Source organism: Chiloscyllium plagiosum, unplaced genomic scaffold, assembly GCF_037043375.1.
Source record: "Chiloscyllium plagiosum isolate Xiang-an unplaced genomic scaffold, Cpla_swu_hap1 HiC_scaffold_45, whole genome shotgun sequence".
Taxonomy (NCBI): domain Eukaryota; kingdom Metazoa; phylum Chordata; class Chondrichthyes; order Orectolobiformes; family Hemiscylliidae; genus Chiloscyllium; species Chiloscyllium plagiosum.
In genome coordinates, this window is record NW_028270183.1 from 34,849,133 (window position 1) to 34,993,311 (window position 144,179).

A 144,179-nucleotide genomic window follows, 5' to 3' on the forward strand; every position below is an offset into this window, starting at 1 on the left:
GTGTCTGTGTGGGTTTCCTCCCACAGTCCAAAAACATGCAGGTTAGGTGAATTGACCATGCTAAATTGCCCGTAGTGTTAGATGTCGGGGAATGGGTCTGGGTGGGTTGCTCTTCGGAGGGTCAGTGTGGGCTGGTTGGGCCGAAGGGCCAGTTTCCACACTGTAAGTAATCTAATCATGTGCGTAGGGTGGAAGTGCAACCAAAAACAGAGAAGGAGGTTTTTTAGGAAATCAACAGGGGAGTGCAAACATGCACACCCAATATAAACATGGTCCACGGACTCCACAGCACCACAGAACAAGCAGCTGGCCTGGGAGTCCGTGAACCACCGAAATCTACGGTTGCAGGGGATCGTTGCGTGTAGCATCTTCCAGCCCAGATCCCCGAGAGAAAGGCGGAAGGACTCCCGTGTGGAGAGCACTCCACTGGGGATCCCCACCGCTAGGTGGCAAATGAGCACACCAAGCCGTGCCCGGATGGTGGATGAGGGAGAAGAGGTGGACGGTGTGCAGCAGCAGTCGATACAGGGCCCACCTTTGTACGTCCTTAAAGGGACAAAACTAAAATTCTGGAGGCGTCTCAGGTTGTGGGGCACAGGGTCCTGCGGGAAGTACGGGACCTTGGGGCCAATGTGAAATTCCGTCCGGGCTGGGGTGAGCGCGGACGGGATCTCACTGCACACCTGAGCATCCTCCAACTGGTGCACTACATCGGGTCCGAGCACCGCCGTTTTAAGGCGTCGAATGGCGCTGGCCACGTACCGGACGTCTACCTCTGCCCTGCTCACGATGTCCTGCGGCAGCGTCCAGCCCAGGCCCCCGCCACCAGCATGTCCCCGACCCTTGTCACATTCCTGCTTATTTGTTTTCGGTTTTTTTTGAGAACCCCTGACACTTCTGTTCATTGTTTTTCCCCAGCGCCCATGTTGTGTGTGTGCAAGTGTGAGACACAGTGAAAGACACAAGGTGCACAAATCTTTATTCAAATCTCCACCACCAGGAAGAACAAAACACTCGAGTGGCCAGTGACAAGCAGTGCCCTTCACATCAAAGGGCAGTGCTGTGTGATCCAACAGTGAAGGAGAGGGTAGGGACTAAATCAAAATAGAGTTGGAGGGGGAAATAATGCACTCCACTCACTGCGGCGCCCACCTCTCCCTGAACAACTCCAGGGTGTTAGTGGACTTTGTGTGTTCCTTTTCCAGAGACACCCGGGCGCTAACGGAACCGCAGAAGAGGGGCAGGCAGTCGGCCCTAACGGCCCCCTCCACGGCCCGCTGCCTGGACCTGTTTATGGACAGTTTTGCCAGGGCCAGGAGCAGACCCACGAGGAGGTGTTCAGAACTGCCCTCCCCCCTCCATCTGACTAAAGTGCAACCAAAAGCAGAGAAGAAGGTTTTTAAGAAAATCAAAAGGAGACTGCAAACACCCACAGTTGGGCTGGGAGACCCCAACCCTGGTCACCCTCACCGCCAAAGCCCTCCACTCTGACAGCCATTCGAACACACGAGGAAAGAGGTGCGGATTCCTGACCAATGGCTAGCTGATGACAGCTGCTACTCCTGCCGGAGGGTAGGTGCGACACAATTCAACCATGTTCCAGACAGTGATCAGGTCCTGCAGCATCCTGAGGGTGACATCTAAACCATCACAGTTGACGAACACGAGCTGCGTGTCGTAGTTTAGGTTATGCACCTGGCAGAAAAAATACATCACCAGGGTGCACCAGCTCGGAGGAGGATCGACATAAAGGTATTGCTGCAAGGTCTGACGGCAGAACAACATGACCTTGGTGTGGACACACACCAGCGACTGATCGCCCTCCTCAATCAGGAGACTCAGAATCTGCATAGTGACCCAGTGCATCTTTTTGTTCTGGATGTCAGCGACAAAACCAGGAGGAGGGACCAAAGTGACCAGCCGGTACCACAACATGGCAGCCACCAGCTGGTTTATGACCAGCACTCGACTCCTGTAAGATAGCACTCAGAACAGTCCTGTCCAGCGTCCTCGTCGAGCCGAGACTTTGCCTCCAGCTCCTGCTAGTTCGCCAGCCAGGATTCCTCAGCCAGGCTGAGGTAGACCCCCAGTTAGAGGAGATGGGTGGTAATCCAGCTGAACCCCCCCATAACTCCTTTGGCAGAGAATACATCAGCCATGGACCGACCAGTAACCCAGAACATTTGGCCGAGTTGATCCTGGCGGGAGACGCAGCCGAGTACACGGCCTGGCACTCGCGCATCCTCCCCAGCTCAGCTGGATCAGTGAAAATGAGGAGCATGTCGTCGGCGTAGGCCGAGAGGACCAACCCCGTGCCCGTGCCACGCAGAACCTGCCCTGACAACCTCCTCTGCAAGAGGCACAGGAAAGGCTCCACGCAAAGGGAATACAGCTGACTGGACAGGGGGCGGCCTTGATGTACCGCTCCTGAAGCGAAGGGGCGCCATCAGGGACCCATTAACTTTATCCAGACTTTGCAGCGGTGTACAAAAGTCGTATCCGGGAAACGAACTGCGTCTAGAATCCGAATGCCCGCAGAGTCCCGAGCAGATACTCCTGATCCACCCTGTCGAACGCCTTCTCTTGGTCGAGAGACAGGAAAGCACTCGGCCGACCAGCCGGTCGACAGAAATGGATCAGGTCCCGGTCCAGGAGGACGGTGTCATGTATCTTCCAGCCTGGGACCGTGTAGGACTGGTCCCCGTGAAGCATGTGGGCTAGCACGGACGGCAGGCAAGAAGACAACACCCTGGAAAAAAATTTTGTTGTCCTCGAGAGCTGGTCGAAGGCCCTGGTCAGCTCCTCTAAAGTGACGGGAGCATCGAGCCTTCCGGCGTCCTCAGGGCTGAGCTGAATCAGATCCTCCCACAGGACTCTGCGAGCATCCTTGCTGGAAGGATCGCGGGAGAACAGAGTCGTATAATAAGTTCAGACGTGGGCCCTGATACCCTCCAGATCCGAGACAAGGGACCCGTTGTCGGCCAGCAGCACAAGCAGCTGCTGACAGGTGCTACGCCTTTTTTTGCTGCGAGCAGAAGGGGGAGCCGCGGTCTAGGTCCTGGAGGAACTGGATCTGTGAACTCACATCCGCGCCTGGGACCCAACGAGCTGCATGTCCCGGAGCATGGCCGTCTTCTCTTTGTAAACCCCGCACTGGGCCGGGTTAGCGTCTGGCTGACCGAGGTCGAGCATCTCCTTCTCCAATTCCTCGATTGCCCCCTCTTTGTTGACCCCCTCGCGTACTCCTGACAGATAACGCGGATGTGAGCCTTGCCCACGCCCCACCATAGCCTCAGGGAGGGGAAGCTTCCCTACTTCCTTCTCCAGCCGGTCCAGAAATGATGAAATGAATTCCAGAACCACTCATCCTGCAGCAGCAGGTTGATAAAGTGCCAGTACGCGGAGCCAAGCCTGGCGCCGAACGGAAGGGGTTCTGCCCACACCAGGTGATGGTCCGTGCACAACACCTGCCACATGGAGGCTTCAGAAAACAGGAGGCGTACGCCCGTGAAACGTACAGGCGGTCGATTCTGGATGCTCCGACCCGAGGCCTCACGAAGGTGGAGGCGATGGAGTTGCGATGGAGATTCAACCAGACGTCCACCAGGTCGAAGGACTTGACCATTTCCCTCAACCTCCTCCACGACACCCAACCAGTGTGGGCACAGCCATGGTCCCTGATCTCGAGAATGCAGTTAAAATCTCCCCTGAGGAAGACACACCGGCTCTCGTCGATGGAGGTGAGATGAGCAGACACTTCTCCAAAGAAGCTCACTTGCCTCGACCCAGCCAGGGGAGCGTAGAAGTTCACCAAGTGAAGTATTGCACCCCCCAGCCGAACCTTCAGTTGAAGCAAATGGCCTGGCACAGGCCCCCTGACCCTCTAGACCTCCGGCTGAAAATGCGGGGCCAACAAGATAGCCACCCCGCCAGATCTGCAGTGAGGTGACTCATGTAGAACCGTCCTTGCCACTCGAGGAGCCAGGTGGCTTCGTCTCCCGCGGTGGTGTGGGTTTCTTGCAGGAAGCGCATCGCATACGTCACATCCCGAAGGACCGAGAGAGTCTGGAATCTGCGCTGTGACTCCCTTCTGCCGTTGACATTGAGGCTGGCTATAGTTGTCTTCATGTCGGAAACATTGTACAACTGCAATCAGTATATTCAAAAACTATATACATTTACTGGGAGGACGAGGGAGGGGCACAGACGTCCCTCACTCTCACCAGGAATGTTCCCAGGAAGTTCCTGACTTGCTTTCGCTCATTTGTGTCGAGACCAGGCAAGCAGCGTGGCCGACAGTATACTCTTTCAAAGGAGCTCCAGCGGTCGAGCGCCAGTTGGGCTCTATCCTGGTGATGTCGAGGGAAAAGGTCCTCCCCCAGGTCCAAGGACCCGGAAAAACAGTCTGGGAGGAAGGCGTGAGGATAACACTTTGCTCCCCTCCACCGCTCGACGACCCAGCGGATATTTCGCGATTGTCGCCCTCACCATGGCCCATGTTGTTTTTAAAGTCATCTCCAGGGGCTGGTGGAATTATGGCAGCAGAAGGACCCTGGCGGTTCGGGCAGGATAGGCAGTGGTATGGGACAGGCAGCAGATGCCGTGGGCTCATATCCTGGAGAGGGACAGCGCCGCTGGCGAGCTGCCGGGAATTCTCTACACTCCAAGGGCCAGCGCCTCTGCCCAAGAGGGATGGGGGGGGGGGGGGGGGGTGTTATGGGCCTTCTCCTCCCTGCCCGCCTTGGTGATCATTAGGCCCGAGGTTCCTCCCCGCAGCTTCTCCCGCAATACAATTGGCTGGGGAATGTCAGGGTGCGTGGCCAGGGTGGGGAGGGCCAGCTGTGTCACTTCCTGCCCGCCCCTGGTTTATCAGTTGATGGTGGGCGAACTAAGGACCCAGTTTTAGGGGTGTTGCCGGGTGGGGAGGGGCTGAGCTCATGGACCCCTGGGCCAGGTGTTGCAGGGCCAGGACCAGGCAGCGATGCCCCAGGGGTTTCTGTAATGGGGCGGGGAATCGGCATGTGGTCAGCAGTGCAGGGATCAGGCAGGGACACGGGGGGGGGGGGTTGGGGGTCAGGGGTCCCACGCAAGGGCGACGCTGGCAAGGGGCATTGTCGTGCCAGGGTGGGGCAGATCGTAGGCCCATTTTGAGAGGAGGTAGTGGGGTGTTGTCCATGGCAGCGGGCTTGGCGCTTTATGTCTTTTTCCTGCACCTTGTGTCCGGCTGGATGCTCATCCCCATCCCTGCCAGAGGCCGAGGCACTAGGAGTCTTAGGTTCAGCCCCTGCTGCTGGTGTTTGTGGTGTTGAATTTAGGGGAGGGGGAGTCGGAGCGGCTGCGCCACTCTCAGCCATTGGCGTGGGCTGGGCAGCCTTCTGGGTGGGGCAGTTCTTTCTTGTATGTCCCACCTCGTGGCAAAGGTGACACCGCATGCCGTCGCTGACCAGAAGACGCGGTATGTCGCGCCCTTGTGGAGGAGAGTAAACGAGCCCTCGGTGACCTCCTCCTGGTCCAGGCAAATAAACACTTGGTGTCGGAAGGAGTATGTATGCCAGAGGGCAGTGTCATTCAGACCGAGCAGGAGCGGTTGGACACCTGACCGGACTTCCCCCAGAGTTTGAAGGTGTGTGAGAAGGAGCTCACTGACAATAAAGAGCGGGACATTGGAAATCACGACTCTCTGGGCCGTAACCTCCCAAGGGTCGACAAACAGATGTGTCCCGCTCACAGTGACACCCCCTCTCCACGGTAAGGTGGACCACCTGCTCAGTCCTGAGGAAAAATACGGCCTTCACATACGTCATGGCCGCAGCGATAATGGCCAGTGCGGCGACCAGAATAGCCATGACCTTACTGCAAGCCTCGATGGACATGTTGGCGTGGGGATAGGCCTTAACCTCCAATCGTTTAGTATGGTGCCTAAAGGGTGTCGGGGTTGTAGCTGGGGCTGGAGCAGCAGAGCCTAAGGCAGCGGTTACCCTGGCGTAGGTGCGGCTGGGTAAAAACAATGACTGCAGATGTTGGAAACCAGTTTCTGGATTGGTTGTGCTGGAAGAGCACAGCAGTTCAGGCAGCATCCAAGGTACTTCGTAGGTGCGGCTGGCCTTGCGGTGTTCGGGCTCGCCATGGCTGTGCTGTTGGGTGCTGCTGGAGCTATCCCCAGGAAACAGCTGTAGTTTTGAGTCCAATTGGGGTCCCAGGCCCAAGGCAGCAGCAGTGGTGGAGGCATACCTCGGATGGCAGCAGTGGGGGACTTGGGAGGGGGCTAAGGCGAGACCCAGGCAGCATCAAGTCAAGTCCGAGGCCGCAGCATGGAGGTGGGCCTCTGACAGCAACAGTAGCGATCTTGGGAGGGACCCAAGGCACGTTCCAAGCGGCATTAGGGGTGACAGGCCTCAAGCAGCAGCAGGTGGAGTCCAGGGACCAGCAGTGGGGGTGGCCCCCAGGCAGCAGCAACACTCCTTGGAGCTGTATAAGGCTCTGGCAGCAGCCGTGGACGTAGGCCTCAGGCAGCAGCAGCAGCAGTTGGGACAGCTGGAGACAAGGTCCAGGCTGCTGCACCAGAAGCAGGCCTAGGCCTCATAACTCTCACATTCTCCTCCTTCTGACTCTGCTTTTCTTCCTTCTCACTTCTCCTTCTCCTCCTCCTCCTTCTTGTCCTTCTCCTTCTAATGCACTGGTTGTGGGACAGTCAGTCCCAGAATAAGTCCCCCTTCTCTTGATACAATCAAGAGGAGAGTCCTTGAACACTGGTCCATCTCTCTCAGAGCCAATTCTCAGAATGAACAGAACCTCTAACACTCCTGTTTGTTAAGTTATTTATTTTTCGGAATGTCTGACACTTCTGTTCTTTTTTCTCTTTTTCAATTTTTTACGCCTGTATTTTTTTCTCTTTTTTATTACCCCCACACTACTGCCTAACTGGGTTAATGCTTTTCCCCCTCCCCAGACACATGGTGTGTGTGCAGGTGTGAGACACAGTGAAAGAAACCAGGTGCACAAATCTTTATTCAATTTCCACTACGAGGAAGAAAGGAAACACACACACATTCTTCCTTTGTTTTGTTGTTGTTGAGTTTCTACAGCGTTTTCTGATTTTATTTCAAAGCTAATTCCACCAAGGCCAGTATTAGTGAACCTGATGGTTTTTGAACAATTGGCAATGTATCCATGTTCACCATGAGACTCAATTCTAGACTTTTATTGAATGCAAATTGCACCCTCTGCCATCGAGAGATTCGAACCCACATCCCAGGATATTACCAAGATCTCTGGATTAAGAGAATCTTCCATTGTCTCCGAGCAGATGCCAATCGCGCATCCTTTTAGCTCTTCTGGACCATGACTCCAGCATTGAACAATACGCCATTGTGTCCAGGTCCATCATTGATATGAAATTATCTGGACATCAGTCCTCCACTGCCTCTGACTTCGGAGTCTCCGACCTTCTGACAACTTCCCAATGTAAAAATGGAGAAGCTGGTCATCAGCTTCAGGAAGTGGCCTGCAGGATATGCCTCTGCCGGTATCAGTATTGCTGAGGTGGAGAGCTTCAAGATCCTAGGAGTAAGCATCAGGAATGATCCATCTCCCAATCCATCCATGATGCTTCAGACAAGAAAACACATCAACACCTCTACTTCCTCAGGAGGCAAAGGAAATTCAGCATGTCCACAATGAAACATCAATTTTCATTGATGTACCATAGAAAGCATCTTCCCCTGATGCCTCACAGCATGGTATGGCAACAACTGTCCCTAAGACAGCAAGAAATTACAGAGAGTTGTGAACACAGCCCAGTCCTTCACACAAACCAGCCTCCCTTCCATCTTAACTCAGGAAATCTAATCTAATCTTACTGCTGCCCTCGGAAAAGCAGCCAACACATCACAGACCCCTCCCACCACGGGTACACTATCTTCCAACCTCTTCCATTAGGCAGAGGTACAAGTTTAAAAACACGTACCAACCGATTTAAGTACAGCTTCTTCCCCAATGATATGATCAAACCTCTCATACATTACAGTTGATCTTTCTCTGCACCTTCTCTGTAGCTGTAACACTATATTCTGCATTTTGTTCTATGACCCTGATGTACATTTGTAAGGTATGATTTGTTTGGTTAGCATGCAACTCAGTACATTTCGCTGGATCCCGTATGTGTGCCAATAATAAATCTCATCAAATCTTGATGGGTTGTTTTAGCCTCTTCCTACCTCACACAATGTAATTTGTTTCTGTCTTGACTCTATTTTTTTCAGTCCTTGTGCAGTCTCTTCTCCATGCACCCTGTGTGCCCTCATATCCCCTATATCACCTCAATACTACGACATTTCCTAGTTCAAACCATCTCTTCTCCACAATACCAATCACTCCATGGCAAAAGTGAGGACTGCAGATGCCGGAAATCAGAGTCTAGATTAGAGTGGTGCTGGAAAAGCACAGCAGGTCAGGCAGCATCCGAGGAGCAGGAAATTTGACATTTCGGGCAAAAGCCCTTCATCAGAACTGAAGGCCATCAGAATGGTCTCTGAATACACTATTTCCCACTGAAGTGAAGACCTAACCAATCTTCATCGATAACCCTCTCCCTTCTTCTGTTTGAATTTGTTTTCCTTTATCTTGGTAGTGTGGATGAGCAGAGGGATCTTGGTGTCCATGTACACAGATCTCTGAAAGTTGCCACCCAGGTAAATAGTGTGGTGAAGAAGGCATATGGCGTACTGGCTTTTATTGGTAGAGGAATTGAATTCCGGAGCCCTTAGGTCATGTTGTAGTTGTATAAGACTCTGGTGCGGCCGCATCTGGAGTATTGTGTGCATTTTTGGTCGCCATACTATAGGAAGGATGTGGAGGCACTGGAACGGGTGCAGAGAAGGTTTACCAGGATGTTGCCTGGTATGGTAGGAAGATCGTATGAGGAAAGGCTGAGGCATTTGGGGCTGTTTTCATTGAAGAAAAGAAGGTTTAGGGGTGACTTGATAGAGGTGTACAAGATGATTAGGGGTTTAGATAGGGGTGACCGTGAGAACCTTTTTCCACATATGGAGTAAGCTATTACGAGGGGCATAGCTTTAAATTAAGGGGTGGGAGGTATAGGACAGATGTTAGGGGTAGATTCTTTACTCAGCGAGTCGTGAGTTCATGGAATGCCCTGCCAGTAGCAGTGGTGGTCTCTCCCTCTTTATGGATCAGTGGTGCTGGAAGAGCACAGCAATTCAGGCAGCATCCGAGGACAGCCAAAATCGACTTTTCGGGCAAAAGCCCTTCATCAGGAATAAAGGCAGAGAGCCTGAAGCGTGGAGAGATAATCTAGAGGAAGGTGGGGGTGGGGATAGAGTAGCATAGAGTACAATAGGTCAGTGGGGAAGGAGATGAAGGTGATAGGTCAGGGAGGAGCGGGTGGAGTGGATAGTTGGAAAAGGAGCTGGGCAGGTCGGACAAGTCCGGACAAGTCGGGGGATCGTGTTGCTGGAGGTTAGAAACTCGGATGAGGTGGGGGAAGGTGAAATGAGGAAACTGGTGAAATCCATATTGATGCCCTGGGGTTGAAGTGTTCCGAGGCGGAAGATGAGGCGTTCTTCTTCCATGCGTCTGGTGGTGAGGGAGCGGCGGTGGAGGAGGCCCAGCACATCCATATCCTCGGCAGAGTAAGCGGACATTGGATAGGCATATGGAGGATAGTGGGCTAGTGTAGGTTAGGTGGGCTTGGATCGGCGCAACATCGAGGGCCAAAGGGCCTGTACTGCACTGTATTTTTCTATGTTCTATGTTCTATGCTGCATCATGAAGTATTTTGTTATTCAATCTCACCTGGTCTCCTCCTCCTCATGGGATGGTTGTGTAATGATAACGTTAATGAATTCACAATCAAAAGAATGAATTTCACCCCATCATGAAACATAGTGAATCTGGAATCAATTTTTAAAAATTACGAAAGTAAATCTTGCCCAATGCTGACCGACAAAACATTGTTGACTTGCATTACCACATAACGCCCTGGACCTGATCAGGTGTTCCCTAGAACTCTGTGGAAAGCTGGGGAAGTGATTACTAGGCCTATTGCTGAGATATTTGGATCATTGATAGTCACAGGTGAGGTGCCGGAAGACTGAAGGATGGCTAACGTGGTTCCACCAATTAAGAAAGGTGGTAATGAAAAGCTAGGGAACTGTACACCAGTCAGCCTGATATCAGTGGTGGAGGGAACCCTGAGGGGCAGGATTTACAAGTATTTGGAAAGGCAAGGACTGATTAGAGAAAGTCAATAAGTCTTTGTATGTGGGAAATTGTGTCTTCCTAACTTAATTAGATTTTTGAAGAAGTAACAAAAGAGGATTGATGAGGGCAGATTGGTGGACGTGACCTATATAGACTTCAGTAAGGCGTTTGACAAGGATCCCCATGGAAGACTGGTTAGTGAGATTCGATCTTATGGAATACAGAGAGAACTAGCCATTTAGATACAGAAATGCCTCAAAACTTTCAGACAGAGGGTGGTGATGGAGGATTGTTATTCAGACTGGAGGCCTGTGACCAGCAGTGTGCCAGAAGGATTTGTGCTGGATCCACTACTTTTCGTACTTATATAAATAATTTGGATGTGCGCATAGGAGGTATACTTCGTATGTTTGAAGATGGCACTAAAATTGGAGGAGTACTGGACAGGGATGTAGGTTACCTCAGAGTACAACGGGACTTGATCCGATGAGCCAATGTGCTGAGGAATGGCAGATGGAGTTTAAGATCGATAAATGCAAGGTGCTGCATTTGGAAAGGCAAATCAGGGCAGGACTTATACACTTAATGGTATGGTCCTGGGGAGTGTGGTTGAAAAAAGAGACCATGGAGTGTAAGTTCATAGTTTCTTGAAAGTGGAGTCATAGGTAGATAGGATAGTGAAGAAGACGTTTTGTATGTATTCCCTTACTGGTCAGAGCATTGAGTACAGGAATTAGGATGTCACATTGAGATTGTACAGGACTTTGGTTAGGCTAGTCTTTGAATACTGCATTCATTTCTGGTCTCCCAATCTTTAGGAAAGATGTTGTGAAACTTGAAAGGGTTCAGAAAAGATATATAAGGATGTTACCAGGGTTGGAGGATTTGAGCAACAGGGAGAGGCTGAACAGGCTGGGGCCGTTTTCCCTGGAGCATTGGAGGCTGAGGGGTGAACTTATAGAGGTTTACAAAATTATGAGGGGCATGGGTAGGATAAATAGACACGGTATTTTCCCTGGAGTGGGGGAGTCCAGAACTAGAGGGCGCAGGTTTAGGTTGCGAGAGGAAAGATATAAAAGGGATCTATGGGGAATTTTTTTCACACAGAGGGTGGTGCATGTGTGGAATGGGCTGCCAGAGGTAGTGGTGGAGGCTGTTACAATTACCAGATTTAAAAGACAACTGGATGGGTATATGAAGAGAATCGTAGAATCTCTACAGCGTGGAAACAGGCCATTTGACCCAACAAGTCTACACCGTTCCTCTGAAGAGTAACCCACCCAGACCCATCCCTCTACCCTATCACCCTACACTTATCTCTGACTAATGCACCTAACCTACACATCCCGAGACACTATGGACAATTTAGCACAGCCAATTCACCCGAACCTGCACATCTTTGGATTGTGGTTCGAAACCAGAGCACCCAAAGGAAACCGACACAGACACGGGGAAAATGTGTAAACTCCACACAGCGTTTGGAAGGGTTTAGAGGGATATGTGGTAAATGTTGCTAAATGGGACTAGATTAGGATAGGATATCTGGTTGGCATGGACTCGGTGGACCGAAGGGTCTGTATCTGAGCTATATTACTGTGCGACTCTATGACTTTATCTGGTTCAGTAATACCCTTAAATAAGGGGATCTGTTGTCATTGCCAAAGCTGGCCTATAGGTGACCTCTCCAACAGCAATATGGTTTGCTCCCCTCTCGAAGGACAAACCAAGCCACTCAGCTCAAGGCAATTTACAGTTCAGTGATGAATGTTGACATTGCAAATAATGCCCACATCCAGGCACCGCCAAAACAAAGCCTCTTTTCCTTTGTGCTTCCTGCTGTTCTCCAATTCTAGTCTTTTAACAAAATCTGAAATTTCCTTTTGTCTTCAGATCTGATAAAAGCTCATCAATTTGAACTACAGGGCCTGTCCTTCAGGGGTTACTAATCCACTCACCCTCTCCCACACTGTACAATTCCAGAACACTGGATCCTGTCCTTCAGGGGGTTACTAGCCCGTCCCCCATCACCCTACTCTCTTCAATTATCCTTCTCTCGGTAACAGTGAGATGAGAGACAGGAGTGGTATCTAATTAGGTTTAATGGTGCTGTACCTAAAGCCACTGCCCGTGGCTGGTATTAAAGTTTGAGTCAGAAGACCCATGATTTTCATCTGCCTCACCTCACCCTTTTAATTCGAGAACACTGGAGCCTGTCCTTCAGGGGGTTCCTAACCCACCCCTCCGGCTCCCATTTTACAGTTCCAGAACACCGGAGACTGTCCTTCAGTGGTTACTAACCCACTCACCCTCACCCACACAGTACAATTCCAGAATACTGGAGCCTCTCCTTCATGGGGTTACTAACCCATTCCCCCATCCCCCTACTGTACAATTCCAGAACACTGGAGCCTGTCCTTCAGGAGTTACTAACCCACTCACCCTCCCCCACACTGTACAATTCCAGAACTTTGGAGCCTGTCCTTCTGGGGGTTACTAGCCCATCTCCCCCCACCCACTATACAGTTCCAGAACACTGCAACCTGTCCTTCAGGGGGTTACTAACACACCCCCCATCCCCAACTGTACAATTCCAGAACACTGGAGCCTGTCCTTCAGGAGTTACTAACCCACTCACTCTCCCCCACACTGTACAATTCCAGAACACCGGAGACTGTCCTTCAGTGGTTACTAACCCACTCACCCTCACCCACACAGTACAATTCCAGAATACTGGAGGCTGTCCTTCATGGGGTTACTAACCCATTCCCCCATATTCCTACTGTACAATTCCAGAACACTGGAGCCTGTCCTTCAGGAGTTACTAACCCACTCACCCTCCCCCACACTGTACAATTCCAGAACTTTGGAGCTTGTCCTTCTGGGGGTTACTAGCCCATCTCCCCCCACCCACTATACAGTTCCAGAACACTGCAGCCTGTCCTTCAGGGGGTTACTAACCCATCCCCCATCCCCAACTGTACAATTCCAGAACACTGGAGCCTGTCCTTCAGGAGTTACTAACCCACTCACCCACCCCCACACTGTACAATTCCAGAACACTGGAGCCTGTCCTTCAGGGAGTTACTAACACATACCTCCTCCCACTTTACAATTCCAGAACACTGGATCCTGTCCTTCAGGGGTTACTAATCCACTCACCCTCCCCCACACTGTACAATTCCAGAACACTGGATCCTGTCCTTCAGGGGGTTACTAGCCCATCCCTCATTCCCCTACTGTACAATTATAGAACACTGGATCCTGTTCTTCAGGGGGTTACTAGCCCATCCCCCATCCCCCTACTGTACAATTCCAGAACACTGGGGTCTGTCCATCAGGGGTTACTAACCCACTCACCCTCCCCCACACTGTACAACTCCAGAACACTGGAGCCTCTCTTTCAGGGGGTTAATCACCCATCCCCACTCCCCCACTGTACAACTCCAGAACACTGGAGCCTCTCCGTCAAGGGTTACTAACCCACCCCGCACCCCACCCCCACTGTTCAATTCCACAACACTGGATCCTGTCCTTCAGAGGATTACGAGCCCATCCTCGATAATGTTGCTGGGAACAGGAGCTGTCCACCTCCAACTTTAGGGTCTTGATGGGAGGCAAAGTTCTGCAGGTGTCCTCTCTGCTGCCAAGTAGGCTTGTCATCGGGTCGCTCCTGCAGAGTCCCATCACATTGCTTTGTGTTACAACAAGATTGCACCTATTCACGCTGTATCTCACCTCAGATGCTGCCTGAGTAGTTGAGAACTCGCAGCATTGATTGTACTTACTTCAGCTTTCCCACAATTGCAATATTTTGTTTTTGCATCATGAAGAAATAGGGTGTAGGTTTTTACACAGATATATTTCTGTGAGAAAGAGCGAGGAGAGGCTTATGTTGGACACACAAATGATATGCTTTGATGATTTTTTTTTGCATATGTTATATTTTCCATGAAATCTCATGAAATCCATTTCATCAAATGTTTGCACAATCTCAAATGCTGGGTGGGGTCAGTCATAGAGTCATAGACCCTTCGGTCCAACTCAGCCATGTTGCCCAGATATCCTAAATTAATCTAGTCCCATTTGGCAGCACTTGGCCCATGTCCTTCTAAACCCTTCCTATTCCCATACCCGTCCAGATGCCTTTTAAATGTTTTAATTGTGCTAGATTCTACCACTTCCTCTGACAGCTCATTCCATACATACACCACCCTCAGCCTAAAAAAAGGTGCCACTTGGGTCCCTTTTAAATCTAAATCCTTTCACCCTGAATCTGTGCCCTCTAGTTCTGGGCTCCCCTCTCTTGGGGAAAATACCTAGAGCATGTATCCTATCTCTGGCCCTCTTGATTTTATAAACATCTATAAGCTCACCCCTCTGATGCTCCAGGGAAAACAGCCCCAACCTGTTCATCCTCTCCCTATACCTCATACCCTCCAACCCTGGCAATGTCCTTGTAAATCTTTTCTGGGCCTTTGCAAATTTCACAATATCCTTCCTATAGGAGGGAGACCAGATTTGTCCACAATTTTCCAAAAGTAGGATAACCAATGTCCTGTGCAGTTGCTTCCTGCAGAATAACCTTTGTGCCATGCACAGTGGGGCATGAGATTTGATTTAATGAAATAATAATGTCAGGTGCCCATTTTGTTTTTTTTTTAAATAATACAGCTCCTTCCTTAATTGGTTTCACATGGAAGAGCCAGATGATGCCCATACCAACCTGTTCACTAACCTGTAAGTAATGACAAGTGGGACGCAATTACACAGAACCATTAGGGAATCACTGTGCCATAAATAAATCACTGCTCTCTCCATTTACTAACCACTTCAGGCAGTGTGTCTGCCTCTTTCATCACACAGAAGATGTACAGGTCATCGCTTTACCCGATAAAACTCATATACTATCCCATTCTTGCAGTGTTTGGAGTGCCTGGTAAGTCAATTCAAAAGGTGGTGTGTTCAACACATTGTGGGACAATTTCTACCCAATGCCTGGTAAAGGCAGTCATGCTCGTGTACTCAGTTTAGATCTTAATACTTGTCTGATCGATAAAGTTGGATGTTTCCAGGAGCCAGCTCAATACCAGATTGATGCCCCTCGTTAAACAAACAGGATATAATCACTTGTTTTGATTGTGAGAAATGTACAAACCATTTTCTGTTTGTTAACAGCCAATTCCTGTTTACACTCATCAGCTTTGGTTATCTTCTCTCAGCCTTGATATTGTCTTTCCAGCAGCTTTCTTCTATCCTTCATCCTCAATGCTTTACTTGTCCATCTTCACTTTGTTGAATTTTTACCTGGAGCTCTTTAACCTTGATGTTCTCTTTGAACCTCTAGGTGCCACCTTGACATTGCCTTCCGTTCGGATCTCTTTCAACCAGGTTACTGTATAACCTTTCCCTTCCACCTTCACTCATTGCATTTCTTTCTCAGAATCATTGAATTCATACAGCGTGAAAGCTCAAAGAATCCACACTGACCCCAAAGTGTCCACACTGTATCCCTACATTTCCCATAGCTAACCCACATAACCTGCATATCTCTGGACAGTATTGGCAAATTCTTATGGTCAATCTACCGATCCTGCACATCTTTGGACTCTTTTAATCCTGTTCGTTTGCTCATTGATGGCATTTTCTCTGCAACACTTCTGTTATGTCGAACTTTTAATCCTTGTTGTTTTCTTCTCTCATGTTCCCACGTTGCCTTTTTGCTGGCTTCTCTTCTGGTGCACATAATCCCTCATCTTGTCTCCTAATTTTTCCCTTTTCTTGAGGTCCCCCCTGGTTCCTTTTCTACAGTGCTGGCTTTTCATGGACTGCCTCCAACTCCCCACCTGCACACCCCAATCCCAATCCTTCATTTGCTCATAGGATTTCCACACCCTAACGGAAACCGTTTGATAGATGATGAATTGTTGGCCGTCGAGATTGAGACAGGCACGCAAGGGCAATTGCATTAAAGGCCTGATGAACGGCTTCTGCCCGAAATGTCGACTCTCCTGTTCCTTGGATGCTGCCTGACGTGCTGTGTTTTTCTAGCGCACAAAGGCAAGTGTGAGAAATGGATTCAAATAGTTTGGTGATTGTTTTTGGTCTGACACAGTCGTGATAGGTCAAATTGCCTTTTTAATATGTCATACACTCCACAACAGGTCTCCGTGGATTGTACTAAACATGTGAGAATACTTGGTATTTCATCTTTGACCTGACGTAGTCATATAATTATCAAATGGTTATAATACAGAAGGAGGCCATTTGACCTTCTGGCCCAATCTAGCTCTTTGCAAGGGTGATGTAGCTTAACCCACTTCTCCATACCTTTCCACAACACTGTAAAACACAACCCAAACCCAGTTGCTTATCTAATTCTTTTGAAAGTGTGGAAGGACATTTTTTCAACCTACATTTTAGGCAACTCATCCTCTTTTACTGCTTTTATCTTTCTGTCACAGTGAACGTGGTAGCGATCCTGATCCTGTCCCTTGGAAAGTGTGATCTCTCTAAATGCATCACATGCTATCTGATGGCCATGGCTACAGCAGATCTGATGGTGGTGGTCTGCAATGTCATATTGTATCGGATTGCTGGTCTTTATTGGTTAAAGTCTTTCCTGGTCTACACTCCTGTGTGCAAGTTCATTCTCTTCCTGGCTCCGACTGCGAAAGACTGCTCTGTTTGGTTAACTGTCGCTTTTACATTCGATCGGTTTGTTGCAATTTGCTGTGAAAAGCTGAAATCAAAATATTGTAAGGGTAAAATTGCAGTTGGGGTTATAGTGATTGTGAATGTACTGTTTTGTTTGAAGAATATTCCCTGGGCTTTTACATATATTCATTATTTCAAAATTAACAGTATTCCAATGGGTTGCCGAACATCATTAAGCTTTTATATGTTACCCACATGGATAGCATTTTCTTGGATTGAACAGCTGTTAACTCCATTACTTCCCTTCATTTTAATTTTATTGTTTAATGCTCTCACTGTTAGACGTATTTTAGTTTCTAGTCAGGTCCGAAAGAGACTCAGGGATCACAGCAGTGGTACAAATATTCAGGACCCTGAGATGAAGAGCCGAAAAAGATCCATCATCTTACTTTTTACCATATCCAGCAGTTTTATCCTGCTCTGGATGACAGCAGTCATATATTTTATATTCTATCGAATTACAAACATCTTTAAACGGAGATCTTTATTTTACCATTTCCAAAGTTTCCAAGAAGCAGGAAATATGCTTCACCTGCTGAGTTCTTGTACCAATACAGTTATTTATACAGTGACCCAGAGGAAGTTCAGAAGTGAGCTGCTGACTGTCCTCAGCTGTCCTTTCATTCTAATTTATCAATCAATTCAATCAAACAGGAGGTAAATCTGACCTCCCCAGTAGGAATTATAGCTGCAGATCACAATGGGACTTCAATATTCCAGAATGTCAGATCAATGGGAGGGGAGTACGAGATACGATACAAAAGTGGATATTGCCCGAATTTCAAATTGATTTCCATGTTTTTTTTGGTGCTGAATGAATCTGGTCTTGTGAAGCCACTGCCTTGAGGAAACTGCAGTGGGTATCGACACATCTCAGTCATGACACATTAAGCTGTTTCCAAGTGGAAGTTTCTTTGTCGACCTGTGCAAAGTGCAATCAAATGGTTCTAATCTTTGAATACTAATGGTGCTATTTAAAAAGTAATATAAGTTGAACAATTAAGTTAGCCCATTTGAGGGAATATTACTTTAACCCTCGAAGTGAAGAAGCCAGTGCTGGCCTGTGGTGTACAAAGTTAATAAATCACCCAGCAGGTTTATTTGAAAGGACTAGCTTTCAGAGCGCTTCTGCTTCCTTACTTACCCAATGAAGGAGCAATGTTTGGAAAGCTAGTGCTTCCAAATGAACCTGTTGGACTAGAACCTGGTGTTGGGGGATTTTAAACATTAACTCTTGAAGGTGAACAGTCACTGGACCCACAATATTTAATCTGCTCTCTCCTCACAGAAGCTGCCAGACCTGCTGCGTTTATGAAACAATTTCTGTTTTGGGTCTTTTGAGGTGTATTTTCTATCACTGTAAGTTGTTAAATTCTCACTGGTGTATAGATTTATTGTGTCATTGAGATGTACAGCACTGAAACAGAGCCTTCAGGCCAACACGCCCATGCTGACCAGATATCCTCAATAAATCTAGTGCCATTTGCAGCATTTGACCCATATCCCTCTAAACCAATCCTAGTCATATAGCTTTAAATGTTGCAAATGTACCAGCCTCCGCCACTTCCTCTGCCAGCTCATTCCATACACACACCACCGTCGGCATAAATAAGTTGCCCTTTAGGTCCTTTTTAAATCTTTCCCTTCTCACCTTAAACCTGCACCCACGGGTTTTGAACTCCCCCATCCCGGGGAAAAGACCTTGTCTATTTATCCTATTCATGCCCCTCCTGATTTTATAAACCTCAAGAAAATCACTCCTTTCTAGTTATGCTGTATCTGCTGTTTTGCAGCAGAGCTAAAATTTGCATGGAAATCTGCAATCTCAATCTTGCAATTGTTTGTCAGTTAGTTGAAAAACGAATTAAATGGTCACTATAAATCTAAAATAGCATGAAACTCAGAAAAATGTACTGAGAAGTGAGCATGGATTTCAAAAGGGAGGATCTTGCTGCGCTGTATGTTTTGAAGAGGTAGCAGAGGGAGTAGGCCCTGGGATGTGGCTGGCATCAATTATCTGCATTTTCAAATGGCCTTTGATAAGGTACTCCATAATGGGCTAGTTAATGGGGTTAGAGACAATAAAAACCTACATTTGCTGTAATCCAAGGTAAACAAGCAGGAGGCTGGAAGAACACAGTAAGCCAGGCAGCATCAGGAGGGTTAGCCACGGGAAAGTGATGTCATGAATTGTGAGCTGACTTCAAGCAAAACAGCAGAGAGTGTGATTAAAGAGTGGTTGATCAAAGTGGGAGAAAGTGAGGAGCAGTGTTCCACATGGATCAGTACTGGGAACACAGAGGGTCACAATATGGATTTGGACTTTGGAATTCAGATTTTCTAAATTGGCAGCTGACTGCACATTTATGGAGAGGGAGTTTTTGGGAAATATGAGAAAGTGAGGTCTGCAGATGCTGGAGATTACAGTTGAGAGTGTGGAGCTGGAAAAGCGCAGCAGGTCAGTCAATATCTGAGGAGCAGGAAAATCAATGGAAGGGCAAAAGCACTTCTCCTGGCCCTCAGATGCTGCATGGTCTGCTGTGCATTTCTGGCACAACACTCCAGTCAGGGAAATAGTCAATACTGATGCGGACTGCAAGAAATCTTTTTTAAAAAATACATGAATAAATGTGTAAAATGGGTAAATAATTACCATGGGGAATTTGACGGGTAAATGGAAAGTGGTAGAGTGAATCAGAAGATCACTGATTACTTGGAAGGTGCGAATTTAGGAGGGGATGAGGGACAGAAAGATTTCACAGTACAAACACATTGACTACTAAAGGCTGGACCACAGGGTCAGCAGAACTATTAAAATAACGATAATGTAGGACTGGAACAGAGTTGGAAAGTAAGGAATTTTCATTCTACTTGATTATGAAGTCTGGTTAGGGCATACATAAAGCTGCTTGCAGTTCCTGTCACTGTGTTATGGAAAGGATATAGAAGGACTGGAGAGGGGACAGGGAAGATTGATAAGGTTGTCATCAGAAATGCAAAGGTAAACGTCTCAGGAAAGAACTGACAAGCTGCGTTTGTTTCCTCTTGAATAAAAAAGGCTGAGACCGTATTTAATGCAGGTCATTAAAACGATGGAAATTGATCGTGTAGATGCAGAGAGAACATTTTCATTTGTTGGGAAGTATAACTAAAAGCTATCAATATAAAATAGTCATTACAGAATGCAGTAGGGTATTCAGTTTGGTGAGAATGTGGACCATGCCCCGATAGAGATTTGTTGCAGTATAAATGTATTCCAGAGGAAGCTGAGACGTGCAGCTGAGAGAGAAGGTTGATGGTTACAATGTTGGATTTAGATAAGGAAACCTGGAAGATTGAGTGGACCATAATCGACAGGATTGAATCAAATGGTCTTTATTCCGTGAATCTTGTTTTATGTAATGCTAGCTTTGAAATGGCAGCACTGTTTGGATGAGCTTCTCGCAGTGCCTAAGTCTATGTCACCAGTACAGATTGCAAACACCGGTAATGCATAACATTGTACAGGGATGCTATGTGCACAAAGCCAAAACAAATCCAGCCCAGACAGTTACTGCCCAATCAATCCATTCATTTTGTATCACCAGCATGGAGGTTTCAGTCAACAGTAGTACTTGCTAAAGAATAAAGTGCTCACTTACACTCAGTTCGGGCTCTGCCAGGCCCACTCAGTTCCTGACTTTATCAGCAGAGGACAAAAGAACTGAAAGAGGGGTGGTCGGGAGACTGGCCCTGATATCAAGTCAGGATTTGGCCAAGTATGGGAATGAGCCCTGGCAAAATTGGAGGCAATAGGAACCGGGGGAATCTCTCCACTGGTTTTAGTTAGATATGTGTGCATGTATGTATATCACAAAGAAAGGTAGCTGTGTTTGATAGAGGTGAATTCTCTCAGCTCTTGGACATCAATATAAAATAATCACCAAAGGAACTCCTCATGGTACTGTCCTAGGTACAAGCATTTTCAGTTGCTTCATCAATGAGTGCATCATGTTCCATACCATTTGTGTCTTCTGAAGTACTGAAGCTATTTCCAAATGCCATCATTTGATTTGCGCTAATAACTGTTAAGTCACATTTGCACCATACAAGTGGCATGTAATGGTAATCTCCAACAAGAGAGAATCTAATTATTGCTCCTTGACATTCAAAGTCATTACCATCACTGAATCCCTCACTATCCCTCACCCTGGAAGTTACCATTGACTAGAAACTGAACACGACCAACTGTCTAAAGACCGTGGCTACAAGAGCACGTGAGAAGCTTGGGATTTTATAGTGAATAACTCACCTCTTGACTCCTCAAAGTTTGTCTACAAGGCACAAGTCAGGAGGACAGTGGAAGACTTTCCACTTTCTTGCAGGAGTGTAGCTCCATCACCACAACAGTTTAGATCTCCTTCGTTAAGGAAGGATATCAAAACATTGGGGGTGGTTCAGCACAGGATTTTTCGATTGCTGTTTCGTAGAAGCAGAAATTTGATTGTCTCAGCTCGTTTTTATTGAAGCTGAGAAAAGTGAGGGGTGAATTGATTGAAGTGACGAAGGCCCTGAATGGTCTTGGAAAGGTGGACATGGAAAGAATGTTTCCTCTCGTGGGTCAGTCCAGGATGATGGGGTACCCAGAAGGATACTCTCAACTGAGATATTGTGTTCATGTCAAATTACAGCTGACCCCACGACTACACTGTACACTCCCTCAGTAACACACACACTCTTACATACTCACACACTCACACAGACCCTCACTCATATTCTTGCCCTCTCTCGTACGCATACACATACACTCTCCATTCTCACACCCATGCACAAACCCTGCCACAGGCTTCTACTCCATCACATTGACACACACACTCTTTACGAAGCATACACACATGCAAACACACTCTCTCTCAGACGCACTCACACTTACATGCACACACTCACGTGCAGACCCTCCCACTTACATTTTCTCTCTCACTCTCTCATGCACGTATACACACACACACACACATAGATGTCTATGGAGTGAATTTGCATGTGCAGAATTATATTTGCAGATACATTCTATTTTGCTCAAAAAGCACACAATCTGCTGGCCGTCAATTCAGGCAGTTAATCCATGTAATATTTTATAAATTCTTACTTTGGAAATAGAACCAGTCTCATTCAAGATTAGCATACAGACATGTTCTAACCACACACCTTTAATACTTTGTCTGAGCTGAGATGTCATCTGTTTTATATAAAACTTAAAGTTATTTCGAGAATGTGACTTAAAAAGAAGTTCTGGAGATTACATATTAATGAACCAATATCTGCAATCTATTCTAAAAGATGACAGACTTAACAACAATTTAGATTTGTTCGATATATCATTTCATTTGCATGACACTGTAATCTTTTGCTATAAGTTCTGTGTACTATGATCCTGTCCAACAGCTACCTGATGAAGGAGCAGCGCTCTGAAAACCAGTGCTTCCAAATAAACCTATTGGACTATAAACCTATTGGATTTTTAACCCAGAACAATGGGACGCTCTTTTAAAAATATTATCATCCTTTTTAGACAGAGATGAGGGAAGTTCTTCCCTCTTCGACGTTTGTGTGATTTTGGAACTCTCTGCTTCAGAAGCCGATGGAGGTCGGGGATCATTGAGGTCGAGGAGGCGAAGGGCCTAATTTATCTGCTTGGAGAAGCTTGACACATCTTCCGCAGCTACACTGGCACCACCCCCCACCTTTACCTCCGCTCCATCGATGACTGTATCTGCGCTGCCTCGTGCTCCCACGAGGAGGTGGAACTGTTCATCCACTTTACCAACACCTTCCACCCCGACCTCAAATTCACCTGGACCGTCTCAGACTCCTCCCTCCCCTTCCTCGACCTTTCCATTTCTATCTCGGGCGACCGAATCAACACGGACATTTACTATAAACTGACCGACACCCACAGCTACCTAGACTACACCTCCTCCCACCCTGCCCCCGTAAAAACGCCATCCCATATTCCCAATTCCTTCGTCTCCGCCGCATCTGCTCCCAGGAGGACCACTTCCAAATCCATACACCCAGATGGCCTCCTTCTTCAAGGACCGCAATTTCCCCCCAGACGTGGTCGTCGATGCCCTCCACCGCAACTCTTCCACTTACCGCTCCTCCACCCTTGAGCCCCGCCCCTCCAACCGCCACCAGGACAGAACCCTACTGGTCTTCACCTACCACCCCACCAACCTCCATGTACAGCGTATCATCCGCCGTCATTTCCGCCACCTCCAAACGGACCCCACCACCAGGGATATATTTCCCTCCCCTCCCCGATCAGCGTTCCGAAAAGACCACTCCCTCCGTGACTCCCTCGTCAGCTCCACACCCCCCACCAACCCAAACGCCACTCCCGGCACCTTCCCCTGCAACCGCAAGAAATGCAAAACTTGCGCCCACACCTCCCCCCTTACTTCCCTCCAAGGCCCCAAGGGACGGCACGGTGGCACAGTGGTTAGCACTGCTGCCTCACAGCGCCTGAGACCCGGGTTCATTTCCCGCCTCAGGCGACTGACTGTGTGGAGTTTGCACGTTCTCCCCGTGTCTGCGTGGGTTTCCTCCGGGTGCTCCGGTTTCCTCCCACAGTCCAAAAGATGTGCAGGGTCAGGTGAATTGGCCATGCTAAATTGCCCGTAGTGTTAGGTAAGGGGTAAATGTAGGGGTATGGGTGGGTTTCGCTTCGGCGGGTCGGTGTGGACTTGTTGGGCCGAAGGGCCTGTTTCTACACTGTAATGTAATCTAATGTAATCTAATCTAATCTAACAGGATACTTCCATATCCACCATAAATTCACCTGCACCTCCACACACATCATCTATTGCATCCACTGCACCTGATGTGGCCTCCTCTATATTGGGGAGACAGGCCGCCTACTTGCGAAACGTTTCAGAGAACACCTCTGGGACACCCGGACCAACCAACCCAACCACCCCGTGGCTCAACACTTCAACTCCCCCTCCCACTCCACCAAAGACATGCAGGTCCTTGGACTCCTCCATCGCCAGACCATAGCAACATGACGGTTGGAGGAAGAGCGCCTCATCTTCCACCTGGGAACCCTCCAACCACAAGGGATGAACTCAGATTTCTCCAGTTTCCTTATTTCCCCTCCCCCCAACTTGTCTCAGTCAAATCCCTCAAACTCAGCACCGCCTTCCTAACCTACAATCTTCTTCCAGACATCTCCGCCCCCACCCCACTCCGGCATATCACCCTCACCTTGACCTCCTTCCACCTGTCGCATTTCCAACGCCCCTCCCCCAAGTCCCTCCTCCCTACCTTTTATCTTAGCCTGCTGGACATACTTTCCTCATTCCTGAAGAAGGGCTTATGCCCGAAACGTCGATTCTCCTGTTCCTTGAATGTTGCCTGACCTGCTGCGCTTTTCCAGCAACACATTTTCAGCTCAGAAGCTTGACACAGTACAGGCTTGATTGGCACCCCACCAAAATCCTTCACCATTCACCACCACCATCATGATGTGCACCATCTACAAAATGCATTGCAACAGTTCACCAAGGCGACTTCGAAACCACCTTCCAAACTGGGAGTCTCTACTATCTTTTAGGACAAGGGCAACAGATACTCGGGGCACCAGTACCTACTCATTCCCCTCCAAGGCACTAACTATCCTGATTGGGAACTATTTCACTGCCCCTTCACTGTAGCTGGGCTGACATTCTGGATTTCCGAACAACATCGTGGAGGTGCATACACCACACAGGCTCCAGTGGTCCAAGGTGAGATTCACCACTCCATTCTCAAGGGCAAGTAGAGGTGGATTCTCAGTGTTTGCCCAACCAGCAACACCCATATCCTGAGGCCGAATAAATTAATAAATACTGGACACTCCATCTGTTCAGGTTATACACTCTTTTCCCTTAGTTGCATGGTTTTGAATGCCAAACAGCGATTTTCATATTGAACCCAGGAAGCGGAAAGCCACAGTAAAGAGAAAATTCAGCACAGTCGGTTTACAAAGACTGGAGAAACTGCTTCGAGTTCTTCTCTTTGTGTTTGTTATTCAGTCCGTGCTAATTCTCAGCTCTTGACTGCAGCTGTTCCTGTCACTGAGTACAATACGTTGTAATATGTCTCAGCTCTAATATGTGTCTTTCTCTGCACAGTATTGTACCGTTGGATATAGGCAGTGTATCTACGTTTGAATGCACTGCTCAATATTGCACATTCTGCCTGCAGCCATTAAGGGAGTGATGAGTAAAACATCTTCTGCACTGGTCAGAACTGCAGACTGAAGCTCCATGTTTAGGGATGAAAACAGAGGTATCAATGGGGGAGGGTGAGATGTTCTTCGGCGGATCAGCATGAACTCGATAGGCCAAATGGACTACTTCCACAGTGTCGAGATTCTATGGAATGTAACCTTTAATCGAAAGAGGGGCACAGTGGCACAGTGGTGAGCACTGCTGCCTCAGATCGCTGGGGAGTTGGGTTTGATTCCACATTTGGGTGACTGTCAGTGTGGAGTTTGCACATTCTCCGTGTGTCTGTGTGGATTTTCTCCGGATGCTCCAGTTCCCTCCCACAGTCCAAAGATATGCAGGTTAGGTGAATTGGCAATGCTAAATTATCCAAGAATGTTTAGGAATGTGTACGTGAGGTGCATTAGTCAGGCGTAAGTGTAGGGGAATTGGTCTGGGTAGGTTACTCTTCTCAGGGTCGGTGTGGACTTGTGGGCCAAATGGCTTGTTTCCACACTGGAAGGATTCTATGATCTGAAGATGTATCCACTCACTTCAAATAGACTCGTCTGCGTGAGAGCATTAGACTGCCACATCTCGAGGGTGAGACTCTGCATTCACCTCTATCTACTTCCTGCAAAGAGAGTTCCTTGATAACTTACTGCCCCCCACAGAAACATGGCCTCTCACAGGCCTCAAGGTGGATGGCATTTCCCTTGAAGGTGCCACTGTTCAATCTGGAACCACTTGCTGTGATATCTCCCTGCAGCTTCGATCATGTTTCAGAAACTTGCAGTTCATCAGCTGCAGCAGTTTGTGTGGTGTGTGGGGAGGCTGTCCCTGGGCTGAAAGCTGCTTTCAAGTCCCATGCTGCAGTCCTCCATTGTGGGTACAGTTGGCTGGTAGCACTGTAAGGAGGGCAGCAGAGTGAAACCCCCTTTGGCTTCATCTCCCAATCACTTCAGTCAGGTCACAGCCCTGATAGAATGGGCCAGTTTCGAAATGAGTGGGGAATATGTAAGCAGCAGTTGGTCTGTTAAAGTACTCTGCGTACAATATTATGGGGGAAGATAAGGGTGAGGGGTAATGGCAGGGAAGACTGGGAGGAGTGGAGCTGGGGATCACCTTTGGGGTGTAGGTTAGGGTGACAGGAAGGGAGCTGGTGATGATTGGGGTTTATACAAATTCTAAGTTTATCAGGAAGAGCCAACAGGTGGATCTTCAATTCTCTGGGTTACTGTTTAATTTTAAGGTGTACACTGCAAATTCCTCGTTTCTCATCTCCAGCAATCTCCCTTCACCTGGGCACTAAGCACCCCCCTACGAGATCACCAGTCTCTTTTAACTGAGACTCACTACCGTGAGGGTCCCACATCAATCTCTCTGCTCGTCTCCCTCACCCACTTGTGTGTCTCCCTCTGATCCTGCTGCACCCTCTTCTCTGAAGTCCACCCCAAACATTGCCATCATGTTGCTGTTGTTGCTTGACATACTGACCTCTGCCCAGCAAAGGCCAAAAGGTAATTCCTCTGACCCCACCTTGGGCCATGACATCACGACTAAACTTCAAGCAGTCGTGAACAAAGTCAACATTGACCTCAGATCCTGCACAGAACGTTAGTATCATAGTCCCCTGGTCTGTTTTATCCTCCTTCCCAAAATCCATACATTAGAACTGTCCTGCTCTACCGACTGTTCATCTTCACCCTATCCCACTGAACTTCTTTCTTCCTCTCTCTCTCTCCCATTTCTCTCCCTTTGTGCATTCACATTGGACTTCCATCCTTCTGACACCTTTCATCACCTCAACCATTTATAATCTCCAGTCCCATGGGCCGAACCACTCCACGACACCATGGCTATCCAATCCGTCTCCACCTTTATTCCCAGCAGAACAGTATCAGAGCTCCCTGTGTCTTCCTGATACAGTGGTCCAACTAATACCTATCTACCACAGGGTGACCCAGGCTGAACTTGTTTTGTTTATTTATTCATTTTGTGGGATGTGTGGGTCGCTGGCTGGACCCAGCATTTATTGCCCTGTCCCTAGTTACCCCTTGAGAAGGTGGGGGTGAGCTGCCTTCTTGAACCACAGCAGACTACCTGTTGTGGGTTGACCCACAATGCCATTAGGGAGGGAATTCCACGATTCTGACCCAGCGACTGTGAAAGAACTGTGAAATATTTCCAAGTCAGGATGGTGATTGCCTTGGAGGGGAATTTGAGGATGGTGGTGTTCCCATGTATCTGCTGCCCTTATCCTTCTAGATGGAAGTGGGCATGGGTTTGGAGGTGCTGTCTGATGATCTTTGGTGAATTTCTGCAATGCATCTTGTAGATAGTACACACTGCTCCTGATCGTCAGTGGTGGAGGAAGTGGATGTTTGTGGATGTGGTGCCAATGAAATCAGCTGCTTTTTCCTGGATGGTGTTGAGCTTTCTGAGTGTTATTGGGGCAGCACCCATCCAGGTAAATGGGGCGTATTCCATCCCACTCCTGACATGTGCCTTGTAGATGGTGGGCAGGCTTTGGGGAATCAGGAGGTGAGTTATTCCGAGCTTCTAATCTGATCTTTAGCCATTGCGTTTATGTGGTGAATCCAGTTGAGTTTCTGGTCAATGATCACTTTCAGGATGTTGGTAGTAGTAACACTATAGAATGTCGAGGCGCAGTGGTTAGATTGTCTCTTATTGGTGACGGTCATAGTCTGGCATTTGTGTGACACGAATGTTACTTGCCACTTGTTAGCCCATGCCTGGATATTGTCCAGATCTTGTTGTGTTTGGACACAGACTGCTTCAGTATCTGAGGAGTCATGAATGGAGATGAACATTGTGCAATCATCGGCAAACATCCCTATTTCTGACCTTCTGATGGGAGGAGGGTCATTGATGAAGCAGCTGAAGATGGTTGGGGCTTCGACACTACCCTGAGGGACTCCTGCAGAGATGTCCTGGAGCTGAGATGGCTGACCTCCAACAACAACGACCATCTTCCTATCTGTCAGGTATGACCCTAACCAACTGATAACCATGTTTGCTAGGGCTTCTTGATGGCACACCTAGTTGGATGCAGCCTTGATGTCAAAGGCAGTCACTCTACCCACACCTACCCCCAGCCCCCACCTCCACCCCCCACCCCATTGAATTCAGCTCTTTTGTCCATGTTTGAACCCAGGCTGTAATGAGGTCAGGAGCTGAGTGACCGTGGGGTAACTCAAACTTGAGGTGTCACTGAGCAGGTTATTGATGAGCAGGCGCTACTTGATAGCACTGTTGATGATCCCTTCTCTCACTTTACTGATGATTGAGAGTAAAGTGATGGGTCGGTAATTGTCTAGGTTGGATTTGTCCTGCTCTTTATTTATAGGACATACTTGGGCAAGTTTCCACATTGTTGGGTTGATGCCAGTGTTGTAGCTGTACTGGAACAGCTTGGCTAGGGGTGCGGCAATTCCTGGAGCACAAGTCTTCAGTACTATTGCCGGAATGTTGTCAGGGCCCATAGACTTTGCAGTATCCAGTGTCCCCAACCCTTCCTTAATATCACATGGAGTGAATCAAATTAGCTGGACACTGGTATCTTTGATGTTAGTGACCACTGGATCATCCACTCGGAACTTCTGGCTGAAGATTGCTGTGAGAGATACAGCCTTATCTTTTACACTGATGTGCTGGGCTCTTCCATCATTGAGGATGCAGCTATGTGTGGACCCTCCACCTCCAGTGAGTAGTTTAATCATCCACCACCATTCACGACTGGATGTAGCAGGACTGCAGAGCTTCGATCTGATCTGTTGGTCATGGGATCGCTTGACTCTGTCGATCACTTGCTGCTTATGCTGTTTGGTAGCTTCACCAAGCAGACAGCTCATGTCCAGATATGCCTGCTGCTGCTCCTGTCATGCCCTCCTGCACTCTCCATTGGACCCGGATTGATCCCCTAGCGTGATGGTAGTTGTTAAGTGGAGGATATACCGGGCCTTGAGGTTACAGATTGTGCTTGAGGACAATTCTGCTGCTGTTGATGGGCCACAGCACCTCATGGATGACCCAGTCATGCGTTAGTAGATTTGTTTGAAGTCTGTCCCATTTAGCACGGTGATAGTGCCACACAACACGATGGAGGGTGTTCTCAATGTGAAGATGGGACAGTGTGATGGTCACTCTTACCGATACTGTCCTGGACAGATGGAACTGCAGCTGGCAGTTTGATAAGGACGAGGTCAGGTATGTTTTGCTCCCGAGTCATTCTGGACAACCTCAGCATCAATTTCCCTCCCTTCCTCCAAGCTAAAAGTATGGCTCCTGGTATACACATGGAGCTTTCAGTCATGATGGCCTTTGTGGGGATGTGTGGAGCATTCACTAATCCAGTCTGATCTGGTTACCCAGCCTGATCTCTTTTTCCCTGGACATGCCTGACGCTGTCCATTCCCCGAGCTGCTCCCGATGGTACATTTCATTGTCTTGTTTCCATTTTCTCCCCATCATTCCGCTTCACCTGGTCACTTTGGACCAGACCCCGCCCCCAACACAGTTCGGCTCTTGGGCCCAAACAGGAACTGCAACCTGGATTTTCAATTTTGTGAGTTACTTTTCAGACCATGGCTAACTCAGGGAGTAAACCCAAAACCAATGTTACTAGCCCTCCTGGGTCTATTGTCGAGATGGTCATGGGCTTTGTCCATCTCACAGCTAATAAATGCAGATGGTAAGGCACTGAGGATTAATAAAACTAATGAAGACATTGTCATCGCTCAAACACTTGGTGATGGAACTAAATATCTGTGATCCTCATGTCATACTGCACTCATATACAGTCACCTTAATGCGAGCTAAGCAGAGTGAGAAATGCTAAATTAGCACATTCTTCCCCTGTTCACAGAGTACTGACTGGTCATACAGTTTATCTCCCTGTTCAGACTTCCAGACTAGCCGCAAGTCAATGAGCTGATGTAATGGTTCCTCTGAGCACCTGAGGAATGTGAGGAAGGTCCCCATCCCCAGAAAACAGCTCTCGCCAAATACATCGCAACAGGTTATGGAGTTGCACCTCAGGGTGAGGGGGAGGGGAGCGTTCGGTTACAGAGAGATGGCGAGTATCAAGTGACAACAGGGAACATGTAAACTTACCATGAATTACAGGGAAAAAGACATTCCCAGCAGAGGGATCTATTGGTTAATGTTTCAGGGTAACATCAGGAAAGGGAGGTTTACTTATGAGTAGATTATCATTGGAGTATCAATCAAATGAGTCCATGTAGCTTTTGATCATAGCTGGAAAAGCTTTGCATTCATACATATTTAAACAGGTACCTTATAGCGAGATCCCATCTGCCCGTATTTGTCTAATTCTCATTTTTATTTCATTGAAGAGATGAAACATTCTCACATTTATCCTTCTTTTAGGAACTGTTCACATGGAGAAAACAAGTCAGCATTTCCCGTGAGTTTGACCCAGACAAGACATTATAGTGCTCAGAGAAAGCGAGGACTGCTGATGCTGGAGTTTTTTTCACAGTCGAGAGTGTGCTGCTGGAAAAGCACAGCAAGTCCGGCCGCATCGGGAAGCAGGAGAGTCAACATTTCGGGCATAAGCCCTTCATCAAGAATGATAGTGCTGCTGATTTAATTCAGCCACACCAGCTCCGTGATGGGGAATGCAGGTCCCGCTGTGCTGGGTGGGGAACAGTCAGCTTGGAATAAGGAACAATACTGGGAAAGAGAACAGGAGAAACTGAACAGTGCTATTCCATCTCATTACTGCCGGAAATGACTATATTCTATACTCACAATGTGGAAATGCTAACTACCATAAAATTTCTGATGACTGATGTGCTATACCTCACTCCATTCCTGAATTAATAACACCAGCAATAAGAAAGACTGAGGCAAGAATATCTCAATTTAACCTTGTTAACGGTTATTGCTTTGTTGACTAAACAGATCCCATATTTTAAAGATTACAAAACGTCTAATGTGTAAATGCAGTGCCGAGAATCTTTACAGACAGCATGATGGAGACATCCAGGAGAGCATAGATCACCCAAAGGTGACCATTTTCTTTGGGTAAGTTCTTTTGACTGGCCACGATACTCTGTTACGTGTAACGGAAAGTCACCAATGAGGCAATTCAGGGAACCATTTTACGAAGAGGACTTAAAACCTTCACTTATGTGATTCTGAAGAAGAGGGGGAGGGGCCAACAGTTAGTGGAAGTTATTGAAGCTTGTACACAAACACATAAAGGACAAAGTAGCCTGTGGATCACATCCCCAAGCATCCACTCCCTCTACCACAGACACTCACGGGCAGCACTGTGTACTATCTACCAGATGTACTGCAGGAATTCAGCAAACATCCTCAGGCAGCACCTTCCAAACCCTCACCACCTCCATCTAGAAGGACCAGGGCAGCAGATACATGGGAACGCCACCCCCCGCAAGTTCCCCTCTGAACCACGCACCACCCTGACAGAAATATACCATCATGCCTTCACTGACACTGAGTGAAAATCCTGGAACTCTCTCCCTAAGGGCATTGTGCATCAACCGACAACACGTGGACTATAGTGATTTCAAGAAGGCAGCTCTCCCCACCTTATCAAGGAGCAACTAGGGACAGGGTAATAAATGCTGAACCCAGCCAGTGACCCCCACATCCCAGGAGTGAATAAACAAAACACGTGTTCCTTCAATTTGAGAACATTCAGAAACAGTAGCTTGAAGATCTAAACTGAGCAATAAATAGAAGTGATGTCGGTTATGGACAGTTACAAACAACAGACACATGGGGCAGAACCTTGTACGGCTGTGAAGGCCTTGGACGATGGGGAGAAGTCTGAGACAATGATGGAAAAAGGCCACTGAGACTCCTCTCAATGTTGGGAGGAATTTGTTGTGTTTTACTCCTGCAGTTCCAGACATGTGGTTCTCAATAAGGAACAGCAAGATACCTCGAAGTGGGGATTACTGCTTATCATCAACCTCATTAGCATTGTCTCTCACATCATTCATATCTAAGTTCCTGCCCTCGCACCTGCTGAATAGAAACTATGTCCCTCCCTACTATCACCTGATGAAGGAGCGTCGCTCCGAAAGCTAGTGTGCTTCCAATTAAACCTGGTGTTGTGTGCTTTTTAACTATGTCCCTCCCTGCCGTTCCCCTTCACGGTTTGATCCTGCAGCACTGTTCTTTGATGAGAGGGGCTCTGCTTGTCACTGGCCACTCAGGTGTTCCCTTTCTTCCTGCTGGAGGAACAGCAAGAACGTTTTATGCACTCATTGTTCAGTCACTATGTCTGACACCTGCATACAAAAAATGGGTGCTGGAGGAAAATAAACACTACCGCTGTGAGTCAAAAAGATAAAAACAAGAGAAATAACGAAAAGCAAAGAAAAGCTGTGAGCCAGGCATTCCAAAACGGGATTCCGAGTGTGAAACCCGATGGCTCTGACTCACTGCTTGTGCCTCCAAAACCCTTGGCTATCTGGCACCAACATGTCCGGATATGCTCCAAGGGCGGTGACAGCACATACCCTCTGTGTTCCCATGTCTGTGTGCCAGCGTCTGAGTGCCAGTGTCTGTGTGACAATGTCTGTGTGCCCACGTCTGTGTGACTGTGCCTGTGTGTCCATGTCTGTGCGCCAGTGTCTGTGTGCAAGTGTCTGTGTGCCAGTGTCTGTGTCTGTGTCTGTGCACCCGTGTCTGTGTGCCAGTGTCTGTGTGACAATGTATGTGTGCCCACGTCTGTGTGCTGTGTCTGTGTCCATGTCTTGCGCCAGTGTATGTGTGCAAGTCTCTGTGTGCCGGTGTCTGTGTACCAGTGTCTGTGTGCCAGTGTCTGTGTCTGTTCGCCCGGGTCTGTGTGCCCATATCTGTTTGCCCGTGTCTGTGTGGCCGTGTTTGTGTGCCAGTGTCTATGTGTCTGTGTCTGTGCGCCCATGTCTGTGTGCCCATGTCTGTGTGTCCATGTCTGTGCGCCAGTCTGTGTGCCAGTGTTTGTGTGCCAGTGTCTGTGTCAGTGCGCCCGTGTCTGTGTGCCAGTGTCTGTGTGATAATGCATGTGTGCCCATGTTTGTGTACGGTGTCTGTGTGTCCATATCTGTCCGCCAGTGTTTGTGTGCCAGTGTCTGTGTTCCTGTGTCTGTGTGTCAATGTCTGTGTGCCCATGTTTGTGTGCTGTGTCTGTGTGCCAGTGCCTACGTGCCCATGTCTGTGTGCCAGTGTCTACGTGCCCGTGTCTGTGTGCCAGTGTCTGCGTACCTGTGCCTGTGTGCCAGTGTCTGTATGTTTGTGTAACTGTGTCTGTGTGTCTTAGTCTGTGTGCCCATGTCTGTCTTCCCGTGTCTGTGTGCCAGTATCTGTGTGCCAGGGTCTGTGTTCCTGTGTCTGTGTGCCAGTGTATGTGTTACTGTGTCTGTGTGCCAATGTCTGTGTGCCAGTATCTCTGTGCCAGTATTTGCGTGCCAGTGTCTGTGTGCCAGTGTCTGTGTGCCAGTGTCTGATTTCCCGTGTCTGTGTGCCCATATCTGTGCACCCGTGTCTGTGTGTCCATGTCTGCGTTCCTTTTTGTGTGCCCGTGTCTGTGTGACAGCGTCGGTGTGATAATGTCTGTGCGCCTGTGTCTGTGTTCCTGTGTCTGTGTGCAACTGTCTGTGTGACAGTGTCTGTGTGCCCATGTCTGTGTGTCAATGTCTGTGTGCCCATGTTTGTGTGCTATGTCTGTGTGCCAGTGTCTACGTGCCAGTGTCTGTGTGCCAGTGTCAGCGTACCTGTGCCTGTGTTTGTGTCTGTGTGTTTGTGTATCTGTGTCTGTGTGTTTGTGTCTGTGTGCCCATGTCTGTCTTCCCGTGTCTGTGTGCCAGTGTCTGTGTGACAATGTATGTGTGCCCACGTCTGTGTGATTGTGCCTGTGTGTCCATGTCTGTGTGCCAGTGTCTGTGCGCCAGTGTCTTTGTGCCTGTGTGATAACGTATGTGTGCCCGTCTGTGTGCTGTGTCTGTGTGTCCATGTCTGTCCGCCAGTGTTTGTGTGCCAGTGTCTGTGTTCCTGTGTCTATGTGCCCGTGTCTGTGTGTCAATGTCTGTGTGCACATGTGTGTGTGCTGTGTCTGTGTGCCACTGCCTACGTGCCCGTGTCAGTGTGCCAGTGTCTACGTGCCCGTGTCTGTGTGCCAGTGTCTGCGTACCTGTGCTGTGTGCCAGTGTCTGTATATTTGTGTATCCGTGTCTGTATGTCTGTGTCTGTGTGCCCATGTCTGTCTTCCCGTGTCTGTGTGCCAGTGTCTGTGTGCCAGGGTCTGTGTTCCAGTGTCTATGTGCAAATATCTGTGTGCCAGTATCTCTGTGCCAGTGTTTGGGTACCAGTGTCTATGTGCCAGTGTCTGTGTGCCAATGTCTGATTTCCCGAGTCTGTGTGCCCATATCTGTGCGCCCGTGTCTGTGTGTCCATGTCTGCGTTCCTTTTTGTGTGCCCGTGTCTGTGTGACAGCGTCAGTGTGATAATGTCTGTGTGCCCATGTCTGTGTGCCCATGTCTGTGTGCCCACGTCTGTGTGGCAGTGTCTGTGTGACTGTGTCTGTGTGCCCATGTCTATGTCGCAGTGTCTGTGAGCCCTTGTCTGTTTGTTGGTATCTCTGTGCCAGTTCCTGTTTGCGTGTCCGTGTCTTTGTGACAGCGTCAGTGTGACAATGTCTGTGTGCCCGTGTCTGTGTGACTGTGTCTGTGTGCCCATGTCTCTGTCCCAGTGTATGTGTTTCCCTGTCTGTGTGTCAGTATCTCTGTGCCCGTGTTTGTGTGCCAGTGTCTATGTCAAGTGTCTATGTGCCCGTGTCTGTGTGCCCGTGCCTGTGTGCCCATGACTGTGTGCCCATATCTGTGTGCCCATGTGTGCGATCCTGTTTGTGTGCCCGTGTCTGTGTGACAGCATCAGTGTGACAACGTCTGTGTGCCCGTGTCTGTGTGCTCACGTCTGCGTAGCATTGTCTGTGTGACTGTGTCTGTGTGCCCATGTCTGTGTCCCAGTGTCTGTGTGCCCCTGTCTGTGTGTCAGGATCTCTGTGCCAGTGTTTGTGAGCCAGTGTCTATGTGCCCATATCTGTGTGCGCGTATCGGGGTGCCCATGTCTGTGTTCCTATTTGTGTGGTAGTGTCTCTGTGCCCGTATCTGGGTGCCGGCATCTGTGTGCGCGTGTCTGTGCTCCTGTGTCTGCGTGCCACTGTGTGTGTTCCTGTGTCTGTGAGCTACTGTCTGTGATGGTGTCTGTGTGCCAGTGTCTATGGTCCCGTATCTGTGTTCCCTTGTCCGTGTGCCAGTGTCTGTGTGCCCGTGTCTGTGTGCCCCTGTCTGTAGCACTTCATGCTTGCCTTACCGTACATTGCCCTGCTTTGTCTTTCAGTATGCCCACAGCACCAGGCAGCTTATCGTGTTCATTGCCAATGACTAGGCAAAGGGCTGAGCCTGGTGCTGTCACGTACCATGTTAACGTCACTGGTGCACTCTGTGTCACCAGCTGAGGTAACAGAGAACTTGCATGTGCTTCAACCGAATGGCTCTGTGCCAAAAGCAGGGGAGGGTAGTGCCCAGTCACCATAAGGACTACAGTCTTCCACTGAGGTCACCAACTTAGAGAGACAGCGGCAGCCTCTGGTATCAGCCCAGGGGCATGGGCAGAGTCAGGGAGCTGCCTAGAGTGGTCAGGGTCAGCACTCCTCCATTACAGCTGATGTAAAACCTTTCATCACCCAACCCGTCCCCTGTCTCGACCTTCACTGCTCAGGAACAGGCTGTTTTCTCCTGGAATGGGACACATCCAAAGGTTGACTGTGGGAAAATGTGACCGACTCAGTGGTTAGGGCTGGTGGAGATCTGGAACATTTAGAGAGATGTCTCCAGTGAGTGAGTGATTAGGTAGTGCCCTGGCCAAACAGTTGAGGAGGTTGGCATGGGTAAGAAAAGTCCCGAGAAGGTGCTGCAGACAATAGCGAGAGTGGGAGAGCACGAGCCTTAATGTTCAGTTCCAGTTTTCACAGAGAGAGAGAGAGAGAAGCAGCAGAGAGAAGGTGGTGATGCTAACCCAGGGACAGTGGAAAAAGCCATTGACTGACTTCCTAAACAGTTGGGTGTTCTTGCAAACAGCTGGAACTGCACTGACCTGGGTGACACCTTCAGGCGAGACTGGCATGGTCTAGGGTCCTGGTCCATCCTCTGTGCCATTGTATCCACCAGGACATTCAGGCAAAACACGGCATCCATGGGCCCACATGTACTAATGGATACCGTCATGAGCTGTGCAGGCCAGCTCTGGGGCAGGTAGCTATGGGACAGGCAGCTCCGGGACAGGCAGCTCTGGGGCAGGCAGCTCTGGAACAGGCAGCTGAGGGACAGGCAGCTCTGGGACAGGCAACTGTGAGACAGGCAGCTCTGGGACGAGCAACTGTGGGAGAGGCAGCTCTGGGACAGGCAGCTCTGGGTCAGGCAGCTGTGAGACAGGCAGCTCTGGAACAGGCAGCTTTGAAACAGGCAGCTCTGGGACAGGCAGCTCTGGGACAGGCAACTGTGAGACAGGCAGCTCTGGGAGAGGCAGCTCTGGAACAGGCAGCTGAGGGACAGGCAGCTCTGGGACAGGCAACTGTGAGACAGGCAGCTCTGGGACGAGCAACTGTGGGAGAGGCAGCTCTGGGACAGGCAGCTCTGGGTCAGGCAGCTGTGAGACAGGCAGCTCTGGAACAGGCAGCTTTGAAACAGGCAGCTCTGGGACAGGCAACTGTGAGACAGGCAGCTCTGGGACGAGCAACTGTGGGAGAGGCAGCTCTGGGACAGGCAGCTCTGGGTCAGGCAGCTGTGAGACAGGCAGCTCTGGAACAGGCAGCTTTGAAACAGGCAGCTCTGGGACAGGCAGCTCTGAGACCGGCAGCTCTCGAACAGGCAACTGTGGGACTGGCAGCTGTGGGACAGGCAGCTGTGGGACAGACAGCTGTGGGACAGGCAGCTGTGGGACAGACAGCTGTGGGACAGGCAGCGTAGGACAAGCAGCTCTGGGACAGGCAGCTCTGGGACACGCAGCTCTGGGACAGGCAGCTGTAGGACAGGTAGCTGTGGGACAGGCAGCTGTGGGACAGGCAGCTCTGGGACACGCAGCTCTGGGACAGGCAGCTGTGGGACAGGCAGCTCTGGGACAGGCAGCTGTGGGACAGTCAGCTCTGGGACAGGCAGCTCTGGGACAGGCAGTATGTGTCCAGCTGAGAAACACCCCCTTGAGGATGTGCCAGCACCGAGGCTGACAAGGTACACAGGGATATCTCGGCAGCGGTGATCTCTTCCCGCTGAAGCAAGTGCTCGGATTGGGTGAGTATTGGACAACAGGAGCATTGTAGGAATGGAGTCAGTCGCTAATGAGGCAGGTTTGGGATAATAATCCAAGGAAACCCTTCGTTCTCAGAAAGAGAAACCTTCCATCGAACGCGATGAAAATGACACAGTGAAATATCAGCACACTTCACCCTTGTCATCGATATGGTTCGATGGAATACAATACAGTTACATCCATCTCACAACATTAACTAACTCTTTCAAAACTGCATCAATCTCATCCGATGAATTTATCTTCAATAAGATTTCAATGATTTCAATGTGAATGAGTAATGCTATAAAGTAAAGAGATTGAGATGGAGACTTCTGACCCGTTTTGTTTCATTGTTCAGTTTTAACATCCATCATTTCTCCTGGAGAAGTGACATTTCCCGACAAGATGTTAACTCGAGGAAAGTGAAAGGATCTTTTTCACTGTGATCATGAACTCTAGATTTACTCAAACCGAATAAACGACACAGGAATGACCTTTGCTCAGTACCTGCCAGTTCCTGATCTCCTCTGCCTTTTTTCAGTTGATCAAGATGGCCAGCAGTGAGATGTTCGTATCCATCAGTTGGATCCATTGCACAGCTGGAGGAACTTTGTTATCAAGTGAACCCCCGTTTGAAGAACTGAGAGAAATGTTCCTCGCAGTTCCTTTTTCTGTTGTTCTAAAATAAAACACAAACAAAAATTATGCCTGATCAGCAGAAAGCTATTTCAGCATTTTGCTTTTGTGCTGGTGTGGGGAGCTGGTCAATGTCTGGAGTCACCTTGGTAAATGAATCAGGCATTCCTCTCCCTTGCTCGGGATTTTAGACAGATATTTCTTTAGATTGCCACAATCTTCAGGAGCCCATTAGCAAGTGCTCTCCGGACTGATATTATGTCCAATAAGTATGGTCGATAAAGACGATTCATTCAGGTGATGCTTATTTCCCAACTTCACTATAACTAGTTAGAAATAACACACCAATCAGTGGAATCCCAACGTTTTCTTAAATAAGGTCAGGGCATCATGTGGATTTGGAGTCAGTCCTGCTAAACACATCGACAATTTGCCATATCGCTACGTTGATAGCTTTGAGGGGTATGGTTCAAGAACAAGACTCTTGAAATGTTGTCCTTAAAACAGAACCAACTGATCAAGATTTTCACCTTCAGGCAGTAATTGTGATGTGGAACCCAGCATTGCCACTCTGCTTCCTGCCTGGCAATGCTCACCCATGCTGCTCTCACTTTGAGAAAGGGGTGGCACCAGGATCTGTGGAAGGAGGTTCGGGGCAGGAAAGGAAGTGGGCAGATGCTAAGGCCAGCAGACCCTCCCTCATTCACTGGGACATTGTAATTGAGTGTGAGGTGCGCTCCCCCTCGTTCCTGAGCCTCTGGCCCTTCCTCACTCTGCCATGATTCCCGTGTACCTTCCTTACCTCCCCTGCTCACACATGTTCCCCATGGCCACACTATGTCCACTCACCTAGTATTCACTCTGGACAGAATCCATGAGCTCTATAGAAAGGCTTAGACTTACTCATGAGATTGTCAAAGTAATCAAGCAGTCATTCAAAGGTCTCTTCAAAAAACTTCAACTTCTCTTTAAATTATCCATCGAAACAAGCTACCAATCCCCTTGCTGCCTGCCAGTATCTCCTGCTGAGTGATATCTGTGTGGGGATCCAGTGCAGATACACCAACAGAGCTTTCAGAGAAAAATGCATTGAAACCGTTTGAAGTAGTGCAGAGATAACTATCTGCTCCTCCTCTTCAAAAGGCTAAATGCAGAACTGGACAGTTCATTACAGAACAGGCAGAGTCACAAGAGGATGTTGACAGGTTAGGATCTTAACCTCAGTGCTGTTGAACGTGCGAGGGTACGTTATAAAGGGAAAGGAAAAGGGAAGAGAGGGGCTGGGAAGGGAAAGGAAGGGAAGAGAAGGGGAAGGAAAGGGAAGGGAAGGGAAAGGAAGGGAGGGGAAGGGAACCGGATGGGTAATGACCCCACACAAATGCTCACAGTGGATGAATGAAACTTCAGAAGTCAGTGTCTTCCACATACCCACCCGCCAACCTCTCACTCTGCTCATGTGGTCTGACATCCTTTTCAAACACTCACTAAAATACTGCCTCCCACCGTTATACACCTTCAAATGATGCCAGTGCCCTACACACCTCTCACTGCCCCCATTCCCCACGAGCGATAGCAGGTCCATCAGCCCGACACTGAACAGCACCATCACTGGCAATTTGTCCTCGATCTTACTGCTCAAGGCTATTCACATCAGACAGGAACAGAGCAGACCAGGCATGAGACCTGCACACCCTTCAGCCTGATGGAAGAGATGGTGTGCCATATCACAGGGCCAACCCTGCCACATCTGTGTGACAGTGTCAACTTCACAACTTTCAGAACTTTATAGATTGAAAGAATCACCAACAACTCTTTGTGGAATAAATTGTTTCCAAAGATGAAAGGGACAAGAAGAAACGATTATAGAGGAATTAAAAGCAACATGCAGACGACATGGTGTCTCAGTGGTTAGCAGTGCTGCATCATAGTGCCCGGGACCCAGTTTCGATTCCAGCCTCAGGCGACTGTCTGTGCTGAGTTTGCATATTCTCCCCGTGTCTGCGTGTGTTTTCTCTGGGTGCACCGGTTTCTTCTCACAGTCCAGGGATGTACAGTTTCGGGTGAATTGGCCATGGTAAATTGTTCATTATATTCAGGGGTGTGTAGGTTAGGTGCATTAATTAGGGGGAAACGTAGAGTAATGGGGAGGGCAATAGGTCTGGGTGAGTTACTCTTTGGAGGGTCAGTGTGGACTTGTTGAGCCAAATGGCCTGTTTCCACACTGTCAGGAGTTGATGATTCTAATTTAACTCAGAATGAGCCAAAGCAACATGAACAAGCTGTCCCCTTGGAAAGGGGAGGTCACATGACTTGATAACCTGCTGTCTCATGACAAATGGGTCATCAAGAGGGTCCGCACTCTCCTGAAGGATGGTGGTTCAATCCATGTCAGGCTGTTTCTAACAGATAGCTCACTCTGAATGGAACAGGGAGCAGTAGAGCTCCTCCTGATAGAAAGACAAGCTCCAGAGGAGAGAACTCCAGATTTTGTCCTTCCATTCTGAAGCCATCCTCACATACAGGATCCGTATCCCTTTATTCCCTTCCTATTTGGGTGGCACGGTGGCACAGTGGTGAGCACTGCAGCCTCACATCGCCAGAGGCACGGATTCAATTCCCACCTCAGGTAACTGTCTGTTGTGGAGTTTGCACATTCTCCCTGTGGCTGCGTGGGTTTCCTCCGGGTGCTCCGGTTTCCTCCCACAGTCCAAAGATGTGCAGGTTAGGTGAATTGGCCATGGAAAAATGAGGGGATAAATGTAGGGGAATGTGTCTGGTTGGTTTGCTCTTCGGAGGGTAGGTGTGGACTTGTTGGGCCAAAGGGCCTGTTTCCACACTGTAAGTAATCTAATCTATTCACGGATCTGTATCGGTGTCTCTTAAATAATGCTATTGTATCTGCTACCACCACCTCCTTTGGCAGCACGTCCCAAGCACTGACCACCCTTTGTGGGAAACACATGCCTCTCACAAATCTTTTAAACATTTCCCCTTACGCCTTGAACCTGTCCCCCCTAGTAACTATCCCTCCACCCTGGGAAAAAGCCTCATACATTCCACTCTATCTATGCCATTCACAATCTTATATACTTCTATCAGGTCACCCCTCAAACTCCTGCGTTCCAGTGAAAACTAACCCAGTCTATCCAGCCTTTCTTCTTCGCTAAACCCCCGTTCCTCCCGCCCCCCCAAACCAGGCAACATCCTGGTCAACCTTTTCTGGACCATCTCCAAAGCATCCACTTCCTTCTGGGAGTGTGGTGAGAAGAATTGTACGCAGTATTCCAAGTTTGGACTAACTAAAATTCTGTAAAGCAGCAGCATAACTTGCCTTTCCTTATTCTCAGTGCCCCTTCCAGTGAAGGTCAGCATGTCATTTGCCTTTGTTACTGCCTTATAGAGCTGCACGGCCACCTTCAATGATCTGTGGGCCTGTACACCCAGATCCCTCCTAAGGGTCCTGCCATTCACTGTATCATTTCCACCTGACTTTGAACTACCAAAATACATCACTTCACATTTGTTGGGATTAAACTCCATCTGCCATTTTTCTGTCCATACCTCCAACTGATCTATATCCTGCTGAATCCTCTGACAGTCCTCCTCGCGATCCAGAACTCCACCAATCTTTCTATCATCCACAAACTCACTAATCAGACCAGCTACGTTTCCTCCAAATCATTTCTATCGTTCACGAACAGCAGAGTTCCTAGCACTGATCCCGGTGGAACACCACTCGGCACAGCATTCTGTTCCGAAAAGCCTCTTTCCAATGCTACCCACTGTCTCTGAAGACTCAGCCAGTTCACTTTCCATCCTGCCAGATCACCCCTGACACCATTTGACTTCACCTTTTGTACCAGTATGCTGCTGTCTATCGCTAATAAGTCCAATTGATTCAATATGCGTATAGATCTTGTCTCTGAGAATTATTCCAATAATTGCCCTACCAACAATGTGAGGGCAATTTCCTGGATTATCCCTGTTGCCTATCTTAAACAAAGGGACAACACTGGCTAATCTGTCATCCTCTGGGCGTTCATCTGTGGCCAAATAGGATACAAAGGTGTATGTCAATGCTCCAGCAACTTGTTACTGCGCCTCTGTCAATATTCTGGGACAGATCCCATTAGGACCCACGAATTTCTTCTCGTTGGTGAATCCTGACACTAAGTATTCGTTTAGAAGCTCACCTACATCTTTTGGCTCCACATAACGATTCCTTGAGTTGGCCAACCCTTTCCCAGGCTACCATCTTGCTTTTTTATATCTGTCTAAAAATCCTTGGGATTCTCCTTAATCCTGTTCACAAATGACTTTTCATTATCCCCTTTAATCTTTCTAATTCCTTGTTTAGGTTTTTCCCTACTTTCCTTACATACTTCAAGAGCTTCACCTGTTCAGGAAATTTGTTCTTGAAGCCGTGTGGGGTCCAGGGTGTACTAGCGAGATGGATAGAGAACTGGCTGGCAACAGGAGACAGAGAGTAGTCGTGGAAGGGAGTTTCTCAAAATGGAGAACTGTGGCCAGTAATGTTCCACAGGGATCCACGTTGGGACCACTGTTGTTTGTGATTTACATAAATAATCTGGAGGAAGATATAGGTGGCCTGACCAGCAGGTTTGCAGATGACACTAAAATTGGTGGAGTAGCAGGTAGTGAAGGATACTGTCAGAGAATGCACCAGAATATGATAGATTGGAGAGTTGGGCACAAAAATGGCAGCTGGAGTTCAATCCAGGTAAATGCGAGTTGATGCATTTTGGAAAATCCAATTCAGGAGCTAACTATATGTTAAATAAAATGTTGTGGGGAAAATTGATGTGCAGAGAGATCTGGATGTTCAGGTCTATTATTGCTTGAAGGTGGCAACACAGGCCAACAGAGTTGACAAGAAGGCAAACGGCATGCTTTCCTTCATCGGACAGAGTGTTGAGTATAAGAGTTGGCAGGCCATGTTACCGTTGTTTCGGACTTTGGTTCAGCCACATTTGGAATACTGCATACAGTTCTGGTCATCATATTACCAAAAGGATGTGGATGCTTTGGATAGGGTACAGAGAAGTTTCACCAGGATATAGTCTTGTATGGAGGGCACGAGTTATGAAGAGAGGTTGAGTAGATTAGGATTATACTCATTAGAAAAATGGAGGTTGAGGGGGGACCTGATTGAGGTCTACAAAATAATGAGAGGTGGACACAGGGTGGATAGCAAAAAGCTTTTTCCCAGAGTGGGGGAACTCAATTACTGTGGGTCACGAGTTCAAGGTGAGAGGGGAAAAGTTTCACGGAGGTGGTGGGTGCTTGAAACACATTGCCAGCGGAGGTGGCAGTGGTGGGCATGATAGCATCATTTAAGAACTATTCAGACAGATACATGAATGGGCAGGGCGCATAGGGTTACGGATCCTTAGAAAATAGGTGACTGGTTTACATAGAGCATCTGGATTGGGATAGGCTAGAAGGGCCGAAGGGCGTGTTCTTGTGCTGTAAATTTCTTAGCTCTTTGTTCTCGAAATATTTGCCTTGGTTCTTACCTCTCCCTCAACTTCTGCATCTATTGGCCTGGTCCTCATGTTCCCCTCCCTCTGCCACACTACTTTAAACCCTCCCCAAACACTCTATGAAGTACACCCTCCCCCACCCCAGTCCCCGCCCCCCCTCAAGGACATCAGTCCCAGCCCTGCCCAAGCGTAACCCCTCCAGTTTGTACAGGCCCCACCTCCCACTGGAGCTGGTCCCAATGCCCAATGAGCCTGAAACCCTCCCCCTCCCACCATCCGTCAGCCACGTGTTCATGGCAATGGTCAGAATCCTGAGGTAACAACCTTTGAGGTCCTACCTTGTAACTTTCTTCCTAGTTCTCTATGTTCTGCTCTCAGGACCTCATCCCTTTTTTGTTCCCTGTTGTTAGTATCAATAGGTGCCATGACCACTGGCTGTTCACCCTCCCCCCTCCAGAATGTTGTGGACCTGCTCCAAGACATCCAGGACCCGAGCACCAGGGGGCAGCACACCACCGTGGACTCGCATTTGCAGCCACAGAAACATCTATCTATTCCTCTTACTGATGAGTTCCCTGTACAGCATTTCTATGCCTAGCTCGCCCTCCCTCTGTAGCAGAGCCAATCACAGTGCCATTAATTTGACTGTTGCTGTTATCCCTTGAAAGACCAGTTCTCTCAACAGTCCCCAAAAAGATCATAGAGTCAGAGAATCATAGAGATGTGCAGCATGTAAACAAACCCTTCAGTACAACTCATCCATGAAAACCATCTATCCCTACCCAATCTAGTCCTACCTGCCAGCACCCGGCCCATATCCCTCCAAACCCTTCCTGTTCATACACACATCCAGATGCCATTTAAATATTGCAATTGTACCAGCCTCCACTACTTCCTCTGTCAATACGTTCCATCCATGTACCACTCTCTGCATGAAAACGTTGCCCCTTGGGTCTCTTTTATGTCTTTCCCCTTTCACCTAAACCTCTAGTTCTGGATTCCCCCACCCCAGGAAAAGACTTTGTCTATTTACCCTATCCACGCTCCTATTGATTTTATAAACCTCCATCGGGTCACCCCTCAGCCTCTAATACTCCCGGGAAAACAACCTCAACCTATTCAACTACTCCCTATAACTCAAAACCTCCAATCCTGGCAACATCCTTGTAAACACTTTCTGAGCCCTTTCAAGTTTCACAACATCCTTCCGATAGGAAGGAGACCAGAATTGCGCACAATTTTCCAAAAGTGGCCTAACCAATGTCCTGTACAGCCGCAACATGACCTCTCAACTCCTGTACTCAATGCTCTGTCTAATGTTAATCTTTTTTGCAGAGGAATAGCCACATGAAAATTCCTGCACTGCCTGGTTAGTCCTCCTGCTCTGCCTGGTGGTCACCCATTCCCTTCCTGCCTGTGGACTGTGTGCCCCTGGTGTGACCACATCCCTAAACATGCGAACCATGACAGTCTGTCCATGGAAGCTCCACAGTGTCCCCGCTCCAACTCCAAAACTCAGGATCCCAGGATCTGTAGATGGAGCAACTTCCTCTCCCCATGTAATTCCCAGGCACTGGGAATGTGCCCAACTTCCCACATCGAGCAAGGGGAGTAGACAACCACTTGGAGATCTCCTACCGTGCCTTACCTCTTTAACGTCATTTATCGTTACAATATCAAATACTACACTTTTAATACTACACTGAAGCTGCTGGTGAGCTCTGCTCCAATAACTATTTCTCAAAACTCAGCTGCTACTCACCAACAACAGTTTCCAGAAGTAATTTCCGCTCGTGGCCTTTACTCACCGGAACTCACTGCAAACGTCCTCTCTCGATGTTCCGTCTCCTCTGAACCTTACTTATCCTCTCTCTTTGATTGGATGAGGAAGGAGCAATAAAATGCCACAGGAATGTCATGTTCGGGTTGACTGTTCCATAATGCCCGACACACCCACACTGCCTGCCAGGTCCACTCCAAGACCAGATTTTATCTCAAATCTTTATTCATAAGAAGTCTTTGTCCATCCACATTCTCACAATATTCTTGCTGAATGAAGACTACAAAATCCTGTCTGAGGCCATCGCCAGAATTCGGTTCTGTACAGTTATATTTCAAGTAAATAAACAAAACATTGGACTCTGACTCTGTCTGAAAAACCAACGACCTCTCTTCCACCTACAACACTAATATTTACATACACTGGGGGACTGGGAGAGCCCGGTTACTGAATAGATGCCCATTTACCTTCAGCAGAAAGACAGTGGTCTTTAGTGCATCCCTCAGCATGTAGTCCTGGACCTTGGATTGTGCCAGTCTTTAACACTCAGTCAGGGCCAACTCCTTGTTCTGAAAGACCAAAATGGTTTGGGCAGACCAATGAGCGCCTTTCACTGGGCTAATGGTCCTCCAGGCACAGTCAGTGTGTGTGGCAGTGTGCGTCCCGGGGAACAGACTGTAGGGCATGGAGTCCCACACCACGGAGCTGCTCAGGACAAACCTCGACACACACCACTGCATCTTCCTCCATGCTTCCTTTGCAAAAGCACATCCCAGCAGGAAGTGTGTGACAGTGTCAACCCCACCACAGCTACTTCGAGAGCAGTGTACGCTGGCACAGACCGACTGGGCATACATAAAAGATCTCACAGATTTGTCCCTGGGGATGGTATTCCACGATATCCTTCCTACCCGCACTGTCTGTGGAATCCACTCCCAGAGTGGGAATGATCAACCTCTCAGCATCTTCGGATAGGATGGATCTAAGGGGTCACATGCTTGAGTGAGAGAAACCTGTGGAAGAATCCAAATCTGGGAATCTACAGCAGCAGAACTTTAAAGAATAACATTGCACAAGATTCAGAGAGGGGATACTAACAGAGACAGGCACTGTAACTGAATTCCAACACTCATCTGATCAGAGCCAAGTTGAGCTCTGAGATTAACTTAATTACTTGAGAGGATGTATTTTGATTGCTCCATGTAATAAAGTATGAATCATTATTTCAGCCCTGGATTGTCTGCCAGATTAGTTAATAAATAACCGAATTAAAGGGAACTTGTGGTGATTTATTCACAATCACTGTACAAAATGGGCTGGAGGAAAACATTCAAGATGCTGGACTGAGACTTATTCAACTTTCCCACCTCACCCACTTGCTGTTATCAGGCATGATGTGCAAGTTTCGGAGGGTGTGACCATGAGCCTCTTGATTTCTGTTCCAGTATCAAAGGCAATGAACAGACATAAGCAGGGCACTGATAAAACAGCAAGGATTTTATTAAACCAGTAATGAAGCAAAAACAAGTTAATCAATGTTAAATTACTGAATACATTTTCAAACACAAATTACAGCATATAGTGAAATGCATGGCTGTTTCACACATTTAATGCATACATTTTAGCAATTTACATAGATGTAATGTTTAGAGTTTAAAAAATCACAAGGTTCGAATGACATTGTCAGTGAAATAGGTGCACAGGGGCATGTTCCTATCACCTAGCCCCCTTACTATCCTGACTTGGAAATATAACACTGCTCCTTCTCTGTCACTTGGTCAAAATCCTGGAATTCCCCTCGTTCAATGGCATTGTGGGTAACACAACAGCAGGAAACTACATATTCTGTATAGGTGGGTTGTTCAGGAAGGTCCTAGAAGAATACTGCTGGACTAGTTCGGTGTGGCTGGGACTCGGGGAAATTTAAAGCGTAAAGTAAGTTTCATGCTTAATGGACCTGTTCAGTTTAACTGCTGTAAAGGCACATGGACGAGAATGAATCCGGAAACTCAGTGAGAAGTGAAGAGCAGGTTCTCTGTATTCAATCGCTCTAGCATCCATCTTATTTATTGTGGCAAATTTTCTGTCAGGCCCGATTTCTCCAGCTCTGGATCAATGTCAAACCCCGGGTCGGGGTGAGCACTGGGGACAGTAGCAATGTTTTAAAGCAGCAAGGTCTAATGTAATGTAGGTTAGATAACTATGGGGACTGGTGGTTAAACAGCGAATAGGGTGAGAGAATGAGATTGTGTGTGAATGTGTGGATGTGTGAAGGAATGGAGAGTGTGATGCTGGAAAAGCACAGCAGGATTCCTGATGAAGGGCTTATGCTCAAAACTTTGATTCTCCTGCTCCTCAGATGCTGCCTGATCTGCTGTGCTTTTCCAGCTCCAAAGTCTCAACTCAGATCTCCAGCATCTGCAGTCCTCACTTTCGCCTGTGTAAGGGAGGATCCCTCTTTATTAGTCTTGTCCAATGAATATAGTGGCTGCTAGGCCCTTACAGCGTCTGTGAAGGTGAATGACAAATTGCAAGTGTATATCTGGGTGCACAGCGACCTGTTAGAGATGACAAAGTCCAAGGATGCCCCTCTTGCAGTGGATGTCCAATGAATGGCAAATTCTCCCAGGACGATGGTCTTAAATTGGATGAGGGAAGCGTAATTAGGTACGTTTAGTTAGACTGGAAGTGCTGGAGCAAGAGAAGGCCATTCAGCACCTCAAATCCACATATTTAACATCATCATGGCTGAATATAGAATATAGAACAGTACAGCACAGTACATGTCTTTCGGCCCTTGATGTTGTGCCAGCCTTTTTTCCAGCTCTAAGATCAATCTAACTATCATCCATGTACCTGTCCATGAGTCACTTAAATGTCCCTAATGTGTCTGACCAGACTGCCACTGGCAGGACATTCCACACAACCGGCATCACATCTCAGTCTCTAACTCCACTTTCCTGCCAGCTCCCCTTTAACCCATTATTAATTAAAAAGCTGTCAATCTCTTCATCAAATTTACTCAATTTGCCAACATCCACCCTACTTTGGGGAAGTGATTTAGCAGATTCAGGACACTTTGAACAAGGTCATTTCTCCTCATCTCTGATTGAAATCCACTATTCACCACCACTTCTCGATCCCTCATCATCAGAGACCCCTCCCACCCCAATGAAAATCTCTTCCAACCTCTTCGGTCAGGTAGAAGATACAGAAGCTTAAACACACGCACTGACAGGTTGAAGAACAGCTTCCTCCCTGCTGTTATTCTTCTGAATGGACCTGGCTCATTTCCGATTGAATGTTGCTTTTCTGTGCACCCTCTTGGCAGCATGTCTTTGTATCCTTTGCCCTGTTTGATGGTCTTTGCATGTGATGCTCCCCCTGCACATTTACACTGTACGTAGCGACAGGGGACAAGAATAAATCAAATCAAATCTCTCAAGTAACCAGCCCTAAACAGTGGACAATATCAAGCACAGTCTCAAAAATGCCTTGGACAAGTGCAGAAATATTTCCCTACTCTTTCACTCTATTCCTTCAACAATAAATGCTGAAATTCCATGAGGCCTCCTTACTCCCTGTTGAATCTACAGGCTGGTTTCCTGCAATTCCTGCACGAGGAAACTAATATCCCTCTGCATTAAAGCAATCTGAAGCTTCTCGCAATTTCAGTTGATCTTGGTTGATTTTTTAAAATGGGAATCAGCTCGAAAGGTTTCCCCACACAACAAGGAACACGATGCTTGAGTTGACATTGACACTCAATGAATCTGGCTGATGGAGTTATAGAGTCATGAAGATGTACAGCGTGGAAAGAGGTCCTTCGGTCCAACTCGTCCATGCTGACCAGTTATTCTAAATCAATCTAGTCCCATTTGCTAGCATTTGCTCCATATCCCTCTAAACCCTACCTATTCATATACCCATCCAGATGTCTTTAAAATGCTGTAATTGTACCAGCCTCCATCATGTCCTCTGGCAGCTCATTCCATACATGTGCACCATCCTTTGTGTGATTGTAATGAGTTGCCTTTCTATACTTCCAGGCAGAATGGATAACCTCACACTTATCCACATTAAACTCCATCTGCAAAATTGTGGTCCATTTGCCAAACATATCCAGACCTGTTTGTAAATTCCTTACTTCATTGCACCTCACATTCTCTCCATTTTAGTGTGACCTGAAATTTGGCGAGAATATGTTTTATCCCTGCAGCAAGTCAAGGTCCAACAAAACCTCTGGCCAGGCCTCACACAGAGAGAAACCCTCCATGAAACCCACCAAAACTCACACTTCGCCAAAGAAACCGAAGATTCCGTTTTGAGTCCAAATGGACATTGGATGATCAGCTGCAGTTAGACACCTGACCTCCCTGTTATTATACAGTGACATCAGTCACTCTCTGCACTAAAAACAGAATTATATGTGAAGAAGGACTGAGAAATCATGACTACAGCCTCCAAATTCCACTCTCGTTTCCTTCAGTACTTTCAGTAGAGCCCAGTGACTCTTTCATATTAAGTTGCATTAATTCCTAAATATCCTTTCTGTTTATTTCCAACAATTGTTTAATTTCCTCCATTTATACAACACCCTCCCATGACATGGGAAATCCAGCAACAGGACAGATTGTTTACTCTGCTCGGTATCTATCCACTTTGTGGCTCAATGGACATAAACTCTGTCTAAATTTTATTTTTTATACAATTCATCTCTTTGGAAACTTGCAAATTTCACATCTTTGTTGTTTCCTATTACTGTGATAACTGTGGTCTATCACAACAGCTAATCCCTAAATCTCGAGCTCTTTCTGTCTGACATTGAAAACCTTATCCCCAGTCATTGGAGACTTTGAATGTTGTGTTTGGGATGGGACCAACTGATCGCTTGGAATCTAAAGTCACACTTGCCTCTGTGAAGCTGATGTGTTCGCACAAGCTTCGATGAAGCTTGCAGTAACATGGGTCGTTCGCAGGTCTGATATAGTGTTCCTTTGTTGCTGGAATTGGAGGAGATTCGATGTATACACCTTATTTGTCACAATCTCGACATCGGAGGTCACATTTTGTGATGAATTCAGATGGAACTTGCGGAATAATCTGCATCAGGACAGTTTGATTTATTCCTGGTAAGTCCTCAGTTGACTGGGTTTTGGTGATCCTGTGAGCACATATTGAGATAGTCACCAACACAGGGAACAGCTATCCTCAGGATCTCTTCTTGCTGGCTTCATATGACAGTCCTCACTTGAATCACCTCGGTCTCCTTTTTCCACATCTCCTTTATGCTGTTCGAGACAGATTTTCTCCACATTATTTACCATGCGCCAGACATATGAAGCCATATACAATCAAGATACTATGTACTGAAATTTGAAGATTCGAACTCATCGACAACCAGAGAAATCTGGCCTGACAGAAAATTGGCCAGACTAAATTAACCAGCAGCCAGCAACTATCGGCTGCAGATAACAGTGAAATCCGAGGTCGAAGAGCTTACAAAGGTTCGGGGGGAAGCAGTTAGAGCCAGCCTGAGGTCTGTGTGAGGAGAAGTGTCAGCCCGAACTTCCTGAAACGGTGACTCCGAGCCCAGTGCTGGGGAATGTGCACCTTCCACCTCCCCTGACATGGCAACAGTGAAGGGGGTTGGTGCCAACCCATTGGACGCTTTGAACGCTGCCCATTACCCCATTGGCTAAAGGCCACAGAGCATTCCGGAAGATCTGGGGCAAGGCGGATAAGGACATAGTTGAACCACAAACTGAGTTCTCTGTCCCTGTGTCTACCTCACTGACAAGAACACTGGGGTAAAGTGTTTTTAATAACACATTAACTGGTCCAAATCACAAGCAACACTGGTGCCCCTGGGTGGTATTTGATTAGAAGGGTTTGTATAATCTACGAAGTTGAACCGCATTAACCTTGAACTCTTGGATATTCTGGCCTCAGCCTGATTTAAGCGACAAACTGCTCGATGTGATAACCAACTTCAAGTGGGTGAAAGAAGGAGTGGGTGAATGGATAAGCTTTCAGAGTTAGTACAGGATTGGGGAATCACGGAATGCAACAGGTGATCAGGACTTGGAATGTACTGACTGAGAAGACTGCAGAGACAGGATCAATTTAGGCCTTCAAAAACGCATCGGATTTTATCTGAAAAGGAAGAGGATGCAGGGATGGGGTGAGTTGGAGGCATAACGAGCCAGCATAGACACAATGGGCTGAACGACCTCCTTCTGTACTGTGTCCATTATGTAATGTTGTATGAAAGGAAATCTCAACCAGGCTAGTACAGGGACTGGGGCTGCCAAAGGATCGACTCCCTCTGGAAAGCTGAGGTGGGTAGGTGTCTCCAACCTTCACTCTTGTTCTTCCATTTTCTCTCAATCTATCCCGAAACCATTAACCCCATGGTCCATGATTCCACCGTCCCAGGATATTGTGTATTTAATTGTTCAGTCTTGCATTGGCATCTCGAATGATGCGAAGTGTGGGCTCTTTTGCTTTGCCAGCCTGGTGTGCAGCCTGTGGGTTGTCTCGATCACTGAGCAGACACTGAAGCCCCTGCTATGGTCTACCTCACTGAGTCTAAAACTGTCCGAAAGTGTACTTCATTCGTCTGGCTCCTCTGCTCTGCTCTGCTGGTTGGACCTTTCTCCCTCCAGTTCCTGCTTCACTTTTTCCCAGCACCCTAACTGCTTCACCTTCTCCCATTCTGTATCTCGTAGCCACTCCATGCAGCTGGGTATTGCTACTGCCTTGCTGGGTTTTAAAGCTTTCCTCCAGCTCTCAGTGCTGCTCTGAGTTCCTCCCACGGTCCAAAGATGTGCAGTTTAGGGTGAATTGGCCGTGGTACATTGCCAACAGTGTTAGGTCCATTAGTCAGGGGTAAATGTACGCAAATGAGGCGAGGTCAGTTACTCTTCAGAGGGTTGGTGTTGACCTGTTGGACCGAAGGGCCTGGCTCCACGTTGTAGGGAATCTAGTCGAATCGAATATCAGCTGCTTTTCTTTTACTTCTCTATTATTCCCCAACCCTTTTTATATCTCTCACCTCCTGTGTTACAATATTAATTAATGCTACTCCCATGGATCCCTGACCCCACTGCCTAGTTCTTCCGACCTTGGATTCAACTTCCTTGCATTTGTTTTCTGTGTCCCAGACCCTGGGATCTTACCATGCCCAAATGAACTCAGAACAATAATCTGATGACATACACAAGATCCCCCGTTCCAGCCCCATGACTGAACCCCACACGGTTTTTCCCAGCAACCACCAGCAAAGGTCTCTCCAGAGGCTTGACACATTAATGTGAATGTGAATGAGGCTCGCAGTGCAATCCGCAGAATGTAGCAGGATAGGAGCTGAAGGCCATGGAACCAGCGACGCTCGCCACTGCAGGATTCAGCCTGGGAGAGCCCGTGGAGTGTTAACTCAGCGGAGGCAGGAATAGAGAGAGCACCAGCTGCATTTGCCATGTGGCTATGCACAGAGTGGACAAGCAGCTTTGGTAAACTATAGCCGGTACTGCAGTAGCACCACAAACAGGCAGATTGTCACTGAGGCAGCGGGGGAAATCGGTGGAAATTGTGATCCCAAGATAACTCCAACCACACAGAACAGCAGGTGACAGGGAGTATGGCCTGGGCTGGGGAGAAAGAAGTTCATGAATCTCTTCCTTTAATTTACTTTAGCATAGGAAAGGGATATGTATGTACTACAGGGCAAGAGTTAAAGCTGGGCAAAAGGCAATTACAATGTGATTAGGCAAGATTTGGGATGCATAGGGTGAGGAAGGAAACTGCAGGGGTTGGCACAATTGAAATATGCAGCTTATTCAAGGAACAGCTACTGTGTGTCCTTGATAAGTACGTACTGGTCAGGCAGGGAGAAAGTGGTCGAGTGTGGGAACTGTGGTTTACGAAGGAAATGGAATCTGTTGAGAAGGTGAAGAAAGTTAATGTTACGATGAGCTGTGATTGCTCAGTTAGGGCGCTTGAGAGTTACAGGTTAGACAGGCAAGACCTAAAGAGAGAGCTAAGAAGAGCCAAGAGGGGACATGAGATGTCATTGGCAGATCAAGGAAAACCCTAAGGCTTTCTATAGGTATATCAGGAAAAAAAGAATGACGAGAGTAAGATTAGGACCAATCAAGGATATTAGAGGAAAGTTGTGCATGGAGTCAGAGGAGATAGGGGAAGTGCTAACTGAACATTTTTCATTAGCATTCCCATTGGAAAGAGACAATGTTGTCGAGGAGAACACTGTGATACACGCTACGAGACTAATAGGATGGAGGTTCACAAGGTAAGGTGTTAGCAATTCTAGAAAGTGTAATAACAGACCAGTTCCCTGGGGTGGATGGAATTTATCCCAGGATTCTTTGGGACGCCAGGGAGGAGATTACCGAGCCTTTGCCTTTGATCTTTATATCGTCATTGTCTGCAGGAATAGTGCCACAAGACTGGGGGACAGCAAATGTTGTTCCCTTATTCAAGAAGGGGAGTAGACACAATCCAGTGAGCCTTACTTCGGTTGTGGGTAAAGTGTTGGAAAGCGTTATAATAGATAGGATTTATCATCATCTAGAAAGGAATAGGTTGCTTGGGGACAGTCAACACAATTTTGTGAAGTGGATTTGTGCCTCACAAACCTTGCTGAGTTCTTTGAGAAGGTGGATAAACATGTAGATGAGGTAATGCGGTTGATGTGGTGAGTGTGGATTTCAGTGATGCGTTTGATAAAGTTCTCCACGGTAGGCTATTGTAGAAAATATAGAGGCATGGGATTGAGTGTGACTTAGCGGTTTGGATCAGACGTTGGCTAGCTAAAAGAAGATAGAGAGTGGTGGTTGATGGGAAATATTTATCCTGAAGTTCAGTTACGAGTGGTGTACCGCAAGGCTTGGGTTTGGGTCCACTGCTGTATGCTATTTTATGAACGACCTGAATGAGAAAAGCTCTCTTCACACTCTCCCCATCAAGCACTACCAGGACAAGTCAAGCGTGGGTGAGGACAGAATACAGCTTCCTTTTACATTGAAAATAAATCTCTCTCTGCTCAATTAAACCAGAAGTACAGCTCCCTCTACACTGTTGCTATCAAACGTTCCCAGGACAGGTACAACCAAGACTCAGAGACAGAGAAAGGCTCCCTCTACTGTTTTAAAGTGAAAATGATACTCCGTCAACACATTCTCCCTCAGAGATTCTCAGTGACAGGAGTGCAAAGTGACAATCCAGAGTTCGATGTGGAATAAAGCTCCCTGTATGCTGTCCCCATCAAACATTCCAAAGAAAGAGACACCACAGGGTTAGATCCAGAACCTTCCCGCTGCACTGGGAGGTTCGAATACTGCCAGGACAGGGACAGCATGGGTCAAGATACTGAGAAAACTCAATCTACTCCTTTCAACTGAAAGTAAAGCTCCCCTTACAGTGACCTGATCAAACACTCCCGGGGGTGGGTGCAGCATGAGGTAAATATGAGACACAGCCCCTTTGTTCTGCACAAACCCTGTTTCCAAAACACCATTCTCAGACAATCTCTCTGTGGTTCTCACTGTCAGACTCCCCAGGTCAGGGTGGGCAGTACCCAGCAGACACGCTCCTGGATCAATGAGCTGCATTTGATGATTGTAATCATGGGGCCTTCCCTATGAGATCTTGTGGAGCTCAATTCAGTCAGGTGAGAGCACTGCAACTTCCAGCCACTCCTATTATTCCAAATGAAATATACCCACCTGGGAACAAACAGATTTGTTCATACATTGGTGGAATGTGTCGAGATTGGAGCTGGTTGATCGGTTCAATGTTGCTGCTTCTGGTCACATTTGTGCCGGGGAGTGCGGGCTGTGTGTATTAAAGGAGCTGGTTGGAGACTGAGGGGACGGTTGAGTTGTTTGAAAACATGGGGGATTTTGTTCACCCCATCCCCCAGCCCCACCCCCACCGGTCGAGATAGTTGGAGCTGGCTGTTGCTCTGAAATATGGTAACAGTTTATGAGCCAGAGGTTTCCATGGGTAATAATGAGAGCCAGCCCTACTCCTGAGAGAGTCCCTCCTCACGGACGTCCCATTGGTTGTAGTGCCTGAGGTTGTGAGTGTGTCCCCACGACAGACTGTGATGGTGCAGTGTGGAGAGCACAACCTGCTGGTCAGGGCCCAACATGATTGATTTGGAACTGGGCACCTGTTTCAAGCTGCTGATCTGACCCTGGGGACAGCAGGTTATCAGCCAAGCAGGGTCTACCCTGAGAACAACACTGTCCTTTTTGACTATGGGCTGCGTGAGTGTGGCAGCAGATTGCAGCTAATGGGAGTTTTCCACACTTGCAGGAAGCTTGGGCTGAAGATTATTCCTGACTGTCACTCTGGCTGGGATGGCATTGATATTCAGGCAGGATGGTCTCATGCTTTATCAACCACTGACTGGGCTTTTGCAGTTAATTGAATTTTGCTTAAACTGCTCTCTGTCCCCAAACCTGTTCTGTAATCCTAACTACTCTAGAACCTTCCCTTTGGTGGCATTTGAGCTTTTTTTTTGCTTTGTGGGGATGGGTTCCATTCCCCTTGGTCTGATTCACTCAATGGAGGAGTGCACTCAGTCGAGGTCTCTCCAATGGTGGTGTGACTGGCAGATTCACAAAAAAACGCTTGAACTTGTAGGTATTGGATTCCTGAAATTTCTCCTTTCCTTTCCATTTAAATAACTGTGCCCCTTTGTTCAAACTTCTGTGGTAGATATCCAAAGATGTGCAGGTCAGGTGAATTGGCCATGCTAAATTGCCCATATTGTAGGTTATTAGTCGGGGTAAATGTAGGGAATGGTTTTAGGTGGGTTACTCTTTGAAGGTCCAGTGTGGACTTGTTGGGCAGAAGGGCCTATTTCCACACTGTAGGGATTCTGATTCTAATCTTTAAAACGTACAGAGAATGGTCATTGGTTTATAATTTATTGAACATAAAGCTGCCCTTTGATTGAGTTCCGTCCCCAAAAACGAATCATCTGCTCATCTCTTCCCCACTCAAATATATATCCAGCCCAGAAACATGGTACTGCCCTGTGAGCCAGTTCACTCTTTGGGAATAATGTTCCTAAACTGCTCAACAACATCCATGTTCCTGTCGCCTCAATAATTAATTATCTAAGTAGTCTGAGTGATTTCCAATGTGTTCTACTGTGCATTCCCAACTTTCTGGGATAAAGATATTGAATGAACTGTGACCTCTGGAATGATGCAGTTCCTTGTCACATTGATCCTGTAATGACTAACCCCTGACTTGTGACCTATTGCCCCCTTATTGTGGTCCCTCCAGCTCTGGGTCGAAACAGCCTCCTTGCCCTGAGCCTGTCACACTCTCTAAAGAATTGTTCTAACGGGTTGATGTCATTTTGAACCCTCTGTAGACCCTTCTCAAATCAGACCAGTTCCCCATTCCTTAACCTGGTGTCTTTCAAATCACTGGAGCTTTCCTGATCTACACCACCCACCTGATCCACACCCCAAACTATCCTAGATCTGTCATTGTGAGAACCAATGGGGCTGTTGTTCCCATTCAGTGTCGTTATTTGAGGAGAGAATGTTTACTTGATTGTCAATATGATCCCCAGCTGCTGCTGTTGTCTGACCCTGGCCTAAAATGGCTGCCCTGTCTCTCCCCAGGGAGGGCAATGTGAGCAGTAACCCCATCAATCCCACCTGGATCCCATTCAGCTCCACCAGGTCTGGAGAACGCCATCTGTCATTCTCCCTACGCCTAATGAATGGTCCGTGATGGGTGACTGGGGAGGGATCTCCTGGTGTCACTCACTGGGAGTTACACCCACTGTCACCAACCCTTGTCCTCCTGTACGACAGAAGACTGGCTTACAGAGCACGCGTCCACAGCCTACTCACTGGGACACCTCATTCATATTGAGGCATCTGTTTCAATGGACAACCAGGTGCTCTGGATGCTGTACATTGATCACTGTGTAGCTACACTGAGCCCAGACAAGGAGATACAGCGTCATTGACTACAATGGGGAAGGAGCTCTCTGCTTTCTCCAGCTGCTCCATCCTCAATGGCTTCACTCGATTCACTTCATGGCTGTTTATCAATCTACACTTGCCTCCTGGACTGAAAAGCTGAGGACTCCTTTTCAACCTTTGTGTTGCCGAGAGACAGGCAGGAGCCAGACAAGCTCTGGTGTGACCTGGATGCCTTCCGTTCCTATGGAGATGAGCGTTCCTTCGTAAGAGGATGCTGCTGATTGGCTTCTCCATAGTGGGAGGGCGTCACTCAATACTGACTTGATCTGAATATGTCCCTCAGGGTTTCATCACGTGTCACCTGAAAGTTGCGGCAGTGGATCAGGAAGATTCCAGGAACAAAGCTTGTACTTTCCGGAAGCTGCAGAATATGTAAGTTCCCTCTCTTTGTCCCTCAGGGATGTTGTTGTTGGGAGAGATGATGCACTGTTTGGTGGGCTGTCGTTGAGCTGTTTCTCTTGTTTATCTGGACTCCACTGGAGGAATGAAACAGTGACATTTGTGCCTGCTGCCATGTGGGGAACTGTGGGAGCACAAGGGAGATCCTGTTCCCCTCCAGAGGAAGGACGGGCCTTGGCCCTGAAGCTGGTAGGACATTGACCCTTTCGATGTTGGCGCTCCCCCTCTCCTCCATTCCTGACTGGGATGTTTGGTCTTGCAGAGAGTGAAGCTGGATTGAAGTGGGAGGGGGAACCCTCACTTGGCCCCCTGGTCATTCTGGATACTGGGCTGACCAACCTGGCAACTGAGCCCTGCCTGAGGTTGAGGGAAGGATACTGGAGGGGTCTCCATGTGGGGAGATGGCTGCCTGCTGGTTTCCCTTTCTGTCCCTGTTTTCCCTGGCTTCTCCTGGTTGTGTAGGTGTGGAGTCAGAACTGGATTCGATGGTATTCCTGACTGTGACATCTGTCTGTCTGATCTCTGCTTCATTGCTGGCCTTGTTCCTGTACAGGATACGCAAGCATGCTCTATCCCACCCATGAAGCAATCCTTAATGAAGTTGTGCTTTCCCGTGTGTTGAATATTGTAACTGCTGTTCTTGTTTCTGCATTCACATGGAAATAATTCAAGGATTGTTTCCAAGGTTGGGTTTCCTGGGACTGCCTTCTATTACATCTGTACGCCCTCCCCCTGGAGGGAGCTTGCTGTGATGTTTGGTGTTTACTCCCTCACTGAGTGGGAGGGTTACATTATGCTGCAAATGCAAACCAACGTGCAGAGACAATCTGGTGACCCAGTTCCCTTCACAAGTTGGGCACGATAGTAGCTGAGTCCCCCGGTCAGCATCAGACTGTGTATCAGGGAGCAGTTGCTGCTCAATATCATTCTTGTAGCTTTCAATCACTTTACTGATCAGGGATGGGTTGGATTTATCTTCTGGACAGGACATAAGGGAATTGTCCATTGTCAGGTAGATGAGTATCATAGCTCTAATATGAAGGCTCCATTTGAAGTTACCCACTAACCAGGTCTATAGTTGGACAGAAGTTTAATATTCCCTGCACCTGAACAGTGCTATGGTCACTGTCCCTAAAAGGTGCACCTGAACAGTGCTGTGGTCACTGTCCCTAAAAGGTGCATAGCTTTCCTTTTCGAAGATAACAATGTTGACACAAAATGCAATCATTATCGAGGAAGTAAATTCAGATGAATCAATTTGATGGGCCCATTGAGGACAGTCAGTGGTAAAGGCCTTAATGTGGCCTCTCTGGAGGAAGTACCAATCGGGAGAATCCTCAAACAGAACTTCTGCGTTAGGATCGCCAAGCAACAGTTTTCAATTTCCTCAGCGGGATGGGGGTGGGAGTTGGTGGTTGCGGGGAGGCAATTGTTTAAAAGCTAACACAGTTGTGGTTCTTCTGCCACTTACACATTTTTTCAGCAACAGTTTAAAGCAATGACTTGCACCTTTCTTTCTGGGTGACCTTATCGAGGCTAATAAAGCCATGAGAGGCATGGAGATGGGAAATAGTCAAGGTTTTTTCCTCAGCTGGGGGAGTGAGCAGATATATGTTTATGTTGAGAGCGGAAAGACTTAAAAAGGACCGAAAGGGCAACATTTTCATAGAGAGGAGGGTACATGTAGGAATGAGCCAGAGGAGGTGGTGATCTGGATGGGTATTTGAATTGGAAGGGTTTAGTGGGATATGGGCCAAATGCTGACAAATGGGAATAGATCAGTTTAGGATACCTGTTTGCTGCCCTTGAGTTGGACTGAAGGATCTATTTCTATTCTATACAATTCTATGACTCTATAAACTATAATTATATACGCACAACTAAAAAGGCAGAGAGAACACAATTACTCATCCACAGGCAAACATACTAAATGCAAAAAGAATATATTTTATTTTAGATTAGATTACTTACAGTGTGGAAACAGGCCCTTTGGCCCAACAAGTCCACACCAACCCTACGAAGAGCAACCCACCCAGACCCATTCTCCTACATTTACCCCTTCACCTAACACTACGGGCAACTTACCATGGCCAATTCACCTGACCTGCACATCTTTGGACTGTGGGAGGAAACCAGAGCACCCGGAGGAAACTCACGCAGACACAGGGAGAATGTGCAAACTCCACACAGACAGTTTCTCGTTAATTTTTAAAAGGATATTAAATTCAATTCAAAGTGAATAGTATACCAATGTAAAGTTAATCAGTTATTATCAATCCAAAAGACACCTTCAGGTACCTCTACAGAATTACAATTTACAGAGTCTTAGCTATACGGGGTGGGCCTAGGCTGGGGGCATGTTGCAACGATGTCGTCACTAGACTATTAATCTAGAAACGCAGGTCATTTTCTGGGGACCCGGGTTTGAATTTCACCAATTGGAATTCAAACCCAACTAACAAAGTGTATGAAATCAAAAGATTAACAACGATTCTTTTGGGAAAATATCAGTTTGGTTCATTAAAGCTCTTTTGGGACAGAAACCATTGTCCTTATCTGGTCTGGCCGACGCGTGACTCCAAACACTTCGGGGCAATTAGGGATGGGCAATTAATCTCATATAAGCCAGTGTCGCCCATATCCAGTGAGGAATATAAAAAGGAGTTGGCTGTGCATCCCCTCGAGCCTGTTCCATCCATCATGGTTTGTCCGTGGCCTAACTCCACACACCAGCCGATATCCCTTTAACACCTTTGCATAACAAAATGTTATCTATCTCACATTTAACATGAACAACTGATCCAGCATCCACTGGCATTGTGGAAGAGAGTTCCAAACATCAACCTGTCTTTGTATGTAGAAATGCTTCCTAATATCTCTCCAGTCCTACCTGGTCTGGATCCAATTCTCAGTCAATGCTCCCGCCTTCTTGAATCTCCAACCAGTGGAAATGGTTTACCTTTATCAACCCTGTCTTTTTATTTGGGTATTATGGATTCAAGCAATGTTGGTAGATACACCCAGTGAGGCATTTGCATCACGATCAGATCTGGTATCTGGGGAGTATGAGGTGAAAAGATCCATCTTCAGTGTACATGAGCTAGTACCAGAAGTCTACAGACAACGTTTTAGGAATCTAAGGAGGGAACCTGGTCAAACATGCATTGAATTTGAAAGGATCAAACAAAGTAATTTTGATAGATTGAAAACAGATCAAATATATAATGCTGAGAGACGTCTATTTTGGAGAATTTCAAAAAATCACTTCCTGAGGAGCTGAGAATGCACGTGGAAGAACAGAAAGTTATCGATTGCAAGATGAGCAGCTGAAATGGCTGATGGTTATGAGTTGGTTCATGAATCAAATATTCGTTTCCAAATTCAGTTTTAATCTGTGAGGGATAGAAATTTTTGAAAAGAGAAATCCTCGGGTGATAAGGGAACAGGAGCCTCATTAAAGATAGTAAAGATAATTTACCACAGGATAAAATGGAAAGTTCTGAGGGAGAAAGAGAATTAAAAACCTCAGTTCCTTTCACTGTAATAAAGTAGACCACATGAAGTCACAGGATTGGTGGGTTCGAAAAAAAAGCTGTGGGAAAACAAGGTATGCCAATGAGTTTTGTTAAGTGGTAAAGGGAAGTACAGTGGAAGGTTAAAAGGACCAAAAGTATGCACAAGCTGGTCAGGGGCTGTTTGAGAAGGAAGTGCCAGATCTCTTTCAAAAATTTACTTTTGTGGGTAAGGTGGGTCAGAAGGAGCAGTTAAAGAAATTAAATTTTAAATGTGTACGGAAGCAAGTTATTCTTTGATGGTGAGAGATGAGAAAATAATTCAGAAGGAGTATTTTCAGAAAAAGACAGTAATATATGGAATTCATTGTGAGAGAGCAATGCTCTGTTATGTAAAGTGAGATTGGAGAGTCCGGGGAAAAGTGAAGTAGTGGTAGTAGTAATGGAGAAAAAACAGTTTATTCTTGTTAATGATAGAGCTGGATCACAGTTGAGTGTGATGGCTACTGACACCTTGATGAAGAATTGGAGAAAATTGTGTATTCATGCAGATGTGAAATGGGCAGAAGGTCACTAATTGTATTATTGGTGGGTTATAGAAAGGAAGGGTTCCAGGTAGCAGATGAACCATCAGTAGGAGGTCATTTGGGAGTAAGGAAAGCTCATACCAAAATAAAAAAAGCATCTTTATGAGCCGGAAAGTCATATGTAATTGGAAAACCTCAGGCAGTGATAATACCAGGACCCTTAATACCCATTCCCGCATTGCTGGAAAATTTCACAAGTGTCGCGAATTGGTTTTGTTGGGCCCCTACCCAAAACAAAAAGTGTGAGTCGGAATTTGATGATGACAATGGATGAATCCACGAGATTCCAGACAAAACAAACCAAACATTCACAATCCCATTAGCGGAGATAAAGTATTACTATTAGTCCCAGGGGTAGGGGAGGCTTTAAAAGCAAGCGTTAGTGGGCCTTATCAAATCGAAAGGAAACTGATTGAGGCAAGCTATTCAATAAGAATGCAAGATAGAACGAAATCTGATAAAGTATGTCATGTGAATGGGCTCAAAATTTATTTTGGTAGGATCTAAGATTCAGAAATAACCTTAGCCAAATGTAGCAGTATCTCATCGTCAGAATCCTCAATAATACCGACTCATAACATTTTTTACCAATTTAATAATGTGCATCTTCCATCTGCTTCCCCTAATTCCGTTTTAGTTGTGGATGATAGAATGCAAATGAAACTAATCATCCAATGAGATCATGGCTGATCTGTGGTCTGACCCCATACACTTGCCTTTGGCCCATATCCATGAATAACCGTGCTCACGAAAACAGTTATCGACAGTTATATTATGGCAGAAACAACTTGGTATTTAATCTACCACTATAAATTCTGAGAATCTGAACTTCAGACTTCCCAGTTCGTCTCATCCAAACATCGGCTCAAGGATATAAACAGGACACTAAATCTTTTGTAAGCAATTTCTTATGACAGTCAATTCGAAGAATTACTTCAAAAATATGTCCCCTGCCTGTTGTGCCTTCGCAATGTACATTTGGAGAAAGATGCAGTGGTTGTTGCTGAGACTTACCCCGCGCAGCTCCATGCTGGAGGACTCTGAGCTCTACACTCTGCTCCTGGGAGATGAAGACAAAGACCAACCAGACTGAGAGGAGCATCAATTCAATGAAAGACGCTTTTTTGTCTGCCTGAAACTTGTTGGTCTTCCAGAACAAGAACTTGGGGGTGACTGAGTGTTGCAGGCTAGTAAATTCCAAGATCTTTGATTTAAAAAGGATGACACCTGCCTCATCAGCCTGTGCCAGAAGAAGGATATCACACGTGGGATGTGCTCTCCAAAATGGACTTTGGGAGGAGGGACTCCACACTTGGCTCTGACTGCTCTTCATGAAGAAGGGGTTGTGCCCGAAACGTCGATTCTCCTGTTCCTTGGATGCTGCCTGACCTGCTGTGCTTTTCCAGCAACACATTTTCAGATCTGATCTCCAGCATCTGCAGCCCTCACTTTCTCCTCTGACTGCTCTATACCAGCATTGTTTGTACAGTCTCACACAATGGATAGGAATCAGAAAAGCAGGCAGGCCTGCCCACTTTTTCCTGCCTTGTTTAGGTACTATATAGAACCTTTTCCTAAATCCATCAGGAAAGATGTGACCCTGAACGCGGTGACTATTCCAGGGAGGGAAGGGCTGCAGCTCCAAACAATCCTGTACATGGACAATGTCGACGTTTTCTATTCAGATCTTCCTTCATTGCACAAACTCATGAACATCTGTGACTAGATCGACCGACCTCGGGAGCCAAGATAAATTGAGGCAAGAGCCATGGTCTCATGGTCAACATTAGAGTTATAATTCCAGATATTTATTACATTGACGTTCTGACACGGTAGGATTTGACCCAGCTCCACAATAAACTTCTGAAATGTCTTAATATGGAGCCGACTCAGTGTCTGGCTTCCTGGTTGATTCAGAGCAACTTGATATTTCTGTTCCACTTCCCTAAGAAATTTTGTTATTTATCATTGAATATGAATTTATCTCTATTGTTCCTGAGAAAATGGGGATACAGACAGAATAAGTGGTGGCTGTCAATGACATTATCTTGAATTGACTGGAAACAACAGTGAGACTGTGTAGTTTGCTTCTTATTGAGGTGGGCTTGTGTAATTGTTTAGTGGGTGATTTGCAGGAACTATGGATGAGCAGAGTGAGTTGTTTTCTCATGCTAAGTAAAGTATGAAGTAGAAAGGCGGAAGAATAATTTACACGTGGATGACGTATACGTGAATGTGTGTAAAATGTATCAGACGTTCTTCCTCTTTATGAGTGTTTTAGTAAATCTCAGTTTGAAACGATATGTGATGTTTTGATTTGAGAAACTGGTTTTCGAAATCCATGGTTCAGGGAACATATTTTTCCCAGGCTCAGGGAGGATGGGAACAGGTTTGGGAAGGGATACCGCATAAATAAATAACCCTGCTTTCAGTCACTCTTGAGCAGATTTATATGCGATGGGAGCAGGTATTGTAGGTTTGGTGGGCTTAAAGATGGACAAATATTGAGGTCTAGAGGAGTTGTAACCAAGGAACTGAGGGAGGAAATTACAGTGACTCTGAACCAAATGGTTAAATCCTCGCTGGCCACAGAGGAAGTGCCAGAGGACTGGAGGACAGCTGATGTAATTCCACTTTCCAAGAAAGGTGGCAGAGATAGACCAGGAGTAGCAGACCATTGAGTGTACCATCAATGTTCGGGAACAAATTGGAGAAAAGTCTGAAGGAGAGAATTTTAATATCCATCTGAAAAAGCATAGTTCAATTATGAATAGTCAGTGTGGCCTTGACAGAAGAAGGTCATGCCTAACAAATCTGGTGGAGTTTTTTGGGGGGAGATGACCAGGTCTATGGATGAGGGTAGGGCAAGTAAAGTTGTTTATATCGATTTCAGCAAAGCCTTTGACAAGTCCCCACATGGGAGATTGATAATGAAGGCACATGACATCCAGAGTAAATTGGTCAGTTGGCTCCAATATTGGCCCAGTCATAAATGTTGGTAGAAGGCTGTTTGTGTAGTTAGAAGCTGGTGCCCAGTGGTGCACCACAGGGGTCAGTGCCAGATCCCTTCTTGGTTTTGATACTTATAAATGGTGTTGTAGTTTGTGTAGGTGTGTGTGTGTGGGAGAGAGAGAGAGAGAGAGAGAGACAGAGAGAGAAAGAGAGAGAGAGAGAGACTGTGTGTGTTTTAGAGTGTGTGCACATGTGTGCGTGAACATGTGTGTAAATATGTGTTAGTGTGTACATTGTATGCATACGTGTGTGCTTGTGTACATATACTGTATGATTGTGTGCACATGTGTATGTGTGATAATGTGTATGCATGTGTATGTGTGTGTGTGTGTGAGACAGAGTGTGTATCTGTGTTTGTGACGGGGTGTGTGTGTGTGAGAGAGAGAATGTGTCTGTTGGGGGACATAGGGGGGCATGTAGCTGGGGACGATTGATAAGTTTGCGGATGACACAGTGCTCAGTGAGGAATAAAGCCTGAAGTGACAGACAGATACAGACAGCTTGATCAGATGGACAGATCAGCGGGGGATGCAATTTAACCCTGATAAGTGTGAGTGATGAACGTTGCCAGAAGTAACAAGACAATGAATAGTAGGACACGAAGAAGCTCAGAAAACAGAAAGATCTTGAGGAGCTTGTTAACAGATCCCAACAGGTGAAAAGACAGGTTAATACGGTAATTAGGAAGACAGATGGGGCAGTTGCCTTTACTAGTTGAGGTATAGATTGTAAGAGCAGGGAGGTGACGTTGGAGTTGTACAGATATTTGGTGAGGCCACAGTTGAAGTATTGTGTACAATTCTGGTCACTGCACCACAGGGTTTGTATTGGAGGATTCACCAGAACATTGCTTGGGCTGCGGGAGTTTAGCTATAAAGTGGGAGGCTGGATAAGCTCAGGCTGCTCTCTTTAGAGCAGAGGCAGGGGTATATAAAACTGGGAATGGCATGGACAGGGTGAATATAAAGCAGATGCACCACTTCATCCAAAGGTCAATAACAAGGTGACATCATTTGAAGCTGATAGGCAGGAGGTTTTGAAGGGACCGGAGGCAAAATCGTCTCACCGGAAGGATGGTAGTGGTCTGTAATTCAGATGGAAAAGCTCAGAAAAGTACTTGGATGAATACTTGAAATGTTATGACACTGAAGGCTATGGCCCAAGTGCTGGAAAGTGGGACTGATGGAAATTCAGAGTCATTTTGGCTGGAAAAACACAATGGGCCTCAGTGCCTCTTGTGTCCTATATGATTCTATCATTCTAGTATTCTGAAGTGAAGTTTCAGAATTAGTTTCAGTTTTACTCTTTGTACGTTCCAGCTGCTGATGTGGTCAGCATCAGTTTCAGCTTTTCTATTACAGTGCTCGTTTACAGACAAAATTTCCCAAAGGAGTTGGAAAACTGAATGAACAAGGAAAGCAGTGGGATAACAGTGTGTAGTAGAACAGCTCTCAAGGAGCTCGACAACATGAGGGATTGAATAACCAAACAGCTTCAGCAAAATGAAGGGTACCGCGGAAAAGGATATCAAATGATATTTAGATATTGCTGGAAAGATAGTGTGTGAAATAATGTCAGGAGTGTTGTTTGAAGACAAATTGCGATTAACATTTGAGACCTAATAGGATCAGATTAATCCAGTATTTAGTTACAGACTTAAATCTTAATGATATCATATCATTAAAATAACCCTGGTGTCGTAATCTGTTTGCTGAAAATGATTTTAAAAATGCACATGTAACCATAGTTTCCCAGTGGAGATACCACACAATATAAAATAAAGTCTCTTGAACGATGTCAGCTCCAACTCCAAGAGAATTCGCCAATTCCGGCAGATTGCTAGCAGCAGTAACAGAGAGGTGGTTTCCCAAACAACAATATGCATCTTCCAAGGCAAATGGTCACCAAATTATACTACACCATCCTTGTTGTTGTTGGTATTCCTGGTAAGTCTTGGAACTAATCAACGTGTATAAATCTCTGTGTTGATTCATACCTATTTCCACTCGACGACTGATAAGTATTTTATTTCCTTTTAGCAAGGGAAATCCTGATGCCAGGTGACAGTGTCCTCACTTACTGAGTTTAAAGTGAAGAGTTTGTCAATGAGGAGGCTCCTCAGTAATGTGCACCATTGTCTGTTTCTCTGCTCTGTGCCCAATGGGTTTGTACTGAGGCCTCATTGATTGAGTTTGGCTGACCACCGGCCCTGGCTGGTGTAGAAAGTGTTTAGAAAGACCACACTCTCTGTGGGAGTTCAAAGCCTGCTATCGGTCGGATAGGTTTTGGAACAACCCACCTTTTAATGTCACTTGGTGTTCCCCATTCCTTGATGTCAAGATATTGTGTTGGTGGCTCTTGCTCAGGCAGCTTGTTCCAAATGGGTGCCCAGATACAATATGGGCAATGGGTGGCTGGAGCAGGTCATCATAGAGTGATCGATAAGCATCAGCACAGAATGCTTTCACTACCATGTGTGTTTTAAAAATCAGTGGTTGGGTGGGGGCATGGTATTTGTGAGGACAGATCAGTGGGAGGGGTGTTGAGCACAGGGTTCCAATTGCGATGTGTATTGTTGAATTATTTGTCAAACAGACATGTGAGTTGTGTCATTTATGAGACGATGCACCATACTGTCGAACAGGAGAAACACTGAGATCTGGAGTGTGGGAGTAGCAGCTGTCCCACAGAGAATCAAACATCTTTGTCCAACAGGAGCTTTCCCACCCTGCCTTTTTGTTGTTGTTATCCTTTGATGTTCCCTGCACGATAGTGGGCTATATGAAGGGCCTCCCATGTGCCTTGGTTTGGGATTGTTATTTAGTATTTGGATATCAATTTGGATAATTATGTTCGGTTATTATTGTCGTTATTTAGTTGACACTGACCTTTTGGAGATGAATGCCCTGGAAATATTTTGAGACCGATTCACTGTGACGTCATCGTGTCACACCATGGAGTGCAGTACTCTGTCAGCTTTGTGAAATCTCTGTTCTTGTCCCTGGTCCACAGGGCTCTGAACACTGGAGATTGGGTGGTACAACATGATTGTTTCGCTGATGAAAGACAAGTTGGTTTGTAGTGACTGATGCGCGATTCCAGATAATTGATATTGTGGTGCTGCTCCGGGGATCCAATCAGGATCAAGAACAGCCAACCGTATGGAGGGAAAGTCAGCCCTGTTACTGTGACCTCCAGCTGACCTGATGTTCAGTATTGAGAGATTTGGTGCGTTGGATGTATATCAGAGTCACCAGTTGATCCATTGTCCATCAGCAACATTCAGGGAACTCACCCCACACAGGGCAACTCAGTATGTTCAGCTCCTTCTGGATGGATGATGCTTTTCCTGTTGTTCAAGTCGCTGTATCAAGGGGAGGTAGTTTATTGGAGATCACATTTAAGGGCTGAGTAATCCCAGACTGTTTTGTGGTGATTGATGGATGGAAAGTATGTTCGGGGTGAGAGTGAGGGAGTATTGAAGGGACTTGTTGCTGCCAGCTTGCACTTGTAAGTTTATAAATGTTTGCAGTAACAGTAACACTGAGCAGACCATTTCCACAGTCCATTGCAAATGTCAGGGATGCAGCACCCACACTGCTGCTGGGACAGACCTGGCCCAGTGTGTTTTACAGCAGGGCAGTAACACCATGGATACATCTCTTTGATGCAATAACATCCCGTAGCTTCAATCCCAAAATGGTTTACTTGAAGGAAAATGCTATTGTCGGCGTAATGGGTGGCAAGATATCAAACAAATTTATTTTTGTAGCTGACAGCAGAAGAAGGTTCAGAGAAAATGCATTACTCTCATAGTGCCAGAGGTCAGTACAATGCAGAACACTGAGTGTTACTCTTATAATGTATTAGTGTCATAATGTATTACTCTCATAATGACAGAGATTAGTCCAATGCAAGACGCTGAGTGTCCTGGGGCACGAGTGTTCTGTGAGGGACTCTCTGGTAGTTTTTTTTTTATTCTTGTCCTGACTCACTTCCTCAGAGGATCCTGCTCGTTGATGTTGGGTGCTGTCTGAATGCTGATCCGTTACTGTACATGACCGACATTCATACAGATATATACATTCCAACAGGTCTAATGTGACTCGCTGTAGTTATTTCAATGCAGATTGAGATCCCACCAGCCTTAACCCTTAACTTACTGCATACTGGACTGGGACGTTACAAGATCCTAATGCATGATAATAATGTACACAGTTAACATTTCCAAACTGACTCTGTGTGTAATTCCTCAACTGAGAGAAAAGTAAATATTTTGTCTGTCGCTCACAGGCCATCTGCATTATCCAGTGATTGACTAGAATATTCTGTATTGTTAGATTAGATCAGATTAGATTACTTTACAGTGTGGAAACAGGCCCTTCGGCCCAACAAGTCCACACCGACCCGCCGAAGCGCAACCCACCCGTACCCCTAACCTAAAACTACGGGCAATTTAGCATAGCCAATTCACCTAACCTGTACATCTTTAGGACTGTGGGAGAAAACCAGAGCACCCGGAGGAAACCCACGCAGACACGGGGAGAACGTGCAAACTCCACACAGTCAGTCGCCTGAGGCGGGAACTGAACCCGGCGTTGTGAGGCAGCAGTGCTAACCACTGTGCCACCGTGCCGCTGTTAATCCAGATCTCCAGGAATCAGTCTGGGTGAAGGTATTCCTGATTGTGGAATTGTATGGAATGGGGATCCCAATCCACAGGCTGGACCCTCTTCCAGCACCACTAATCCAGAATCTGGTTTCCAGCATCTGCAGTCATTGTTTTTACCTCGTTGATTTTAACCCTACTGCGAATCCTCTTGCAAGGATGCCTGCCTTGAAGAAGTTTTTCTCCTCTCTCTACAAGAATCTCAGGGAGTCCCTCTCCCACTGCAACTCCCAGGTGCTCTATGCTACTTTCTCCCCACCCCCACCCTCCTCCAGCTTATCTCTCCACACTCCAGGCTCACTGCCTTTATTCCTGATGAAGGGCTTTTGCCCGAAACGTCGATTTCGAAGCTCCTCGGATGTTGCCTGAACTGCTGTGCTCTTCCAGCACCACTAACCCAGAATCTGGTTTCCAGCATCTGCAGTCATTGTTTTTACCTCTGATAGCTGTGTCCTCATGTTGCTGAGAGAATGGGTCATTGTAAAATTGTACTGAGTAGGGGGAACTGCTCCCATAGCAATTTCTGACCCAGTGCTCTGCTTTTCTTTGGGTATCTATAGATGTAGCATTGTAGTAAGTGTGGAGCACTGACGGGAGAATACCTGTGATACCAATTGCGAATTTTACTGGGAATATCTTTCACTGTAGAACTTTATTACATGTGCAATAACCTGAAGCGAACATCAGATTTCAGTGACAATGTGATTCAGTGCGAGTCTTTCGATTTGAATTTTACTGAGTGTGGGTTCCAAGCCAAAAGGGAACAACTAACCCCAATCCAAGTGATACTGGGAGCATTTCTCAAATTAAGGTGTGGGTCACGAACTGCACAGGACCAACTCCCCCCAGTTACATAAGGAGGACTGTCCCTGACAATAGACCTTAACCATTTGTAGGGAACTGAATGAAATGGAATATCTGACCGCAGTGGGAACTAGGACCATAACAATATGAACCATGTGCTGCCTGATTTATGTTACAGTCCCCAGTTCTGTTCTACCCCATGATGGAGCTCTCAGTGTAGTTTGTAAATATAAAATGGATTGCAAGTGGGAACATCCTCACAGCTAGTTGTATATATTTGGTGCTAAGTTTACAAAGTGGAATATCCCAATGGAGATAAACAGATGTGATATTTTTCATAAAGTGAAAATGGCAGAGCAAAAATGTTCATTCACTAAAGTGACCGATCAACGTATTATGTTGACACAAATAATATTTCTGGTGCTGATTAATCTTCCAGCAAGGTTAGGACAAGTTGTGGGACATGGCTACACTCATTTATTGTCCGTACATTAATAAGGATGATTAGAGAGTTGGAAGTGTTGACACTATTTCTCATCTATCCCTAGTTAGATTCAGAGGAACAATGTTTGAATCTGTAATTTATAATCTTTCCACAGTTAATTTCCCAGTGATTGATGCTCTCCACTTTGTAAGGTGTATCCTCCTTGCGAGGAGGAGGTTTTGAAAAGGGCCGTACATCGATCAGATTTAAGACAATGGATGTAGGTTTGCTCGCTGAGCTGGAAGTCATTTCCGAAATGTCTTTGATGTGGGGAGAGTGGCTTGTGTTTCTGGACGTGTTCTTTCTGCTTGTTTGGATTTGTTGCTTAGAAATCGGCGGACTGTATTCATTGAGTACCCATTCTTTTTCAATGCACTGTTTTGATGATTTTTCTCTGCTCTGCAGAGTTCCTCTGTGCTGCAGTGTGTGGTGGCTTGTTCAGATCATATTATAATGCAGCTTTATTTGTGGGTGTTAGGATGATTGCTTCTGTAGTTCAGTATTTGGTCAATATGCATTGTTTTCCTGTAGACGCTGGTTTGAAGTTCCCCATTGGCTGGTCACTCTACTGTGACATCTAGGATTGGCAGTTTGTTGTTGTTTTCATCCTCTTTAGTTAACTTTATGCCAGTAAAGGTATTATTGATGGTCTTGAACGTTTCCTCTAACTTGTTTTGCTCAGTGATGGCAAACGTGTCATCCATGTAGTGGACCTAAAGGTTGGGTTGGATGGTTGGCAGAGATGTTTGTTCGAGTGTCTCTGCTCAGAACCCTGATATCGGAGATCCCATGGATGTTCCATTGGTTTGTCTGTAGGTTTTGTTGTTGCAGATGAAGTGGGTGGTACGGCATAGGTCCACTAGCTTGACGATACTGTCCTTGCTGATGAAGTTGGTGGTGTTTAGAGTAAGTGTCTTTGATTCTTCGAATAGTGTCGTCAGTGTTTCCTGAGCCAGGTTGATGTTGATGGATGTGAACAGGGCTGTTACTTCAAAGAAGACCATTATTTAACCTCTTCTATCTTGGTGTCTGTGATATTCTTCAGGAAGTTTTGGGTGGAGTGGATGGAGTGGTGTAAGTCTTCTGCCACGTGTTTTAGTCTTTGGTGTAGCTCCTTGGCCAATCTCTAAGTCAGTGTTCCAGGTTAGTGAGACTGGGTCCGAGGGAGGCTCCTAGTTTGTGAATTATGGGTTATTCGTAGAAGAGTGTGTGTGTTGGATCCATCTGGTTTCAGTTTTTTGAAGTCGTTCTTATTTATTTCTCCAGAATTCTGAAGCTTTTTGAGTAGGGCTGTGATTCGGTGGGATTGGGTCGATCTCCACTTGTTGGTAAGTGTTGGTATCTGTAAATAGTGCGTTCGCTTTCTCAATGTAGTCCCATTGATTTAAAATCACAGACAAGCGTCCTTTGTCTGCAGGTAGGCGAACAATGTTTTTAGCTGTTTTTAGTCTTTATAGCGCATTCCTTTCTTGTGTATTGGTTGAGTTTCCTTCCTTTTTCCTGCTTAATGCTGGTTTAACAGTCTGTCTGATGGTTTGCTGGGTTTCTTCTGTGAGTTGGATGGCTTTCAGTGTTGTCTCCAATGCTGCTAAGAAATCTTTCTTGTCTGCATCCTGGAAGTTGTAATTTAATTCCCTTACTGAGACAGATTTTTCAGTGCCTGTTCAGGGTCGGTCAGATAAGTGTTACATCCATGCTTCGGTGTTGTCTGTATTGTTAATTTGTGTAAGATTGTCTATTTTCTTTCTGCAGGTCTAGTTTTTTTTCATTTTCTGTGTTTGTTGCTATCTAATATCTATGGATTGTTTCTGTCCATTATTGATCTGTTACATTGGTGCGTAAAAATGTTTGGTGTGAAATTTCCCAGTTGTATTTACGGAGTCTGTTGTGGGCATCATTAATCATTTCTCTAAGTATTCTGTTGACGTTTTGCTCGGCCATTATTTTGGCGAGTGGGATGTTATGGGGAGGTTTGTATTTAAGACATTTAGGTAGTATCTGTTTCCTTCTGCATTCCTGCAGTAAGTACAACTGTTCGTGGGTGGCGCTCCAATGGATGGCATTGGTTTCCAATTTTCAGGCCAGTTTTAGTGTGTTGCACCCATAGGTGTTAGCGAATTTTGAGAAGATTTGTAGCTTAGGTTGAGGTTCGGGATGTAGGTTTGCTTGCTGAGCTGGAAGGTTTGTTTTCAGACATTTCATCACCATACCAGGTAACCTCAACAGGGAGCCTCCGGATGAAGCACTGGAGGTATGGCCTAGTTTCCTTGGATTGCTGACATCATTCCTGTGGTGATCTCATTTCCTGTGGTGATGCCATTTCCTGTTCTTTTTCTCAGTGGTGGTAAATGTGATCTTAGTCAAAGTATTTGTTGATAGTTGTTGGAATTCCATGCTTCTCGGAATTTTCGTGTGTGCCCCTGTTTGACTTGTCCTAGGATGGATCTGTTGTCCCAGTGGAAGTGGTGTCTGTCCTCATCTGTATGTAAGGATACTAGTGAGACAGAGTCATCTCTTTTTGTTGCAATTTGATGATCATGCATCCTGATGGCAAGTTTTCTGCCTGTTTGTCAAATGTCGTGTTTGTGACAGTTTTTGCATGGTATTTTGTAAATGACATTAGTGTTGCTTGTTGTCTGAATAGAGCCTTTCAAGTTCATTCGATGTTGTTTTAGTGTGTTGGTGGGTATGTGGGCTACCATGATGACAAGGGGTCTGAGTAGTCTGGCAGTCACTTCTTAATGCCTTTGATGTAGTGGAGAGTGGCTTGGATTTCTGGACCTGTTGTGTCTGCTTGTTTGGGTTTGTTGCTGAGAAATCGGTGGATTGTGTTCATTGCGTACCCATTTCAGGCAATGTATAAAAATAAAAATAAAAACAATAATAGTAATAGAATAAAAATGCCGATTTCAAGAAATAACTAACATTAGTCCCTGCAATATTTTGATGGTTTATAATTGAGTTGAAGAGTATGACATAGAAATAACAGTAAGAATACAGAACATTTAACACAGTATTTTAACAGACCATACAATTCTCCCCTATCATAATGTGCTCTAACCCAGAATGAGTATTCCATATTAATGCCAAAGATTCCATTGTAGTCTCTTTCATTTGGGAAATAAGATTTCCATATTTGCATCACAAAGTCCTTTATCCTCTGTATACATCTGTATATACTCGTATGTTACTAACGCATTTTACAATTTCCACTTCCAGAATGGTGGGCATTTTTCTTCATTTTATGTGATAATGACAGACATTCTGGATCTGCTGGGAGGCCAAACGCTGTTACTCGTTGCTTGGTTTTTGTACCATAGCCTCTGATGTTCCAATATAACTGTGTGTTTTTAATTTATTCAATTTTGAGATGTGGGTGTGGCTGGCTGGACTCAGCATTTACTGCCTGTCCCTCGTTGATCTTGAGAAGGTGATGGTGAGCTGCCTTCTTGCACCGCTCCAGTCCTCCTGCTCTGGTGTCTAAAGGAGGGAAACATAGAAACATCCAGAAAAAAGTTGCAGGAGTAGTCTATTTGGCCTTTTGATCCTTCACCACCATTTAATATAATCGTGTCTGATCGTGCAATCTCAGTCTCCCCCTTCCACTTTCTCTCCATACCCCTTGATCCCTTCCACTGAAAGAGCCATGACTCGCTCCATCTTGAATATTTCTAACAAACTTGCCCCAACAGCTTTCTGTGGCAGAGAATTCCACAAGTTTGCAACTCTCTGAGTGCAGAAATTCTTTGTCATCTCAGTCCTGAATGGCTCTCCCTTGTCACCCAGGAGAAATATCTAAGGTGAATGGTTTTCAGAGCATCAGCTCTCCCCCCATCCCCGTGGATAATCTGTGTCATTGCTTATTTTGCCAGGTCCAATGAGTTTCCTAACTCCTGCTGGTCTCAAAGCCAGAAGACAGGTCCTTTCACCTCGATTGTGTTAAATATTGATTGTGATGAGGATCCAATTGGGACATAGCGGTTGGATTCACTACTGAATATTTCCATGGTTCAGATTGTCAGGATTCTCAGACGGAGACACTCAATGCCTGACCATTGGTTCATCCACATGGTGGAGGGCACAATATGGAATGATTGAATGCCAATATACTGTAGGTCACGTTGTGTGATGTACACTTCTGGAGGCAATCTCAACTGTGGAGGCTTCAAAATTGTATGAATGTATTTTGCAACCAATGTCTGTGTTAGGTGTCTCCAGTACTTTGTTTACTGATTGTTGTTGTCTTGTGTTGATGTTATGGTCTTATGGGAAAAACTATTCCATTAGATTAACCTACAAAGCAGGTGATATCAACCACTGTCGAATCCCAAAAAATACACTGAATATATGACAGTATTTCTGAGAATAATCTGCTGCTCATGCTCTTCTCTATGTAAATTACAAGTGAAAATGATTCATTTATAGATGATTTGTTGCTCTGGTTCTGATTGTTTAAACTTCATATGATATGGAACTACAATTTTCTGAATGTGAAAATCCATTACTCACAGCCTGGGCGCAGTCACTGAGAATGTTTGATCAGTAACTTCACGTCTCTTTTTCTCCCTCTCTCTCTTACAGTGAGTCTAGTGACGATTGTACTTTTGGCTCGGGGTAACTGTGGTCTTTCTAAATGTACCACTCGCTATCTGTTGGCCATGGCAACATCTGATCTACTCTTCATTATATTTTATGTCATACTTGATCAGTTTGCTTACTATTATTATCCACGGTGTTTGCTGGACATCACTCCTGTCTGTAGTGTTATCTATGACCTGAACCACGTGACCATTGATTGTTCTGTCTGGTTCACTGTCACCTTTTCTTTTGATCGATTTATTGCTATTTGTTCTCATCAGATGAAATCTCAGGATTGCACAGAGAAAACTGCAACGAGGGTTCTGGCAACAATCTGTATTTTGTTTTCTGTGAAGAACATTCCTATCTATTTCCGATTTAAACCTGGAAAGATCATCAACAATGTTCCATGGTATTATTATAACAGCTATGGCTATTATAATGATAGTCGCTGGATAAATTTTAAGTATTTTGAAAAATTTTTAATACCATTTCTTCCATTTACTTGTATTTTCTTTCTGAATGTTCTGACTGTCAGAGATATCACTGAGGCCAATCAGATGCGTAAGAGACTGAGGGGTCAGAGAAAAACAGAGAATGACCCGCAGGTAGAGAGCAGGCAGAATTCTGTGACTTTACTCTTTGCTATATCCGCCAGCTTCATCCTTCTCTGGTTGGGGTATATTTTATTTTTCTTTCGAGCTGGTTATTCCTTGGATTCCGCTGCTGCTGATCTCTTTAAACAAGTCGGATATATGCTGCGGAATCTAAGTTGCTGCACAAATGCAGTTATTTATGTGGTAACACAGAAAAAGTTCAGAGACCAGTTAAAGTATGCAGCGAAATATCCCATTATAAAAGTAACTCAATTGATGAATAAATCCAAGAAACTGAGAGGCAACATGAGATGCAGCAGAGAATGGAAGGAGGAGTCCAGGTGAGGAATGGACTGAAAGGAGAAGGAGGAGGAACATCATGATAACACTCCTTTTCTAATGAGCAGGGAATGCATCCATCTGAGGATCAGAATGAAAGAGACTGCAGGAGTAAAGCCAGCGTAAAGTGCTGTTAGCTATGAGCTGAACAACAAAAACATAACTGGAAGGGTAATTAAACATGCACAAAAAAGCATTCATCCCAAGCAATCCCTTCCCAGTGAGTGAGTCGGATTGTTAAAAAAGGACATGGAGGGAAGGATCATGTTTGATTGCAGGTCAATGTGGGAATAACAATGACAGAATCCTCTCCACTCTCCTCACGGAATTCTCTGATCCACACATCGGGACAAATGTTAAAAACAAGGTTTCTATTATAAAGTATAAATAACGTACTGTAATAAAACTGTATCTTTTGATTACAAATGTATTTCCAGCAACACGTTGTCTGTTCCAATTCAGTTCTTCCCCCGGCCTGATGCTGATATCCCTCCCTTTCTTTATTTGATTATTTCCACCAATCAGCTGCTGAGTTGATGGGGAATCCACGGCCCAATCAGAGGGCTCGGTGGCAGGTGGGATCCGAAGCTCGGGAATCAGGTCGAATGTGGGAGATGAGCTGACATCATCAGTGCTTCCATGAAAATGCTTTGTGGATCTCAGTGACTCAATCGAGCTTAGCAGGAACTGACTCTGGATGAACCCTGTTTGCTTGTGGCTTGATACTAGAGCCTGAGATCAATGCAGAAAGATACTTGCATCATCACCAAGATTTATTGTTTCCATCTGGAACACAGCTCTTAAACCCATCCCTGCCTCAGCTCATAATTGCTGAATCAGTCATTAATTCCATTGTTACTTCGGGCCCTTGTATTCCAGCACCACATCAGCCTGACACCAGATTATAAATTCCATACATTAACTTCGTACAAATTTCTTCCACTCTCTTGGTTTGTTTTACCAGCAAATCCCATTTCCTGACCATCCACTCACCAGAGTGACACACACAGGCATGTTGTCCTCCAAATTCTCAGTTATACATTCTCACTCATCTGTTCGAAATGGTATTTAGTTTCCTGGACGGGTGTAAATCTTGGGAACAGGAGAATCGACGTTTCGGGCATTAGCCCTTCTTCAGGAAGAAGGGCTAATGCCCGAAACGTCGATTCTCCTGTTCCCTAGATGCTGCCTGACCTGCTGCGCTTCTCCAGCAACACATTTCCATCTCTGATCTCCAGCATCTGCAGACCTCATTTTCTCTTCGGGTGTAAATCTTGTTCTGTAAAACCTCTGTGCAAGTGTTAAATATTCTACTGTGGTGTAATATTATCAGCTGGTGTGATAGTCAAAGAAATTACAGATTTCATAGAATTTAGTCACAGAATTATAGAGTTATAAAGATATACAGCACGGAAACAGATCCTTCAGTCCAACTCGTCCATGCCGACCACATAGCCCAACCTAACCTAGTCCCATTTGCCCTCACTTGGCCCATATCCCTCCAAATCCTTCCTATTCATATATCCATCCAGATGCCTTTTAAATGCTGTAATTATACCAACCTCTACCACTTCGTCTGGCAGCTCATTCCAGAAACGCACCACCCACTGTGTGAAAAAGTTGCCCCGGGTCCCTTTTATATTTTTCCCGCCTAAACCTATGCCCTCTAGTTCTGGACTCCCACACCCAAGGAAAATACCTTAGCTATTTACTCTCTCCATGCATCTTATGATTTCATAAACATCTATAGGGTCACCGCTCAGCCTCCGATGCTCCAGGGAAAACAGCCCCAGCCTATTCAGCATCTCCCTGTGGCTCAAGTGTATGAAGCCTCATCTTCTGTCTTAGGACCCTGCAACCACACGGGATCAATGCTGATTCCACCAGTTTCCTCATTTCCCCTCCCCTCACTTTATCCTATTCCCAAGCCTCCAACTCGGCACCATCCTCTTGAACTGCCCCATCTGTCCATCTTCCTTCCCATCGATCTGCTCCACTCTCCTCTCTGACCAATCACCTTATCCCCTAACTTCACCTACCTATCACATTCCCAGCTACCTCCCCCCAGCCCTACTTCCCTCCTATTTATGTCTCAGCCACACACACCCCCCACCCCCACCCCACACCCTCCGCCAACGGCCCACGAGCCTCATTCCTGATGAAGGGTTTCTGCCTGAAATGTCGAGTCTCCTGCTCCTTGGACGCCTGACCTGCTGTGCTTTTCCAGCACTACACTCCCGACAACAACATTTATTTCCCTGAGATGTCTGATATCCATTTATTTCTCAACAGTCACAGTTGATTTCAAATATTCATTTAATGTCTCTCCCATCTCTACATCTTCAACGCAAAGACAACCACATTGATTCTCAGTTGGGCCAACTCTCTCTCAATTTGCTCTCTTGTTCTTTATGTGTAGAATCTGTTTTGGATAGTCTTTAACCTTATCTGGCAAAAATGTCTCATCCTGTGTTTGCCTTCCTAGTTTCCTTCTGAAGAGTGCTGCTACATTCTTTAAACTTGGCAAGAGATTCAGTTGATCCCAGTTGTCTCTTTCTGATACTTGATTCCTTTATATTCTTGACAAGAGCTTCAATAACAGTATTCCTCCTTGTTTCCTAATCTTAGCAAGCTTGCCTTTCCTTCTCACAGGAGCATTATGTTTTTGAATTATCATTATTACACCCAGAGCGAAGCACCCGGAGGAAACCCACACAGACACAGGGAGAATGTGCAAACTCCACACAGACAGTCGCCCGACGCTGGAATCGAAGCCGGGTCCCTGGCGCTGTGTCAGCAGAGCTAACCTCTGAGCCACCATGCTGTTAAGTCTTTGCTCTCTTTTTAATAGTTAAATTGCTTTCCCTTACTATTTTATGCATGCTCCATATTAAATCGATGGGGAAGGAAAGGCAGTTTTGTTTTTAGACAGAAGATGCTATTGAGAGCGTCTTCATTTCAGATTGAGTTTCTTGAGTGTTGTTGGGGCTGCACCCATCCAGGCAAGTGGGGAGTATTCCATCATACTCCTGCCCTGTGCATTATAGATGGTGGGACAGGCTTTGGGGAGTCAGGAGATGACTTACTCATCACAGTACTGCAAGCCTCTAACCTGATCTTGTAGACATTTCATGACACTTGTGTGTTCAGTCCAGTTGAGATTCTGATCATTGATAACTCCAGGATGCTGATAATGAGGGACTCAGTGATTCCATCACACTCCTGACTTGGGCATTGTAGATGGTGGACAGACTTTGGGGAGTCAGGAGGTGAGTTACTCACCACAATATTCCTAGCCTCTCACCTGATCGTGTAGCCATTGCAATGCATTTGTGTGTTCAGTCCAGTTGTGATTCTGATCAATTATAACTCCAGGATGCTGATAGTGAGGGACTCAGTGATGATAACACCATTGAATGTCTTAACTCCATTTTAACTTATTGGAGACAGTCATAGCCTTGAATTTGTATGGCATGAATGTTATTTCCCACTTATCAGCCCAAGCCTGGATATCATCCAGATCTTTGTGCATTTAGACATGGACTGCTTTAGTGCCTGAGGAGTCGCGAATGGCACTAAACATTGTTCAATCATCAGGGAACATCCCCACTCCTGACCTTATGATGCAGGGAAGATGATTGACAACGCAACTGAAAATGGTTGGGCCTCGGTCATTACCCTGAGGAAATCCTGCAGAGATGTGCTGGAGCTCAGATGGCTGACTTCCCACAATTCTCACCATCTTTCTGTGTGTCAGGTATGACTCCAACCACCTGAGAGGTTGCGCCTTGCTACCGTTGATGCCAGTTTTAGGCAGGCTCCTTGATGCCACTTTTGATCGATTGCAGCCTTGATGTCAAGGGATGGCACTCTCATGTCACCTCTGGAATTCAGCTCTTTTTCTCCTTGTTTGGGCCAAGGTGGCGATGACATCAGGAGCTGAGAGGCCCTGGTGGAACCCAAGCTGGGCATCACTGAGTAGGTGCTGCTTGATAGTAATGTGATGGAAGGTGTCATTAACAATGCTGATGATCGGCAGTGGACCGGTGGGTTTGGAAATTGGCCGGGTTGGATTTGTCTGTTTTTCGTTTGCAGGTCGTACCTGGGCAATCTTCCACAATATTTGGAAGACACATGCATTGTAACTGTACTGGAACAGCTTGGCTAGATGAGCAAAAAGGTTTGGATCACAACTCTTCAATACTACTGCCCGAATGTTCTCATAGCCTTTGCAGTGTCCAGTGTTTCCAACGTTTCCCTAATATCTCGTGGAGTGAATCGAATTGACTGAAGTCTGGTATCTGTAATGCTGGGAATCACTGGCGGAGGCTGAGATGGATCATCCACTCGGCACTTCTGGCTGAAGATTGCTGTGAAAGCTACAGCCTTATCTTTTACACTGAGGTGCTCGGCTCTTCTATCAATGAGGATGGGGATATTTGTGGAGTCTCCTCCTCCAGTGCGCTATTTAAACATTCGCTACCGCTCACGACAGAATGTGGCAAAACTGCCGAGCTTGGATCTGATCTACTGATTGTGGCATCGCTTAGCTCTGTCTAAAACTTGCTGTTTATATTGTTTGCTATGCAACTAACCTTACTTGGTGGCTTCGCCAGCTTGGCACCTCATCTTCAGGTATGCCTGGTGCTGTTCCTGGCATGCCCTCCAGTACCCTCCATTGAACCAGTGATGATTCCCTGGTTTGATGGTGATGGCTTTGTGGGGGATATGCCGGGCCATGATGTTACACTTTGTGTAAGTACAAGTCTCCTGCTGTTGGTGTCCCACAGCGCCTCATGGATGCCCAGTCTTCAGTTGCTCGAACTTTTCAAAGTCTGTCCCATTGAGCACAGTATGAAGGGCGGCCCTTTGTCTCCAAATAAGTTCTACCAAGACCACTCATACCAATACAGTCATGGACAGATGTATTTGCAGCTGACAGATTGGTAAGGATGAGATCAGGTATATTTTTCCCTCTTGTTGGTTCCCTCACCACCTGCGGCAGACCCAGTCTAGCAGCAATGTCCTTTAGGACCCGACCAGCTCGATCAGTAGTCCTGCTGCCGAGCCACTCTTGGGGGTGATCATTAAAATCCCCCACCCAGAGAATATTTGGTGCTTTTACCATCCTCATTGTTTCCTCATCATGTTGTTCAACACGGAAGAGTACTGGTTCATCAGCTGTGGGAAGATGATACGTGGTAATCAGCAGGAGGTTTCCTTGCCCATGTTTAACCTGAAGCCATAAGTCTTCACAAGATCAAGTGTCAATGTTCAGGAATCGCAGAGAAACTCCCTTCGCCTTTGTACCACTGTACTCCCACCTCTACTAAGTCTATCCTGCGGCTGGGACAAGGCACATCCAGGAATGTGATTGTGGTGTCAGTGTCATTGCCTGTGAGGTATGATTGCATGAGCATGACTACGTCAGCCTGTTACTTATCTAGTCTGTGAGGCAGCTCTCCTAATTTTGGCACTAGCGCCCAGATCTTAGTGAGTAGACTTTTGAAAGTCCCACAAGGCTGTTTCTGCCATTTCCTTTTCCGGTGCCGAGTGTGATGTTTGCTGATCCATCCAGTTTCATTTGTTTGAGATTTTGTAGCAAATGGTACATCTGAATGGCTTGTTAGGTTATTTTGAGAGTGCAATTGAGAGTCAACCATATTGCTATGGATCTGAAGTCACACATAGGCCAAACCAGGTGGAGATAGTAGATTGTCTTCCCTGAAGCATATGGTCTTTTCTGACAATCTACAATGGAAACAATGGCATTAGCAGATTCTTAATTTCAGATGTTTTTAAAGTTATTGATTTCAAAAGTCCGCCATTTGCCATGGTGAGATTCGAACCTGGGTGCCAGGACATTAACTGAGTTTATGGATTAACTGTCACGTGGAGGCCAATCAAGATGAAGATGGCAGATTTAATTTCCTGAAGGTCACTGAGGAAGTTGATGTGTTTTTCTGACAATCCACAATGGTTTCATTATCACTATTAGGTCCTTACTTCTAGATTTATTGAATTCAAATTCCACCATCTGCCGCAGGATTCAAAGCTGTGTCCCCAGATCATTTTCTGAGTCTCTGCATTAATAGTCAAGCGATAATACCAGTAGGCCATCGCCTTCCCTGACAGTTTATCCAGGTCAGCTCATGCAATAATGAAAAAATTTCTTTCCTACTGTCTATCCCTGCACTGTTGCACTATTTAGCCTCGAGATAATAAGCTTCAGTTTACGGGCTCAAAAGTGAGCTGAAATCTATAATTCACTTCACCAAAACGCAATTTCCCTAAATGAAGTTAATAATTTTGAGCAGGTAGAGTTCTTTTTTGTTTTCTCATTAATTTGCTTTATTTTAATCTAGTTAACAACATTCATGGATGCTTAACCATTTTCTCGAATGCAGATCTGAATTTGCTCTGAGCTACTGCGGTAACAAATTTGTTGCTGCATGCGCACAATTGCCTTCACATATTGTTTTCTTTTTGATGGACATTTTGCAGATTGCTGAAGTCTGTCACTTTATAATCATCTATGAATCGTTCTTAAGAAGAAATAGGCAAGAAAATCATTCATGATTTGATGATGGTGCCAGAGACAGAACATGATAAATTGATTTCGTTTGTGTGGCCTTCCATCTATTCAGTGTAGTGGGGACATTTTGGAATATTGCTATGTATTGCTGGTATACCAGTTTCATCTGGAGAGTTTAATGCCATACCGTTTGTTGGAAACCTCTCCAGGAACTTCCAAGATGGTGACAAATGTTATGATAGGCACCTCTTCATTTCATTAAACATTATCCTTTCCTTGTGAGTTTCATCAAATTGAAATGTGTAGATCTGTTAGTCACAAGAAAGATCATAGAGGTTATGAAGATAATATGACATGTTTCTCTTTCCTTTGTTGATATTATGGTTTCTGATAGCTTGGATAAGTATATAATGGTGAGACCACGATAATACTTTTGGGAATGTAAAGTCACTATACTCCCACAGGAGCACAGAATTGATCTCTCACCAGAGAGATGTAACTGGTGTATGGTACAACCTGAGGGTGATCACCTCTCAGTCAAGGGGAGTGGTTGATAGCTTCCTTGGTTCGTCGGCTGATTTACTGTGCAGAATGAGACTAACAGCATCGGTTTATTTCCTGCACTAGCTGAGGTTATCAGGATGGCTCTACCTTCTCAATCTCATCCCTCGCTGATAGTGTGGTGAGTCTCAGATTAAACTCACCACCAGTGCTTTCTCTCTCTCTCGCTCTCTCTCTCTCTCTCTCTCTCTGTATATATATATATATATATATATATATATAGAACATTGAACGTTACAGCGAAATACAGGCCCTTTGACTTTCGATGTTGCATCGATCTGTCATACCAATCTGAAGCCCATCTAACCTACACTATTCCATGTACGTCCATATGCTTGTCCAATGACAACTTAAATGAACTTAAAGTTGGCGAATCTACTACCGTTGCAGGCAAAGCATTCCATACCCTTACTACTCTCTGAGTAAAGAAACTACCTCTGACACCTGTCCTATAACTATGTCCCCTCGTCCTTGCCGTCACCATACTTGGAAAAAGGTTCTTCCTGTCCACCCTCTCTAACCCTCTGATTATCTTATGTGTCTCTATTAAGTCACCTCTCAACCTTCTTCTCTCCAACGAAAACAGCCTCAAGTCCCTCAGCCTTTCCTCGTAAGACCTTCTCTCCATACCAGGCAACATCCTAGTCAATCTCCTGTGCACCCTTTCCAAAGTTTTCACATCCTTCTTATAATGTGGTGACCAGAACTGTACACGGTACTCCAAGTGCAGCCAAACCAGAGTTTTGTGCAGCTTTAGCATAACCTCATGGTTCCGGAACTGGATCCCTCTATTAATAAAAGCTAAAACACTGCATACCTTCTTAACAACCCTGTCAACATGGGTGGCAACTTTCAAGGATCTGTGTACTTGGACACCAAGATCTCTCTGCTCATCTACACTACCAAGAATCTTACAATTAGCCCAGTACTTTGCATTCCGGCTACTCCGACCAAAGTGAATCACCTCACACTTGTCCACATTAAACACCATTTGCCACCTCTCAGCCCAGCTCTGCAGCTTATCTATGTCTCTCTGTAACCTACAAAATCCTTCGTCACTATCCACAGCTCCACCGATCTTAGTGTCATCTGCAAATTTACTAACCCACCCTTCTACACCCTCATCCAGGTCGTTTATAAAAATGTCGAGCAGCAGTGGACCCAACACCAACCTTTGTGGTACACCAATGGTAACTGGACTTCAGGATTAACATTTCCCATGAACCACCACCCTCTGTCTTCTTTCAGCAAGCTAATTACTGATCCAAACTGCTATATCTCCCACAATCCCATTCTTCCGCATTTTGTACAATAGCCTACTGTGAGGAATCTTATCGAATGCCTTGCTGAAATCCATATACCCACATCAACCCGGTTTACTCTCATCTACCTGTACACTAGCTTTCGGAGCACTGTTTCTTTATCAGTACATGGCGTAGTGTCTGCCAAACTCTATAATCTTTCTTGTGACTTACAGATCTAGACATTTCAATGTGATGAAACTCACAAGGACCACCTGATGAAGGAGCAGTGCCCCGAAAGCTAGTGCTTCCAAATAAACCTGTTGGACTATAAACTGGTGTTGAGTGATTTTTAACTTTGTACACCCCAGTCCAACACTGGCATCTCTAAATCTCTCTCTATGACAGTGCAGAATGTGGCGACTTTATCTTTGTAATATTGTCTCTTTTTAGGTCAGTGTTTGGAAAGCCCTAAAATAAATAAACATTGATTCTGTGATACCTCAACCTGTGAAATGCTATTTGGAGTTTCCTGTTTGTTAAATCAATATCATGCAGGTATAACAAGTCCTGAATGATTATGCGAAAAAGTGACATCCAGTTCAGTAGCACATTGCATTTTAAAGCAAGCACTTCTTGACAAGGGGCATCAGTTAAAGGAGAGTAGCTGAAGCTGACTGGCAAATTTTTCACCAGTAGTGAAGTGAAAGCGGTAAGCTGGTGAGCTGAAACCTTATGGTTATCGCCTCTATGAAGTCTGCTGAATATCGACTCACTGATCATTCCCAGAATGGAGTTGGATAATTTAAAGCAAAGTGAACAATTACTTGGTTATCCAGCACGTGGATAGAAATATTTGGAGCGAAAATGTGGATAGAGACAACAGAGCAGCTGGTCACTTCGTGCTCAGTATCAGTTTTGTAATCTATTACTTATTTCTGTTGTAAAGAACAAGCTGAATTAATCATCATCAAAGTGTTCTAATTTGATATAAAATTCAGATTCTGTTGCAGATGATTAACAGCGTGTTTTTTTTAAAACTATTTGTTCCATTTGACAGTATGGAAAAGAAATGTTTGATGAAATGCAACATTACATTTGCTTAATGTCTACAGTCTTTGTTCATTGTGATGTAACCTAACCAGTGTATTGGAAGATACCTCCTGCTGCTCCCTAATTGCATCTCTAAGGATTCAACATCAGCTATAAACATGGAGAGGTGGAAATAATGCATGTGGGATACAAACAGACATCAGTGCTCCGAGGAAATAATGCATCTTCCACCAAGAGGCCTGATCTATGCAATTTACTACACAGCCCTTGCAGGTATCGCAGTCCCAGGTAAAGTCCTCCGAATTTTAAGCATTTTGAAAAGCACTAGTTAAGTGGATTATCGTGGTAAAGATCTGTTGATGATAATTTTAACAACGAGATTCCAGCTGAGTTTTCTGAACAAGCTCTATCAGTTGGATTGATGTTCCAAGCTGAATGAACTTTTAAATGTTTTTCTTTAACTCAGTTAGAGTCGCGTTCTGATGTACATTCGGAGTGTCACTCGGTATAAAAATGGTAAAGGCATCCACCTGGACCACTGTCCCAAGAATATTTCTAAACTGTGTTAATTCTCACCGATCAGCCACTTGGTCATTGTCTGACTACGCCTTTGCCTTCACTGTTCCAGGCTTGGGCAGCACTGACCTTCTATCTATAAATAGCCGGGAGACGGTGACGGCAACCAATGATACAAAAATGCTCAAATCCATATGCCTTCACTCAGAGGAGCAGCTCAGCTTCTGTCCAGCTGCGCCTCCCAACTCTGGCCCTTTGTCTGGTAAATGACACTGTTTCTCCACAGATCTCATTGATTTTTTTTGTACACACGTGCAATTACAATCTTTGCCTCTGAACCACTTTCCATTCCAGTTTTGACCTCCCATCATGCTTTTACTGCTCGCTCATCTTGCGTAAATGACATTAATTTGTTCCAAATCAGTTTGCCAGCTTTAAAATCAAATGCATCAGTTCCTTGTTTAACCTGTCTAGAGATTATGTAGCAAAGAGTTAACTCCAACGAGCATTTTGCAAGTTTCCATAATCGAGAAACAATGCTAATTAATGCAAGGGCTCCAAACACTGACGTGAAAAGTGTTCGTATTACAACAATGAGGTCACCATAGTCAATGCTCTCATTCCAGAGAGAGCTGACTGACAGAGTGGGTTGCTTCTGAGGGTCACCATATACCGCCAAGTGCTAACTTTGAAAAGGCAGACCCACCACGCAAACTTCAGTCGGTACAGGAATTGAACCCACACTTTGAAGGGAATCTTGCAGGGCAAATCAGACAACTGTCTAATAGAGCTAACAGTTCTCCGTTATCCCCTCCCCTGAGGTGTGGTGTCGCTCAGGTTATACCACCGCCAATCATCTCTCGCTGTTGAGAGAGCAGCACATTCTTCCTGTCGGGCTATGACGACTTCACCTTTATCTGGAAATATTATCGCAGTATTACCATCACATCCCATGCTATGATTTGCAATAAATTAGAAAGCAAAAGAAGACATTTGCCTGATTTCGGATATGATCAGGAATTATTTATCACCATGAGGACGGAACATAGTGTCACAGACGTCGACTGCACGGAAAAGAGTGATTTGAGCCAATGCATCTGTGCTGTTCCAAACACAACCTCACTTTTCTAATCCTATTTTCCAGCGCTTGCTCCATAACCGTGGATGCATTGGCTTACCAATTACACATCTATCTACTTCTGAAATGTTATGAAGGTTTCTGGATCTCCTAACGTTAAGTAGTGAATTCCACTTGTCCCCCACATGCTGTGTGTGTTATTGTTTCCTCCCATCTCCTCTTATGGAGACAGACCAGCGTGGACTCTTCTGTTTAAAATAGTGCTACAGATTGCCTAAGACAAAATGGAGCTTGGATTTAATGCCTTTCAGATGAAAATAAGAGTGTTTTATTCCTTGAAATGTTTGATTAACAATTCCAAGCCAAATTCTGACAGTTGCATCATTTATTTTCAAGCAGTTGCTTTGATTTAATATACATTGGTTGAATTCAGACAAGGTGTAGAACACATTCTTCGGGTTTGCACGCAATTTAAAATCACGAAAGCTGTTGTGTCACTTGAAGGTTACTTACATAGTTTGGTACTGGACTTGTACTTGGTCGATGCTACCATTTTTCATTCCAACAATGTCTATGTCCTCTTGAAATTCTCTGGACATACCAGCTCAGGCTGTGTTGCTTCACTTGTGCGGTGGATCATTTTTGTTTATTTAAATTGTACATAGGTATTAATATCGTGTTCATTTCCGTGTAGACTCCAAGTATTTCTATTATTATAATGATAAAACAGTAACGGACATCCTATCAAGTTCTCATGTATCCTACCTTATCTTTAGATGCTAAAATATATTTGCTTACTTCAAATGTCAAACCTCCAACTTTGCATTATGATAAGTGTAATGTTTTCGTCACTCTTAACTGACACTGGTCATTTCATTTTGTTTGAACAGTTAATTTACTGGCGATTGCAATTTTGTCCCGAGGAAAATGTGGACTATCGAGATGTATCACAAGGTACTTGGTGTCCATGGCAGTAACGGACCTCCTGGTTATCATTACCGCTGTACTTCTAAACCGTATTCCTGGGATTTATTTTCCAGGTTCTGTCCTATCGATTACTCCCGTCTGCAGTCTCACCATTGTTTTAATTTACGCGGCCAGAAATACTTCTGTCTGGTTAACTGTTGCATTCACTGTGGACCGGTTTGTTGCTATTTGTTGTCAGAAATTTAAAGTCAAATATTGTACTGATACAATGTCTGCTGTGGTAATCGGAACAGTTTGCTCATTGGGATGTCTAAAGAGCGTCCCGTGGTACTTTCTACATGAACCCATCGACATAAATAATAACATACCATGGTATTGCAGGTTGAAGAAAATCCGTTATACTTCCCTTTTGTGGATAACATTTGAATGGGTTGAGCATATTTTAACGCCATGTTTTCCATTCTTTCTGATTCTTCTGCTAAATGCTCTGACTGTCAGAAACATTTTGGTGGCCAATGAGGCCCGCAGAAGACTCCGCTCCCAACACAATGAAGAGAATAAGGCTGACCCGGAAATGGAGAGCCGGAGAAAGTCTATCGTTTTGCTATTTGCTGTATCCGGCAGTTTCATCCTTCTATGGCTGACGTTTCTTATCTACTTCCTTTATGAACGTTTTACAAATGATTATCAAATCACAGGTTTCAGCGATCCACAATTTATTCTTCGAGAATGTGGTAACATGTTGCAGCTACTCAGTGCATGCACCAACACGTTTATCTATGCCATAACTCAGAGCAAATTTAGAGAGGAGCTGAAGAACATTGTCAGGAATCCACTAATCGCTTGTGCAATTATAAGGAAAAACAAATGAAATAGAAACTACACAAGGGGGTTACCTGCCGCCAACTAGTGACATGATCTGGTGAAAAGTATACGGTTGCAAAGTGACTTTAATTATTCAATTCACTTTTGATCCAGTAAAAGGACATTTGATGACTTGGTGCTAAATACATTTCCTCCCGTTTGTGTAGCCTGGTGTAGGTGAAGTCTGGTTTGAAATGGCAGGGAGAACTGGTTTCCGCAGCTCTATTAGGTACGACCAGTAATTGTTTCTTCTGCAATGTCAAACACATTAAAATAAAACGTATGCAGCAATTTGTGAGTTTAAAAAGGATGTGTCAGCTATTTTGTAAAAAGATTAATCTTGCAATCTGAGATTAACTTCTGTAGTGTGATGTGGGTGGAAAAAAATAAAGTGCTTTGAACATCTTACTTCTTCCTCAACGAATGATTTCTCTCTCCCTCTCAAATGAGGATAGGTTTGACAAGGTCAATGTGTCTGAGACATGTTTGGAGTTTCTGCATTCACTTCTTTCCTTCCTCTCAGAATTAGATATAATTCCACATTTCGGCTTCGTTTTCAGGGAACTCATTCACAGCTATCTCCAAATGAAAATTGATCCCTTCAGAAAAGGTACATTGACCACGTTCTGAAAATTTATTTTCACAGTCTTTTTATTTTCTCTGCATGTGTTATGAATTCACACATCTGTATATGAAATATTACACCTTTCAGACATAATGTGGGCCAATGCTATGTTCATTCCTTCCCAACTGGAAGGGAACAGAAATGTCTAATCCGAATACATAAACCTGTTGCTAATTAGTATGGGACAGCTTTCGTTTCGGATTGACGTTGTTACCATTCAGTCATTGAATCCCACAGCATGGAAACAGGCCCCTTTGCCTCTAACTGGCCCATGTCAAATAAACTGTTCATCCACGCTAAACCCATTTCCCTGCACTTGGACCATATTCTTCTAAACCTTTGGCATCAATGCATTTGTCCAAACTCCTTTCAAATGTTGTTAATGTGTCTGCTTCAATCACTTCCCCTGGCAGCTCATTCAACATGCGTATTACTGTCTGTGTAAAAGAAAGTTGTCCCTCATCTTCTCTTTTATTCTTTCCCCTCTAACCTTAAACTGATGCCCTCTATTCCTCGATTCCCCTACTCTGGGAAAAAGGCTGCGTGCATTCGCCTGATCAATGCCTCTCATGATCTTATACATTTCTATAACAGTCTCCTATGCTCTAAAGAAAAAGGTCTAGCTTGTCCAACTTCTTCCTATAACTCAGATCCTTGGTTCCTGGCAATGTTGTTGTAAATTCTTCTGCACTCTTGCCAGTTTACTAACATCATTCCTATAACAAGGTGACCAAAACTGAACACAGTACTCCAAGTGCAGTCTCCCCAATGTCCTGTCCAACTGCAACCTAACTTCCCAACTTCTATACTCAGTTCCTTGACTGATGAAGGCCAGTGTGCCAAAAGCCTTTTTCATTGCCCTGTTTATATGTGACAACAATTTCAGAGAAATGTACACCAGAACTCCAAGGTCCCTCTGTACATCTATACTCCTCAATGTCCGACAGTTCAACATGAAACTCCGATCTTGATTTCACTCTATAAAATGCAATACTTCACACTTATCTACATTAAACACCTTTTGCCATTTCTCGACCCAATTCTCCAGCTGATCAAGATCCTCCTGCATTTTCTAATACTCTTCCTCGTTTTCCACGATAACACATATTCATCTGCAAACTTACTGTACATTCTCATCCAAATCATTGATATAAATAACAAACAGCAATGGGCCCAGCACCGACCCCTGAGTCCATTAGTCACAGACCTCCAGTCTGACAAGTACCCTTTCACTATTACCCTCTGCTTCCTACCATCAAGCCAAGTGTGCATTCAATTTGGCAGCTCGCCCTGGATTCCATGCGATCTAACCTGCCAGAGCAGCCTACACTGTGGAATCTTATGAAAGAACTTATTGAAATCCAAGTAGACAAAATCTACCACCCTGCCCATGTCAGACTTTCTGGTCACTTCATTAAAGAACTCAAACACATTTGTCAGGCATGAACTCCTACATACAAATCCATGCTGACTATCCCTAACCAAGTGCATGTATGTCTTATCTCTCAGAATCTCTCAAGTAACTGACCTTCCACAGATGTTAGGTTTACTAGTCTACAGTTCCCAGGTTTTTCTTTGCACTTCTTCTTGAATAAGGGCATAAAACTCGCTCTTCACCAGTCGTTCAGGAGCAAACCCATAGCTAACGATGAATCAAAAATATAAATGAGGGCCCCCGCAATTTCTTCTCCAGCCTCTTGAAATGTTCTTGGATGTATCTGTTCAGGACAAGAGAATTTACCCACCTTCACATATTCTAATAGATCAAACACCTCCCGTACAGTGACATGGACTGTCCCCAAGATATCACCACTAACTTGCCCAAGTTGCTAAGCCTTCATGCCTTTCTCTGTGGTAAACATAGTGGAGCAATATCCATTGAGAACCTCATCCATCTCCAGCAGTTCTATACACGCATGCCCACTTTGGACCTTGAGGAGCCCTATTCTCTCTCTGGTTATTCTTGTTCCTTTAATATTAAAGTGAACAGACAGGTCAGGCTGGAACATGACGGGAAGCAAGGAATGCCTGTTGAATTAAATTGCATCTATCACAATGCAAGAGGGATGGTATCTGAAAATGTGTTGCTGGAAAAGCGCAGCAGGTCAGGCAGCATCCAAGGAACTGGAGAATCGACCTTTCGGGCATAAGCCCTTCTTCAGGAATGAGGAAAGTGTGTCCAGCAGGCTAAGATAAAAGGGAGGGAGGAGGGATTTGGGGGAGGGGCGTTGGAAATTAATAGGTGGAGGGAGGTCAAGGTGAGGGTGATAGGCCGGAGTGGGGTGGGGGCGGAGAGGTCAGGAAGATGATAGCAGGTTAGGAAGGCGGTGCTGAGTTCGAGGGATTTGACTGAGACAAGGTGGGGGGAGGGAAAATGAGGAAACTGGAGAAATCTGAGTTCATCCCTTATGGTTGGAGAGTTCCTAGGCGGAAGATGAGGCGCTCTTCCTCCAACCGTCGTGTTGCCATGGTCTGGCGATGGAGGAGTCCAAGGACCTGCATGTCCGTGGCGGAGTGGGAGGGGGAGTTAAAGTGTTTGGCTATGGGGTGGTTGGGTTGGTTGGTCCGGGTGTCCCAGAGGTGTTCTCTGAAACGTTCCGCAAGTAGGCGGCCTGTCTCCCCAATAAAGAGGCGGCCACATCGGGTGCAGCGAAAGCAATAGATGATGTGTGTGGAGGTGCAGGTGAATTTGTGGCGGATATGGAGGTGTCCCTTGGGGCCTTGGAGGGAAGTAAGGGGGGAGGTGTGGGCGCAAGTTTTGCATTTCTTGCGGTTGCAGAGGAAGGTGCCGGGAGTGGAGGTTGGGTTGGTGGGGGGTGTGGACCTGACGAGGGAGTCACGGAGGGAGTGGTCTTTCTGCTGACCTCTCCGCCCCCACACCACTCCGGCCTATCACCCTCACCTTGACCTCCCTCCACCTATCGCATTTCCAAGGCCCCTCCCCAAGTCCATCCTCCCTACCTTTTATCTTAGCCTGCTGGACACACTTTCCGCATTCCTGAAGAAGGGCGTATGCCCGAAACGTCGATTCTCCTGTTCCTTGGATGCTGCCTGACCTGCTGCGCTTTTCCAGCAACACATTTTCAGTTCTGATCTCCAGCATCTGCAGCCCTCACTTTCTCTCAAAGAGGGCTGATAGGTAAGGCTGATGAACTCAGGGCGTGGTTAGATACGTGGGCTGAGATATTATAGCCATTATAGAAACATGACTAAGGGAACGACAGGACAAGCAGCTTGATGTGTCAGGGTATAGATGTTTTAGGCAGGACAGAGGTGGTGGAAGGAAGGGAGGGGGAGATGTTTTTTGTACAAGGCATGTTCCATAACAATAATCAGAAATGAAATAACTGAATAATCATCCAATGAGGCTTTGTGTGTCTAGCTCAGGAATAAGGAGGGATGATGACGTTATTGGGTTGTACTGTAGGCCCTCACATTCTCAATTGGAATTAGAGGAACAAATTTGCAGGGAGATTGGTGAGACTTGCAGGAGCAACAGAGGGAGCATCCTGTGAATGCCCCATTGCAACCAACAACAGCCCTCCACACAATGTCCCACTCCACAAGCCTTCGCTAAGGTGTTTGATAAGACTCCACACTGTATGCTATTGCACAAAGTTTGGACCTTTGGGACTGAAGGTGATTTGGAGGTATGGATCAGAAATTGGCGAGCTGACAAAAGACAGGTGGTGGTTGATGGGAAATGTTCATCCTGGAGCTCAGTTACCAGTGGTGTGCCACAACGATCTGTTTTGGGGCCACCGGTATTTTTCAGTTTTATAAATGATTTGGAATGGGCTTAGAAGGATGAGTGATTAAATTTGTGGATGACACTAAGGTAGGCACAGTTGTGGATAGTGCCAACGGATGTTGCAGGTTATAGAGGGACATAGATAAGACACAGATCTGGGCTCAAAAGTGATGAATGGAGTTTAAAGGTATGAGGAAAGGTATGAGGTAGTTCACTTCAGAAGAAGTAATAGGAATGCAGAATACTGGGCTAATGGTAAGATTCTTGGTAGTGCAGATGAATAGAGAGATCTCGGTGTCCAGGTGCATAAATCCCTGAAAGTTGCCGCCCAGGTTGATCGGGTTGTGAAGAAGGAATATGTTGTGTTGATGTTTATTGGTAGGGGGATTGAGTTTCGGAGCCACAAGGTCATGCTTCAGCTGTACAAGACACTGATAAGGCCGAACCCGGAGTATTATATACAGTTCTGGTAACCTCATTATAGGAAGGATGTGGAAGCTTTGGAAAGGATTCAGAGAAGATTTACTAGGATGATGCCTGGTATGGAAGGAAGGTCTTACAAGGAAAGGCTGAGGAAACGGAGCCTGTTTTCATTGGAAAGAATACGGTGGAGAGGTGGCTTAATCGAGACATATAAGATAATCAGAGGGTTAGAAGTGTGGACAGTGAGAGCCTTTTTTTCTCAGATGGTGAAGGCTAAAATGAGGGGCCATAGCTTAAATTGAGGGGTGATAGATTTAGGACACAGATAGTTTCTTTAATCAGAGAGTAGTAGGAGCGTGGAATGCCCTGCCCGCAACGATAGTAGATCACTGATGTTAAGGGCATTTAAATGGGCATTGTACATGAACATGGATAAGAATGGAATGGTGTAGTTTAGATTGGCATCAGATTAATTTCACAGGTTGACACAACATCGAGTGCTGAAGGGCCTGGACTGCACTGTAATATTCTATGTTCTCTGTTCTATGTTCAACTGTCACTTTGCAAAGAAAAACAATAAGATGAAGACAATACCTGAATCATTTAATGTAAGATTCGCTTTTACAATCGTACAGATGGCATCCCTTATTTGGAGAGCTCCCGCACCTCCTTTTCCATTTTGTGTAATAATCTCAGCTGTAAACTATCCTGGATATTCAGTTCCCAGCATCGGTTACCCTGTCACCATGTCTGTCTCACCTTGTTAAATCATATCCTTTTACCTCGGTTTATGCAATGAATTCCTCAATCCTTTTTGAGAAAGCAACACACATCCAGACAGAGTGCCTTTCATTCATCTTTTTAACCCATTATTCCCTATTCCAATGTCACTTTTATTGCTCACTTTTACCGCTCAGAAAACAGTCAGACATCATCATACTCACAGAATCAGACCTGATGGTAATGTTGCACGAAGGAACATTACCATCCCTGGGTCTAGTGGTGGTGGCACCATGGTATAGTCAGGAAATGAATTACGCTGGGATTCTCCAGCATTATTCTAGAACCCAAGAAATCTCACGTTTAATGATGGTCAAGGAAACCGCTTGCTGATGGACATCTACTGTCCTCCACACCATCCCTCAGTAATGATTCTGTTCCCCTTGATATTGAAAACAAATGGGACGAAGCGCTAGGGTGACAAGGACACAGAACGTACTCTGGGTGTGGTACTTCAATGTCCAAAGATGGACTGTCTCCACAGACCCATCACTGACTTGTGCAGAACTAGGCCTCAATTGCACAGAAGCTAGACTCTGAACTGATGAGAGAACCAACAAGACAGAAACATTCTCAGCAAATTACTTTGCCCAGATGTCTGTGCAATAACAGTGTCTGTAAGAGCTCGCAGTACATATTCCTGGTAAAGTCTCAGCCTCATTTAAAGATATGGCCCAAGGTGTTATATAACACTACCTCCTGCGAAATAGGTAATACTTCTAAAGGACCTAGTAAATGGAAACTGGGCATCAATGAGGCACTGTGGGCTCTCAGCAACTGCAGCATCAATGGCCTTCCCTCCATCATCAACTCAGAAGTGGGTTGTTCACTGATGGGGGTTCCACAATGTTCAGCCCTATTCACAGGTAAACCGGTACTGAAACAGCTATTCAGCCCATCAAACAGGAACAGAAGAGGAAATTCGGCCATTGGAGCCTGATACTCAGCAATTAGAGCAGATTTTTTAAACTCTAATGTCTGTTACACAGGAAACGGAAGGGAACATTCAGCCTTTCAAAGCTGCTACATAGGAATATGGGGATAGAACATAGAACATAGAACAATGCAGCACAGAACAGGCCCTTCAGCCCACGATGTTGTGCCGAACATTTGTCCCAGCTTAAGCAACTATCCATGTACCTATCCAATTGCCTCTTAAAGTTCGCCAATGATTCTGACTCTGCCACTCCCACAGGCAGCGTATTCCATGCCCCCACCACTCTCTGGGTAAAGAACCTACCCCTGACATCTCCCCTATACCTTCCATTCTTCACGTTAAATTTATGTCCCCTTGTAACACTCTGTTGTACCCGGGGAAAAAGTTTCTGACTGTCTGCTCTATCTATTCCCCTGATCATCTTATACATCTCTATCAAGTCACCCCTCATTCATCTCCGTTCCAATGAGAAAAGGCCTAGCACTCTCAACCTATCCTCGTACGACCTATTCTCCATTCCAGGGAACATCCTGGTAAATCTTGTTTGCACCCTCTCCATAGCTTCCAAATCTTTCCTAAAGTGAGGCGACCAGAACTGCACACAGTACTCCAAATGTGGCCGAACCAAAGTCCTGTACAGCTGTAACATCACTTCACAACTCTTGAATTTAATCCCTCTGCTGATAAACGCTAATACACCATAGGCTTTCTTACAAGTTCAATCCACCTGAGTGGTAACTTTCAAAGATCTATGAACATAGATCCCAAGATCCCCCTGCTCCTCCACCTTACTAAGATCCCTACCGTTAACCCTGTATTCCGCGTTCTTATTTGTCCTTCCAAAATGGACAACCTCACACTTGGCAGGGTTGAACTCCATCTGCCACTCCTCAGCCCAGTTCTGCATCATATCTAAGTCCCTTTGCAGCCGACAACAGCCCTCCTCACTATCCACAACTCCACCAATCTTTGTATCATCTGCAAATTTACTGACCCATCCTTCGACTCCCTCTTCCAAGTCATTAATAAAAATTACAAACAGCAGAGGACCCAGAACTGATCCCTGCGGAACTCCACTTGTAACCGGGCTCCAGGCTGAATATTTACCATCTACCACCACTCTCTGACTTCGACCGGTTAGCCAGTTTTAGATCCAACTGGCCAAATTTCCCTGTATCCCATGCCTCCTGACTTTCCGCATAAGCCTACCATGGGGAACCTTATCAAATGCCTTACTAAAATCCATGTACACTACATCCACTGCTCTACCCTCATCCACATGCTTGGTCACCTCCTCAAAGAATTCAATAAGACTTGTAAGGCAAGACCTTCCCTTCACAAATCCGTGCTGGCTGTCCCTAATCAAGCAGTGTCTTTCCAGATACTCACAAATCCTATCCCTCAGTACCCTTTCCATTACTTTGCCTACCACCGAAGTAAGACTATCTGGCCTGTAATTCCCGGGGTTATCCCTATTCTCTTTTTTGAACAGTGGCACAACATTCGCCACTCTCCAGTCCTCTGGTACCCCCCCCCCCCCGCGCCCCGTTGACAGTGAAGACGAAAAGATCATTGCCAATGGCTCTGCAATTTCCTCTCTTGCTTCCCACATAATCCTAGGATACATCCCGTCAGGCCTGGGGGACTTGTCTATCCTCAAGTTATTCAAAATGTCCAACACATCTTCCTTCCTAACAAGTATCTCCTCTAGCTTACCAGTCCATTTCACACTCTCCTCTTCAACAATACGGTCCCTCTCATTTGTAAATACTGAAGAAAAGTACTCATTCAAGACCTCTTCTATCTCTGCCGACTCAATACACTGTCTCCAACTATTGTCCTTGTTCGGACCTACCCTCATTCTCGTCATTCTCATGTTTCTCACATACGCATAAAATGCCTTGGGGTTATCCTTGATCCTATCCGCCAAAGATTTTTCATGCCCTCTCTTAGTTATCCTAATCGCTTTCTTCAGCTCCGTTCTGGCTATCCTGTATCCCTCCAATGCTCTGTCTGAACCTTGTTTCCTCAACCTTATGTAAGCCCCGTTCTTCCTCTTTACAAGACATTCAACCTCCCTCGTCAACCAAGGTTCCCTCACACGACCATCCCTTTCCTGCCTGACAGGTACATACTTATCAAAGACACGCCGTATCTGTTCCTTGAAAAAGTTGCACATTTCCACGACAACCTTCCCTGACAGCCTGTGCTCCCAACTTATGCTCCTCAGATCCTGTCTTACAGCATCGTATTTACCCTTCCCCCAATTTGAAAACCTACCCTGTTGCACGCACCGATCTCTCTCCAGAACCAAGGTGAAAGTCACAGAATTGTGGTCACCATCACCAAAATGTTAACCCATGAACAAGCCCATCACTTGTCCCGGTTCGTGACCAAGTACCAAATCCAATATGGCCTCCCCTCTGGTCAGGCAATCTACATACTGAGTTAGAAAAGCTTCCTGTACACACTGCACAAACACCGCCCCATCCAATCTACTTGATCTAAAGAGCTTCCAATCAATGTTTGGGAAGTTGAAATCACCCATGACTACTACCCTGTGGCTTCTGCACCTTTCCAAAATCTATTTCCCAATCTGTTTCTTCACATCTCTGCTGCTATTGGGGGGCTTATAGTAAACACCCAACAAGGTGACTGTACCTTTCCTATTTCTGACTTCAGCCCATACTACCTCCAGAGGCAGATCCCTCTCGAACTGCCTTTCTGCAGCCGGTATACTATTTCTAATTAGCAATGCCACCCCCCCCTCCTTGTTTATCACCCTCCCTAATTTTACTAAAGCATCTGTAACCAGGAACCTCCAACAACCATTCCTGTCCCTCTTCTATCCACGTTTCCGTGATGGCCATAACATCGTAATCCCAGGTACCGATCCACGCCTTAAGTTCACCCACCTTATTTCTGATACTCCTTGCATTGAAGTATACACACTTGAGCCCATCTCTGTGTCCGCAAATATCCCTGTCAGTGCTACCTTCTCCACAGCCTCCCTACATTCTTGGACATCCTGACAAACAGCTAGCCTCCTTGCATGACTACAAGTCCCGATCCCATCCCCCTGCCAAATTAGTTTAACCCCCCCCCCCCCCCCCCCCCCCCCCGCCGAAGAGTGCTAGCAAACCTATCTCCCAGGATATTGGTGCCCTTCTCGTTCAGGTGCAACCCGTCCTGCTTGTACAGGTCCCACCTTCCCCAGAATGCAGTCCAACTATCCAAATACCTGAAGCCCTCTCTCCTACACCATCCTTGCAGCCACGTGTTCAACTGCACTCTCTTCCTATTCCTTGCCTCACTGTCACGTGGCACCGGCAACAACCCAGAGATGGCGACTCTGTCTGTCTGAGCTTTTAGCTTCCAGCCTAACTCCCTCAGCTCCTGAATGACCTCCCCACCCCTCTTCCTACCTATGTCGTTGGTGCCAACGTGCACCACGACTTCTGGCTGCACACCCTCTCCCTTAAGGATTCTGAAGACACGGTCCGAGACGTCTCGGACCCTGGCACCCAGGAGGCAACAAACCATTCGAGAGCCTCACCCATGTCCACAGAACCGCCTGATTTAAAATCTATTTTGAAATGAGTATAATGACATATGTAAGATTCAGATGGGTAGGATTAATGCAATTGTACATGAAGCACACGTAGGGAATATTGCTCTGGTAAAACAATACCCTTATTGGCTTAATCCTTTCAAGGCTAGACAAGTCCAGATGGAGATGGAGGCTATGCTCGATGAGAACATCATCAAACCAAGCCAGAGCGAGTTGAGTTCGCCGATCGTCTTAGTTCCCAAACAGGACGGGACTCAACGATTCTCTGTGGATTATTGGAAGGTCAGTGCCGTTACACAATCAAACTCATATCCAATTCCTAGATTGGAGGACTGTACTGAGAAAGTCGGACAAGCCAGTTATGTCACCAAGTTGAACTTAATGCGTGGTTAGTGTCATTAAACTTATCAGAGATGGCAAAAGAAATTTCTGCATTTGTAACCCCAAATGGGCTGCATCAGTTTAAAGTGATGCCCTTTGAAATGAAGAATGTACTCATCACATTCCAAACACACATGAATAGAGTTGTGGCTGGGTTAACAAGCTGTGCACTCCATTTAGATGATGTAATGATCTTTAGTAGTAAGTCCTGGAAAGACCTTATGGTACAGATGGCAGAGCTCCTTGAACTACTCCGACAAGCAAAACTGGTGATAAACGTAAGAGTACTCTTTCTTTCAGTATTAAATTCCGTCAAATGTAAGGAATGCAGTCCCCATAACAGTTATGGAAAGGCTCCGTCAGTACAACCCAATTTTGAAAGAGGCCTTTTTTCACTTCAGTGGTGGAACAGGACTCGATCTCCTCCCTAACTGTACCTAAGGGAACCTATTCCTTCATCTCCCCCTTCCAGCTCATGGGTGACATTATCCACCAACTCTGTCTCCTCACGCAGGGATGGAACTGTTGGGGAAACACTATCAATTCCATTCTCACGGATACCTGCCTTGGTAACAGTCACAGCTGCTGCTTGTTCACAGATTTTTGGCTGACATGCTTGGATTTTGCCAAACCATGGGAGAAGTCTATTTCATCATCTGTTTTAACATCAATATCCAATTTGTTCCGTCACAGAAGAGGGTCTTCCTTCAGCTTTTTCCTCATATTACACAGGTGGTTCCTCAATAATGCTCATTTAATAAAAGCCATTTCTCTGGAATGCGATACATGAATTAACCACAGTTTCTTTTATAGAGTGAGTTCCCGTTCGCTGTTACCCGATTCCCATCCCCCACACAAGGTGTCACGGTGCACAAAGGATTATACTCTGCACCAGCATTACATGGTCAGTCAGTTCATGCGATTTTTTCGTGAAGAACATTGTGAAACATATTGTGAAACGTTTGTGCTAGTGAACCTGGAAAAGCATCGTGAAAATGTCTCTACACTCTGAGGCCAAGAAATTAGGAGCTATCTGTTAATTTAAAAACTTAAAGAATTGAGATAAAAGTGAAATTTCACTGGAACTGACTCACAGTGAAAGGAATATGATGAGGATCAGTTTAAAATTTGGCCTTGTTGTTTGTATTAAAGCTTTTTTTTCTCTTTTTTCCTTAAAACGTACGTTTAGATGTTGAAGAATATCTGCACACTCACATGAATCTGTTTCAGTGACTAATCACTATGGAAACAAACTGCAAAACAATACCATTACATGGGCTTGGACATGGTCAGTCAGCTACTCAAGGTGATCAGAGTTGGCAACTCTGCACCCAGTGGGTGAAGGAGAGAAAGTTTGGAAACACACTATTACTTTCAGTGCATCTGTGGAGATGTCCTGAGGGGGTGAGTAGGCTGTGCAGAAGAGATTCAGGGTTATTCAGGGTCAGACGTTAGTGAGGGTGAGAGTGAGGAGGGAAGGTGTTGGAGGAAATGGTGGGTACAGTAACAGAGGTAGAGGGAGTGTGAGGTATCAATGAGAATGTGGTGGCCCTTTCCCTGGCAGAGTGGAGAAGGTCACTGATCTCTCATTATTCTGTGCATTCCTTCAGATGGTTGGGGCTACACTGGCCTGAATGGTAACCCAGGTTGGCATGGTTCCAGTAGAATGGCATCCTCTGCTGGCCTGGGTGAAAAGGATGCCCTGCCTCTGCATCAAGCCATCCCCATCAGTGGCATCTCCATGTCCCTGCACACAAGGAGAGGCACAAAATTTCCAGTGTCTGAGACGTCTAGGGCCAGTGTCAGGAACTATGTCGGGCAGCTCCAGACTGACAACCCTTTGTCTGGGTGCACAGTATCTTTCTAATGGTGGTGCTGCACCATGGGTCTTGGTCAGTTCTGGATATCTAGGAAGTGATGAGTTGTTTTGGTATGATGGTGCCAGATTGTGACAGAGGGGTACCAAAGGGTGGCGTAGGGGTGTTTTTTTTTTCTCTCGAGCAGCACATTATTTAACAAAACCTGCCTCAATTAGTACCTACCCCACCCTTTGGGGACACTGCTGAATGGCAGATTGAGTAATGTGTCACAATTGCAGTATTTAGGGATTCACGGGATACTGGCATACATTTGGATCAAACCTGTTTGTGTTACGTGTTTGAAGTTCAATCGGTTTCGGAACCGGGTTTATGAGTTGGAGGCTGCACAGCAGGCTATTTGACACATCGTGGAGTTGGAGGGGGGAAAGGTGGTGGTCCCTGGTGTCAGTCACAGCTCATGGGATTGGATCTTCTGATTTCATCAGTGTTCAAGGAAAGAGAGTGTGACTGTGATTTAGACAGGTGGGGAGAGCAGGGGACAGCACTGCAGGAGTTTGCAACCTTCCATCAGATTGCTGCTTGTCTGGATGGGGAGACAGAGTAAGAGGGCACTGAACATGGCACCCTGTTACAGGTAGTCACTGATGAGGAGGAGTAATAAAGAGTGTAGTGGCTGTAAGCGAAGGTATAGTGAGCAGGTTTGACATTGCATTTTGCAGCAAACTGCATGAGTCCAAATGGCTGTGTTAGCTGTTTGGGTGCCTGAGTTTCTGGGTAACTGCGTGTGTCCAAATGGCTGTGTTAGCTGCTGGGTGCCTGGGTTTCTGGGCAACTGCTCAGGGCTGGAAAGGAACCTGGAGTTGGAAAGAAGGATCCAGTTGTTATGGTCCACGCAGATCATAATGACATAGGCTGGACAAATGTAGCATATCAGCTCTATAAAGATGGGCCTTTATCTCTTGACTAACTGTCACAAACAGTTTGGCGTAAGATATCCTTATTGAATATAACAGCCCCTCTGCTAATATACTTTTAACCTCTCCAACCATGCAGGTAAAATCCCCTGTGAACTCAGGATACTGGGCCCTGCCCAACTGAGGCACAATTCAACCCTTTTGAATGGTCCCTGACCCATCTGTGTTTAAGCGCCCCCAGGAACAGTAGCGTTCCATCCTGCACCATGTCTCAGATCACAATGTTCTCTCACATGGGCCACCTTTATTACAAATGTGGTTCATTAACTGAAGTGTTTGAACTCACATCAATGGTTGTTATCCCCAGCCACTGATTGACATGTCCATGGTCCGATGCTCAGTGATTAGCACTTCTGCTAGACAGCAGCAGGGACCCGGGTTTGATTCATCCTCAGGTGACAGTCTGTGTGGAGTTTTCACATTCTCCTTGTGTCTGCTTGAGTTTCCTCCCACAGTCCAACGATGTGCAGGTTGGATGGATTGGCCATGATAAATTACCCATAGTGTTTTGGGATATGCAGACGAGGTGGATTGGCCATGATAAATTACCCATAGTGTTCAGGGAGATGCAGGTTAGGTGGATTGGCCATGCTATATAACCCAAAGTGCTCAGGGATGTGTAGGTTAGCTGGATTGACCATGGTAAATTATCCATCGTGTTCAGGGATGTGCAGGTTAGGTGGATTAATCAATGTAAATTACCCATAGTGCGCAGGGATGTGCAGGTTGGTGGACTAGCCATGGGAAATATAGGATAGGGGGATGGGTCAGGGTGCGATTCTCTTCAGAATGTTCATGCAGACTGGTTGGCCTGAATGGTCTGTTTCCACTCTGATGGGATTCTATGATCATGCATACTCATGAACTATACGTTCTATTTGTATCCTTGGCAGACCAGCTCAGTAGACAGAGCATACTAAAACTTGGAGAGAGGCCAAACTACAGAACGCTGTGACTTAAAGCTGAAGGAGTGTCAATTGAGTCAATCTGTTCACCGGATTCACTGTCACACAGAAGGGAAAGGGATTAAGAGGAGATTCTGGCCCTTTGCACTATTATAAGGAAAGCAAAAGCTTGGCATCCTGCTTCAGGAACTTCTCCCGACTCATTATCTCAGTTTGATCCTGTGAAATTCTTTGCAGAAGATGAAGAAGGGAATGCTGTTGGTTATTGGTGTCTTGCTGCTTATTCAGTGCACTCCTGCTCTCGGAGGTTTCCGGGGACATTTCGCAGGTACATTCTTGCGTTGTCTCACCCGGCTGTTTGCAGACAGTTTTTAGATTAGCTCTGTTTAATGCCTGACTGAAGCTGATTCTGATAAAGACTAAAAAATGCGATTCGTACCAACCCCATGTACATTTGTTTATTGGTAGCTCAGCCTGGAGAGGGAATGGATTTGAGCTGATTCAAGCTGATCAGTACGAAAAAGCAAATTCCTTTCTAGTGGAAAGTTGGAGTACTGTGTTGCACTCAGTGCACTGACACAGTTTGTACACAGCGCTAATGTATTAGACAGTGGGAGAATTCCTCCCGCAGAATGCTCACTTGTCCTGACCGTGAAGAGTGAATTGGAAATTCATTATATTCTCTTGTCTCGTTTCACAGATTTAGGAAGGGTGAATTCGGAATAATACTGGAAATATTTAAAGAACTAGTCAACATATGTGGGTCAGATTTTCAAAACACGAGTGAAGTCAGGAATGTGAGAAATTTTAAACAGTTTAAATCATCTTTAAGCTTTTAACGAATGGAATGTCAGCAACACTGGCAAGGACAGTATTTTTTGTTTATCTCTACTTGCCCTTGAAACGGCTGTCCTGCTGTGCTGTTTCCTCGTTCAGATCACAGCCAGTTACATTGCTGTCGGTCTGGAGTCATATGGAGACCAGACTGGGTGAGGGTAGGAGATTTTCTTCCCTGAAGATAGTTAGTGAAGCAGATGTCGTTTTGAAACAATTGTTGATATTGTTATGATCGCTATGACTGAAACTGGGATTTGATTTCAGATTTTATGAAATGAATTTAAATTCCACGCGCTGCCTTGGTGGGGTTTTAGCCTCTGTCCCCAGGACATTAACCCCTTCACGTCGAGCCCAGTGACAGTATCACTACACCATCATCCCCGAATTTATTTGTTTGATGAATACAGCAGCCACCACAGAGATCAGCTACTAAGAAGGTGGTCATCGTCATGGAAACAGGTGGCTGCCAACTTGGTTTGCTGAGGATTGGAGTGACCAAGCTGTGGGGTTGCTGACACAATCCACCGTGGGAGAGCTGCATTGTTGATGATTTGGGTTTTGGATGAGACATTGAATGTGATCTACTAATTCCCAGGGCCATAAATTTCCAGTGCTGCTGTTTGAAGGGTTGGGAATTTGACTGATGTCTTGGAGAACATCATTCTGTCTGGAGGCCCGAACATGGACACCACAGTCTCTCAGGAGGCCCAAATATTTCGGTTGGCATGGACCAGTTTGGGCTGAAGGGCCTGTCTCTCTGTTTTAGGACTCTACGTTTCTAATTGAAGTGTGGTGCTGGAAATGCACAGCCGGTTAGGCAGCATCTGAGCAGCAGGAGAATCGACATTTTGGGCATAAGGAATGTGGTGGGGTGTGGTTTTCTGACTGTGTTCAGAACCAGTCTGTGACTGTCAAACCCTCTGGTGAAGCGGAGAAGGATTCGCGCTCATTGTCAAAACTTTGTCTCTGGTCTAAAGCTGTGGTTTGTAAACTTCTCTGTTGGTTGTTATATTTCTTGCATTCGGAACATCGGAACAATTTGGAACATAGACCATTCATTCCTCAATCCCACTTCACCATTTAACAAGAGCATGATTGACTCATTTTCGATCTTAAATCCACATTATCCACATTAAATCCACATTTAAAATCCTTTAAAAAATTAACGAGAAACTGTCTGTGTGGAGTTTGCACGTTCTCCCCGTGTCTGCGTGGGTTTCCTCCGGGTGCTCCGGTTTCCTCCCACAGTCCAAAGCTGTGCGGGTCAGGTGAATTGGCCATGCTAAATTGCCCGTAGTGTTAGGTTTAAGGGGTAAATGTAGGGGTATGGGTGGGTTGCGCTTCGGCGGGTCGGTGTGGACTTGTTGGGCCGAAGGGCCTGTTTCCACACTGTAAGTAATCTAATCTAATCTAATCTAAACTGTATTAACTTGCTAACTGTACTGGAACTGTATTAACATGTTGGCTGCACTGGAAGTGTACAAACATGCTAACTGTACTGGAACTGTATTAACATGTTGACTGCACTGGAAGTGTACAAACATGCTGACTGGACTGGCAACTTTGACTCAAAATGGGTCAACAGTTCTGATCTTTTTAAAGTGTGCTTCACTTCCTGGTAAGCTCCCTCACATCCCTGGGTCTATGTCCACTGCTGCCCTTCCCCAGCAGGGGCTTTAGCACGATAGTCAGATGCACACAAACTTTCCATAGTAATTTACACGGCCCACGATCGATCTCAGTTGGGACACATTCTTGTCTTGGGGCCTTCCTGATAGCTTCCAATTTCTTGGGTCCCTTGTGTATTTCCATGGATTATATGGCACAGGCACTCTATGGAGTCTTTACAAAACTCACATTTCTCCCTTTTTACTTGTTGGCTGTGGTCCCAGAACCTTTTGAAAGTTTCTTCTAGGTTCTTCAAATGTTCCTCTTTGGCGGATCCAGTGAACGGAATGTCATCCAGGTAGCAGCAGACACCAGGCAATCCACCCAGAATTTTATCCACTACCCTCTGTGAGTGCAGAAGTCCCCTGGTGTCCCATTCACTCATCAGGATTCAATGTTGGAAGCTGATGAGGATGCTGACTTCTCAGAGGAATGCAGTCAGATCCAAGCCGTCTGGCACCACGAGCAGCTTGACTAGACAAGATGGGGAGGAAGAAGGAAAGAAGAGCAACAGTGATCGGGGATTCTTTAGTCGGGAAAGCAGCCGGGTGTTTCTGCAGCTGAAGACGTTCCTCCAGGATGCTGTGTTGCCTCCCTGGTGCCAGGGTCAGGGATGTCACTGAATGGCTGCGGGGCATCCTGAAAGGGAAGGGTGATGAGTTAAAGTCGTTGGTAGCAACATGTACAATGGTATGGCCAGAGGGAGGAATGAGGCCTTGAATCAAGAATTAAGGGAGCGAGGTGGAGGATTAAAAAGCAGGACCTCAACGGTTGTCATCTCTGGACTATTCCCAGTTCCACGTGCTAGAAAGTTTGGAAACTGGAAAATAAAGTAGATAGATGTGTGGATCAAGAGTTTGTGCAAGAGGGAGGGTTTTAGATTCCTGGATTACTGGGATTGTTTCTGGGGAGGTGGGACATGGACAAATAGTACAGTCTGCACCTGAACCACATTGGGACCAACATCCTGGCAGGGAGGCTTGCTGGTGCTGTTGGGAGGAGTTTAAACTAGTCTGACAGAGGGAGGGGACCACAGAATATTGATTCAACAGAGACACATCATGCTACAGGAACAGAAGCAAGTCACAGTGAGTTCAACGATATTGAGTGTCAAAAGACAAAGGCAAGGTGACACGGTCTTTCATATTTGGAATGTAACAGGTAAGACTTATGGGTTAATGGCATGGATTGACACATGCAAGCATGATACTGTTACCATCACAGAAACAAGATTGAGAGAAGGGATGGACTGGCAACTAAACGTTCCAGGGTTACAGGATCTTTCGGTGAAACAGAAGAGGCTGTCAATAGTATCACACTATTAATTAAGGAATCAATTCCTGCATTAGGGAGAGATGATATCTCGGCAGGTTCCTCAAACAAGGCTTTGTGGGTAGACTGTAGGAATGTTAAGGAGAGAGCTACTTTACTGAAAGTGTATTATAGGCCCCCAAAGAATCTGTGGGAAATAGAACAGCAAATATGTAGACAGTTCACAGAAGGGAGTTAGGGTAATAATCGGCTAATAATACAAGATGATTTCAACCTCCCCAGTACAAGTTGGGCTAGCTATAGGGTAAAGGATTTAAAGAGGGTGAACTTATTGAAATGTATCCAGGTGGGTTTCTGTATCAATGTGTCGAAGGGCCAATGCTGGAACTGGTTCTGGGGAAAGAAGCTGGATAAGTGATCGATGTGGCAGTGGGGGGACATTTTAGTGATCGTGACCACGATAGAATCTGCGTAAAAAATGTTCTAGACAAGGAGGAAATGGCCTGTAGAGGTCGGCTTTTGACTGGGGAAGCCTAATTGTATTAGAATAAAGCAGTATCTAGCCACAGTACATTGGGAACAGCTCCGTTTGCGTACGTCTACAGGAGAGCAATGGGGGATGGGGGCTTTCAGAAAGGAGCTGGGAAGAGTACAAGAGCAACACGGCACCTTTCAAGGGAAATGGAGGAGCAATAGGTTCAGGGAATACTGAATGTCCCAGACAATTCAACTCTGGATAAAGAAGAGGAGTAGAGTTTTTAGCAAGTCCAAAGAAAACAATTCAGTTATGGCCTGAGAGGATTATTGGAAATGCAGAAGGGAGGTTAAGAAAACAATTAGAAGAGCAAAACGTGGAAATTAGAAAGGATTTGGGAACAGGATTATGGAGAATCCTAAAGATATTTTAGAAATAAACTTAAGGGTAGAGGTTAATGAGGGAAAGTGTAGAGCCCATTAGGGACCAAGGGGACAAGCTCTGTAGACGTAAGATATTGGAGAGGTGTTGAATGACTCTTCAATCTTCACTCGGGAAAAGCAGAACATAGGCATGGAATTCAGGAAAAGGGACTGTTAGAGACTTGTACAGTTTGACATGGGAAATGGGAAGGTGTCGGAGGGTCTGTTGGGCTTAAAGACAGACATCTCCCGTGGCCCGGATCAATTGCATCCCGGGTTGCTGTGGGAGGTAAGGCAGGAAATTGTGGGAGATTTGACACAAATTCTTAATTCCTCTCTCGCCATATTGGAAGTGCCAGAGGACTGGAGGATGACTAATGTGACTTCACTTTTTAAGCAGGTTGATAGAGATGAACCAGAAAATTACAGAGCGATGAGTCTCATGTCAGTGGTCAGGAAACTGTTGGAGAAAATTCTGAAGGAGCGAATTAATACCCACTTGTCCAGGCATGGGTTAATTAAAGATAGTCAACAGGTGTTTGTCAGAAGAAAGTCATATCTGAGAAATTGGTGAGAATTGTTTTACAAAGTGATCAAGTGTATGGATGTGGGAAGTTCAGTTGATGGAGTTGATTTGATTTTAGAAAAGCTTTTTACAAGGTTCCACATGGGAAACTGATTGAGAGGGTTAAAGCACATGGAACAGTGGGACATTTGGTGAGATGGATCAGAAACCCGTGTCGTAATAAGATTGAAAGGGTCATGGTAGAAGGATGCTGATTGGAAACTGGTGTCCAGTGGTATCCCACAAGGATGAGTACTGGGAACTCATTGTTTGTCATGTACATCGATGATACAGATGGAAATGCGGGGGTCATGTTAAACAAATTTGCAGATGACACCAAAATTGATGGAGTTTTTAATAGTGAAGGAGATGTTTGAAGATTACAGGAAGGTAGAGGTGGGTTGGTCAGATGGGTAGACCAATGGCAGATGGTATTTAATCCAGACAAGTGCGAGGTAATGCACTTTGGAAGAAGAAACAAGATGAGGGAGTATTTAATGAATGGCAGGAGACTGGGTGGCTCAGAGGAACAAAGGACTCTTGTAATTATTCACAGATCCATGAGGCTAGCAGAGCATGTGAATAGGATCATTAAGAAGGAAGATGGGATACTTGCTTTCATTTGTTGTGGCATGGAGTATAAGAGCAAGGAGGTAAAGTTAGGGTCATACAGAGCTTTGGTTAGGCCACAGCTGCAGTATTCTGCTCACCTCACTCCAGGAAGGATGTGATCGCACTTGAGTGAGTACAGAGGATACAGTCCAGGGTGTTGCCTGGGATGGACAAATTGAGTGATACGGAGAGACTAGATATGTTTGGACTGTGTTCTTTAGATCCGAGAAAGTTGAGAGAGAACATGATTACAGTTTTTAAGCTCGAGGAACATGGACAGGGTGAATAGAGAGCAGCTGATCCCATTGGTTGAGGGGTCAGTCACATGTGGACATAGTCTTAGGGCAAGGGGTTGGATTCAGAGGGGATTTAGGCAAAAAATGTTTCCTCCGTGGGTACTAGGAATCTGGAATGGACTGTCTGGGAAGATAGTGGAGGCTGGAAACCTTACAAACTTTAAAAAAAAAAAATTGGATAAGCACTTCAAACATCAGAGTATTCAAGGGTATGGGACAAGTGCAGGAAATTGAAATGAGAGGACTTTCAGTGGGAGTTATGTTGGTCCAGACTTGGTGGGCTGCAGGGCCTGTTCTGTGCTGTATGATACAGTGAATGTGTGTGTTACTGCCATCAGTGGCAGGTCAGACTCCTCATGACCCCCATCTGTGACAGGCCCATCTCTAAGAATCACTTTCCACTCAACCAGTCCACTGGAAAGGTCTTCTCTGAGTGGAATGGGGTATTGATCTACTCTCAGCAATGGGTTGACTGCTTCAGCTAAAGGTTAATTTCTACTCCTTTCATTTCCCCCAGGGTTCCCTTGAAGGCATATTTGCAACTGTACAAAATCTCTTGCAAACCTGTTTATGAGTCCACCAGCCTATCAACCTGACCCTGATTTTACTTTAACATCTGTAATCCGAAAGGTCCAAATAATGTAGAATTGCCACCTTTTACTTCGTACAGAGGCAGTTCGCACACCGGGCTCTTAGTTATAATTTTGCCAGTTCATAGCCCTTCAGCAGCACGACATGTTCTGTATATATCCACAGTGTAATCTTGGTTAACTATTGATTCTGGGATTAGAGGCATGACTGCCCCTGTATCCACTTCCAGGTTTATGTCTTACTCTATATTTTGGAAAGAACCCAAAAACTCTCAGCTTCACTCTGTACCATCAGGATGTCTAACCAAAGCTCTGCTGACTCTGGGCCTTCTGGTTCTCCCACACACCCAGCGAATTCCTGGTCTACCCACTGGCAGGCCTCATCTACCTTATGCCTTTTCCTAGAAACTGTCTCCTTTAGACTCCACTTCTCTTGATGACGTGGTCCCTAGGAATTTTGGGTAATGTGACCCATTCGCTTCTGCCTGCAGCTCTGAGCTTCTCGAATCCATCATGTTGACTCCATGTGCCCAATCTTGCCATCTTGATGCCATTCCGAAACCTGCTGATCTTCCCCCACTCTATACTGCTGGGCCTAGCCAATCGTGTTGTTTCATTGGCGGCGAACAGTATTGAGGTGGCAACTTCAAAAGCTGTTGAAATCCAGGTCTCTCCTCATTAGCAGATTCTCTTGGATGGCTTTCTGTCAGAGGCCACAAACAAAATGGTCACTCAGGGCATCAGAAAGGAATCTGCAGATTCACAGTGTTCCACTAACCTCTGTAATGCCACCCAAACTGGGTGATGGACTCTCCTTCCTGCTGGAAATGTTTATAGGAACAGAAGGCAGACAATGGCATAACGGTCATATCGCTGGACCGTTAAACCAGAGATGGAAATGTGTTGCTGGAAAAGCGCAGCAGGTCAGGCAGCATCCAAGGAACAGGAGAATCGACATTTCGGGCATAAGCCCTTCTTCAGGAATGAGGAAAGTTTGTCCAGCAGGCTAAGATAAAAGGTAGGGAGGAGGGACCTGGGGGAGGGGCGTCGGAAATGTGATAGGTGGAAAGAGGTCAAGGTGAGGGTGATAGGTCAGACTGGGGTGGGGGCGGAGAGGTCGGGAAGAAGATTGCAGGTTAGGAAGGCGGTGCTGAATTCGATGGATTTGACTGAGACAAGGTGGGGGGAGGGGAAATGAGGAAACTGGTGAAATCCGAGTTCATCCTTTGTGGTTGGACGGTTCCTAGGCGGAAGATGAGGCGCTCTTCCTCCAACCGTCGTGTTGTTGTGGTCTGGCGATGCAGGAGTCCAAGGACCTGCATATCCTTGGTGGAGTGGGAGGGGGAGTTGAAGTGTTGAGCCACAGGGTGGTTGGGTTGGTTGGTCCGGGTGTCCCAGAGGTGTTCTCTGAAACGCTCCACAAGTAGCCGGCCTGTCTCCCCAATATAGGGGAGGCCACATCGGGTGCAGAGGGTGCAATAGATGATGTGTGTGGAGGTGCAGGTGAATCTGTGGCGGATATGGAAGTTTCCTTTGGGGCCTTGGAGGGAGGTGAGGGGGGAGGTGTGGGCGCAAGTCTTGCACCTCCTGCGGTTGCAGGGGAAGGTGCCGGGAGTGGAGGTTGGGTTGGTGGGGGGTGTGGATCTGACGAGGGAGTCACGGAGGGAGTGGTCTTTACGGAATGCTGATAGGGGAGGGGAGGGAAATATATCCTTGGTGGTGGGGTCCATTTGGAGGTGGCGGAAATGACGGCGGATGATGCGTTGTACACGGAGATTTGTGGGGTGGTAGGTGAGGACAAGACCACTCCCTCCGTGACTCCCTCGTCAGATCCACACCCCCCACCAACCCAACCTCCACTCCCGGCACCTTCCCCTGCAACCGCAGGAGGTGCAAGACTTACGCCCACACCTCCCGCCTCACCTCCCTCCAAGGCCCCAAAGGAAACTTCCATATCCGCCACAGATTCACCTGCACCTCCACACATATCATCTATTGCATCCTCTGCACCCGATGTGGCCTCCTCTATATTGGGGAGACAGGCCGGCTACTTGCGGAGTGTTTCAGAGAACACCTCTGGGATACCCGGACCAACCAAACCAACCACCCTGTGGCTCAACACTTCAACTCCCCCTCCCACTCCACCAAGAATATGCAGGTCTTTGGACTCCTCCATCGCCAGACCACAACAACACGATGGTTGGAGGAAGAGCGCCTCATCTTCCGCCTAGGAACCCTCCAACCACAAGGGATGAACTCGGATTTCACCAGTTTCCTCATTTCCCCTCCCCCCACCTTGTCTCAGTCAAATCCATCGAATTCAGCACCGCCTTCCGAACCTGCAATCTTCTTCCTGACCTCTCCGCCCCCACCCCAGTCTGACCTATCACCCTCACCTTGACCTCTTTCCACCTATCACATTTCCGATGCCCCTCCCCCAGGTCCCTCCTCCCTACCTTTTATCTTAGCCTGCTGGACAAACTTTCCTCATTCCTGAAGAAGGGCTTATGCCCGAAATGTCGATTCTCCTGTTCCCTGGATGCTACCTGACCTGCTGCGCTTTTCCAGCAACACATTTTCAGCTCTGATCTCCAGCATCTGCAGTCCTCACTTTCTCTTCCGTTAAACCAGAGAGTCAGGGAATGTTCTGGGGGAAGGGGTTTGAGTCCCGCTATGGCAGATGATTCCAGTAAATAAAAGTCTGCAATTAAGAGTCGAATGATGACCATGAATCTATCCTCGATTTTTGAAAAAAAAATCTGTTTCACCAAAGTCCTTCAGGGAAAGAAACTGCCATCTTTAACTGGCCTGGCTGACATGTGACTCCAGTCCCACAGCCAAGTCAGTGTCGCCCTCATCCCATGAATGAATAACGAGAATGTACCGCAATGGTGTGCAACCTCAGTGCAAAATAACTCCCCAACCTTTTGCACAGACTTTGGAATGTCATTTCCCCGGGTTTCTCTACTTGCATTAGACTTCTTTGAATTGTGATGCCTTTCTGTCAATGGAGCTCCAGAAATCTGGTACCACTGAGTCTTCAGCCACTTCATGAGCCTTTAAGTGCATTTCAAAACATTTGGTGGACAGATCCAACTTCCTATCTCTTCATCAAACAGTTCCATCACTCCTAACTGATACGCCATTTTGTTTTCCTGCTACTGGAGTCTCGACGCTGTTTGCAGGCAGAGTCACCTCGGTGAATGTACTCTATCCCGGCTGCTCTCTCACTAATTGTGTTAGTGTATCATTCTTCAGTGGGTGTCACCCATCGTGTTATTCTCCTCATGATCCTCACTCTCAGCCCACTCCTCGGTGAGTAACTGTTCTTCCCTGTGAGGATGTTTTGCTGAACAAAGAGTACTTGGAGTGCAGGTTCATAGCTCCTTGAAAGTGGAGTCGCAGGTAGATAGGATAGTGAAGAAGGCGTTTGGTCTGCTTTCCTTTATCAGTCAGAGTATTGAGTAAAGGAGTTGGCAGCTGTACAAGACATTGGTTAGGCCACTTTTGGAATATTGCGTGCAATTCTGGTCTCCTTCCTATTGGAAAGATGTTGTGAAACTTGAAATGGTTCAGAAAAGATTTATAAGGATGTTGCTAGGGTTGGAGGATTTGAGCTATAGGGAGAGGCTGAACAGGCTGGGGCTGTTTTCCCTGGAGCATCGGAGGCTGAGGGGTGACCTTATAGAGGTTTAGAAAATTATGAGGGGCATGGCTATGATAAATAGACAAAGTATTTTCCCTGGGTTGGAAGAGTCCTGAACTAGAGTGCATAGGGTGAGAGGGGAAAGATGTAAAAGCGACCTAAGTTGCAACATTTTCACGCAGTGGGTGGTACGTATATGGAATATGCTGCCAGAGGAAGTGGTGGAGGCTGGTACAATTGCAACAGTTAAAAGGCATTTGGATGGTATATGAATAGGAAGAGTTTGGAGGGATATGGGCCAGGTGCTGACAGATAGGACTAACTTAGGTTGGGATATCTGGTCGGCATGGACGGGTTGGACCGATGGGTCTGTTTCCATGCTGTACATCTCTATGACTCTATGATTGGGGCCAGAGTCCCTTTAAGACCAGTTCCCTCGATGTTACCTCCGAAATCCAACACTGTTTACTGAATCTTGACGGTGTCATTCCTCACAATAAAGAAAACAGCATCACACAGAATTAGTGGCCCAAACCTCGTCTCGTTGCCAGTTATTGTGTTTGTGGTTCACAGATATAGAACGCGAGGTGGATGGAGGGTAAACTGTCCTCTGAGCACCATAATCAGGTTATAGACTGACCCTCTCAATCCACCTTCTGAGTCACCTGACCTTAAAGAGGCAACACCCACCCAACTCCATAAAGTGACCACCACCCAGTCCTTGTGGAGATGAAATGAAGTCTTCCCACCAAGCAGACTCTCCATCATGCCATATGGCATGATAACCATGTTACAATGGGTGCCAACTCAAAACTGGGCATCCATGGAGCACTGTGGGCCATCACTATAAGCAGAATGATATTCCAATGCAATCTGAGACCTTACAGCCTGGCATATCCCCCACGCTACCATTCCTACCAAGTGGGCAGATCAACCCTGGAGATTAGGAACAAAGTACTGCAGATTCTGGCACCTGTACTGAAAACAACAAATGCTGGAGATCACAGCGGGTCAGACAGTATCCATGGTGAGAGAGTAAGCTGACGTTTCCACTCCGAATGGCTCTCCATCAGAGCTGACCAGAAATATGGTGGTGGCCAGTGCAGCATTTATGAGATAGTTTAGGGGTGGAGCGGATTGCAGAGTGCTGGGTGAGAAAGGATGTTAATAGTTCAAACTAAGATCACTTAATATGAACTAACAACATCCCTTCTCCACCAGCACCCTACCCCCCTCCCCCCACTAAAGCATTATGCTTCCCCTCCCCACCCTTTTGGACAGCTCTGATGGAGAGCCATCGACACTGGGAACGTTAGCTTGCTCTCTCTCTCTATGGATGCTGTCTGACCCGCTGTGATCTCCAGCATTTGTAGTTTTCAACCCTGGAGTGTGCAGTCAGGCATTCCAGGGCAGCACCAGGTAAACTTGAAAAAGAGGGAGTGGCCTGGTGAAAGTAAAAACAGGAGGACTTGTGTGATAAGCAGCGAGTGACACACAGAGCCAAGTAACTCCACTAACAACAGATCAGGTCGAAGCTCTGAAACTTTGTACACAGTTCTGGTCACCACATTACAGCGGTGTTCCAGTGAGACTGTGAAGAATACTTACAAGAATATTACCATGGCTTGAAAATTCCAGATGTGAGGATTGGATCGGATAGGCTCGCATTACTTTCCTCTGAACACAAGCCGTTGAGAGCTGACAGAATCGAGGTGTCTATCACAATGAGGGGCTTGGAGTTGATGAGGAGACCTGTTCTCCCTTACAGAGGTCAGTTACCTGGGGGACACAGGTTTGAGATGATCAGTTGAATTGTTAGAGGGGACCTGAGGAAAGTCATTTACCCCAGAGGCTGGTGGGTGTCTGCAATCCCCTGCCTCGTGCTGGTGGTTGATGTGGAAACCCTCAACCCAGCCAAAAAGATCATTTCATCTCCACACCCGAAGCAGCAGACGCTGCTTGGAGCAGGTGTTGGGAAATGAGCTCATGTATTCAGCCAGCACGCACATGTTGGGTTGAATAGGTCTCTTTCTGTGCTTGAACCACACTGTGTTTCCAGGGAAATTCGAGTGTTCCCTTCTTTCAGTTCCATGGAAAGCCTTTGGCTGCGGTTCAGGATGGGGTGTGAGACTGTGAACGTTGCAGAACTTCCCGTGTGGGGAGAGGTTGTCAAAGTGACACTGACTGACCCTGTTTTCTCATTGTTTGTCCCACCCCCTCCCTGTCCCATCACTACAGGATGTCCAATAACCTGTCCCTAACTTGTTTTTTTCAGTCTACCTGGGACGGTGCAACAAGCCGGGTACAAAATGTCGTGCTGGCCCTTGTGAACCAGAAGAGAAACTTTTCCCACTGCAATGCCCTGGCCTTTTGGATTGTTGTAAAATGATGGAGTGGAAAGTCCTGTAGAGATGGATTCCCATTGCAGACTGCAACCTCCTATCTCTCTCCAAGGAAACCTTCATACAGTGGATGTCATTCGGCTGTTTGGGGGAGGAGTATCCTGGAATTGTACAACCACATTCTCAATCATGGCCTGACCTCGTCAATAAAACACATTGTATTGATCAGAGCTTCACGTCAATGAGCAATTCCTATTTAAGGTTATTGGGCTGTCTGGGGAGAACAAGACTTGGGAGAATGCTGGGGGGAAATGGAAAAGGAATCCGCTTCAGGAAATGCAGACTGACCCATTTCGTAAAGATTAGATTAGATTACATTTCATTTCAGTGTGGAAACAGGCCCTTCCGCCCAACAAGTCCACACCGACCCGCTGAAGCGCATCCCACCCATACCCCTACATTTACCCATTACCTAACACTATGGACAATTTAACATGGTCAATTCACCTGACCTGCACATCTTTGGAGTATGGGAGGAAACCGGAGCACCCGGAGGAAACCCACGCAGACACGGGGAGAATGTGCAAACTCCACACAGTCAGTCGCCTGAGGCGGGAATTGAACCCGGGTCTCAGGCGCTGTGAGGCAGCATTGCTAACCACGGTGCCACCGTGCCGCCCACTTATTAAAGGACTTTAATAAGACAGGAGTACTGAATCTGACACTAACACTGCACCATACCATCCCTCCTTGGGCTCATGTTATTGACAGGATTTGAAATTTAAGGCACAATGAGTTATTTAGTAACGTGGTTAATCTTGAATATATCAGGTCATGGAATTGTTTCATCTGCCTGCATGGCTAATCTTGCTCTCTCTCTCTCTCATGCATCGACATATCTTTATTCAAAACAAAATCCTGCAAATGCTAGAAATCTGAAACAAACGCAGAGAATGCTGGAGAAACTCAGCAACACGTGTGCAGAGAGAAACAGTGTTAACATTTTGAGTCTGGATGACACTTCTTCAAATCTCCCCCAGAAATGTTTCGGAACTGAGTTCTGAAGGAGAGACAGACTGTACTTGAAATGTTCGCTTTGTTTCTCTCTCTGCAGATGCTGGAAGAAAGTGAGGAGTGCAGATGCTGGAGATCAGAGTCAAAAAGTCTGACGCTGGAAAAGCACAGCCGTTGAGGCAGCATCTGAGGAGCAGGAGAGTTGACGTTTCGAGCATAAGCTCTTCATCACATTCCTGAAGGAATGTTGTTGAGGTGTCCAGGGTGTTATCTGTTGACTGCAGACGTTCCCGACAGGAAGGGGCAAGGCCAATGACAGGAGCTGCCCTGGAATGAAGATCCCATTGGTGGAAGTTCCATCGAGTGAGAGGTATCAGCCAATCAGTATCGAGCCAGGGAGACAGTGTTTACTCAGGGCAGTCATGGAGGATGAAGGACAAAGAGAAGGGACCTACTAGTGGTGTCTAAGGTCAAGCGAGGCAAGGACAGGGTGATTGCACTCCGTCTTTTTCCCAGGGTTGGGGAATCGAGGACGAGAGGACATCAGTTTAAGGGGAAAGAATAAAAAGGAACGTTAGGGGTAACTTTCTTACACAGAGGGTGATACGCATATGGAATTGGTTGAGGCAGGTACATTAACAACATTTAAAAGGCATTTGGACAAATACATGGATGGGGAAGGGTTAGAAGGATATGGGCCAAGTGCTGGGAAATGGGGTGAGTGTGAATGGACATTTTGGTCAGCATGGACCAATTAGGGCTGTCAGACTCTGATTCTTTGGGTGTTGGTAACAGACATGGACATGGGCTCCTCAGAGAAAGCTTCCTGGCTCACTGATTAACCCTCTGTCACCACTTCTACTTCTCTGTCACCACAGCCTCTGGCCTGTAGGTAAAGACAGAGGCAGAATATTAATTTAACACTTTCACCAGGCCTCATGCTTTCAGGTGTAAACCTCCTTTTCTGTCTTGAACTGCCCATCCTTCTCCATTCCCTTTGTTAATATTGATGTGCAAGTGGAAGCCTGGGATTTCCTTTTATATCAATTGCCAGTCTTTTCCTCACAGTCCCAAGTAGTTTCTCTCATTTGTTTGCGGCCTCCTCTCTGAAATATCTCAGCAATATTTACTATTTGACACGTGCTATAATAACCCTTTCTCTCCTTTACCTACATTTCTGTGGCCTCCATCAGTCAGGGAAAATGTTTGTTCTCCCTTGACCTTTTGAGGAAATGGACCTTGACTGTTCCCTCTTTTAAAATAGCGAATTGCTCAGCTCCTGGATTTCCCAGCAGTGTTTGGTTCCTCTCTGTCGAGCTAAACCCATTCTTGTTCCAGAGTAAGCCTCTCTTTACCAATTGTTCACAGAATCAGAGAAACGTTACAGACTGAAGGAGGCCAATCAGTCCACTGTGCCTGTACCAGCTTGTTAAAGGACCATCATCATCTGCATCCTGCATTTTCCTCATACCTTTCAGCGTTATTTTACACAAATAATCATCCAATGTCCCTCTCAAAAGCCTCATTTGAACTGTCTCCACACATTTCCAGGCAATGCATTCCATACCCTCAGCTACTTGCCCCATGAGAAAGGTTTCCCTCACTTCACCTTCATTTCTTTCACAGATCACTTTCAGTCTGTATCCTCTTTGGTTGTTCCTTTTATGAATGGGAACAGAGTCTCCCTACCTGCTCTATCCAGTTCAGGAAGTTAAAAGCCTCTATCAAATCTCCTCGCAGCCATCTTCCTTCCAAGGGAACAGTACAAACTTCTTCAATAGGATCCTTGTAACTGAAGATCCTCATACCTCGCACTTGTAAACCCCTTCTGTATTCTCTCCAAAGTGGAAATAAACTGTTTGTAATCATAGAATCCCTACAGTGTGGAAACAGGCCATTAGGCCCAACAAGTCCACACTGACCCTCCAAAGAGTAACCCACCCAGACCCATTCCCCAACCCCATTACTCTAAATCTCCCTCCCCGACAAATGCACCTAACCCTACATATCCCTGGACACCCACCATGTGGGTGGCACGGTGGCACAGTGGTTAGCACTGCTGCCTCACAGCGCCAGAGACCCGGGTTCAATTCCTGCCTCAGGCGACTGACTGTGTGGAGTTTGCACCTTCTCCCCGTTGCTGCGTGGGTTTCCTCCGGGTGCTCCGGTTTCCTCCCACAGTCCAAAGATGTGCAGGTTAGGTGAATTGGCCATGCTAAATTGCCTGTAGTGTTTGGTAAGGGGTAAATGTAGGGGTATGGGTGGGTTGCGCTTCGGCGGGTCGGTGTGGACTTGTTGGGCAGAAGGGCCTGTTTCCACACTGTAATGTAATCTCAATCTAATCTATGGAGAATTTAGCAAGGCCAATTCTTCAAACTTGCACATCTTTGGACTGTGGGAGGAAACTGGAGCACCCAGAGGAATCCTACGCAGTCACAGGGAGGAAACTGGAGCACCCAGAAGAATCCTACGCAGTCACAGGGAGAATTTATAAACTCTACACAGACAGTAGCCTGAGACTGGAATCAAGCCTGGGTCCTAGCTAATGTGAGGCACCAGTGTTATGTACTGAGCCGCTGAACCAGAACTGCATGCAATCCTTCAGCCAAAGTGAAATAAGCATTTTCTCCAAGTTGAACATCACCTCTTTGATCTATATGTTTAATGACTTGTTAAGAAACCCCAGGAAACTGTATGCCTTCCTTACTGATGTCTCTACCTGCACGTATACAACTAGGTCCTGGAATCTCGTTAGAGTGGTACACCCTAATTCATATTGTTTTTTTTAACATTCTTATGATCAAACTGCATCAATTTACACTTCGAAAGGACATCGAACATCGAACAGTACAGGCCCTCCGGCCCTCAATGGTGTGCAGAACGTCTATCCTACTCTCAGATCAAACTAACCTTATTACCCTTCACTGTACTATTTTCCAAGTGCCTATCCAAGAGTCGCTTAAATGTCCCAATTGTATCTGACTCTACTACCACTGCTGGCAGTGCATTCCATGCACCCACTACTCTCTGTGTATAGAACCTATCTCTGACCAGAACTGAACACAATATTCCAAGTGTGGCTTAAGCAGGACTCTACACAGCTGCAACATAACCTTGTGTCTCTTAAACCCGATGCCCTGGCCAACGAAAGCCAACATCCATAAACCTTCTTCATAACCCGATCAACTTGGATTGTAACTTTGAGGGATCGCAGAAAAGGACCCCAAGATCTCTCTGTTCCTCCACACTGCCAAGAATCCTGCCTTTAACCCTGCATTCTGCATTCAAATTCGACCTTCCAAAATGAATCACTTCACGCTTTTCCAGGTTGAACTTCATCTGCCACTTCTCAGCCTAGTTCTGCATCCTATCATTGCCCTGTTGCAACCTACAACAGCCCCCCACACTGTCCACCACTCCACCATCCTTTGTGTCATTGGCAAACGTTCTAATCCACCCTTCCACTTCCTCATCCAAGCCATCTATAAAAATCACAAAGAGCAGAGGGCCAAGAACAGATCCCTGCGGAACACTACTCGTCACCAAGCTCCAGGCTGAATACTGGCCATCTACTCCCACCCGCTGTCTTCTATGGGCCAGCCAATTCTGTATCCAGACAGACAGGTTTTCCTGTATCCCATGCCTCCTTACTTTCTGAATGAGTCTACAATGGTGAACCTTACCAAACGCTTTGCTAAGATCCATATACACCACATCCACTGCTCTTCTTTCCTCAATGTGTTTTGACACATCTCAAAGAATTCAATAAGGTTTGTGTGGTATGACCTGCCCCTCCCAAAGCCATACTACTTTTAAATAAACTATGGTTTTCCAACTAATCATAAATCCTGTCTCTCAGAATCCTCTACAATAATTTGCCCACAACAGACGTGGAACTGACTGGTCTGGAATTCCCAAGATTATCCCCATTCCTTTTCCTGAACAGGGGAATAATATTTGCCAATCTCCAATCATCTGGCACTACTCCAATGGACAGAAAGAACACAAACATCATTGCCAAAGGTGCAGTAACCTCTTCCCCTGCTTCTTATAGCAACCATCTGGCCCAGGGAATTTATCTATCATCATGTTTTTCAAATTTTTCTGCACATTCTCCTTCTTAACATCAACGTGTTTGAGCATATCAGCCTGTTTCATGTTCACTCTCTCAGCAGAGCAGGTAAGGGCTGTTTGGCAGTGGCTGCTTGAAGGCTCGGTGATGTTTGTTTAACGGTTTAAATTTAAAAGTTTTTTTTTTAAAAAGCGCGGAGCGGACCCGGAAGCTGGTGTAGCGCAAGCTTACCTGGGTAGGTTTTTTCCCCTATAAAAGGGCGCAGGAGAGGAACCTGAGGCACTACAGAGGTAGTGCCTCCCACCCGCCATCCTCCTCTAACCTAATAATAAGTCCCGTTGTGATAAGTAGGTAAGTGCTGCATTTTGCTTGTTCTATTCTTGGACCTAGTTTTTTTTTTAAAAGGTTACTTTTCGAGGGATGGCAGTGAAGGCAGTGCAATGTTCCTCTTGCAACATGTTTGAGGTGAGGGATGCCATGGCCGTCCCTGCTGATTACACTTGCAGGAAGTGCACCCATCTCCAACTCCTCCAAGACCATGTTAGGGAACTGGAGCTGGAGTTGGGATCTTAGGATCATTCGGGAGGCAGAGGGGGTCATAGATCGGAGCTTTAGGGAAGTAGTAACTCCAAAGATTGCAGACAGATGGGTGACAGTGAGGGGGACTGGGAGGAAGCAGCCAGTGCAGGGACTCCCTGCGGCTGTTCCCCTCAAGAACAAGTATACCGTTTTGGATACTTGTGGGGGGGATGACTAACCAGGGGTAAGCAATGGGGTAGAGGCCTCTGGTACGGAGCCTGTCCCCGTTGCTCAGAAGGGAAGGGTGGAGAAGAGCAGAGCAATAGTAATTGGGGACTCGATAGTTCGGGGCACAGATAGGAGGTTTTGTGGTGGCGAGAGAGACTCATGTTTGGTATGTTGCCTCCCAGGTGCAAGGGTACGTGACGTCTCTGATCGTGTTTTCCGGGTCCTTTCGGGGAAGGGGGAGCAGCCCGAAGTCGTGGTCCACATTGGCACCAATGACCTAGGTAGGAAGAGAGCTGAGGATGTTAGGCAGGCTTTCAGGGAGCTAGGTTGGAAGCTCAGAGTTTGAACAAACAGAGTTGTTGTCTCTGGTTTGTTACCCGTGCCACGTGATAGAGAGTCGAGGAATAGGGAGAGAGAACAGTTAAATGCGTGGCTACAGGGATGGTGCAGGAGGGAGGGATTCCGGTACTGGATAACTGGAGTTCTTTCTGGGAAAGGTGGGACCTCTATAAACAGGATGGTCTACACCTGAACCTGAGGGGCACCATTATCCTTGGGGGGAGGTTTGCTAGTGCTCTTTGAGGGGGTTTAAACTAACTCTGCAGGGGCATGGGAACCTAGACTGTAGCTTTAGGGTGCAGGACCTGGAGTATAGGGAGGTTAGGAACATGGCATCAATCTCAAAGGAGGGTGCCTGTAAACAGGAAAGTGGCTTGAAGTGTGTATACTTCAATGCAAGAAGTATACGAAATAAGGTAGGTGAACTTGCAGCTGGGTTGGTACCTGGGATTTCTATGTTGTGGCTATTACGGAGACATGGGTAGAATAGGGACAGGATTGGCTGTTGCAGGTTCCAGGGTTTAAATGCTTTAGTAGGGTCAGAGGTGGGGGTAAAAGAGAGGGAGGTGTGGTATTGCTTGTCAAAGATAGCATTACAGCAGTGGAAAGGACGATGGATGAAGACTCGCCATCTGAGGTAGTTTGGGCTGAGGTTAGGAATAGGAAAGGTGAGGTCACCCTGTTAGGAGATTTTACAGGCCTCCTAATAGTCCTAGAGACGTAGAAGAAAGGATTGCAAGGATGATTCAGGAGAAGAGTGAAAGTGATAGGGTGCTTGATATGGGGGACTTTAACTTTCCAGATATTGACTGAGAAAGCTATAGCTCGAGTTCGTTAGATGGGTCGGTGTTTGTCCAATGTGTGCAGGAGGGTTTCCTGACACAATATGTAGACAGGCCAACAAGAGGTGAGGCCATACTGGATTTGGTTCTGGGTAACGAACCAGGCCAGGTGTTAGAATTGGAGGTAGGTGAGCACTTTGGGGACAGTGACCACAATTCGGTGACTTTTACTCTAGTGTTGGAGAGGGATAAGTGTGCACTACAGGGCAAGATTTATAGCTGGGGGCAGGGAAATTATGATGCGGTGAGGCACGACCTAGGATGCGTGGCTTGGTAAAGTAGGCTTCAAGGGAAGGGCGCAATTGATATGTGGAGCTTGTTCAAGGAGCAACTATTGAGTGTCCTTGATAAGTATGTACCCGTCAGGCAGGGAGGAAAGGGTCGTGTGAGGGAGTCGTGGTTTAATAAGGAATTGGAATCCCTTGTTAAAGGGAAGAGGGCGGCCTATGTAAAGATGAGGCGTGAAGGTTCAATTGGGGCGATTGAGAGTTATAGGGTAGCCAGGAAGGACCTGAAGAGAGAGCTAAGAGTAGCAAGGAGGGGACATGAAAATTCCTTAGTTGGTAGGATTAGGGAAAACCCTAAGGCTTTCTATAGGTATGTCAGGAATAAAAGAATGACTAGGGTAGGAATAGGTCCAGTCAAGGATAATAGTAGGAAGTTGCGTGTGGAGGCTGAAGAGATTGGGGAGACACTGAATGAATACTTTTCATCAGTATTCACTCAGGAACAGGACATTGTTACCGATGTGAATACTGAGTCACAATTAATTAGAATGGATGGCTTTGAGATATGTAGGGAAGAGGTGTTGGAAATTCTGGAAAGGGTGAAAATAGATAAGTCCCCTGGGCCTGATGGCATTTATCCTAGGATTTTCTGGGAAGCAAGGGAGGAGATTGCAGAGCCATTGGCCTTGTTTTTTATGTCCTCGTTGTCTACAGGAATAGTGCCAGAAGACTGGAGGGTAGCAAATGTGGTTCCCTTGTTCAAGAAGGGGAGTAGGGATAACCCTAGTAACTATAGGCCGGTGAGTCTCACTTGTGTTGTGGGCAAAGTCTTAGAGAGAATTGCAAGGGACAGGATTTATGAACATCTGGATAGGAATAATGTGATCAAGGATAGTCAGCAAGGTTTTGTGAAGGGCAGGTCGTGCCTCACAAACCTTATTGAATTATTTGAGACGGTGGCTAAGGAGGTGGACGAGGGTAAAACGGTAGATGTGGTGCATATGGATTTTAGTAAGGCGTTTGATAAGGTTCCCCATGGTAGGCTACTGCAAAAAATACGGAGGTATGGCATTGAGGGTGAGTTGGAGGTTTGGATTAGGAGTTGGCTGGCTGGAAGAAGACAGAGGGTAGTAGTTGATGGTAAAAGTTCATCTTGGAGTGCCGTTACTAGCGGTGTTCTGCAAGGATCTGTTTTGGGACCATTGCTGTTTGTCATTTTTATAAATGACCTGGAGGAGCGGCTAGAAGGTTGGATGAGCAAGGTTGCGGATGATACGAAAGTCGGTGGAGTTGTTGACAGTGAGGAAGGATGTGGCAGGTTACAGCGGGATATAGATAAGCTGCAGAGCTGGGCAGAAAGGTGGCAAATGGAGTTCAATGTAGCTAAGTGTGAGGTGATTCACTTTGGTAAGAGTAACAAGAAGATGGGGTACTGGGCTAATGGTCGGATACTTGGTATTGTGGATGAGCAGAGGGATCTTGGTGTCCATGTACACAGATCTCTGAAAGTTGCCACCCAGGTAAATAGTGTGGTGAAGAAGGCATATGGTGTACTGGTTTTTATTGGTAGAGGAATTGAGTTCCGGAGTCCTGAGGTCATGCTGCAGTTGTATAAGACTCTGGTGCGGCCGCATCTGGAGTATTGTGTGCAGTTCTGGTCGCCATACTATAGGAAGGATGTGGAGGCACTGGAACGGGTGCAAAGGAGGTTTACCAGGATGTTGCCTGGTATGGTAGGAAGATCGTATGAGGAAAGGCTGAGGCACTTGGGGCTGTTTTCATTGGAGAAAAGAAGGTTTAGGGGTGACTTGATAGAGGTGTACAAGATGATTAGGGGTTTAGATAGGGTTGACCATGAGAACCTTTTTCCACGTATGGAGTCAGCTATTATGAGGGGGCATAGCTTTAAATTAAGGGGTGGTAGGTATAGGACAGATGTTAGTGGTAGATTCTTTACTCAGCGAGTCGTGAGTTCATGGAATGCCCTGCCAGTAGCAGTGATGGACTCTCCCTCTTTATGGGCATTTAAACGTGCATTGGATAGGCATATGGAGGATAGTGGGCAAGTGTAGGTTAGGTGGGCTTGGATCGGCGCAACATCGAGGGCCAAAGGGCCTGTACTGCGTTGTATTTTTCTATGTTTAATGTTCTATGTCAAATGACAAGATCCTTCTTTGTAGTGAATACTGAAGGAAGGCATTCATTAAAGGTATCCCCTACCTCCTCTGACTCCAGGCACAAGTTCCCTCCTCTATCACTAATCAGCCCGACCCTCACGCTCGCCATCCTCTTGTTTCTCACACAAATGTAGAATGCCTTGGGGTTTTCCTTAATCCTTTCCACCAAGGCTTTTTCATGCCTCCTTCTCGCTTTCCTCAGTCCACTTTTCAGTTCCTTCCCGTTGACCTTGCAACCCTCTCGATCCCTGTTTGATCCTAGCCTCCACAACCTTAAGTAAGTTTCCTTCTTCCTCTTGACTAGAGGTTCCGTCTCTTCCCTGCCTCAGTGAGACAAACCTGTCCAGCAATATCAGCACTAAACAACCTCCCCGTTTCTGTCATGCATTTCTCTGAGAATATCTATTCCCAATTTAAATGAGATGATTAGATTCCCGACAGTGTAGAAACAGACCCTTCGGCGCCAACAAGACCACACCGACCCTTGAAGAGTAACCCACCCAGACCCATTTCCCTCTGATCAAAGCACCTAACACTATGGGCAATTTAGCATGGCCAATTCACCTGACCTGCACATCTTTGGACTGTGGAAGGAAATCCGAGCACCCGAAGGAAACCCATGCAGACACCGGGAGAATGTACAAATTCCACACAGACAGTCACCCGAGACTGGAAATGAACCCGGGTCCCTGGCGCTGTAAGGCAGCAGTGCTAACCACTGAGCCATTGTGGCACCTCAATTCCTGCCTAATAACATTGTAATGCCTACCTCCCAAAATTAAATACTTTTCCATACTGTCTGCTCCTATCCCTCTCCATGATTATAATAAAGGTCAGGAAGCAGTGATCACTCTGTTGTCAAACTCTCCATGATGACCTCCCTATCTGTAGCTGTGATACTAAGCCTGATTGGCAATGCCAATCCCCCAACTCTTTTACCTCCCTTCCTATTCCTTTTGAAACAGCTGAACGCCGAGAAATCCAACAACCGTTCCTGCCCCTGTAATATCCAAGTCTCCATAATGACCACAACATTGCAGCTCCAGGTACTGATCCATATGCTGAGTTTGGCACCCTAATTCTCTCATACGTCTTGCATTGAAGGAGACACACTTCAACCCATCACACTGACTGTACCTTTGCCCTACAGAGTGTCTTTCCTTCCTCACAGACTCCCTGAACGCTGTATCTGTCTGTTCACTAGCTACTCCATCATCTGTTCTTTACCTCGGTTCCTATCCCCCTGCCAATCTATTTTAAATCCTCTCGAAGAGCTCTAGCAAATCTCCCGCCCAGGATAATGCTGCCCCTCCAGGGTAGGTGCAAACCATCCTCCTTGTGCAGGTCCCACCTTCCCCAAAGGTATCCTAATGATCCACATATCTGAAGCCCTCCCTCCTACAACAGTCCTGCAGCCACATGTTCAGCTGCACTCACTCTCTGTTCCTAGCCTCATTAGCCCATGGCACCCGTACCACTCCTAAGATTACTACTCTGCTCGTCCTGCCTTTTAATTTCCAACCTAACTCCCTATATTCTCTTTTCAGGTCTTTATCTCTTTACCTAGCTATGGCATTGGTATCAATGTGTACCACAACATCTGGCTGCTCACTCTTCCACTTAAGAATCCTGTAGGCTCATCCGAGACATCCCTGACCCTGGCACCCGGAATGTTCATGACCACAGAGTCTCCTGTCAGTTCCTCTCATGACTGAATCTCTTATCACTATCACTCTCCGCCTTTCCCCCCATTCTGAGCCGTAGAGCCAAGCTCAGTGCCCCAAGACCTGGCCAATGTGGGTTTCCCCTGGCAGGTCATTCCCCCCAACAGTATCCAAAGCGGTGTACTAATTATTGAGGGGAACAGCCACAGGCGATAATAGCACTGTCTGCCTATTCCCTTTCCCTCTCCTGATGGTCACCCAACTGCATTTATTCTGTAACTGAGGTGTGACTACCTCCCTGTAACTCCTCTCTATCACCCCCTCAGCCTCCTGAATGATCTGAAATTCATCCAGCTCCAGTTCCCTAACACAATCTGTGAGGAGCTGGAGTTGGGTGCACTTCTCACAGGCAAAGTCAGCAGGGACACCAGTAGTGACTCTTCCATCCCACATCCTGCAGGAGAAGCATGCAACTGCCCTAGCCTCCATCCCCTCTGCTCTACAATACTGAGAGAGATTGCATAAATGAAATAAAAAAGCCTTACATTATTAACCCTCCACAAAGGGTCTTTTTTTTGTTAGACAGGGAGGACAGGTGGGAGACATTACAAGTGGCGTGCCTCGGTTTTAACCACAGCTCAAATATATTATTTCTCGTGGCCGTCAATCCTCGTGTCCAGGCCCATTCCTGTTGAGTTTTCCCTCTGCTTATTCGTGAGGAAAATCCGTTCAGAGGAAACTTTACCTTCCCAGCAGCCCCCTGGTCTGCGCACTTCCTGCTCCTACTGCTGCTGAAAATGGAGGCTGCTGACTCTTTAGGCAAATCCTTTCAGAGGGAAATTTGCCTTCCCAACAGCCCACTGGTCCGCGCTCTCCTCGCTTCCACTGTTGACACCGACTGCTCACTCCATCTACTCGTCTCTGTCCTCCTGAAGTCCAACACTGTGCTCCTCATAGTTCACAATTGAATTGTATCACCTGAATACTTTGTAATTATCCCCGTGCTCACCAAGATCTCGATAATTAATAAATCTCAGGAAACTCTAGGTTCTCAATAATGACCCCTGGAAAACTCGAAGAAGGATCTTCCTCCAGCCTGAAAATATTCATTGACCATTTCCCTCTGTTTCCAATCCCTCAGGCAATGTTGTATCCACATTACTACTGACCCACTTATTCTATGAGCTAAATATTTCCTCATCTGTCTAATATTTGTCTCTTTCTGAAGGTCCTTGCACACCACATCGACAGTGCTAACCTCAATGTGTCTTTCTTTAACTTCTTCACAAACTCCAAGTTGGTTTACCTTGATTTCCTGTTTAGAAATCCCCACTTACTCTTCGTCATCAATCATCCTTTCTCCCTGGGACTACTGACTCTATTCCAAACCATCGGCTCTGCCAGCTTTCCCAACACTGAAGGTAAACAGACTGGTCTGTAATTGGTGGGCTTATCTGAACAACTTTTCCTGAACAAGACAGTTATGATTGCAAATCTCAAGTTGCCGACCACATCCCCTGAGTCTAGGGAAGAATGAAAAATTATTACGAGTGCTCCGAAAAAATACTGCAAGCACTTCGTTCAAAATCCAGACTTTCAAGTGTGAGCAGGGCCTGCTTTCCTGGTGGAGTGGACACTTCCTGCTGTAGGATACACTCCTGAAAACAATCTAAGACCCTTTGTCCCTTGCTGTCCCTTGAACTATCACAATCCCAGTCACTGTAGCAGGGAGGTGATGGGCCAGTGGTTTCTGAAATAACTCCACAGAGGTCGGTATCCCGTTACCAAGTCACCATTTATTGACATGTCTTTGACACTGATCTAGCTCCCTCAGAGCCAGCTCTCAGTGTAAACAGAACCCCTAACACTCCTATTCTGATCTGTGAGCCAGGGCTTCCTGATTGGACCAGGTTAACAGCCCCAATCAGGGAAATTGTTACTATGAGTCCACCTGCTGACCTCATTACAATCTCTCCATCTCCCTACCTGTCGGAGTCCGAGGACATTATCCCGTTCTTTTTCTCACAGGTCCGCTTGGGGCAGTTCAGCACTGTGCCTCTGATATGGGCAGCATGGAACAGACAGTAGCTCCCCTCTTGTGGACCGGAACATCTCAGAAGAAAGTCATTCTCTTCTTCGGGCGGTAAAAGCCTCGAGACAGTGACAGTGGCTGTGTCCATCTCAGATTGTGAGGTAACTTCAACGCTTGAGAGAAGGTCATCGATATAAATAACTTGGATGAAAACGTAGATGGGTGGGTCAGTAAGCTTGCAAATGACACAAAGGTCGGGGTAGTTGTGAGTACTCTGGAAGATTGTCAAAGAATACAGTGGGATATAGATCAGTTGCAGATATGAGTAGAGAAATGGCAGATGGAATTTAATCCAGATAAGTGTGAGGTGCTGCACTTTGGGAGATCGGATGTTAAGGGAAAGTATAGTTAATAGCAGGACCCTGAACAGCATTGATGTACAGAGGGATCTTGGGGTTCAAGTCTATAGCTCCCTGAGAGTGGTCATGCAAATAGATAGGATGGTAAAGAAGGCATATGGCATGCTTTCCTTTATTGGTCAGGGAATTGAGTACAAGAGTCAGGACGTTATATTGCAGTTTTACAAGACTTTGATTAGGCCACATTTAGAGTATTGTGTTCAGTTCTGGTTGCCACATTACAGGAAGGATGTGGAGGCTTTGGAGAGGTTGTAGGGGAGTTTTACCAGGCTGCTGCCTCCATTAGAGGGTCTGAGCTACAAGGAGAGCCTAGAAAACTCAGGATGTTTTCTTTCTGCAATGGAAGGGTAAAGGAGGGACCTGATTACAAAATTATAAGATATTTGACAGGGTTGGCAATCAGAATTCTACCACATCATAATTCTAAAAGGGCAATGAAAGTCAATAAAATGAGCCTGAAGGCTCTGTGTCTGAGTGAGAGAAACATCTGTAATAAGGAGGATGAATTAACTGTGCAGACAAGCATTAATTGATATGATATAATTGGAACACAGAGACCTGGCTCTAGGTTGACCAAGGATGGGAACTCAGCATCCAGGGTTATTTAGCATTTGGGAAAGGTGGAGGGAAAGGAAAGGGAGGTGGGGTAGCGTTGCTAGTTAAGGACAAATTAACACAAGAGTAAGGGAGGACATTAACCTGGACGATGTTGAATCTGTCTGGGTGGAGCTGTGGAACACCAACGGGAAAAGGCACTCATAGGAGATAGACCACTTACCAAAGAATATTTGTTAGGTTGGTGGCTGTATCAAACAGGAAATTAGAGATGCATGCTGTAAGCGTACAGCAGTTATGATGGGTGAAATCAATCTCTATATTGCTTGGACTGACCAAACTGGTAGCAATGTGATGGAGGGGTATTTCCTGGAATGTTCGAGGGATGGTTTCCTCAGCCAATACATCGAGGAACCAACTCAAGAGCAGGACATCCCATACTGGGTATTGTGTAATGAGAGAGGATTAATTATCAACATTATGGTGCGAGATCCTTTGGGGAAGGGTGAACATAACATGGTGGAATTTTTCATTAAGATGGAGAGTGACACAGTTAAATCTGAGACCAGGGTTTTGATCTTAAAGCAAGCAAACGTTGATGGAATAAGCTGGCCAGGGATACTTAAAGGATGGGCAGTGGATCGGCAATGGCAACCATTTAAAGAACATGTGGATGAACTACACAATTGTACATCCCTATCTGGCATAAGAGGAAAACAGGGAAGGTGGCTCAACCACAGTTAACAAGGGAAATCAGGAAGAGTGTTAAAGCCAGAGAGGACTCAGAGAAATTGTCCAGAAAAAGCAGCAAACCTGAGGACTGGGAGAAATGTAAAATTCATCAGAGGAGGACAAAAGGGTTTGATTCAGAAAGGGAATATAGAACATGAATGTAAGCTTGTGGAAAACTTAAAAACTTATTATAAAAGCATCTATAGATTTGTGAAGAGAACAAGATTGCTGACGGTGAATGTAGGTCCCTTGTAGTTAGAATCAGGTGAATTCCTGATGGACAACAGAGAGATGGCAGACCAGCTGAAGAAGTACTTTGGATCTGTCTTCCCGAGGACAAACCAAATAACCTTCCAGAAATGCTCGGAGACAGAGGGTCAAGCATGAAAGAGGAACTTAAGGAAGTCCTCATTAGTCATGACATGGTATTGAACATGGACAGGAAATTGATGGGATTTAAACCCGCTCAGTCCCCAGGGCCTGATGCTCTGTATCTCAGAGTACTTAAGGAAGTGGTCTGAGAAATAGTGGACACATTGGTGATCGTTTTCCAGCATTCTGTAGCCTCTGGAAGAATTCCAATGGACTGGAGGGAAGCTAATGTAACTCCATGTTTTGAAAAAGGAGGAAGAGAGAAAATTTGGAATTATAGACTGGTTAACCTGACATTGGTAGTGGGGAAAATATTGGAATCAGTTATTAAGTATGTCACAACTGAGCATTTGGAAAGCGGGGAAAGAATTGGTCCAAGTCAACATGGATTCACTGAAGGGAAATGATACTTGACAAATCTCCTGGAATCTTTTGAGGCTGTGACCAGGCGTGTGGACAAGGGAGAATCAGCTGTTGTGTATCTGGACTTTGCAAAGGGTTTTGACGATGTTCCACACAAGAGATTAGTAAGGAAAATTAAAGCTCATAGTGTTGGAGGTAGAGTACTGACACGGAAAGAGAACTGGTTGGCAGACAGGAAGCAGAGAGCTGGACTAAATGGGTCCTTCTCAGAGTGGCAGGCAATAATGAATGGGGCAACACAGGGTTCAGCACTGTGACCCCAGCTGTTCACAATACACATTAACCATTTGGATTAAGGAATTGAATGCAATGTCTCCAAATGTGCAGACAACAATGAGCTGGGTGTCAGTGTGTGCTGTGAGAAGGATGCTGAGAAGCTGCAGGATGACGTAGACAGACGAGCTGAGTGGGAAAATTCTGATGGTGATTCCTGATGAAGGGCTTTTGCCTGGAACGTCGATTTTCCTGCTCCTCGGATGCTGCCTGACCTTCTGTGCTTTTCAAGGAGCACTCTAATCTTGACTCTGATCTCCCACATCTGAAGTACTCACTTTCATCTGAGTGGGCAAATACTTGGCAAATGCAACACAACGTGGATAAATGTGAGGTTATCCACTTTGGTGGCAAAAACAGGAAGACAGATTATGATCTGAATGGTGGCAGTTGAGAAAAGGTGGGGTGCAATAAAACCTGGGTGTCATGGTGGAACAGTCTCTGAAGGTTGGCACGCAGGTACAGCAGGCAGTGAGGAAAGCTAATGGCATGCTGGCCTTCATAGTGAGAGGATTGGGGTACCAGACTCTGGACTGGACAGGCTAGATGCGGGAAGTATGTTCCCCATTTTGGGGAAGTCCAGACCCAGGGGACACAGTCTCAGAATAAGGGGTAAGCCATTCAGGGCTGAGATGAGGAAGAATTTCTTCACTCAGACAGTTGTGAGCCGATGGACTTCTCTCCCACAGGATGCTGTTGTGGCCAATCCATTAGATATATACCAGAGGGAGCTGGGCATGACCCTTGCAGCTATAGGGATCAAGGGATATGGAGAGAGAGTAGGATTAGGATAGTGAGTTTGCAGGATCAGCCATCATCATGTTGGAAGGGGGGCAGGTTCGAAGGGCTGAATGGCCTCCTCCTGTCTCTCTCACTTAGTGGAGTCACATGGTAGGGATTTGTTCCCGTTGCCGTTTCACCCTCTGTCCTTCCCAGAGATCTCGGAAGTTGAGGTTTAAACTGGTGTGGAATCTTCTCTCCATTAACAGCTCTGCTGGAGCTATCCCTGTTGCTGTATGAGGGATGGCCCTGTAATTAAATAGGAAACTGGGACAGTTTGGTATTGAGTGAAGGTGTATACTCTCTCTTTAAGCTCACCTTTAAAGTTTGGACAACTCTTTCTGCCACACTATTGGACAATGGATGGTATGGAGCTGTCCTTTGGATTATAGGGAATACTCTAGTTCCCTGCTGGTAAACACTGCCCTGTTATCTGGGGCCAACACTTCCAGGAGTCTGGGTACTGAAAGATGTGCGCAGTTTTTCTATCATTGTCTCTGCGTTTGATAAATAAACTCTGGGCATGTCCAGCCACTCTGAGTGGGTGTCCACACTGACTAAGAACATCGAGCCCATGAAAGGGCTGACAATTCCAGAATGGTGGTCGTTAGGGGTGGGGGGAGGTTTCTGGTGGTAATTTGTGCCCTTGTTGGCACTCTGGGCACTGCCCCGCCAAATACAGCTGTGTCTACATCCAACCCTAGCCACCTGGCATAATGTCTCATCAACATCTTCATTTTGGAAATCCCAGAATTACCCTGGTGGAGTTCAGCCAGTATCTGGCAGTGACCTTTTCTCAGGACAATCACTCTTGTTCATCATAATCATATCCCATCCTCGACGGTGATCTGGTCTCTCCGGATCCAAAATGGATTCAGTTCTGGTTGTGACGGCCTTTGGTTTCCCCGCTCACCGCCAGCTGGTTCCGTTTTACCAGGACCGGATCTGTCTCCGTCCACAGTCTGATATTGTCAGCTGTGACTGGAAGTGTGTCCAGAAAATGTAAAACCATGACAGACTCTTCCAGCGATGGTACCACCGGAAGCCAGTGGGAGGCAACTCAATGCATCCACCTTTGTTACTTGGTCTCCCAAACAGTGTTCCAATTTGTATGAACATGCACGTTGTATTAGAGCCCATCACTGAATTCAACCTGAAGCTATGGCCAGCACTGCCTTGTTTCTTTACGTAGACCTCGTAGATGTTTGTAGTCCGTTATTTTTACAAATTTGCTTCCATAAAGATATTGGTGGAACGTCCTGACTTGAAACATGACTGCCAAACCTTTCTTCCCTACAGGGGTATATTTACACTCTGCGTTTGCCTGGATGCATATACTATTGGGAATTCCTCTCCATTAGGCCACCTATGAGCTAATGATGCCCTAATGCCGTACATGGAGGTATCTCTTGTTAATACCAGGTCTGGCTTGGGATCATGTTGTGCCAACACCGTGGAGGACAATAGCTGTTTCTTCACTTCCCTGAAAGCTATGGCTTGGCTATGTGACCATTTCCATGCCTGACCCTTTCTTCAGAGTTGATGCAAAGGTGTCAGGACTAAGACCAGGTTATGCAAGAACTTTGCATAATTACTCACTAGCCCAAGGAAAGATCCAAGCTCCAGGACAGACGTGGGAGTCAGGGCAACTTTGATCACCCTCTCTACCTTCCAATGGGTCTAACCTGTCTTGTCAACTCCGTAGGCAAGTAGGTCACTTGTGGTATCTGGATCACACAAGTTTCCCTTTTTATGCCCACCTGGGACAAATATCTCAGGACTCTGTCCAAGATATCTGGTGCTCCTTCGAGGTCTTCCCTGTTATTAGTACATCATCTGGATAAATAGAAACATTGGGTAGACCACATAAAATGGCCACCATCATTCGCTGGGTAATATCCCAGATGGCAGACTCGTATATTGGTACAAACTCTTCTGAGTATTAATTGCAGTATATTTCTGGGAATCCTCATCTAACCACAATTACAAGTATGCAAGGCTGTGAAAAACAGCATTCCTGCCAACTTTGCACATAAATCCTCTATGCGACAGATTGGGTATTTATCCAGCTAAAAGAAGCAATTTACTCTTTGGTTAAAATCCCTTCAAAGGCCCATTAAGATTCACAATGGGTAAGACCAGTGCTGTGAATTCCACAAACTGGTTTGGCTTGATGATTCCGTCACTTTCCAGTCTCCTGATTCCTGTCTCGACTTTTGTATATAAGGTATTGGGTGGGCTGTGCAGAATTATGGAATTTCCCCCTGGTCAACGTGCAAGGTGGCCTTGGCTCCTTTCATAGTCCTTAGACCTTCCTGAAAAACATCCAGGTATTTCATTTGGACTTCATTCAGGCAGCCATTTTCTAACTGGGAAATCAAGGTGAATATTTCTGAACCAATTTCACCCCATCAGGCGTGGTCTGAGCTTTTTACTACAATCAGTGGGAACTGAACCAGCCACTTCTCAGAAGAGAGTGGAACTGAAGTTGTCCCCTGAATCTGTACAAGTTCCCCAACGTAGGTTCTCAGTCTAACTGAGGTCCTGAGCAATGTTAAGATGAAAGTTCAGGGTAAGGTTTATTCAAGTCTGGTTCTACGATCACTGAAACAGTTGCATTGTTATCGACCTCCACTGGTACCAGGTCAACATTTATCCAGGTGTTTATTTTATTCAGTTCCAACTTGGATGTTGCGAATAACCGTTCCAAACCAGCTGTTGGTGGATTTTCCAAGGTGTGCACTCTCCTGGCTTCCGGCCTATGAGTTCTCTTACTCTATAGATGGGTTAACTCCAGGAAGGGTAAGAGAGGTAGGCAGCTAGTGCAGGAGTCTTTCAAACAGCTATGCTGTTTTGAAAAATGTAAGGGGTGATGGATTATCAGGGGAATGTAGCACGTACAACCACGTTTCTGGTATTGAGACTGGCTCTGATGCAATAAGGGGTACATCGGCTTCCAAGAGATCAATTGTGTGAGAGGATTCTGTAGTCTGAGGTACAGACAGACGTTTCTGTGGCCAGCAGAGAAAAAGCAGAATGGTGTGTTGTTTCCCTGGTGCCAGGATCAAGGATGTCTCAGAGAGGGTGCAGAATGTTCTCACGGGGGAGAGGGGCCAGCAGGAGGTCATTGTCCACATTGGAACCAACGACATTGGAAAGGAAAAGGTTGAGATTCTGAAGGGAGATTACAGAGAGTTAGGCAGAAATTTAAAAAGGAGGTCCTCGAGCGTAGTAATATCTGGATTACTCCCAGGAATAGGAGGATAGAGCAGATGAATGCATGGCTGAGGAGCTGGTGTATGGGAGAAGGATTCACATTTTTGGATCATTGGAATCTCTTTTGGGGTAGAAGTGACCTGTACAAGAAGGACGGATTGCACCTAAATTGGAAGGGGACTAATATACTGGCAGGGAGATTTGCTAGAACTGCTCAGGAGGATTTAAACTAGTAAGGTGGGGGGCGGGAGGGGGGACCCAGGGAGATAGTGAGGAAAGAGATCAATCTGAGAACGGGTACAGCTGAGAACAGAAATGAGTCAAATAGTCAGGGCAGGCAGGGACAAGGTAGGACTAATACATTAAACTCATTTATTTCAATGCAAGGGGCCTAACAGTGAAGGCAGATGAACTCAGGTCATGGTTAGGAACATGGGACTGGGATATCATAGCAATTCCAGAAACATGGCTCAGGGATGGGCAAGACTGGCAGCTTAATGTTCCAGGATACAAATGCTACAGGAAGGATAGAAAGGGAGGCAAGAGAGGAGGGGGAGTGACATTTTTGATAAAGGATAGCATTACAGCTGTGCTGAGGGAGGATATTCCTGGAAATACATCCAGGGAAGTTATTTGGGTGGAACTGAGAAATAAGAAAGGGATGATCACCTTATTGGGATTGTATTATAGTCCCCTATAATACAGAGGGAAATTGAGAAATAAACTTGTAAGGAGATATCAGCTATCTGTAGGAATAACAGGGTAGTTATGGTAGGGGATTTTAACTTTCCAAACATCGACTGGGACTGCGATAGTGTTAAAGGTTTTGATGGAGAGGAATTTCTTAAGTGTGTACAAGACAATTTTCTGATTCAGAATGTGGATGCACCTATTAGAGAAGGTGCAAAACTTGACCTACTCTTGGGAAATAAGGCAGGGCAGGTGACTGAGGTGTCAGTGGGGGAGTACTTTGGGGCCAGAGACCATAATTCTATTCGTTTTAAAATAGTGATGGGAAAGGATAGACCAGATCTAAAATTTGAAGTTCTAAATTGGAGAAAGCCAATTTTGATGGTATTAGGGTGGCACGGTGGATCAGTGGTTTGCACTGCTGCCTCACAGCACCAGGGTCCCGGGTTCGATTCCAGCCTCGGGCAACTGTCTGTGTGGAGTTTGCACATTCTCCCCGTGTCTGCGTGGGATTCCTCTGGGTGCTCTGGTTTCCTCCCACAGTCTAAAAATTTGCAGGTTAGTTGGATTGGCCATGCTAAATTGCCCAAAGTGTTAGGTACATTCGTCAGAGGGAAATGGGTCTGAGTGGGTTACTCTTCGGAGGGTAGGTGTGGACTTGTTGGGCCAAAAGGCTGTCAGGAATCTAACTTTGGAAAGTTGATTCGAGGCAGTTGTTCGCAGGTAAAGGGACGGCTGGAAAATGGGAAGCCTTCAGAAATGAGATAACAAGAATCCAGAGAAAGTATATTCCTGTCAGGGTGAAAGGTAAGGCTGGTACATATAGAGAATGCTGGATGAGAGTTTGGTTAAGAAAAAGAAGGAAGCATATGTCAGGTACAGACAGGATAGATCGAGGAGTCCTTAGAAGAGTATAAAGGAAGTAGGAGTATACTTCAGAGGGAAATCAGGAGGGCAAAACAGGGACATGAGATAGCGTTGGCAAATAGAATTCAGGAGAATCCAAAGATTTTTTTACAAATATATTAAGGACAAAGGGGTAACTAGGGAGAGAATAGGGCCCCTCAGAGATCAGCAAGGCGGCCTTTGTGTGGAGCCACAGAAAATAGGGGAGATACTAAATTAATATTTTACATCAGTGTTTACTGTGGAAAAGGATATGGAAGATATAGATTGTCAGGAAATAGATGGTGACATCTTGCAAAATGTACTGATTACAGAGGAGCAAGTGCTGGATGTCTTGAAACAGTTAAAGGTGGATAAATCCCCAGGACCTGATCAGGTATACCCGAGAACTCTGCGGGAAGCTAGGGAAGTGATTGCTGGGCCTCTTGCTGAGATATTTGTATCATTGATAGTCACTGGTGAGGTGCCAGAAGACTGGAGGTTGGCAAACGTGCTGCCACTGTTTAAGAAGGGCGGTAAGGACAAGCCAGAGAACTATAGACTGGTGAGCCTGACCTCGGTGGTGGGAAAGTTGTTGAAGGGAATCCTGAGGGACAGGATGTACATGTATTTGGAAAGGCAAGGACTGATTAGGGATAGTCAACGTGGCTTTGTGCGTGGGAAATCATGTCTCACAAACTTGATTGAGTTTTTTGAAGAAGTAACAAAGAAGATTGATGAGGGCAGAGCAGTAGATGTGATCTCTATGGACTTCAGTAAGGCGTTCGACAAGATTCCCCATGGGAGACTGATTAGCATGGTTAGATTAGATTGCTTACAGTGTGGAAACAGGCCCTTTGGCCCAACAAGTCCACACCGACCCACCATCCACCCAGACCCACTCCCCTACATTTACGCCTTCACCTAACACTACTGACAATTTAGCATGGCCAATTTAACTAAAGAGCACATTTTTGGACTGTGCGAGGAAACTGGAGCACCCGAAGGAAACCCACGCAGATACAGGGAGAATGTGCAAACTCCATACAGTCAGTCGCCTGAGGCAGGAATTGAACCCGGTTCACTGGCGTTGTGAGGCAGCAGTGCCGCCCATGGATTTCATGGAATACAGAGAGAACTAGCCATTTGGATACAGAACTGGCTCAAAGATAGAAGGCAGAGGGTGGTAGTGGAGGGTTAGGCCACTGTTGGAATATTGCATGCAGTTCTGGTCTCCTTCCTATTGCAAAAATGTTTTGAAATTTGGAAATCTCCAGAAAAGATTTACAAGGATGTTGCCAGGGTTGGAGGATTTGAGCTATAGGGTGAGGCTGAACAGGCTGGGGTCTTTTTTTTCCCTAGAGCGTCGGAGGCTGAGGAATGACCTTATAGAGGTTTATAAAATTATGAGGGGCATGGATAGGATAAATAGGCAAAGTCTTTTCCCTGGGGTCGGGGAGTCCAGAACTAGAGGGCATAAATTTAGGGTGAGAGGGGAAAGACATAAAAGAGACCTGAGGGGCACCATTTTCACGCAGAGGGTGGTACGTGTAGGGAATGAGCTGCCAGAGGATGTGGTGATGGAAGCTGGTACAATTTCAACATTTAAGAGGCATTTGGATGGGTATATGAATAGGAAGGGTTTGGAGGGATATGGGCTGAGTGCTGGCAGGTGGGACTAGATTGGGTTGGGATATCTGGTCGACATGGACAGGTTGGACCGAAGGGTCTGTTTCCATGCTGTACATCTCTATGACTCTATTTAGGTCGAGTGAGACCCTTTCACTGTCTCAGGTCCCCATACCAGCAGCAACTACAATGCTTGCCAGCTCTGACCTTGAAGAAAATTTATTGATTTGGCCGAGGCATGGTTTTGTTTTGGGGTTTTCCAGTGGGTCCTGACTTAGAGTCCCTCTGATCATGATATATCCTGACTGAGGCTGTGCTATTGCCTTCAGTCACTTAGTGCCCACAAGCTCAGTTGGCCTGGCCAAGGTGCCCACTTCCATCAGTACACCCTGTAACTCCAATGTTGTAGAAAAATACAGCACAGAACAGGCCCTTCGGCCCACGATGTTGTGCCGAACATTTGTCCTAGCTTAAGCACCCATCCATGTACCTATCCAATTGCCGCTTAAAGGTCACCAAAGATTCTGACTCTACCACTCCCACAGGCAACGCATTCCATGCCCCACCACTCTCTGGGTAAAGAACCCACCCCTGACATCTCCCCTATACCTTCCACCTTTCACCTTAAATTTATGTCCCCTTGTAACACTCTGTTGTACCCGGGGAAAATGTTTCTGACTGTCTACTCTACCTATTCCTCTACTAGCCACGTTTTCCTATGACGAGACCAGTTTTAGTGCCAGTTGGGTTTCAGCCAGGAGGCGCTTTTGCATGGTCACCTTATTAATCCCACTCTCGTTGTCACTGAAGTAACTCCACAGAGGCCGGTATCCCATCACTAAGTTACCCTTCATATACACACGGAGAGTCCATAACACTGATCCAGCTCCCTCAGAGCTTACTCTCAGTGTGAACAGAACCCCTGACACTTCTTTTTTATATCTGTCAGCCAGGGCTCCTGACTGGGCCAGATTAACAGCCCCAATCATGAATGCGTACTCTGTGAGATCCAGCTGGCTGCCTTGTTCCAATCAGTCCAGTTTGACTATCAAACCTATTAATCCAGTGACCCAGGCAAAGTTCTGGGGACAGGGGGACCACAGCAGGTGTAGGATTTGAATTCAATTTTGAAAAGTAAAGAAAATCTGGAATAGAGTGTCTAGTAAAATGATAAAATAGAGCAGCAGAAACAGGCCATTCAACTCATTGAGTCTGGTCCTCCATTCGATCAGAGCTGATATGTTTCTCCTGCCTTCTCCCAAAATCCTTGACTCCATTATCAATCAAGAATCTTTGTACACCTGACTTAAGGTCTCTCAGTACTTGGCCTCCATAATCCTCTAAAGCAATCAGATCCAAGGGTTGACAACTCTCTGGCTGACGAAATTCCTCCTCATCTCAGTTCTAAAGGGTGGTCCCTTTGCTCAGAGGCTGTGCCATTCGCTCCCAATCTCTCTACGAGGACATCTTCTCCACGTCCACTCTATCCAGACCCCTCAGTATTCTGTAATTTTCAATCTGATTCCCCCTCATCCTTCTAAACTCCATCACATACAGGTCCAGCGTCCTCAATTACTTCTCATGTGCCAAGCCCTTCACCCCTGGGATCATTCTCATTAACCTCCACTGGAACCCCTCCAACACCACAAATCCTTCCTTTGATACAGGGCCCAAAACTGCTCACAATATTCCACATGCTGTCTGATCGGATCTTAAATAGCCCCAGCAATACATCTCTGCCCTTGTATTCTATGCTTCTTGAAGTGAGTGCTAACATTTCATGTCATTTCTTAACTACTAAACTGAACCAGCATATTAACCTTATGGGAACCCAGAACTATGAGTCCCAAGACCTTTTGTGTTTCAGATTTCTGAACCTTTTCCCATTTACAAAATAGTTTATACCTCTATTCTTCCGAACAAAGTGCATAACCTCACACTTTCCCACGTTGTACTCCATCTACCATTTTTTGGCCCACTCTCCCAGCCTGTCCAAATCCTTCTGCAGCCTCCAGGCTTTCTCAACACTACCTGTCCCTCCACCAATCTATGTGTCATCGCAAACTCATCAACAATGCCCTCAGTTCCTCCATCCAGATCGTTAATGTATCACCGAAATTGTTGTGATCCCAACACCGACCCCTGCAGAACTCCAGAAAACAGAGTCCTTGATCCCAACCCTCTGCTTCTGCCCGTCAGCCAGTTCTCTTTCCATGTCAGTGCCTCACTCTCAACACCATGGGCTTTATGTTATTAAGTATCCCCCTGTGTGATGCCTTGTCAAAGCGCTTTTGCAAATCCACATCGATCACATCTACTGGTTCTCCCTTGTCTCACTTGTTTGTTGCCTCCTCAATGAATTCAAACAGATTTGTCAAGCACAATCTCTTCTTGCTGAAGCTGTGCTAACTCTGTCCTACTTTACCATGCTCCTCCAAGTACACTGAACCTGATCCTTTATAATGGATTCCAAAATCTGGCCAATATCCAAGTCAGACTGACTGGATTATAGCTTCCTCTCTTCTGCCTCCCTGCCTTCTTAAATAGGGGTGTTACTTTAGCCATTTCCCTGTCTTCCCTGACTTCAAGTGTTTCCTGAAAGATTACCACCAATCTCTCTACGAGGACATCTTCTCCATGTCCACTCTATCCAGACCCCTCAGTATTCTGTAATTTTCAATCTGATTCCCCCTCATCCTTCTAAACTCCATCACATACAGGTCCAGCGTCCTCAATTACGTCTCATGTGCCAAGCCCTTCACCTCTGGGATCATTCCCATTAACCTGCACTGGAACCCCTCCAACACCAGCAAATCCTTCCTTCGATACAGGGCCCAAAACTGCTCACAATATTCCACATGCTGTCTGATCGGATCTTAAACAGCCCCAGCAATACATCTCTGCCCTTGTATTCTATGCTTCTTGAAGTGAGTGCTAACATTTCATGTCATTTCTTAACTACTAAACTGAACCAGCATATTAACCTTCTGGGAACCCAGAACTATGAGTCCCAAGACCTTTTGTGTTTCAGATTTCTGAACCTTTTCCCATTTACAAAATAGTTTATGCCTCTATTCTTCCGAACAAAGTGCATAACCTCACACTTTCCCACGTTGTACTCCATCTGCCATTTTTGGCCCACTCTCCCAGCCTGTCCAAATCCTTCTGCAGCCTCCAAGCTTTCTCAACACTACCTGTCCCTCCACCAATCTATGTGTCATCGCAAACTCATCAACAATGCCCTCAGTTCCTCCATCCAGATCGTTAATGTATCACCGAAATTGTTGTGATCCCAACACCGACCCCTGCAGAACTCCAGAAAACAGAGTCCTTTATCCCAACCCTCTGCATCTGCCCGTCAGCCAGTTCTCTTTCCATGTCAGTGCCTCGCTCTCAACACCATGGGCTTTATGTTATTAAGTATCCTCCTGTGTGATGCCTTGTCAAAGCGCTTTTGCAAATCCACATCGATCACATCTACTGGTTCTCCCTTGTCTCACTTGTTTGCTGCCTCCTCAATGAATTCAAACAGATTTGTCAAGCACAATCTCTTCTTGCTGAAGCTGTGCTAACTCTGTCCTACTTTACCATGCTCCTCCAAGTACACTGAACCTGATCCTTTATAATGGATTCCAAAATCTGGCCAATATCCAAGTCAGACTGACTGGATTATAGCTTCCTCTCTTCTGCCTCCCTGCCTTCTTAAATAGGGGTGTTACTTTAGCCATTTCCCTGTCTTCCCTGACTTCAAGTGTTTCCTGAAAGATTACCACCAATCTCTCTACGAGGACATCTTCTCCATGTCCACTCTATCCAGACACCTCAGTATTCTGTAATTTTCAATCTGATTCCCCCTCATCCTTCTAAACTCCATCACGTACAGGTCCAGCGTCCTCAATTACTTCTCATGTGCCAAGCCCTTCACCCCTGGGATCATTCTCATTAACCTCCACTGGAACCCCTCCAACACCAGCAAATCCTTCCTTCGATACAGGGCCCAAAACTGCTCACAATATTCCACATGCTGTCTGATCGGATCTTAAACAGCCCCAGCAATACATCTCTGCCCTTGTATTCTATGCTTCTTGAAGTGAGTGCTAACATTTCATGTCATTTCTTAACTACTAAACTGAACCAGCATATTAACCTTATGGGAACCCAGAACTATGAATCCCAAGACCTTTTGTGTTTCAGATTTCTGAACCTTTTCCCATTTACAAAATAGTTTATGCCTCTATTCTTCCGAACAAAGTGCATAACCTCACACTTTCCCACGTTGTACTCCATCTGCCATTTTTTGGCCCACTCTCCCAGCCTGTCCAAATCCTTCTGCAGCCTCCAGGCTTTCTCAACACGACCTGTCCCTCCACCAATCTATGTGTCATCGCAAACTCATCAACAATGCCCTCAGTTCCTCCATCCAGATCGTTAATGTATCATCGAAATTGTTGTGATCCCAACACCGACCCCTGCAGAACTCCAGAAAACAGAGTCCTTTATCCCAACCCTCTGCTTCTGCCCGTCAGCCAGTTCTCTTTCCATGTCAGTGCCTTACCCTCAACACCATGGGCTTTATGTTATTGAGTATCCCCCTGTGCGGTGCCTTGTCAAACCGCTTTTGCAAATCCACATCGATCACATCTACTGGTTCTCCCTTGTCTCACTTGTTTGTTGCCTCCTCAATAAATTCAAACAGATTTGTCAAGCACAATCTCTTCTTGCTGAAGCTGTGCTAACTCTGTCCTACTTTACCATGCTCCTCCAAGTACCCTGAACCTGACCCTTTATAATGAATTCCAAAATCTGACCAACATCCAAGGTCAGACTGACTGGATTATAGCTTCCTCTCTTCTGCCTCCCTACCTTCTTAAATAGGGGTGTCACTTTAGCCATTTCCCTGTCTTCCCTGACTTCAAGTGTTTCCTGAAATATTACCACCAATGCCTGTACAATCTCGTTCAGAACTCTGGTCTGTAGT

General features: G+C 46.1%; 1 protein-coding gene and 1 long non-coding RNA gene across 2 annotated transcripts; both read left to right on the forward strand.

The window, feature by feature from the left end:
• The first annotated feature begins 3,670 nt into the window (after window positions 1-3,670).
• Window positions 3,671-89,228, forward strand: LOC148136464 (putative G protein-coupled receptor 139). The gene is made up of 4 exons (XM_087983335.1): window positions 3,671-3,740; window positions 16,683-16,982; window positions 86,465-86,614; window positions 88,321-89,228. The coding sequence occupies exons 1-4, from the start codon at window positions 3,671-3,673 to the stop codon at window positions 89,226-89,228; spliced, it is 1,428 nt and encodes a 475-aa protein (XP_087839461.1).
• A 14,316-nt stretch (window positions 89,229-103,544) lies between these two features.
• On the forward strand, window positions 103,545-116,343 carry LOC148136465 (uncharacterized). The gene is made up of 2 exons (XR_015754461.1): window positions 103,545-103,716; window positions 116,047-116,343. It is a non-coding gene; the product is annotated as an uncharacterized LOC148136465 (long non-coding RNA).
• The last annotated feature ends 27,836 nt before the right edge of the window (window positions 116,344-144,179 follow it).

Coding starts and splice junctions, on each gene's coding strand:
- LOC148136464 (XM_087983335.1), top strand. CDS start 3,671: ATGGTCCCTGATCTCGAGAATGCAGTTAAAATCTCCCCTGAGGAAGAC. Junction 3,741..16,682: donor ACCGGCTCTCGTCGATGGAG/GTGAGATGAGCA, acceptor TTTCTGTCACAG/TGAACGTGGTAGCGATCCTG. Junction 86,615..88,320: donor CAACTCTGGCCCTTTGTCTG/GTAAATGACACT, acceptor TTGTTTGAACAG/TTAATTTACTGGCGATTGCA.